The sequence below is a fragment of the Saccopteryx bilineata genome, chromosome 11 (genome assembly GCF_036850765.1).
Source record: "Saccopteryx bilineata isolate mSacBil1 chromosome 11, mSacBil1_pri_phased_curated, whole genome shotgun sequence".
Lineage (NCBI taxonomy): Eukaryota > Metazoa > Chordata > Mammalia > Chiroptera > Emballonuridae > Saccopteryx > Saccopteryx bilineata.
The window spans coordinates 80,513,852-80,652,744 of record NC_089500.1 but is presented as its reverse complement, the minus strand read 5'-3'; the positions used below and the strand labels follow the sequence as shown (position 1 = coordinate 80,652,744).

Genomic DNA, 138,893 nt, shown 5'->3' with positions numbered 1-138,893 from the left:
CCTCATACGTGACAAAGAATTTGCCAGGAAGATGAATAAGGAGGAGAAAGCAGCATGACAGTCTTTTGTGGCCGTTATAAAGAACTTCCTTGACAACAAAAAAGCAGAAAACTATGAACTTCTGGTTCAAAGGATGCTGTTGGCTTTCCGCAACACTGGATGTAACATGAGTGTTAAGATTCATTTCCATGACCTGTGGTGGCGCAGTGGATAAAGCGTCAACCTGGAAACGCTGAGGTTGCCGGTTCAAAACCCTGGGCTTGCCTGGTCAAGGCACATATGGGAGTTGATGCTTCCTGCTCCTCCCCCCTTCTCTCTCTCTCTCTCTCTCTCTCTCTCTCTCCCCTCTCTATAATAAATAAATAAAATCTTTAAAAAAAAAAAAAAAAAAAAAAAGATTCATTTCCTGAACAGTCACCTTGATCAGTGTTCTGAAAATCTTAAAGCTGTTAGTGATCAGCAGACTACTGCTGGAGCATCAAATGGGATTGTCCTCAACAAGTACACAAACGCAAGAGCTACAAACGCAAATTTTATGATTAGAATAAGTGTTTTATTATGTTCTATTTCAAAATTATAGACAAATTCTGATGCAATTATACCTTTTACTATATTAGTGTATTTACTGCATTATATAAATTATTATATTTTCATAAAGATGATGCCCTAGAAGACATGTTAAACTGTTGAAAATTTTACAAAAAGATGAAAATGTAAAATCTTAAATTGCAAAAAAACCCCACTGTAGCTTACAGAGCAAAACTAATGTCAGATTTGAGATCAGCACACTCGAATTAGGTAAGAACAAGTGGTTTTGTGGATGCAACAAAAATTTCATTCCCCAAATACATTATAATATATTATGGAATGGCACACCTGAAGCCTATGTAATGATATTAACCCAATGTCACCCTAATAAGGTCTTTAAAAAATATGTCCACAAGTATTTCACTATCCTTGCCTTGAAAAGTGGTGCCTAATTTCCATTCAAAATATATGACAGATTGTAGTGATTTGCTTCTAATGAATAGAAAGTGGCAGAAGTGACACTGTGTGCCATGATTATGAAGCTGGTCATTCGTAGCCTTTAATGTTGTATTAGTGATGATTGGTTAAGACCTGAAACGTAGCTTTGTCCTTCAGGGAGGACTTGTATTTGCTTTTACCAGGTGCTCAGGGGCACCAATTTGGGATATCCTTAAATTAGTATCCCAGCCTGGATGAATCTCTATTGTATCAAAGCCAGAAAGAAGTCAGCTGAGGTATAATCCAAACTCTCAGTGGCAAAACTACCCTGCTGAGTGTGGGTATGTACTGTCTGTGGAATGTATATATCTATATTTATGTCTATTTCTAATTCATCCTTTTTCTCTGAGGGTGTAGCTGTTGCTCTGGTGCCTCAGTTTCCCAAGAAAGATTTCTCACAAGCCTCCCCATTATGGACAAGCTTCACAAAACTCTTTAAAAACAAAGCTGAGATTTGAGTAACAGCTAGCTGTGCTTGCTTGGGGTTTCAGATAGGCCAAGCACCTTGGCCTGAGAGTTCCTTCCTTTCTTCGTATTCTCTTCATTGTTTTAGAAACAGGAAGAGACAGCAAAATAGAACTGTTCTTGTATGTGTCCTGACTAGGGATCAAACCCACAACCCTGTCCTTTCATAAAGATGCTCTAACCCAGTGGTCCCCAACCTTTTTTGGCCCACGGACCGGTTTAATGTCAGAAAATATTTTCACGGACTGGCCTTTAGGGTGGGACAGATAAATGTATCTGTCAAGAGTGAGTCTTAGACGGATGTAACAGAGGGAATCTGGTCATTTTTTAAAAAATAAAACATCATTCAGACTTAAATATAAATAAAATGGAAATAATGTAAATTATTTATTCTTTCTCTGCGGACCGGTACCAAATGGCCCACAGACCGGTACCAGTCTGCGGCCCTGGGGCTTGGGAACCACTGCTCTAACCGACTGAAATAACTGGCCAGGGCCTTTTTTTGTTGTTTTTTAAGAATATTAAAATATTATTCTGGGCCCTGGCCGGTTGGCTCAGTGGATATATGGATGTCCTGGGTTTGATCCTGGCCAGAGCACACAAGAGAAGCAATCATCTGCTTTTCTCCCCCTCCCTTCCCTTTTCCCCTCTTCTTTCTTTTCCTCCTGTAGCCAGTGGCTTGATTGTTTAAACACTGGCGGGGAACACTGAGGATGGCTCACTTGGTCTGAGAGCATCAGCCTCAGGCACTAAAAGTGGCTTAGTTGATTCCAGCATTGGCTGAGACAGGGTTTGCCCAGTGGATCCCGGTTGGAGCGCATATGGGAGTCTGTCTCACTATCTCCCCTGGATTTTAGTTGTGGAAAAAGGAAAAATTCTTTCCCTCCTCTGGTTCTTTTGGTGAGGCAAATAATCTAATCAACAGAAAATTGACTAACAAGAGAACTTTAAATTTAATGTTATGCACACAGGAATCCCACACATATAAGCACCAAATACCTTGCGTACAGGAGAGGTTCAGAGATAGAAAGGGAGACTGAGGAAATAAGACATTTTGAGCCAAGGATGAAGTGAGGCACATCAGGGATTCCAAGGGCTTGTTTATTGCAGAATAAGAGAAGCACAGTTTAGTTTATAGACATTTATCTTGTTTTATAGACAGATAAATAGGTTATCTTTGATAAACTCCTATAGGCAAGGCCCCAAATTCAAGTTTTAATTAAGGGAAGGGCAGACCTTTCTCTTGAGCCCATTATTCACAATCTGCCTACTATTAAGGCACATCGTGGGGTGGCTCATTATGAACCCCCACACTTTATGTAAAATATATGCCCATAATCCATAAATCTGTTCAGGAGATAGTGAGGACACTAGGATTTCTAAATTCATTCTTCCCAAGGGCAACAACAACCTCCACCTAAATTCTCCTTGTCAACTAGCACTTCACTACCAGACCTGCTTCATTTACCTTCCAATTTCTCTGTGAACTCGGCACCATTGATTAATTTCCTCTTGGCTACTCTCTCACAGTTCCCCTTGCCTCCTTTCAGAGCCTTCTTTTACCTCTAAAACCCTTTATTCAGTCCGACTTTGTGCAGCAGAAACCACATCTTGCCAAAATTCCCTTCCATCCTTGACACTCGGGGACATCCGGGAAGGGTAACGGCGACTGAGAAGGGGCCTCAGTCCTTAAGTCACGATCGTCACTAGTCAGGCACTTACAACACAGGCTTCTCCTCTCTCCCACATTCACTATTCAGAATCTCAATCAGAAATTGGAGCAACTGCAGAACAAGTACTCCAAAATAACCTTTGTATATTTCCGTGAAAACGCATATTGTTTTCAGCAATAGTTACCAATACAATTTAAAAAATATTAATAAAAGGAAAAAACTCTGAAGAGAACAAAGTTTTCTCGATATTGTTTGCTTGCAGTGAGCCGTCATCGCCAGTCCGGGACAATTTAACAGGATTAATTTGGACACTTGCACACGGAAAGTGCCGTACAATTAAAATAGCACTTCCAGATTAAATTAGATTATTTACTCACGTGATTCTAAATGATTAACAGTGCTATAATTTCTGGTAGCTATTGCTACTGCCAGGTACCTTGCAAATATTTCCTGTACCGGTCTTATAGGAAAATATAGTGCTGCATTTTATGATCAGTATGAAAAACAGAAAATGAACAAGTAAAAGGACCACAACTCATTTGTTGAAATAATGCGTGGCTCTGAAAAGAGCCTTTGGGGTTAGGAGACAAGACGCTTACTTTCGAGTCTATTTGGAGCTGGTGTACTTGGTGACGGCCTTGGTGCCCTCGGACACGGCGTGCTTGGCTAGCTCCCCGGGCAGCAGCAGGCGCACGGCCGTCTGGATCTCCCGAGACGTGATGGTCGAGCGCTTGTTGTAATGCGCCAGGCGCGACGCCTCGCCCGCGATGCGCTCGAAGATGTCGTTGACGAACGAGTTCATGATGCCCATAGCCTTGGACGAGATGCCGGTGTCGGGGTGCACCTGCTTCAGCACCTTGTACACGTACACCGCGTAGCTCTCCTTGCGGCTGCGCTTACGCTTCTTGCCGTCCTTCTTCTGCGCCTTAGTCACCGCCTTCTTGGAGCCCTTCTTCGGGGCGGGCGCGGATTTGGTGGGCTCAGGCATCGTAACGTTAGACTTAATACTACAACTAATACCTAGCAACAGTCACCCGAGCCAAATGGCACGATCATTTATAGATGTTGTATTCAAATGAGGCTACTAAAATTTAGTTCCTGATTGGATTAATGGCAGTGTGTCGTCACAAACAAGAATGTAAATAAACTTTTTATAATACTTTTTCATTGGCTATTTTATTACTTTGCTTGACCCAATCAAAAAAGGCCTGGACAATGATACATAGAGCTACAGAGGCCTCTCCGAGCCCTGTGCGCTCTTCAGCGAATACAAAATTCTGTCAGTTCATTAACTGTAGGATTGTGTGTGTAAGCAAACTCTGCGCACTAGGACATGTTCATGAATCGAGCCCGATAACCCTCACCAATGGACGCCTTAGTGTCCTGCTTTGGGTGCTTACCTAGTAAGACAATGAGAAGCGCATTATTACGCGCAAGCGGCACGTTAAATTACTGAAACCACCAGGACCTTAGCAACGTGATGTGCTTTTAAGTATCCTATTTCCTACTTCCTCAATGAAGTCCTAAAATAGGAGCTATTATGTGTATGTGCTAATTGATTAAAAAGCACGTCTCAACTTCTATAAATTTCAAGGGGAGGAAACAGTCCAATTATCACAGCAAACGGCAATAAGTGGCAAATTTATGACCAACTGAGGTTACCCTGCGTGAAGCTCCCTAAATTGTCTATTCTTTATCGGTAAGCCCGCCCCTTCCCGGGGAAACCTCCCTTTCCCCGAGTACCGCCCCACCCTGCTGCGTATGCTTTGCAGCCACGCCCCCCTTAGGAAGTGCAACAGCTTTTTCCCCGAGATCAGTGGGTGGCTCTGAAAAGAGCCTTTGGGTTGTGTTGAATTTCTAACAGTTGGCCAAAGGAACTTCTTACTTCTTCTTGGCCGCCTTCTTTGGCTTGGCTGCCTTAGGTTTGGCGGCCTTGGGTTTAGACGCCTTGGGCTTCACAGCCTTGGCCTTCGCGGGGCTTTTGGGCGCCTTCTTGGGCTTGGCTGCTTTCGCTTTTTTGGGGCTCTTTGCCTTTTTGGCTCCAGCAGCCGCAACCGGCTTCTTCGCCTTCTTCGGGGTCTTCTTGGCGCTCTTCTTCGGTGTGGCCGACCCCGCGGCTTTCTTGGGTTTCTTAGTCGCCCCAGCAGTCTTCTTGGGTTTGGCCGCGCCCGCCTTCTTGGCCTTGGGCTTAGCCTCCCCGGAGGCCGCCTTCTTGTTGAGCTTGAAAGAGCCCGAGGCGCCGGTGCCCTTGGTCTGCACCAGAGTGCCTTTGCTCACCAGGCTCTTCAGACCCAACTTGATGCGGCTGTTGTTCTTGTCCACATCGTAGCCCGCAGCTGCCAGCGCCTTCTTGAGCGCAGCCAGGGAGACGCCGCTGCGCTCCTTGGAAGCAGCTACGGCTTTGGTAATGAGCTCGGACACCGGCGGCCCGGAAGCTTTGCGCTTGGCGGCACCAGCGGACTTGCGTGCCTTCTTCTTCACGGGCGCCTTCTCGGCAGGTGCTGGGGCTGCGGGAGCGGCAGGCGCGGTCTCGGACATGCTGCAGACAGGCGTGGGGGACGAACTCGAGCCGGAAGCGAGACACTGGCCGGGACTCGGGCCGTGCCGCTGCGCCCGCGCGCTTATATAGGGCGGAGCTGCGCCGTGATTGGTGCGCTGTCCAGCCCGCCTCGCTGGCAGCCGCAGAGTGTCCTCTCGGATCTGGAGTTGTGTTTGTTACACCTCGAAAAATGCCAAAAATATCAAAAGTCCTTACAACGAATTGCCCCGTTTTTCTTAGAGAGTGATCCCCGAAGTCTCAGGCTTCACCCAAGTCTCAAATTAGGAGGAAAGTACAAAACTTTATGCCAAAAACTAGCAATATTTCCTGCCTTGCTTGTCAGATTTCATCTCTAAGAAACAAAACTTTCCATTTTCTTCGTAAATTATAAACTGATCTTTAGCTATGGAGTTTTCTGACCTCTCACATATGATTCTGCAAGTGGTTAGCTTCTTATATGTACAAAAAGCATACCGCTGGAATTAAGATTTTTATTATAAATCTGTGCTTAAGTGAGGGAAGTAACACAGGCTCCTTGGAGAGTCCTGCCTATTGAGCCGAGGGCATTTGAGTTCATCAAACTGGATTACTTTAATGCCAAACAAATTATTGCCCATTAAAGGGTAAATTTTGGAGCCCTGGGACATCAGTCTATGCAGACATGGCTTTATTTTTGTTTATGGCACCCGAGTTTTGAAACAATTCCTTAGAATAATTCTTTTCCTTTCTGCTCCCAAGGGCTGGGGGGCGGGGCTGTTGCTTTTCTTCCTCTGGACAACTGCTTCATGAGTTTAAATACCTTGAATTTAGGATATTGGGGAGAAAGGGCAGTCCAAAATATAGGGTTCACAGAAATGGAAAAGAAATAATGTTCAAGTAAGCCACCGATGATGCCTATAAAGTTACTGGAAGTGGAGATGCACTTTGAGGAATCTGGAGTCTTGCTGTGATTTTTTGGCCCATGCTTTAAGGTCAAATTGTAATATATTAGTTAGAATTGAAATTCAAAAGTTGGTCACAAGGGAAGATAGATGAAAAAATGTAGGTTATAAGACCTGTATTCCCTTTGTTATAGGAATCCAGGCCTGGTTATTACTGAATAGCTGATGAATGACTAGTCTGCAAACCAAATATGTTTAAGTCAGGAAGATCATGGCCATATGCTTTGTGGGGGGTCCACACCCCCACAAAGAAGGAAAGAAGTCACATGTAGAATTGAATGACAAATCCAAATTTCCATCTCAAAAGCAGAGCTTTGAGGAACTATGGTAGTAAAGCCATTGCCCTCTGAAGATGTTTTGTTGTTATTTTTTTTTTTTGCAAGGTCTCTGAAAGATTGGCCTTTTGTTTAGATAGTCGTCCAATCAACAGAGACTACAGCTGACAATGAACACTCAAAGGAATTATTCCAGCGAAATGACTGGATGGACTTGTCTCTAAAAACTTTAAGCCATGTACTTGAGAGACAAAATAAAATTTTAGCCAGTGCCAAAAGAGATATTATATTATTTTGTGGGTGTAGCTGATTGTAAGACAGTCTTGGACACCACATTAATTTTAATTTTTACTGTCCCATATTTTCAAACACAATAAACCCTACAGATGAGGTCTATAAAGTCACTGGAAATGAAGTTACTCTAAAGACACTGTCTGTAGTCTTGCTGATTTCTTTTGGCACATGCTTTAGGATCAAATTATGATATACTAGTTATAGTGAAAAAAAGAAAAAGAAAATACACATCTTTGATTTATAACATTAATGAGATGTTTCAAAAGAGTTTTATTTAAATTGATGCTCAATCTAGTATCAAAGTATTGTGAATTATTGTTTAAAGCCTTAATGTGTAAACATTTTCAATGTAATTATGTCATGGAAGTTAAAAGTAAATACAGTCATCCCTCACCATATGTGGCTCACTATTCCTTGTTTCACTGTATCGTGAATTATTAATTTGTATATATTTAATTTTGTATTGCAGATTTTTTGCTGTATTGTGGGACTTTGCAGTATATAGATATTTTTATATATTTATTATTTTAATTATTTTGGCAGTAAAATAAGCATTTTCTAGCCAAAAAATTGAAAACAATATAAAAAATAAAAAATATTATTTAAAACATATTAAAAGAATATTAAATCGAAATAAAATACAGAGTGTACAGCAGATGAGTAGATAAACACTTGCACATGTGAAAAACACAGCTACGGCCACTTCCACTTGAGCTAGTTTGTCCATGTGACTCCATCTCCTGAGTATAGCCTGCCTTCAACATCTCTCCTTGTCCATTTCACATCTACTCTGATAGCTGTGTGTAGTGTTACTCTCTGGTGTTGTGTTTTTGTAAAATTCTTGTAAGAAATTGTATTTATTTTGAGCCCTACAATGTCGCCCAAACGTTCTACGCCTTCTAAGTCTTCTGGCACTGAACCCAAGTGCCAGAGGAAGACGCTTACCATCACAGAAAAGATAGAACTCCTCAACATGCTAAAGGAAGGGAGAAGCTACGCGGCTGTAGACCGCCATTAGGGGATCAATGAATCTTTGATTTGCTACACAATGAATCTTTGATTTGCTACACAAAGAAGGACGAAAAGACTATAAGGACGACAGCAACAGTGTCTTTTAACAGGTCTGGGAAGAAGGTGGTAATTTCCCGCAATAAGGCCATTGTGAGGATTGAGTTTGCATTGGCCCTGTGGATCAGTGACTGCAGGAAGAAGAGTCTTTCGCTGGATACCAACACCCTCAGCACGAAGGCCAAGAAACTTTCGCTGAAAGTGGGCACATTCGCGACAGTGACTAGGATGAGGATGGTGATGCAGAAGCAGGACCATAGAGTGCTTCTCTTACCAGAACAACCCCACTGAATGCCAGCAAGGGCTGGTTTGACACGTTTCAGAAATGCTTTGGATTTAAGAGCGTTTCTCTGCGTGGAGAAGCTGCCTCTGCCGATAAAGCCGGAGCCGAGGAGTCCATGAACAACACATTCAAAACCATCATCGAGGAAGGGGGCTCTATGCCTGAAGAGGAAGAGGAACTAGAAGAAACTAGGGATTGAAGAAGAAGAGGAGGTTGGCCTAACACTCGATCGGCTCGCAACCATGGTCAGAAAGGCCCAAGAACTTCAGCGAGTGGCTCAAGAATGGGAGCCCCCGGATGCTTCATTTGTTGCAGTTCTTAAATGCAGTTGAGGGTGGCAGGTCGGTTTATAAAACACCTTCTCGCCCAGAAGAAAACGCAGCGTCAGCAACTCGCCATGACTATGTTCCTCACTGGGAAGGAGACACCAGTTACACCTATGCCTTCAGTGAAAACAGAAGTTGCGGAAGAGGATGAAGATGCGGCGTCTGAGGAAGTGGTGCCTTCGGAAGAGTGCAGTGCATTCATCTTGGCTGTGGAGTGCATTCATCTCATCGTCATCACCTTCATCGTCATCCGTACTGCTCAGCTAGTTCATCTTCATCTTCATCATTTAAGCTGTAGTATATTCACTGGCGAGCACCCACATAGAACTTTGTATGTTGTTAAAATTACATAGGTTTAAGAGTGTAGAAAGTGTTTAAGTGTTATATCTGGATGGCGAGGAAACAAACGTTTTGCCACGCAATTAAGTAGCCAAATAAGGAGTCTTTAATTTAATGCTGGTGACCACGAGTGGATGGATTCACATCTTAAAGAACTCGCGGCCTCAAACGAACTTAGGGATATGCTTTTACAGGCCTACAGAAGAGAAGGCAGGGGGTGTGCACCTAGCCAAAGCAGTTATACAGAAGCGAAACAGGTTTTCGGTTATCGCTGGAACAATCTAGGAAGAGAGTGCTCAGCAAAGCATTTTACAAAAAGCAAAAGAATGTGCTCAGTTATCTTGGCCTTTTATTGAGGTTCTTAAGGAAGTAGCATCCTGAGGGCTTTCCAGAATCTAGACATTAGTGAACATTTATGGCCTTTACAGAACTCCTTTCATTTACTCATCTGCAAATCTTGCAAAACTCGTTCTATGGTCAAGGATATGGTGTTTCTACATTTCATAAGAGCATAGGAAGTGTTTGTAAGGGTGTGGGAAAGGTTAATATAATAACAGTGTGGGAAAGTTGTATAAGAGTGTGGGGAGCACTTATAAAGCCTTAAAACATATATAAATCATAACATAAATATAAAGTCACTACTTCGCAGATTTTTGCCTATCACAGGGGCGTCTGGAACCTAACCCCCACAATAGACAAGGGACCACTGTACACCCTGTGATATATATTAAAATAAAAAGGTAGAGGATAAGGTTCCCAAGCAGACCAATTGGTAACTATCCAACTATGGAATCATCAAACCAACAAACCAGGGAAAGTGATTTATGAGCATTTGATCCAGAACAATGGATCAGTCACCTTCAATGACTAAACTCCTGTGAATGACTCAATTTGCATAACAAATGGCAGTTTTCTCTTAAATGCCTCATTTTTCTCAAGGTATTTCTTTTCTTTTCTTTTCCTTTTTTACAGAGAGAGGGATAGACAGGGACAGATGGAACAGAGAGATGAGAAGCATCAATCATTAGTTTTTCGTCGCGGGTTGCGACACCTTAGTTGTTCATTGATTACTTTCTCATATGTGCCTTGACCATGGGCCTTCAGCAGACTGAGTTACCCCTTGCTCGAGCCAGCAACCTTGGGCTCAAGCTGGTGAGCTTTTGTTCAAGCCAGATGAGCCTGTGCTCAAGCTGGCGACCTCGGGGTCTCGAACCTGGGTCTTATGCATCCCAGTCGGACGCTCTATCCACTGCGCCACCGCCTGGTCAGGCTCTTAGGGTATTTCTTACTACTTCTGACTTGGTGGGACTTAAACTCTCTGAATTATGGGATCTTTCAACTCTTTCATTATTCATCTCTTATGGTACAGGGTGTTTTGTTATAAATAAAATAATTTGAAAGACTTACGGAAGACATTGAGAATCTACCACTATAAATTTAAACATTTATTTGACACTCTTTTATGATGAAATATGAGTAACATCAGAAAACTCCACTTTCCTGTTGCTGACTATCTCAACACTATTTACTGCGTGTGAATGTGTAATGTGCTTGTGAGAGTGTGTGAGCATATGTGTTGTTAAAAAAACAAATATAACTGAGTAGTTTAGAAGATCTAATTGGCTTTATTATGTGATTCAAGAATTGGGCAACATCCCATCTGCCAACTAGAAGCACTCTCCAAAAAGTTGTGTAAAATGAGATTTTACAAAAAGAACGGTGGGGCAAGAGAGATATTAGTAAAAGAAAAGAAAGGATTATTCTTGGACCTGGAAATCTTTTGTGTGTTGGGGGGCGGGGTAGAGGAGAAAACTGGAGGATTTTTATCCTGTTGATTTTTTTGTTGTTGTTGTATTTTTCCGAAGTTAGAAGCTGGGAGGCAGAGAGACAGACTCCAGCATGCTCCCAAACCAGGATCCACTCAGCATGTCCACCAGGGGGTGATGCTCTGCTCATCTGGGCCCTTGCTCCTTTGTGGCCTTAGCCATTCTAGCACCTGAGGCGGAGGCCATGGAGTCATCCTCAGTGCCTGGGCCAACCTTGCTCCAATGGAGCCTTGGCTGCAGGAGGGGAAGAGAGAGACAGAGAGAGGAAGGAGAGGGAAAAGGGTGGAGAAGCAGATGGGCGCTTCTCCTGTGTGCCCTGGCCGGTAATCGAACCCAGGACTTACAAATGCTGGGCCGATGCTCTATCGCTGAGCCAACTGGCCAGAGCCTTATGTTGATTGTTTCTTTATGAGGAAGGGTGGGGGGAAATAAGATGGAGAGGACATATAATGACAGATTAATTTACTGCTGCTTCACCAGAAAATTCAATTTAATTTATGTTTCTGGAAGAAGTTAAAACTGGTTAGGTTAGGTATAACATCTGAGCATGCGCGACGCCATTTTGAGTCAGTGTTTTTTTTTCTTTAACAATTTTATATAGAGATTCCAAAGTGTTGTTCCAGATGGTTCTAAGCCAATAACCCCAGCTGGTCTCAGAATCTCAATATTTATCAAGTCTTTCAGGGTTCCTCTGGTGTTCACCCAATTCTGGAAACCACTGCCATTCTTACAGGAAGTGATGACAGGTCAAAAGTGCTTCATATCATGTGGATGATCTTGTAGATTTCTGGACTTGCCTGTGAGACCTGCCCAAAGAAGTTTACACGGGAAATGACTACACCTTGGGAGGATGGGGGCAGCGGCAATCCAATCCTGACATCCATGAATTCATACCTGACTGAGCACTAGTGTGGGCTCTGGAGCTCTGGAAAGAGAAAGGAGGGTAATGTCCATAGGTTGTGGGCTGGCCCTTGGGTGCCTGTGGACCAACAGAATTCCCTAGCATACCATCTCCACTTTTTTTTCTATTCTTAATAAACCTGGTCCTTTCACTTTTTGGCAATTCTGCTATGTGCTACCTGCATCCTTACTGAGTCAATGTGACAATCCACTGCTTTGGAATATCTCCCCACATTACTTAGGATAATATGGACTCACGTAAGTTAAAGAATGCCTCCAAGATTCCAGCTCGTTTCTGTCTGACCTCGATGTGTGTGCTCTAATAAACAGTGGTTTTCAGACTTCCAGTCTGAACCATCTTGAAAGGTTGTAATGTCAGATTAGGGGCACAAGGCCAGAATGTTCCTTTCTTTTTTTTTTTTTTTTTTTTTTTTTTTTTGGATTTTTCTGAAGCTGGAAACGGGGAGAGATAGACTCCCGCATGCGCCCGACTGGGATCCACCCGGCACGCCCACCAGGGGCGACGCTCTGCCCACCAGGGGGCGACGCTCTGCTCATCCCGGGCATCTCTCTGTTGCGACCAGAGCCACTCTAGCGCCTGAGGCAGAGGCCATAGAGCCATCCCCAGCGCCTGGGCCATCTTTGCTCCAATGGAGCCTCTGCTGCGGGAGGGGAAGTGAGAGACAGAGAGGAAGGAGAGGGGGAAGGGTGGAGAAGCAGATGGGCGCCTCTCCTGTGTGCCCTGGCTGGGAATCGAACCCGGGACTTCTGCATGCCAGGCCGACGCTCTACCACTGAGCCAACCGGCCAGGGCCAGAATGTTTCTTTTTTTAATGAGCTAGAGTTGAATATGAAATACAGAGCTTAAAAGTGCATGGAGTTTTATTTATCTGTAAGGCCAGGGTCCACTGCCATCATTGCGGACATGCACCAGCAGGCTCCCGTTAGATTTGGGCAGACGGTATAGAAACTGTGGAGCCAAAAACTGGTGGGTCATTCTTTTATTCTAGCCTCTCAACTGGCCGGCGAGTAAAAACACACAGGGCACCAAAATCCACTCACACATTCTCCAGTTCCACAATCAGGAGAGTCTTTTCCAGTTTTTTCTAGAATCAAAAGCCCCCACCAGTCTAAGTCACCTTTGGTTCTCCATCTGCCAACATAGCTTCTTACTCTACAAAACTGGCTTCTCTCTCCTACCCTTCCATCTTGGCTTCTTCTTCCCTTTCTTCTAAAAAAACTCCCTGGGCCCACAAAGACCCCTCCTGCAGCACACATTAACATAACAAAGACTCTTCCCAAACAGAAATGTAATTAGCAATTTCAGACCAGCGCCATTTTTAACAACAAAAGTGAGCAAACTCAGAAAACACAGATTTCACAAACTTATTTGCTCAACATTATCTGTAGAACTCAGCCCTGGCCGGTTGGCTCAGCGGTAGAGCGTTGGCCTGGCGTGCGGGGGACCCGGGTTCGATTCCCGGCCAGGGCACATAGGAGAAGCGCCCATTTGCTTCTCCACCACCCCCCCTTCCTCTCTGTCTCTCTCTTCCCCTCCCGCAGCCAAGGTTCCATTGGAGCAAAGATGGCCCGGGCGCTGGGGATGGCTCCTTGGCCTCTGCCCCAGGCGCTAGAGTGGCTCTGGTCGAGGCAGAGCGACCCCCCAGAGGGGCAGAGCATCGCCCCCTGGTGGGCAGAGCATTGCCCCTGGTGGGCGTGCCAGGTGGATCCTGGTCGGGCGCATGCGGGAGTCTGTCGTGCGGGCAGAGTGGTTTTGTAAAATGCAGTCTTCATTGTTCTGGCTCAATGGCCCAAGAGGGAGGCGTTGTGCTCATGTTATTGTTGTCAAGAAATAGTCTCATGTATTTCTCTCCTAAGAGCTAAGAAGGTACTATATATACTCTTACTGTTTTAAGAGTCTAAGGAACCCTGAGTAATGAAAACTGAGTAGCACATCATGAGCCTAATAACTGTGCTAAGAAAACCAATGTGATTTGTAGAAAAGTTGTAAGGAAAGGGAGCTTGGACTTGGTTGCATTTACTCAGCCATTCTGGGTGTTAAGCACTTAATTCTGAACTTTGATATTTTTGATTTGTTAGCATAACTGCTTTATTGAAGACAGAATTTGGGAAAGAGGGGATTTGGGCTGAACAAATGAGTCCTTCCCAGCTTTCTCCTAGAAGGTGTGTTACATAAGCACAGACATGGTGAAACTCTGAAGACCACCTGTAGAACTCTATCCGTTGGGACACATTTCTCCATTCTGGAATTTTAAAATTGGCATTTTAGGCCGTGGGTGGTTTGCTCAGTGGTAGAGCATCGGCCTGGCGTGTGTGTGGATGTCCCCGGTTCTATCCTGGGTCAGGGCACACAGGAGAAGCACTCATCTGCTTCTCCACCACTCCCCTCCCCACTACCCCTCTTCTCCTGCAGCCATGGCTCAATTGGAGTGAGTTTGCCCTGGGCTCTGAGAATGGTTCTATGGCCTTTGCCTCAGGAGCTAAAATAGTTCAGTTGCTAAGCAACAGAGCAACGCCCCAGATGGGAAGAGCATTGCCCCCTATTGGATTTGCATGGTAGATCTCGGTCAGGGTCCATGCGGGAGTCTGTCTCTGCCTTCCTACTTCTCAATGAATAATAAAAAAAAAAAAATGGCATTTTTATCTTGGCTTTCCGTGTAGAACATTTCTGGAAAACGTTCTTTAAAAAGGGAAAAAAATAAATATTGAAATTATTCTCCCTTTGAGTCAATTCAACAATCAAAACTGTGAGTTGCATAACCAAGATTATTCATGGCAGTAATGCCTGAAACAGTGAAGTGTAGGAAAGAGAGTTAATCACTACACATGAGAGAGTGGTTGAATAAACTAGGTTGCATCCGCACGGGGTTATGATGTGTGCTACAAAAATAAATAAGATTGATCTCTGTGAACTAAGCAGGAGCAAATTCCAGGACATTCGGTTGAGAGAAAAAACCAGGAGCAGCAGCATCCCTTGTGAGGAAAAAAGGAGGGTGTAAGAAAACACTATTTTTTTCTGCTTCCCCCCCCCCCCCCCCCGGAAAGGATAAACCAATACAACGAAAAGATCGGTTATCTGTCAGGGCTGGGTTAGAAAGGAGTAGGAAAGGTCAGGAACAGCAACAAAATAGTAGAACCGAGGAGCAAGGTACAGCTTTCTGAGTCTATCTTGCTGTGTAACTCTCACTCTTACAAGTACGGTAATGTTCCATGTACCAGGAAAATAAACTATTCACAGTCATACAGATGAAGGAATCCAAAATGGAATACAAGCATTAACAGATGAACCAAACTGTATATTAAATTAATAACGTATCATGGAAGGGGTCGAAGAAGATAAAAATTAACTCAAGTAACAGTGGAAAACAATATCGTGACTGCATGCTGCAGAGCGGAATGACAAAAGGAGCTATATCTAAAGGCTGTGATCTAATAAAAGTAATTCTCTCACGGGTATCGGCGAACAATTCTGAAACTACTTATGTGTCTACTAAAATCAAACAAAGGAAAAAAAAATGTGTTGTTAGAGATGAGACCCAGTGTTCTCCCTGGTGGATAAAAGAAAGATTTGGCTAAAAGGAATCTTGTGCTGTTGGATTGTAATCAGAACTATTCATAGAAACATATTTCAAAATATATATGTACAGTTACCCAGCTATGGAGATATAGATGTGGGTGTATGCGTGGGTTATTATGCACGTATATATCCTTGCTCGATCAGCTGAGATAACCTACCAGTAGTGGCACTCGAGAATCAAATATTGCCCGTAGCACACCAGGGCTCCTTGGAGAAGCGGCTGGTTCCAAGGCTAGAATGTTTCAGTAAGGGTCTGTATCTTGTAGAGTTAGAAAATGAGAAAATTTTAAAAATGTTGAGACTTATTGACAAAACGTGTGGACTGTGCCTGTCCTTCTGCTCTTAATCTGGACTTGCATCGAAATTATTATTTCCTGGGGTTTCTTAAAGACTAAAGCACCACAGAGAATAATATGAAATTGAAGTAACAAATAATAACCTCATCCAACCAAACAAAACCTCCAAAGAGGCACTTTTCAGCTGCTTGGACTCTTGGACTGCTGGTGTCACTGTGTAATAAAACAGTAACGTTATGATAGAAACAGCAGCAAGCAACAACAGCTAGCGTCCGTCGAGGGCTCCCTTTTGGTTCAGGTGATCTTCCGAGGTCTTTCTAATGACACTATAAACCGGTTTCCCTGTGTTTTAATCTTAGCTTCACACTCTCAGACCCATCCATTTTACTCGGTGTATTTCCTGGGCAAGTTACTAACAAGCTCTCGGTGCTTTGGTCTTATCATCTACTTCATACATTTCTTACGGAAATTTAAAAAAGAATAAGTTAGTTCCAGTCACGTAGTTAGCGTTATCATCTAAAGTAAAGAAATCAGGTAGGAACCACATTCCCCACATTCTAACTCTCGTTTGGATAGCATTTGGGCGAGAAGGAATGTTTGCCTGATTCTGAGCCACAGGTGAAATCGCAGTGGTGTGTGTGGTTCCTAGAGACCGAGCCTGGGCAGGACTCTGGTCAAGCAAGGTGATCGGACAGCAGCATCCACACAGCGCCACCGTGGCGGGGTCTCCACTTATTTCAACACTGACCACCTAAGTGTGAAAACAAGACAGGTACTCTTTTTAAGGGCACCTTAAAAATAGTTGGTGCTAAATGGAGAGGGAAAGAGAGGAAGTAGGATAGGAATGAACGATCATAGAGCAGGGGCATTTTAAGGGGAAAGACGGAAAATTACAGAAAAGGCTGTTGTGGTCGGCAGTTTTCCTTAGCATTGGAGAAGACAAGACAAGAAGGTGATCAAAATAACAATGAAAAAAATTCGACCTCAGGCCCCTTCCTGAAAGCTTATACCCTCTCCTTTCCTGGGCTACCGCCTCTGGAGGTCACTGAACAGGTGTTCCCGCTGTGGATTCTGTCTTGACAACGGGGGCACAGTGTCGCTTGTCGCTGCTGGAACTCGTGGGCCTCAGAGCCATGTGCGGAGGGAGGGGCAGTTCTCAACGAGTGGGCTGTGCTCCAGAGGGGGACCCGCTGCCTATGCTCTCCCCTTTCATAAGAAAGCAGGAGAGCAGACTTGAATAAGAAGCAGCATTTTCCGTGTGGGTGTCAGCTCGGAGCACTATCCTCCCCGCCCCTGGGAACACTCGCCGATCCTCCCACGGGGAGAGAGGCGGCATTGTTCCTGGTTCATTGCCAGGCAACCCAGAGCAAGTCCCTGGCATCATTGGCGACGCAGCCCAGCTGGCGTCCTCCCCGGGGCCTTTGCTCATATGGCATTTGTAGCCACGCTGTGCTGACAGTCCATACTGCCAGCATCGTCATTCACCAGCCAGATCACAGCCCCCTCCAGAAGGTCTCTCTCCCACCCTAGGAGTAGGAGCAGGGTCAGCGAGGGCTTGCAGAGTGGGACATTAGAGCAAAGGTGTGAAGCATGTGAACTGTGAGGCACGGGAGTATCTGCTTGAAGAGCGTTCTAGGTCTCCTCATAAAATTGGGAGAACAGATGTGAAGATGGAGCAGATGGCAATCACTACAGATATATAGGTAGGGGTGCCGAGGCGAGTATGGGATTTAAATCAGCCCAGAAGCATGAGGGTCACTGCAAGTTGAGAGAAGACCCTTCTAAGAAGAAAAAAGGCACAACAATGTGATCCAACATGTGTGTGCATGAGAGAAAGAGAGAGAGAGAGAGAGAGAGAGAGAGAGAGAGAAAGATACTGAGAGAGATACGCAGACAGGAAATCAGAGACTGAGGGAGACAGGGACACAGAGAAAGAGAGATGAGAGTCATCTTAATGGGCAGGAACAGAGGGTAGTGAGTTGTGTGCTGGTAAATGTATAAACAACCTGCTCTCTCCAGGAAAAACAAAAAGTTTTGCTGTGTAGCATTGACATTCCCATGCTGCAAATACTGCCACTCTAGCCCATTTCAAGCTCCCAGTGATACCATGAACACAGAGTAGAAGGTAAGGGGTGGAGGGCTCAACGTGAGGTGTAAATTTTCCACTGGAAGAGTGGGAGGACGGAGAGGAGGCCAAGGGCAGTGATAGAACACAGGGCGTGAACCCGCACAAGCCGGGGATTTGTTCTGCGACCATGCACAAAACCGATCGACTCAGAGCTCCAATTTCTTCGTCCGCCGCCTGAAAGGACTGAGGTAAAGGCAATAGAACCTTCCTTCCATGCTCCACCCTTCACTTACTCTTTCCTTCCCCAACACCCAATGTTCCTAGGGCCTTCCTCAGTCTTCTTGTCTCAGACAAGATTGCTCAGGTACCCAGCAGGAGAAATTCTCCATACCCAGAGAGTCACACTGGGCATAAATAAAACAGTGGGCAGAACGTGGAGCTCCCGGTTTGGGTGTCCCTGTTCTTGGAGAAGAGGTTCAGCTGAGTTTGAAAGCCATACCCACTCTCCGGGGCTGTTTCTTCTGCATCTGGAGACCTGGTGGGAGGTGAGTGCTGCTTCCACTGCCATTTCAGCACCGCGTCTGCCAGGTCCCCTGCTGCAGAAGCTTCCTCCTGCCACAGGGACTAGATGACCCAGAACACGGAGTGCTCAGGTTTAAGGGGACCCGCTACTTCAATCTCTGGGAGTGGCAGCCAGCAGATCCTTGAAATTCCACCCTTATCTCCTACTTTCACTTTTTCCACATTTGGAGCAAGATAAGTTGATAGACAGCAGACAATTGGATGGATGGATGGATGGATGGATGGATGGATGGATGGATGGATGGATGGAGTTCCAGATACATAGTCTTAATATATAATCTTGCCTGTGTTCATATTATTAGGTGTCTCAAGGAACAGAGTGCTTTCTCATGCGCCATCTCATTTGATCAGGTTTCAAAACTCGGGGAGGTGCTATTTCATTTTGCAGATGAAAAAAACCCTGATTTTCTGGAGTGACAGGAGACCCTCTCTCCCACTCCCAGACACTTGATAAATGGCAGACCTGCAACCCAAACCCAAGCAGTTTAACTTCAGATTCCATGTCGGTACAGAACGCCTGGCTGCACACTGCTACACGCACATACATGCCTGCACACAAACCGCTTCATGTAGGCTTATTGTACAGGTAGTTTAAGACTGCAGTGTGTGTCTCCTGCTTACAACCCAACCTTATGAACTCATCAGATATTTATCTTTTTTATTTTTTTAAGACTTTGTTCATTTTAGAGAGGAAAGAGAGAGAGAAGGAGGGAGGAGCAGGAAGCACCAACTCCCATATGTGACCGGGCAAGCCCAGGTTTTCAAACTGGCAACCTCCACGTTCCGGGTTGACGCTTTATCCACTGCGCCTCCACAGGTCAGGCATCATCAGGTATTCCTTGAGTTACTAATACATGCTTGTCGATGTTGGGCACCACGCTGACAGCTGATAATGATACAACGGTGGACCACACGGGCCCCCAGCCCCCATCACACAGACTTTATAGAGTAGAGGACATGCTTAAACCCCACTCTTGACCACAGGGGGAGAGCAGGAGGGGCAGGGGTAGATCGAAAGGGTGTGTTTTCCAAGTCCTGTGTGAGGAGGGTGGGAAATGGCCCATTAACCAGGTAGGAACCCTAAGCAGGTAATTTGTGAAACCGCCTTCCTCCACCTCTGCACCTTTCCTTTCCTCATGACAGGATAGTGTCGAAGCTCACCAGGGTCATTCGTGGTGTTCTTTAGAGCCTCAAACAATTCATACATGGGTCTTTTTTTCATTCCGTTAAGGTATGACCGGCATTTTACATAAGAAGAAAACAAGGTTCAAAATTACTAACTTGGCTAACAACATGTAGTTTTTAAGGGAAAGAAACTTGACTCCAACCCCCAAAGTGACTTGAGTTTCTGAGCATCCCAGCAGAATATAACAATTTTCAATTTATTGTAAATCAGGGGTTTATGCTTCCAGAACTGTCTCATGTGCCTTCCAACAGTGGACAGGTTACATACACTACAATGCGCCCATACAGTATAGCGCCATGCGATGGTGTGAAGGAAGTTCCCTGTATTCACATCTGCAAAATTCTCCATTATAGATACACTGTTATCGACAAGGGCAAATGCAGAACAGTGCATATAGGCTGCTATTTTTTAAGAATGAAGGGGAGGCCCTGGCTAGTTGGTTCAGTGGGTAAAGTGTTGGCCTGGCATGTGGATGCAGGGCCCACTTGGGAAGTGACTACCTGCTTCTCTTTTCCACTCTCTCCTCCTTCTCTTTCTCTCTCCCTCTCGCAGCCAGTGGCTGGACTGGTGCTGAGCTTAGCTGTATTGGTCCTGGTCCCAGCAGCAGCCTCAGGTGCTAAAAATAGCTCCCTTGGTTCAGCATGGCCTCAGTGGGTTTGGCAGGTGGATCCCAGGTAGGGCACATGTGGGTTTGTCCCTCTATCTCCCATTCCTTCTTTTTTTAATTTATTATTTTTTTATTTTTTGTATTTTTCCAAAGTTAGAAGTGGGGAGGGAGAGAGACAGACTTCTGCATGTACCCGACCAGGATCTACCTGGCATCCCCACCAGAAAGCAATGCTCTGCCCATCTGAGGCATTGTACCTTTGCTGTGGGAGCCATTCTAGCACCTGAAGCAGAGGCCATGAAGCCATCCTCAGTGCCTGGGCCAACTTTGCTCCAATGGAGCCTTGGCTGTGGGAGAGGAAGAGAGAGATAGAGAGAAAGGAGAGGGGGAAGGGTGGAGAAGCAGATGGGCACTTCTCCTGTGTGCCCTGACTGGGAATCGAACCTGGGACTACCACAAGCCAGGCCAATTTTCTAACACTGTCTCCCATTCCTTCTTGACTCACAACTGTAATTAACAAAGGGCAGATTCACAAAGGAAATAATGACCTAAGGAACAGTGGAATCGTCCAGCGGAAGTAGATTCTCAATATATACCTTGTTATTTTGATTTGCTTGAATCTACTCACTGTATAACTTATTCTAAAAATTAGAAACATTTTTGTACTAAGGAGAGCTCACCCTCAATGATATCCCCCCCCCTTTATTCTCCTTATCCCCAAGGCACACAAATACACACAAAGAAATGAACTCAGAGTAAGTGTTTAATGGGAAAATCTCTGCACGTGCAGCATCAGTCAGTGACCTCAGAGCACTGATGCCCTCCATCCATTCATTTCCGTGAACTGATGAGTTTGACAGGCGTCTCTGCAGTGAGCAGCTTTGGAAACCTAAGGGGAGAGATAAAACCAAAGTATATGTATTTGAGAACTTCTTTTTCAGCCTTCCTGAACACCAATAGGAATATGTACAGGCTCCTTTTCTTAATCCCTTACATAAACACTCCCCGTGGTGAGAGGATTCAGCCTCTTGGGAATATACTCGAGTTTGCTCTTCAGATAAGGGAGGGGTCCCCAAACTTTTTACACAGGGGGCCAGTTCACTGCCCCTCAGACTGTTGGAGGGCCGGATTATAAAAAAAACTATGAACAAATCCCTATGCATACTGCACATATCTTATTTTAAACTAAAAAAAAACCCCACAAAACGGTAACAAATACAATATTTAAAATAAAGAACAAGTAAATTTAAATCAACAAACTGACCAGTATTTCAATGGGAACTATGCTCCTCTCACTGACCACCAATGAAAGAGGTGCCCCTTCCGGAAGTGTGGCGGGGCCGGATAAATGGCCTCAGGGGGCCGCATGTGGCCCATGGGCCGTAGTTTGGGGACCCCTGAGATAAGGTGTCCAGGTTTGGCAAATGGAAAATACAAGATGCTCAATCACATCTAAATTTCACATGAGCAATTTTTGTTTTAGTAGAGTATGTCTCAGGCAATATTTCAGGGAAACTTATAATACCATTACTTGTTGCTTATTTAAATTTAACTGAGCATCCTATATTTTATCTGGAAACCGTGTCCTCAGATGCCACCTGGAAGAAGCTGGTTAAGTGCACTTGATTACATTGATCCACAGGGACAAGAAGGACCTAGCACTCTCAGTGCGACCAGCAGAGCTTCCTGCAACGACAGACATGTTCTATATCTTTGCTGTCCAATACCGCAGCCACCAGCAACGTGAAACGTGGTTAGGACGTCCGAGGACCCAGATTTTTAGTTATTTTATTTAGATTTAAAATGTCCCTCCTGGCAAGTGGCTACTGAACTGCACAGAGCTGCTTAGAACCAACCAGTTATGAACCCCTTCCAAATTTAGCAACTAGAATTTAAGATGGAGTGGTGACTAAAATGACACATACCCCAGGAAGAAACTCAGGAGTCCCTAGAGCTCACTGGTTATTCCATTTCTGTGCAGAAACAAACGTGGACAACAAGCTCCTTATGAGTATTTGTTCTCAGCACTGCTGAAGATCTATCTATTCTATGGGGAGGAGGTGAGTCGCCAGGGTAGAGAGGAGTCTGATCCAACTCACCCTGCAGATGAATGTTCCCTGGCCAACCCCAGCAATCAAATATAAAGCCAGTGAGGTGCCCTCTTGTGCACAGCAGACACTCTACGTGGATGGAAGAGCGTTGATTTGGTCACACACACCAGCCGTGTGACACTTTTTTGTTCCACGATTCGAAGCAAACATCTAGTTACCACAGACCACAGTACAATAGCATACTGAAGAAGATTCTTTTATCCATATCAGCTAGCAGGGCAGGCCCTTAGGAATTAAGGGCTTCCCGAGGGTGATCACATGGCATTGAGTGTGGAAAAGGAGAGTGGAATGCAGATGGGGTGTACTTCCAAATTCCACTGCATTCCTGTAGCTGGGGAGGGTGAGTAGGTGATGTATTAGTAGTGGTCACCTTTATACAGAAATTCAGATAACCACATGCTGGTGTCTGAGAGGGCCCAGAGAATTGACTGACAGGTCATCTGCTAGATGCTGGAATGTCACAGTGACTAGACAGACCAGGCCTCTACGTCATGGAATAAAGGGTATAATCAACAGAGCTAAACAACAAGAAACCCGGTAATAAGATCTCAGACTGCATTTTAAAGAAAGTAAACAGGATGATAGAAAGAGATGTGGTGAGAAGTGGGCAGAGGGGGGTTACTTTTTATTTTATATTTTATGCTTTAAGCCACAAACTTAATACATGCACATTTTAACACTTTACACACAGACCTTTATATCTATAAAAACTAACAATCTCCTTACCTAACCTGGCATAGTGGGGCTTTTATTTCTAGATGGTACACACCTTCTATTTCCAAATGTCTGGGTTGTTGTTTTTTTTCCTTTATTTATTTATTTATTTTTTAAAATCTAATATTACCTTGTTGGAAAAAGGCCATGCCTATTAATAAAATTTAATCAATATTACCAGAACAATTTCTCAAAAGTTTGTATGATGGTGGCAATTCTTCCTCATCCTCAGCAGTCCTGAGTATTATTGGTTTTAGTGATGAGGAATGTTATCCCTTATATGTATAACTTAACTACTAGGAAAGGTAGCATATTTCCCCTTTACCTGCCACTTTCTGTCTGGTGTCCCTCAGTGAGGAGCGCAGTAAAGGTGTAAGCTCTACTTTGCAGACAGACAACATATAACAGAGTCTGAAGCCTACTTAGCGTGTTTCAGAAACAGCCTCAACTGTAAGTAACATGCGTTTAAGTCCTCTGTCCTAAGAAATGTTGATTTTTTCCCTCTTCCCAAACTACAACTCAGACAACTGTAATGTAAAACATTCAGTGAAGTTCTGATATTTTTCCAATATGACGACATCAATCCCATGCCTGAGAATCACCTTATTTTGAAGTTGATGTGTCATATTCTAATTTCTCTTGAAGTTACAATGGTTAAGCTTAGTTTCATTACTATTATTATTATTATTATTTGTCTATTTTATTAGTAATACAACTTTCTAGGTGTAAGTACAGCTGATGGCTGTCTTTTAGTAGATCTGGTGATGCTAATATTTCTGGTACAATATTAAGGTATTGGATTAAAATGGAGACAAAAGAATTCTGGGACTACATATGAGCCCTTATTTTCAATTTCAATATGCATGAGAAATCTGTAATTAAATTCCTATTATCTTCTAATAATACACATGCACATGTTATACTTAACAGGAATATTCACAATTATAATTCTAAGTTAGGGTCAACATATGACAAATCTTTAGATGTTAACCTAATTCCAACATTAAAATATATGCTATTGTTTACAACTGATTAAAAAACCTGCCATGCTCATAAAAATATTCAAATGATACATAAAAAAAAAAATGGAAGTGAATGATGAAGTAAAGACTATTGCTGCACAGATCGTTTGCAAATTTAGAAAAGAGATTTAATAATTGGCAATACTATGTCAGTTGATTTGCTGTGTTTAGAATGTGCTACACAACCAAATAATGAATGATTCTGCCTTGGTCTGGCATCTCATTAAATCCCTGGGATCAACTTTTGTCCCTGGTGCCTGGGGGCCTTTGGGAATTGGAGAGCTGAAGTTTATCATTCTCATCAGCTTGCCCCTGGGTAAATGGGCCTCCCCAGACCCCTGAGGACATGGTAGAGATCTGCTCAAGGGCTGGAAACCAACTGAACCTACTGTTTACTGTCCACTAGAAAATTTCCTCAAGTGCCTATAATATGCCAGAGCCTATACGACTATCAACAAGTTAACAAGATGGGGTCCTTGACCTTAAGGTTTTGGTGAAGATGTAACAAATTTAATTGACATAGCATACCATTCCTTACAGAGTAAACAAATAGAAAGTTTTGTTACTGATGCTCTGTGGAGAATTCAAATTCAAGTCTTTTAACGCCTGTAGAGCCAGTATCTAAGGCCAGGGCAACCATCACTACAGCAGCCTGGCCCATGCAGGTTCGCATTGGATTCGGACAGTCGGTAAAGAAACAGCGGAGCCAAAAACTGATAGGCCATTTTCTTTAATTCTAGCTTGCACCCAGCGGGCAAGTAAAAACACACACTGGGCTCCAAAACCCACTCACATTCAGTGCTCACAAAGCCACTGACTTATCCGAGTTTCCTAGAATCAAAGGTTTCTAGCTCACCAGCCTTATTCTCCTCAGTTCCCCATCTCCTTCCTTATCCCAGATACAAACTCTGCACAAACTGACATCTCACTCAGCACTCCGCCATCTTGGCTGCTTCTCCTGGCCTCCTCCACGTGGCCTTTCTCTGCTCTCTTATGCTAATCATCCCAGGAACCAAGAGAGCAAACTCTCGTTCTGCCCCCATTTTATATTGTAGCTTCACAACCTCTAATCCAATATACAAAATAGGGATGTCTCTAATACAAAGTCACTTCTCTGAGGCATGATTGGATTGTACCACCCCACATCAAAAAGGGTGGGAAAGGCTTAATCCCAAAACCAAGCCCCAGGCTACAAGGATTCTCAACACACATTAATATCACCTGGGCAACGGCCTCCACGTGGGCAGCGCCACTTTAACAAAGTGAGCATAATACATATTTTATCTGTTTTATCTGCCCAACAACGCCTTTTCTTTATATTCAAGTCCTTTCCTATCTCCCCACTTGTTTCACTTGTCACACACTGAAGCAAAAGTGTTTTGGCTTTTTATGTACCTTTACAGCGTTGTAAGGCCAGGAGCCGCCATCGTGACCATTCACATGCAGGTTCCCATTGGATTCGGGCAGACGATAAAGAAATGGTGGAGTCAGAGGATGGGGGGCCATCCTATTTATTGGTGTCTCACCAAGACAGGCAAACCACAAAAGAAGACAAGGGAAAAGCAGAAAACCAGCTCTTCCCATGAAGGGCAAGGGATCAGGGGAGCCCCTGCAATTATGATAGCAGGAACTGTGTGTCTGAGCTCCTGGTCTGTCCCACTTTATAGTGTAGAAAACCAAAATCCCTTAATCCAATATACAAACAAGGAAGTCTCCAATACAAAGTCACTTATCCAAGGCATAATTGGATTCCTCATGAGAGTGCACCACCCAGATCATACAATCAGTCAAGGGTGTGGGGAAAAGCTTAGTCCCAAAACCAAACCTCAGGCTACAACAACCTGGCCTGCTTATAGCCTGTCCCCCACACCCAATATAAATCACAAGCGAGCAAACATATATATCATGTTTACAAACTTATTTGACCAATAAGCGTTAACACAGTGTCAAGATTTATCTCCTGCCATTTGTGTAGATTCTGGGAAGATCACACCTCCTTCCCTTAAATGATTCACTGAGTTTAGGATGCAACTATAATAGTAACATTCCAGTATGTGGACAAAGTTGACCCATTATGTGTAGTTTTTACTGGCTTCGTTGTTCTGGCAATAACCTAGGGACCAATAGTTACAGAAAAAGCAGTGGTTTGGTGGTTAGAAATACTGGCTTCTATGGCCATACCACCCTGAACGCGCGGGATCTCGTCTGATCTCGGAAGCTAAGCAGGGTCGGGGCTGGTTAGTACTTGGATGGGAGAAGTATGTACTGGCTTCCTGACCTTGGGGCTCAGTCCGGTTCATGCTCCGTTCAGTTTCCTCAGCTTTATAATCAGAATAAGAGAATATTTACCTCTAAGGGTGTTGAGTAAATGAATTTATATGTTGGAAGAAGGGGAAAATGTGTCTGACAAAGAGTGTCGTGTCAGCCATGATTCTTGAGCACCCTGTTCTAACTTCAGAACCCATACTGCTGAGCCCATTCTATCAGAAGGTGAGCAAAGGCACAGAAGACAGGAGGTGGGGAAGAGAGCTCGTGTTAGGGTCGGATTCAAAGAAAACTTGGCTAGTTAATGAAAAAGGGTCCTAAGGCTGATGTGAAGCAATTCTGATCTGAGAATCCAAGTTCTCCGACATACAAGAAATGGTGGATGAACAGAACCTGACCCTCGCAGTGGATCCCGGCCTCGACCACCAAAGCCAGACTTCCCAATCTCATGATTCTCAGCCCGGCTGCTCATTGGAATTGGCAAGAACCGTTCAGGAAATTCTAACGCCGAGCCATGAAGGCACTCGTTTGTTTTTTTTTTCTGCCAGTTTGCCTTCAGCAACACTCCAGCAAGCTGCTTTGGCTGCTGGTTGCTAGGTGAGAGGGTTTGGGGCATAGGGGGAGGGGTCAACCAGAAAAATCTTGGCGAGACTCAAAAATAGAATAGGATCCGGCCCTGGCCGGTTGGCTCAGCGGTAGAGCGTCGGCCTGGCGTGCGGGAGACCCGGGTTCGATTCCCGGCCAGGGCACATAGGAGAAGCGCCCATTTGCTTCTCCACCCCCCCCCCCACCCTCCTTCCTCTCTGTCTCTCTCTTCCCCTCCTGCAGCCAAGGCTCCATTGGAGCAAAGATGGCCCCGGTCCTGGGGATGGCTCCTTGGCCTCTGCCCCAGGCGCTAGAGTGGCTCTGGTCGCTGCAGAGCGACGCCCCGGAGGGGCAGAGCATCGCCCCCTGGTGGGCGTGCCGGGTGGATCCCAGTCGGGCGCATGCGGGAGTCTGTCTGACTGTCTCTCCCCGTTTCCAGCTTCGGAAAAATACGAAAAAAAAAAAGTTAAAAAAAAATAGAATAGGATCCTAAGGAGTTTTGCACAGTCCAGGTGACCCCTTCTGGAGACTGGTGCTGCAGTTACCAGCCCCCTGGAAACAAGCGTTATGGGAACATAGGCGTTACTTACAGAAAAACGATTTCTAGGGGAATTAAATGGAGCGTGGCACTGGGGTTTAGAGAAAACATCAACCTACCCCAATTAACAGATGACAAAACCAAGTACCAGGTTAGAAATCGGCCCCAATCTCACAATCAGTAGAGGAGCTGCAATTCGGATCTAGATGGAGGCTGTATTCTTCACTGGAAAGGAACCAATGTCTCAGAGGCAGCTTTCACTGCCCTGTTCAACTTTTCAGTGGTGCTCTGAACGCTTATGCGAGCCCAGAACCTAACGCCCCCAGGGGGTAGGGCGGCAAGATTAGAATCCGGTCTGGGAACTTTGCCTTCCAGGCCATTAATGCTTTACAAGGCGATGTGAAGTTTAGAGATCAGGCCAATTCTGCAGTTAACCCGTCCCTGACCGCAGCCAGGTCATGTGACTATGAAAGGCGTGCCGCTTCTACTTAGCCAGCATACCCACTTACTATTCTGTCTAGAGACAGCCCCGTTTGTCAACACCAGCTTTTCCTAAAGGTTCAAAAAATGCTTCTTGTTGTATTGCCCTGGTTTTGAGGACAACAGCTTACCTTTGTGTTTTCTCCCCTTTTGACAGTGATATTAGCTCTCCCTTTGAGATGGTGGGGGGCTCTGAAAAGAGCCTTTGGGTTTCAAAGCGTTTCTGGAAAACAGGTCTGTCAAATCACTTGCCCTTGGCCTTGTGGTGGCTCTCGGTCTTCTTGGGCAGCAGCACGGCCTGGATATTGGGCAGGACGCCGCCCTGCGCGATGGTCACTTTGCCCAACAGCTTGTTGAGCTCCTCGTCGTTGCGGATGGCCAACTGCAGGTGGCGCGGGATGATGCGCGTCTTCTTGTTGTCGCGGGCCGCGTTGCCCGCCAGCTCCAGGATCTCGGCCGTCAGGTACTCCAGCACCGCCGCCAGGTACACCGGCGCGCCGGCTCCGACCCGCTCCGCGTAGTTGCCTTTGCGGAGCAGGCGGTGCACGCGGCCCACGGGAAACTGCAGCCCAGCCCTAGAAGAACGAGACTTCGCCTTGGCTCGCGCCTTCCCACCCTGCTTTCCTCGCCCTGACATCGCAAAAGAAAAAAAAGATGTTGTGAATTAAACAGAAAAGACCCGCCGAAATTGACCAGTTATGGAAACGGGTAGAACATGGCTGCTTTTATAGGCAGTTCTTGAGGCTCAAGCCGGTGGTATGATTGGCTAGGCAAATATTTAGTCAAATAGCCAATAGGAAAGCTTAATTTTCATACCTAATTTACATAGCTCGGCCCAAGGATGACAGCCCTGTGGTTTGTCTTCCAATGAACTAAGAGTCTCTCTGCATTCCTCATTAGCATAAAGCCTCTATAAGTATCAGAGTTTCTGTCCCAGTTCCATCTTACTCTGGGTGATTTGACCTTTGAGAATGCCTGAGCCAGCGAAGTCAGCGCCCGCCCCAAAGAAGGGCTCCAAGAAGGCGGTGACCAAGGCGCAGAAAAAGGATGGCAAGAAACGCAAGCGCAGCCGCAAGGAGAGCTACTCCGTCTACGTGTACAAGGTGCTGAAGCAGGTCCACCCGGACACCGGCATCTCGTCCAAAGCCATGGGCATCATGAACTCCTTCGTCAATGACATCTTCGAGCGCATCGCGGGCGAGGCGTCACGCCTGGCGCATTACAACAAGCGCTCCACCATCACGTCCCGGGAGATCCAGACGGCCGTGCGCCTGCTGTTGCCCGGGGAGCTGGCCAAGCACGCCGTGTCCGAGGGCACCAAGGCCGTCACCAAGTACACCAGCTCCAAGTAGACTCGCAAGTAAGCGGCTTGTCTCCTAACCCAAAGGCTCTTTTCAGAGCCACCCAAATTGCCACAAAGAGCTGTAAACAGAAACTTATGTGGTGGTAAAATTGTAACAAAGCTATTACGTCCCGATTAGAAAAAGGAGCAGGAACAATTGATGCACGTTGTGGGCTGGGGAATTTTACTTTGCCTAAAGATCGTGTGGTCTTTGGCCAAGGCGCAGACTGTAAAGCGTTAAAAAACTACCGTTACTGTATTGAAATGGAGGATAATTGCAACGTCTTGTGAACTGTTTCTGTTAAAAATGGGGACAAACAGGAAGTTAGGTTTATATTTAACAAGAATAGACAGATCCTTAACAATCCCGTGTAAGTTCTTAAGTAATTTAGAAGGAATCTGGTTTTTAAATTTGCAGTTGTGACAGCCGGTAAGAGGACACAGGCCAAACAGACATTACACGGTTTTCCATTAGAACTCAGCTGGGCAAGGCTTTGGCTGCCTGGAAAATGGTGTAGTCTTGGCCTAATTAAGGGAAACACAGAAACAGGACTTTTGCAGATGCTTGCCACATAAATCCTCCCAACTGACTGCTTTAATACATTCATCAGTTGACACTTGTATGTGCCCTATCCTGCAATCAAACCCACAATCTTGGTGTATCAGGGCTATGCTCTCACCAACTGTACGCTACCTGGCTGGGGCTCCAGTTCATCTATACCACCTCTAAAGTTTGTAATTCAATAACTCCATATTTTATTCTTTCGTGTCTTTTAAGTAAGATTAGAGGAGAGAGAAGGAAAATGTCATTATAAATAAGACGTCAAAAAAGATAGGGCTTGCAAGCACTCCACAAAACATTTAATAATTTAAATCTTAACTGAGTATATTGTAAAGGATACGTCATTAGAAAGTAGAATTTTTTACCAATCTTAGAAAGGTATCAAAATTAGCTCATATTCTTATCAAGAGATCTCTGATTACATGTCTGTTTCTTTGACTAACGTGTGGCTTTTACCTACTTTAAATTTTGTTCCAAATTCACAATTAGCTCCTCTAACTTGCAAAATTGAAGATATTTTTGTTTCATGAATCATTTTTAGTGAAATGTTACTTCACTAGGAAATTAATTTCAATCTAAATTTAAATTTAAATTTGCTTGTGAAAAGACTAAAAACATTTTAAAAGACGAATTCAAATAAAAATCAGAATTCAGGAAAAAAGTTCAACTGTGAGTTTGATTAATGGCCTTAGTTAACAGGTAACAGATATCAAAAGGTAACAGGTTATTCATAAAAGTGCACTACTTTAATATATTAAAGAACTTTAAAATTTTTAATTTATCATATGTGATTTTCTAGGGGAAGTATCACATTTCTAGTCAAGATAATTTTTTGGACAAATTTACTGACTTAATTTTGCTTTAAAAGGTGGCTCTCTGTCTTTTCATATATTATTGCGATAATGGAAAATAATGTTAGCATGATATTCTAGTTTACGTCAAGTCTCAAATTCATTAAAAAAAATTTAATTTGAATTTACTAGATTTCTTTCACTAGGTTTACTGGTTAGATAACATCACTTTATCTAAAATTATACAATTGTAAATTAGCCATTGAACTAAATTAAATCATAATGTCATTTTAAAAGTGCATTGATTTTTATAATATTACAGTTCAAGATTCAATGTGTCAGCTCAAATACTGAATTCATAATCAATAGATAATTTTAAGAATTCAGATGAATATTAAATTGAGTAAATCCATGCCAAATCTTAGGTAACCTGAATAGTTTTCTACTTTGGAGGGCAGAAAATATGTATCACTATAACAATTTGATTTATTCAAGTCTCTTGTTTTTACACAGTTTAGAATGGCCATAATATTTAACAAGTTGAAGGACATACAGATGCATTATGGGAATGGAAATAGATATGTTTGTCTTTGCCACTTCCAATTTGTAAAAGGGATATGTTATGTGCACTTGTGGGCCCAGAGTACCAGACAGGCTATGGCACTACCTCCCAGTTCCTTATGCCTGGGAGCGAATACCACTATCTGTTTTTTTAAGAGCTATTTTTATCACACACTGGGTAGTCACTCTATCAAGCACTATAGCTACAGAGAAACAATATTCATACAAGATAATGGCTATATTAGATAGTTGTTACTGTTAATGTAGTGAATTCAAAGTAATATATATTATCTTATTGATGCCGATAAGGTAAATATACTTTATAATTGAAGTCATCATTATATTTATCTATGATATACTGGAATTGATTAAAAAGCAAGCACAAAATGCTACCAGGAAGAGTAAAATTTTCAGGACTCAAATCAAAGTTTCAACATATTGCTTTGGAGACGATACAGATTTCAAATATTTTTTTGTTGTGATTGCCTTCTTGACATTTTTTGTCCTCCTTCTCTGTACACAGATGACTAAATGTGACAAAGAACAGCCCTGGGTGGACAGCTCGGCTGCGTAGAGCATTGTCCAGAAGCTCAGAGGTTATCAGTTCATTTACTCTATCAGGGCAAATACAATTTCCTCTCTCTCTCTCTCCCTTCCTCTCTTGCTAAAATAAGTAAATTAAAAAACAAAACAAAAAAACAGGCCCTGACCAGTTAGCTCAGAGGTAGAGTTGGCCCAGCTTGTGGAAGTCAGGGGTTTGATTCCCAGTCAGGGCACACAAGAGAAGCGACCATCTGCTTCTCCATCCTTACCCCTTCCTGTTCTCACTCTCTTCTCCTCCCACAGCCAGGGCTCAAATGGTTCGAGCAAGTTGGCTTCAGGTGCTGAGGATGGCTCCATGGCCTCACCTCAGGAGCTGAAATAGCTTGATTGGAAAGCAATGGAGCAGAGGCCCCCAGATGGGCAGAGCAATGTCCTGTCTGAGGGCTTACTGGGTAGATCCAGTAGGGGCACATGCGGGAGTCTATCTCTCTGCCTCCCTGCTCCCTTCCTCCCTGCCTCTCAGTTAAAAAGAAAAAGAAAAGAGATTATCTCTCTCCCTTCCTCTCTCTCTCTCTCTAAAAAATAAATGTGACAAAGAAGGTACTAAAACCCAAATGGTTATGCCCTGTATGAGACCCTAGTAACTGAATGCGGTTGACCCAAGGTGATGGTGCCAATTGTGGGTCACCCAGAGGCAGCCTGTCACAAATGCTCTCTAGCCAATCTTGGAGTGTCCAGAGAAACACTAAACTCCTTTTTTTGAAACTTCTGGGGCTCTGCAAGTCCATATCAATCTCTTTTCTACTGAAAATAATGTACAGCCATGATACCCTGTTTCCAGAGAGTCTGCAGATCTGTTCTCCCCTCTTTCTAGTTACATAAATTACCGTTTTGATTTTTTTTTTTTTTTGGATGAAATCAATCTATTGCTTATGCACCTTGTTCACAGTACAGAATGTGCTAATGACCTGCTAAGTGTCTTTGAGTTATTTTAACAGCCCTACCACTCTGAGCTGGCGGGGTGGTAATCATGACCTACTCATGGAGATAGGGTGAGGATTAAATGAAATAGCAGATATGAAATACTTACCAGACATCGTATCATGCTAGCAAAATGGCTGCACAACACTGTTTCACGATGAGAAAAATGTAGCCTCTGGAATGAGCCCGAACAAGTTTATCTTGCCTTTAGGATTTTCCAAATACTTGACTCCTAGTGTGATGGGATCTTGCCCTGCCCACTGTTTGTGGCCTTCGTTCCTGTCTCCTGTTGTGCAGCCAGATTTGCCCACATCCTGCTTTTCCTGGATCCCCAATTCCCACACATGCTGGACTTCGGTCTCCAGTTTTTCGCCACCTCTTTCCTGCCTAGAAAACTCCTACTCATCTTGCAGGCATCTTCTTGGCCCTGGCATTTCCCAGCTGTTTTCCATGACCAGACACTCCCAATTGGCTCTGTGTAACTGTCACACTTGTTTGCACTGAATATCATTGCTTGTTTAGCTGTAAAACACAATAAACTTTGAGCTCTGATTTGGCCCCCATTGTATCCCTGGAGGCTATCACGAAGCCTGGCACATACTAAGTGCACAAAGATAACTGAATTGATTAACTCATTCAATATGTTTTTTTGAACGTCTAATGTGCACCAAGCACGTTTGCAAACATCACTGAACAAAATCACAAAATCTCTTCCCTGATAGCTAGGACTCCAGCAGACTACGATGTAAAAACTGGATAAGTAAGTAAAACGTCTGGTCTGTTAGAAGGTGAGTGCCATGGAGAAAAACAAAGCAAAACAAAACAGAGCAGGATGGGGGACCACAGTGAGAGAATTGCAACATTGAGCCAGCGAATGAAGTGCTGGCCCTCCAGGCGCTCAAAGGAACCAGCTTCTGCAATGAAAAGTTCAAGATGGTTATTTGTTCAAATACAATCAGGTTTGCCTTTGCTTGTCAGGAAGAAGAGAAAAAATACACTTTGTAACACCTTAAGAAATAGACTAAGCATTTATTTAGGTCGATTTCCATTTGACTTATTTTTTTAAAATGGGGGGGGGGAGGCTGGGAGGGGCGCTTTGACTTCATCTGCCAGCAACCCCGAGAGATGAGCACCTGAGGAAAGGGAGGATTTTGGAAACTGTTACAGCCATTCCACCTGGAAATAACCAGTTTGAACTTTTCAACTTGCACCTCCAAGCACTCCACCTAATTCCTATGTGTCCTTAGTGACAGTCCCTAACTCCTTTTCCACCTGACACATTCACACTTACCCTTCAAGATTTAACGCAAAAGTAAGTTACAGGACACTGACTATTGGTTCTTTATTGAAGAGCGTACAGAGACTCCAACGCTAGGTGGGTGGGTAACCAACCAGACAGTAGCTGTATCTCTTGGGAAACTCTTCCTCCCTTAGCTTTCGTTTCCAGACCTGTAAATCAGAGAGGACAAGGGTAGGCTGTTGCAGATTAAAGGCACTGGTGTGTACAAAGTGCTTAGAACAGTGCCTGGCACAAAACAAACTCTAGCGAACACTAGCCATCACCATTATTGCTGCTCTTCTCAAAGTTGAGTACAATATCAGGTATCTGATGAATTATAGAAGTGAATTAATCAACCTCTCTCTTTTTACAGGAAGAACAAATGGGGCTTATACATGTCTTTTCCCACCACTGGTCACTGCTGGACACTGGCATCTCACAACCCAATGACAATGAGAGATACTAGAAGATAAAGCCATATTTTTAACAATCGTGGAAAGGTCAATAAAAACCTGGCTAAAACATCCTTTTACTTTTTGTATAAAAAATATTAAATGACCAGCCCTGGCCAAGTAACTTTGTTGGTCAAAATATTGCCCTGAAATGCTGTTTGAAGGTCCAATCCCCAGTGAGGGCACATACGGAAATCAACCAATGATAGCGTAAATAAGTGGAACAACAAATCAATCTTTCTCTCAATCTCTCTGTCTCTGTCTCCCTTCCTTCCAATCTCACTAAGAATCAATAAATAAAATTTTTTTAATATATTAAATGTTCATTGTACAAATCTGTGTAAAGAGAAATATATAAAACAAATGTAGGTATCATGCTATATGTACATACACATACATTTCTAGGTAATGTGCTTAGAAACACAATTTTTATAGATGTATTACTACTTATATAATTAGCCCTCTGTTATTGGCTATTTATATTGAGTTTTATTTTTATGCATTAGAGATTATACAAATATTTAAATATTTATTTCCTTTAAATAGATTTCTAGATGTAGAAATACTAAATCACAGGGTAAAACCATTTTGAAGGCTCTTAATGCACACTGCCAAATTTTTATTCAGAAGGACTATGTCAACATAACAAAATTTTTCTGGTTTACAACACACTTTTTTTTTACACAAGACTATTTTTTAAGCAACTTTAACCTCATAGGGCAAAAAGCTTTTTTGAAGTTTTATTTATTTCATCATTACTGAGGTTAATCTCCCACCACATTTTTATTAGTCATGATCTCATAAAACCTGCTGAAAAACAATGGACATAATTGTAATCATTGCATGGGGAGGCATTTTACTAAAAAGAAGTAGGATCTTAGTTTAAGATTAAAAACCAAAACCTAATATATATCAGGTCCCTCCTCTGCCCAGGACTCTGTTAAAGTAATAAACTGTGTTCGGTCGTATTCAACTGAAACTACTTTTACCTACATTATTACCTCTTATAAGGCTCCTAAACTCCCCATGAGAGAGGTTTTCTTGATTATCACAAGAGAACTCCAACAATACACAAACCCTCTCCTTAAAAACCTACCATGTCTCCCCAGTTTGCAGAATAAATATCAAGTTTCTCAAGCAGGCCTTCAGGGATTTTCACAAGATGGTCTTTACAGGTTTCTCCTCTGCTGACTGACCCATGGGCTCTGACTCCACTGCACCGTTCCCTCAGCAGCCTCCTGACTCACATCCTGACCTCTCACTGAAGAGTTCTAAGACTATCTGAGAAACATCCTGGACATTGTTCCAATATCTCTTGTCCCACACCTCTGCAGACACACCTGCCAGTCCAGTCCGGGGTGTGTGATCTGGGTCTAGGGATCCCATTGAGCTCTTCAGGCCAAGGTTCCTGCTTCACGTTTTCAGTTAATTGAAGATAAGGACTGAATCTTTTTCTCTGTGTCTGCATTTGGGAATGGGGGATGTGGGTGTTTGAATAAATGAAACCAGAAGCAACACTCAGTTGAGGACACCAACCATGATGACAACCTGATTTGGACCAAGAAGATATCATGTGTGAGATCCATGATACTTACTCAATTCTTGACAATCTTCTATCTAGCTCCAGGAACTCCAATGGTGGTTTTAGTCACAAGCATCTTGTAGATTATGGCTTATTAGATTGTATTTGTCCAAATAAAGTCATATTCCACAGTTTGTAGATCATCCTATATGCATCTAATTCCACAGTGAGACATCTAGGAGATCTGTGTTACTTCCCTTGCACAGATGCACAATTGTTGATAAAAGTCAGGGCGTGACTGATTTGTTTTCTCCACCCATTGGAAGCAAACAATTTGGAAGACCACTGAAAAAAGATAAGATAAGTCGCCTGCTAAAAATCACTTTTAAATTTACAAGGAATAGTGGAAATGTTGTTCTTCTCCTTGAATTTTGCTGAAAATCGAAGGCTTTATTGGATGGTTCTGACAAGGTGGGTCATTTATCATTAAAAGGCAAGACTGCATGTGAAACCCGGGTTTCCACAGATCATCCAGCAATGGAATCTGGGCAATTCTGTGCAAACAATATTTGTGGATTTCAACTTTCAGGGGTAAAACAAACACAAATGCTCCTCCCCCTATGGGTCAGGGCGGTGCCTACGCGATGCACCAATCAGAGCACAGCTTGCCCTATATAAGGCAGCAGGATTGCCCGCCCACCCCTTGAAGGCGCTTGCGAGCTACCTGCTGTTTTGTTGGGCTCTGATGTCTGAAAAAGTTCCCGTGGACTCGGCTCAGAGTGGCCCGTCTATGGAGAAGCCTCTAATCAAGAAGCGAGGGAAGAAGATGGTGGCCGCGACGGGTATGAGTCACAAGACTTCAAGCCCTTCAGTGTCCAAGCTAATCACGGAGGCCCTGTCAGTCTCCCAGGAGCGAGGAGGCACGTCCTTGGTGGCGCTCAAGAAGACGCTGGCGGCCACGGGCTACGACGTGGACAAGAACAACAGCCGCATCAAGCTGGTGCTCAAGAGCCTGGTCAGCAAGGGCACCGTGGTGCAGACCACAGGCACAGGTGCTTCAGGCTCTTTCAAGCTCAGCAAGAAGGCCTCTCCTGAGCTCACCAAGGTCAAGAAGCCTGCTACCGCCAAGACCAAAAAGCTGGCCAAGACCAAAAAGCTGGTATTGTCCAAGGAGCCCAAGTCCCCGAAGAACACCAAGAATAACAAGAGAGGCCCGAAGCCTAAGGCAACAGTGACTCCAGAAGCTGCCCGAGGCAACAGGAAAGCTGCGGGAGCGAAGGGCAAGCCCCAGCGGAAGAGCCCAGCGAAGGCCAGGGCGGATAAACCTACAGGCAGGAGGACCAAGTTGACCCAGCAGAAGACCAACACCAGGAAGGCGGCACCGAAGAAGTAAAAAGGGCAGTCTTTAAAAAACAAAACCCAAAGGCTCTTTTAAGAGCCACTCAAGTAAATTAAAATGGCGTAACACTGGATGTTTTTGACACTACAGGTCAACCTCATTGATGGCTAACAAGCAAATTTGTGATGAGGTGAAATAAAGGGTTTTGTCACACGTGTACAACTGTACAGAGGTTCAAATACTCAAAAGTACTCTGGTATTGTCCAATACCAATATGTTAGGTTGTACACACTAGTTGGAATACAGGTATATGTGTATTCTGTAAACTTCCAAATACTTGACTAGAAATACCAGCATTGCCTGATTTGAGGCGGCGCTGTGGATAAAGCATCAACTTGGAACGCTGAGGTGACCAGTTCGAAACCCTGGACTTCCCTGGTCAAGCCACACATGGGAGTTAATACTTTCTGCTCCTTACTCCCACCCCCTTTCTCTTTTTTTTTTTCTCTCTCTCTCTCTAAAATGAATAAATTTAAAAAACAAACAAAAGAAATAGCATTATATAGTGCCCAAACGTGTCAGTTTTGTGGTTTTTAAACAAGTGCTACATTTATACTTTTATATAGTTTTATCCACATAGGTCATTTCTTATGTTGGGTGTCCTTGGACTATGTGAGGGACATAATAGAAATCAAGATGTCATAAGTTGGATTATAGGGAAATTTTTACCTCTTTATTATTTAACTTTTTTTATGCTATGAGTGACTAGCCAGTGAAACTCACAAATACAATTTATACAATCATCACATGAACAGTGAATGCTATTATCTTCATTTCCAAAGTATTATAGTTACTATTGGTATTTATGTTAGACTCATATATTGTCACATTTAAATTTTTGGTTTGATATTCTGATTGCTCTAATAAGATTGTAATTCTATGTGTTTTTATTTATGAGAGTTTATAGATGGTGCTCCACAGACAAAAAGATGCTAAACCTAAACTTTTATGGATATGTAGGCTGCACAATTGTTAGAATCTAAATAAAACATTTATAAAACAAAACTGTTTATATTAGAAAATACTTGGCCCTGGCCGGTTGGCTCAGTGGTAGAGCGTCGGTCTGGCATGCAGGAGTCCTGGTTTCGATTCCCGGCCAGGGCACATAGGAGAAGTGCCCATCTGCTTCTCCACCCCTCCCCCTCTCCTTCCTCTCTGTCTCTCTCTTCCCCTCCTGCAGCTGAGGCTCCATTGGAGCAAAAAATGGCCCGGGCGCTGGGGATGGCTCCTTGGCCTCTGCCCCAGGCGCTAGAGTGGCTCTGGCCACCACAGAGCGACGCCCCGGATGGGCAGAGCGTTGCACCCTGGTGGGCGTGCCGGGTTGATCCCGGTGGGGCGCATGCGGAAGTCTGTCTGCCTCCGTTTCCAGCTTCAGAAAAATACAAAAAAAATAAATAAAAAAAAATTAAAAAAAAGAAAGAAAATACTCAGGGCCTGAGTTAATGCCTATTTCTTGTTTTAAACAAAGTTTTGTTTTAAACAAAATTTAGTTTATTTCAATTTTCACTTATGCGATTTAGCATTCTTATCTAAGGATCATGGTAAAGATTAAAATTTATACTGTTTTTAATCTAATTTTTGGGCCTTGGTATTTAAGTACAAAATGATGCAGTTCTTTCTTTCAATTTGAGCATCTTCTTTAGATAACTCATTAGGACCTAGCCTTTCAGGGCTCATTTGTATCAGTGGGCCTCAGAGTAAAAAAATTAAATTGTATCTTATATGAAAATGACTGAGGATAGTGGATTCAATTTGTATAGAATCCTTCCCAGCCTGTGCCCTGCTTGGATATGGTATAGTTTCCCCTGAGGCTGCAGCTTTTCGGCACTAGAAATAGCCTTCACTTTCTTGACAGCAGTGGGTCACCTGGGACCCTCCTACCACAAAGGAAAAAGATGAACAACTGGACTCCTCCCACCCAGCAGCCTCCAGTCTCCCAGCATTACTCAAATCGTCTAGAACTGCCTCCACGACCCTACGTAAGCTCCTCCAGACTTTTAACACCTGGCACACATTAAGCTAAAAACAACCAAGTAAGGTTTTTCTCCTGTTCAGGGGACAGCCATTAACCCCTTTTTTTTAGCCATAAGAAAATTGGCCCTATACTAACACTCCACAATTTAACACGGTTTTCCGTTTGTCCCTAAGAGGCTTCATTTACATAGCTCTGTGTGTGTCAGGCCATAGCAATAGGCCTCTGTGTCAGCAAGGACGTCCAACATTCCGGTAAGTCCAAAGGACCTTATTCAGAATGCTTCCAAATGCACAAAATACATTTCTCTTACGGATCCAGTCGTTTTATTGGCATAGTTTGATCACGCTTGGTTTTACGTTCCTTCTAAAGGAGGCTCACTTCTTTTGCTTTGTAAAAATAAAAAAAAAATTAACATCTTAGTGTGGCAAGATGCCATGATTGTTATAGAACTGCACTGCAAAATAACAATGCTCCTACCTTCCAGCAACCTCATACAAACTGCCAGTCTGATTTTTATCTACTCAGTTAACATTTCTGCAACTCCTAACAATAGCCCATCATACTATTTTGTGGCCGGCCTTGAAAAGAACCTGTGAGAATTTATGGTTTTAATAGGAAGACATACTTCAAAAAACTTTTATAACTATATTGTACTGTTTGAATGGTCTATAACAGAAAACAAGAAAATTTTATAGTTTACATTAGGCCCAGTGAAAAAGAGGAAAATGAGCCGGGAGTCAAGGGCAGTCGAGGTGAGAGCCTTTACCGCAGGAGGGAGCTCCTCCCTTCGCAAAGGCAAAGCCAGGTCATCTGGACTGACAAAGTTAGAGACCCGGGTTATAACACTGACCCCCAGGCAATGGTAATTTACAAAGCGCTTGGCTTTGGGCTAGAGAGAGGCCCAGCCTGAGAATGGAAATTAACAAGCTCAAATTAATTATATTAAAACGCAAACCCACCGGGTGACGTCACTCAGCCCAAAGCCTAACAAGGGGGAGGCATGTGGAGTCAAGTATGCTCATTTTTCTGATGTCGCCCGGGAGAAATACATTGGAAATTAACACCCAGCCTTAATGGAAATGCTGTTTTTTTTAACCGATTTGGGTTCCTTTGGGCAGCTTATTACACCCTCGCAAACGAATCTTGTAGAAATGTTTATTGACTATTTCAGACTAAAAATTAGCTCGGTCGCGCTTGAAGAGTTCCGCGTCACTGTAAACTGCTCCTCGGCAACCACTGCCTGTGGTTGATACTTTTACAGGGGACAAAGGGCGGAGAAGGTCCCTGGCCGGGAGATGGTGGGGGTGGGGTGCCGAAAAGAAAACTCGAATTCCTGTGTATGCTGTGTATGTTCTCCAGTGAGTCCGGAACTAGTTAGGACCCCCTCCAGTTAACTTACTCCTAAAACCGTCACCTCAAAAACCCCCACTTTGCATGAAGAGGCCGAGGTCACACTTCCGCGGCCCAGCCTCTGCGCACCGACTGGCCTAAACCTGTCGGGGAGAAGGGATCGGTTTGTCTATTACTGCTGAAAAGCGAGAACAGTTATCAGCAAAACCTAAAACATATATCCGGCGGGAGAGGGTGGGTAACCACCAGGACACGTAAACCGCACACAGCTCTTTCCGAGGGAAGGTGGGCGGCCCTGAAAAGGGCCTTTGGTGGATACAAGATTAGGGCGGTAAGAACAGATAACTCAGCCGCCGAAGCCGTAGAGGGTACGGCCCTGGCGCTTGAGCGCGTAGACCACGTCCATGGCCGTGACCGTCTTGCGCTTGGCGTGCTCCGTGTAGGTGACGGCGTCCCGGATCACGTTCTCCAGGAACACTTTGAGCACCCCGCGGGTCTCTTCGTAGATGAGCCCGGAGATACGCTTAACGCCGCCGCGCCGGGCCAGACGCCGGATGGCAGGCTTGGTGATGCCCTGGATGTTGTCGCGCAGCACTTTGCGGTGGCGCTTAGCACCCCCTTTGCCGAGACCTTTCCCGCCTTTGCCGCGACCAGACATGGCTGCAGTCTTTCCGACCCCGGAGCTTTGCCGCAGTCGTTTAAATAGAACTCCTGCGGACCAGAATGAAAACAGTATGTATTCGTTGTTTACTAAATGAGGTCATCGTGGGGGTGGAGCCATGAAAAAATATTAACATTTCATCGTTTTGATTGGCTAGGGTACCTAGCTGAGGCAGAAACGGAAAGTGTCGATTTCTTTGCGTTGAAAAGATTTGCTTTCGCTTTTGTTTCACATAATTTATTTACGCGCTACTTTGTAATTTGGATATATTGTTATGCTCTAAGTCATGAAAAAGATGAACAGAGAAGTCCATTCATGTGTATTTATTCCCATTTAGAAAGTAATAAATTATGTAATGATTCCTTGGGGAACGTAGAAATGGCAAAGGAGGGCGGATTCTTAGGTGAAGGGACTTACCCTTTCAGTCCTTCCACTATCCCTGTTTAAATGGACGCCTTTTGACAGGCGAGTCTATGCCCCAGGAAGTATAAGGCTGGCCGTGAAGAAGCTCTGGCCCCTAAGGTCTTATGTTTGAAAAGAGGAAAAGGTCGACCAAGCGTTGCAAATTAAAACTGTTTCCTTTTCTTCTCTCTCTTTACACATTTATTAGCTGACTTCTTTTTAGGCAGAGTCTGTGAGTGAGGGAGCATAAAGCTAAGCGTGCACACACAGTTGCCCTGAGCCTCTCTGGCCTGCAGGGCAGGTCCCCTATCCTCCTTTATTAATCTAATGCCCTTCGACCTTCTCCTGTTTGAGAGGCAAGAACACACGTTTTGTCGAGTTGAGGATTAATTGTAGGGTAAGGCTAATACTTGATTAAGGTCATTACAAAGCCTTTTCAGGTTCTTTTCCTGAGAGGGCTTTGATGAAATTAATACTGTTTTAAACAAGGCTAAGCACAATAAAAAAAGAGAGAGAGCAGAATAGAGCAGAATGAGATCTGAATGTGGTTTGAAGCAAGAATTCTGAATTTTTTTACTTTAGCTTCCTGCCGCAATTTTTGAAAATTTCCACTGTAGGAATCACTCTAATTAAAAGGAAAAAAAGGAGGAAAAAAAAAACCTCTCCCGATGCTGGTTAATAAATAAATGCCTATTTTAGGGGAACTTAAAATGAGGCTGGCTTGAGAACGATCACAATTTATACCTCAGACTTAGGTAAAAAGAAAGAGAGAGAGAGAGAGAGAGAGGAGACCCAGGAAGGGACAGGAAGATCCAGAAGAGCACGAGAAAGTTCTGAATAGCACGTGATTTGTAGCACTTCTGAAATACTTCAGTGGTTACATTCTTCTATTCCAAATTGAGAGCTTTTGGGGCCTTCTCACTCTCTACCACCAGCACACAAGCTCAAAACAGTCCTGTCCTGTTTAAGGAAACAGTACTGAGTTACTTTGGAGAGACAACAGACCGGAATCACAAGTCGTGTTAGTGGGGCATGCGCAGAGGTGTGACCTTTGACCAGCTGCACCCGGAACGGACAGAAGCCAAGTACTCAAACACGGACCTCTTTCATAAGCCAAGGGTCCACTGTCCAGGACACTTACCATAAATGGTCAAATTCCAAGGTCCTGCAATTAGAATTTGCCGTCCAGGCTTTCGCATACTTCTTCCCCCCTAAACCCTTAAAACCGCTTAACCTAGTTCAGGAGCAAAAAACATTTGAAGCTCATTAGGTCTTTCAGCCTCTCAATTAAATGGATTTGAAGGCCATTAGAGCTCCCATCTTCTTGATTGGAGACTTCTCCATCAACAAACCTTTTCTTACTCTAGAGCCAGACCTTTTGAAGTTTGGCCTTTTGAAGCACTGGGCACATGGACTCAGTAACAATAAGAGACTTAGTGAGGAAGGGATGTTAAACATTACAGAGAAAAAGGGCAAGTTCATAGGTAAAACTGAAATCTCAAGGTGTTTTTTAATACATTAAAAAAAAAAACAATAAAAGTAGAATGTATACACTATGTTTCCTTCTTTTATATTTTCTTCTAATTCCCGGTTCAAAGTTTTTTTCCAATGACATTGACTCTAATCATGTATGCCACAAAGGAAATATTTTTTAAAAGTATGCACATTAGATTTATGTAAAAAATAGATCCTTCCACTGTGGACAGAGTACAGGTGTTGACTTGGTTGTGGGGCTTGGGAGAGGGTGACTTACTCCACAACTTGTGTGGCTTCTTGTTCTCCTTCATCCTTTGAACCTTCCTCTCCTTCTCAGAGTGAACCAGCTCCATAGCACCCCATTCATTCAGCGTGTGAGCTAAGCCCTTTCCAATAAAAACCCTGCAAACCAGTTGTGTCTAATTGGACACAAGAAACATTCAAACAGATAAAATTGATGATGTTAGCCAAATGTTTCGTAAAGATATGAAACATCCAGATCCATCCTGCGCAGAATAACTCAATCAGAATATCTTTTTTTTTTTTTAATTTTAGTCTTTATTAAAGTGTGGTTAGAAAAAGAAAAGCAAACAATGGTAGCTTATAAGAATCTTCCAGTATTTTAAAGAAAGTGTCCTATTTTAAAATGTGTGTGTGTTTACATATGTGTCCATGAAAAAGGCATCAAGCATACACAGTTATTAGATAACAAAATAAGAATTTTTACCTATAATTCCTAGCAGCCCTTAACCAACTGCTCAAAGATGACGAGTTCTGTTTTCCTTCTGTTCTGTGATTCCAGAAATTCACATAGCTGGTGAATAGGTTTTGGTTTTTTTTTTCTTATTTCCTCTCATTTTCAGGTGCTTTTCTCCACTAGTGATGACCTCCTTTCCCCCAAACCTAGCTCTCTACTACAAGGCCCTTGTGACGTGTTTGACTGTGGCCACCAGGTGGCACCCGTCTCCGCTCTACCACTCTGTAGGAGGTTTTGCCAGAGGGGAAATGAGTTACAGCATTTAAAATGCAGGGCTGCTTTGATTTTTCAAATGCAGTTGAGCTTAAGAACTGATGAAAGAGGCCAGGAAAATTAAGCTCTGAAATACTGAAAGACAATGGGGACTTAAGACTTCAGTTATAGCAAAGGAAATGAACAGGTCCCAGTTGAAGATGGTTTAAATGTGTTACTGTTGAAGGCCAGGGTGTCTCTTGAAAACTCAGCCTGTGTGAAATAAAAGCAATAGAAAACAAACCGCTGCCTACTTCATTGTAACATCTCCTTAAGTGGGGTTGAAGAACAAGAGACTCTTCCTGGTTGTCGGTTGTGAGGACAGGATGTTATATATGTAATGTGAAAAAAAAAAAAAAAGAAAATCTGTCATTGAGCTTCCAGCATGGAGGGGAAACGGTTACTGAACTCAAGGGCTTCACTGCTTGGGGTGTTCTATTCAAGAATGACACGGCTATCACAAGGTTGTTTTATTCTTTGCAGCAAGTAAGGGAGACAGGTTCACATCTGACACTCTTGTCTCCCTGAAGGAAGGCTTAGTCACATCTCATATACACCAGGACGGTGGTTAATTACATGTTGCTTTCTTTGCAGTTGGCTATACTTACCTGGTTGGGTTCTATCAAGATCATCCGGTTAGGGCTGTGTTTGCAAAATACTGTTGTACATTTTCACATGTAGCAAGAACAGAACAGTATTTAGTAAGAAATGACACCAGACCTTGGGACCCTTGTAACTAACAGAATGACCAATGTGTTACAGTTTAGATATTATCTCTAGAACAGAGAAAAACAGTGAATTCATATCATAGTTTCTTATTTTTTATTTTTATTTTGAGAGTATGTTCATTCAAGCTAGGAACAAAGAAGGGTTTAGGATAGCAGAAGTAACAGGAGAGAGCCTAGTCTGGCTGCTTTAACTCACTGAGAAATAAAAGTCACAGTGCCAGGCCTTGGCTGCTTGCTTCAGCAGTAGAGCATCGGCCTGGTGTGAGGTAGTCCCGGGTTCGATTCCCGGCCAGGGCACACAGGAGAAGCGCCCATCTGCTTCTCCACCCTTCCTCTCCTTTCTCTCTGTCTCTCTCTTCCCCTCCCACAACCAAAGCTCCATTGGAGCAAAGTTGGCCCGGGCACTGAGGACGGCTCCATGGCCTCCACCTCAGGTGCTAGAATGGCTCCGGTTGCTAAGGAGCAATGCCCCAGATGGGCAGAGCATCGCCCCTGGTGGGCATGCCGGGTGGATTCCCGTCGGGCACATGCGGGAGTCTGTCTCTCTGCTTCTCAGCTTCTCACATCAGAAAAATACCAAAAAATACCAAAAAAAGTCACAGTGACAGAAGTGAGCCAAGGGGCTGCTGTTGGCTCACTGAAGAGTCAGAGAAAAGGGAGGCTTGGAGACAGATTTTGGGGTGAGGCTGAGATAAACTGCCACTGTCCACTGCTCCCCTGGTTGCTGATCTCACACAAACCCTCAGTTTAGGAGATGCCCGCCTGAGAGAGAAGAAAGGTGTGGGCATCCTCCTGGGAGGGAGAGTGTGCCTCACTTATTATAGTTTCATAAAAATACTCCACAAAAAAAATGTAAGACATTTAGAAGCAGTATAAATGTCCCCAAAATGACATAATAAGTATAAACATAAGGTGGACAAATACATCCAGAAAAATCATGTGGCACACAGCGCAATTCATCATGCCCTTATTTAAATATATGTATTTGATGCTTTCATGCATTTTAATATAGCAATAACTGAGAGGAACACACATTATTGATAGAGTTTATCAATAATTAATGGGATGATAGTTTCAATTTCATTCCTTTTCAACTTTTCTACAGTAAGCTCATATTCCATATACTTTTATCTATCTAATTTTTGTAACCAGAAAAGAAAAAAAGAAAATTGTTAGAAAATAATTGAAATCTCCTTGCTTCAAATTCAGTACCTACCAGCAAACATTTGAACTATATTTGGTCCCTCGAGGCACTTGCCCTCTGAGACAAAAAAGCTTTGAACCACAGCTTTGCAGCCAAATGTGTGCAGAAGCATTAGGCCTGACCAGGCAGCAGCGCAGTAGATAGAGTATAGGACTGAGACACAGAAGACCCAGGTTCAAAACCCCGAGGTTGCCGACTTAAACACGGGGCCACTGGCTTCAGCATGGGATCATAGACATGACCACATGGTCGCTGGCTTGAGCCCAAGGTCACTGGCTTGAGCAAGGGGTCACTCACTCTGCTGTAGCCCCACCCACCCCCGCCCCAGTCAAGGCACATATGAGAAAGCAATCAATGAACAACTAAGGAGCCGCAAGGAAGAATTGATGTTTCTCATCTCTCTCCCTTCCTGTCTATCTGTCCTCTCTGTCTCTCTGTAAAAAAATAAAATAAAATAAAAAGCACATGCCTCCTGTCTGTATATGTTAGAACTATTTTGAACATGGAGAGCAGAATCACTGAATCAGTGTCTCCTTGCCCCTGAGGGGCCGCTTAGATAAAATTGTTTTGAATGTGCACAGCTGGGGATGGGAACCAGACTCCCAGGGGCCCCAGGAGCTCGCGGCCTAGCTTCCATTCTTCCATGATTAATACAGGAGGGCCCTGGCCGGTTGGCTCAGTGGTAGAGTAGAAGTCCAGGGTTCAATTCCCGGTCAGGGCACACAGGAGAAGCGCCCATCTGCTTCTCCACCCCTCCCCCTCTCCTTTCTCTCTCTCTCTCTCTTCCCCTCCCGCAGCCAAGGCTCCACTGGAGCAAAGTTAGCCCGGGCACTGAGGATGGCTCCATGGCCTCTGCCTCAGGCGCTAGAATGGCTCTGGTTGCAACAGAGTGACTCCCCAGATGGGCAGAGCATCGCCCCCTGGTGGGCATGCCGGGTAGATCCCGGTGGGGCGCATGCGGGAGTCTGTCTGACTGCCTCCCCGTTTCCAAATTCAGAAAAATACACACACAAAAAAAATACAGGAGACGTTGCTCCAGCTCTTGTAGGAAGATGCCACCAGGGTTCTGAGTCCAGAGGCACAGCCGTAGGGAGGACACTGTGAGGTCCAGCGCAGCCCGTAACTGACACCATCAATCACAGCGCTGGCCGGGGACCCAGACTGAGATGAACAGTGAGGCCTCAGCAGTAAGGGAGTTGGTTGCACGCTGGGGTCCTTCCCACAGACTCCGAAAGGAAGCATGGCTGAGACTATCTGCTGCTGTCTCCCCTGAATGTGGGTCCCGCTCACCAAGAACAAAGACGAGGAGACAAGAGAGGAGCATCTGGTAGCCACGGTTTTCCTTTACTGCTCATTCCGTGGGGCGGAGATGTTAATGCAGTGGGTGGGACGCATCAGAGTCAGAGTGACAGAGGCCGAGACCCGTCTTCATCCCTGGCAACGTGCTTCACTTTCTTCATTTAAAAAATGAGGATAAAAAAAAAAGAGGATAATAGCTCTCACAACAAAGAATCGCATGAAAAAAACAACAAAAATCCGCACGCTTGTAGGTGCTCACAACAAAATCTGTTTCCAGGTTAAGTGTTGTTTGGTGTCGGCCACATTATCGTCGTCATCATTTTCATGATCAGAACAAGGAAACGGGGTCAGCAGAGACCAAGCAGAACATGACGCGCCACTTCAGGTCTGGCCGACCAGAGAGGCTTGGTCCGTGCAAGGATCGTCGTTAGTCCCGGGGAAACCTGCGTGACTCCTTTGTGCACCTTGAGACAGAGGCGCCCCTCTTCAAGACACTTCCCACTCACTTTCTGGAACTGATAATAATACACACAGACAGCCACACGCTTCTGGAAAAGGGGCCTCTTCAGCATCCGCTGCGGTGCTGTGCACAGCCTTGACAGCTGTTCAATGACCCAGATCATTCTCCTATATATAGAAGACACCACGGGGTTCGGGGACAGGTCGATTATGAAATACAGAAACAGGGAGGTTTATTAAAAGGAAACTTGAATGGATCCAGGAAATGCCTGGATGTGTGTAAGGCAGTGTGCTATGAGAATGCATGTCCTGAGGACAGGCTCATAGCTTTTCTCACACCTTCTAAAGAATCCTGGTAGAAAAGAAAGAAAAGAGGGGAGGGGAGGGGAGGGGAGGGGAGGGGAGGGGAGGGGAGGGGAGGGGAGGGGACGGGAGGGGAGGGGACGGGAGGGGAGGGGACGGGAGGGGAGGGGAGGGAAAGGACCGTAAGCCCCCCCCCCCCAATACAAGGAGCCTCGCTGCAGAGGTAGGAGGAGAGAAAACACAGGTGTGTGGAGTTTGAGGCGCTGCAGGAAACCAAGGCAGGCCGTAGCTGTACACCAGGACTCCCGAGAGCAGGATTTGGGGAGAGGTCACGGTGGAGACTGTTGGCATGCAGAAACTCAGAAACCTAAATGCGGACGGTGAAGAGCAGGGAGTTCCTGGGCCAGCTTTTAGTTTGGGGGATCCAATTCTGTCCTCAAAGTGCGCCCTCTTTGAGCCTCCGACCCTTCCCGCCAGGGTCCGCCGGCTGCACTTCACTCACAGTCGGCCAGGACATAGTCCTCCGTGGCTCCTCCTGCAAAGACAAGGTGCATCGCAGGCTGGGCATCCTCTTGTCTGGACTCCCCCTTGTCCCTCCTCATCGCCCTCACCCACGCACTTCAACTCTGACCACTCCCTGCCTAAGTAAGGAACTAGATCCCCGGGATCAGTATCTGGGCTCTGAAGACACTCAGTCGCTTCCTGACCAGCCGCTTGGCCTCACGTCTCGCTTTCCAACAACTCACGTTCTGCAACTCGAAGACTGTGTCTCTCCCGGCTTCTCTCCCTTCAGTGACTTAACCGGGGCTCATGATGCAGCGTCCCAAAGGGACAGGGCTCTCAGTGAGTGGGCCTGTCTGCCCCCCTTTTCCTGGCACCGCAAAGGTCCAGGGAGTAGACATGCAGATACGGTGATAAGACCGAGCAGCCATAATGATTTATCACCTCCCACTGTGCTGCATACTGTCCCCATGTATGGCTGCTCCATCTGGGCCATCTCCCCCCATCCTCATCTCTCCTACGGGAACCCTGCTGCTTCCAGACCAGAAGCTCTTCTTGACACCCGGCAGAACAAGGTCATTCCTTCTTTGAACATCCCAAACATCAGCCTCACATCTGCCTTATTAGGACCAGAGGGGCCCTTTCTCCATACTGACCATGTCATGGATGTCATGCCCTGTTGTTGACTGCAAGTGACAAAAAGCCTTTGTAGACTCCAGGCTTAGCAAAAGGCTAAGTTCTCCCCCACTCCACCTCCATATTGGTTGTGATGCTGAGTATTTGTACCCACTTCACTGGCTTGCTTAAGTTGCTGGAAGCAATTTACATGCCCTTCCTCTCACTCTTTGTTTCTTCAGAAGTTGGTTGATTTCGCTTATGCATGGTGGGGGGATTCCTGTTCATGCTTAAGAGAGTTCCTGTTTTTGCCTCAGATGTGTGACTTTGTATCAAAGACTTATTTGCATATGGCTATATAATAAAGCAAACTGGGGCTATGGGGCACTGGGATATTGCCATCAGCATTGAAGAGGCCTCCCGGTCCCATCCCTTTTTCTTAATGAGTCTGTTTTCTTAATTCCGCACTGTTCTCACTCAAGACCTAGAACCAGCCGCGCTGGTCCGCAGCAATGCCCCAGTAAACACAGCCTCTGAGTTCTGCACCAGCTAACCTCCACGCCCCCTCTCTGCCTCAGACAGCACCTTGCAAAGCAGTTGGTGCTCAAGAGACGTCTGTTGAATCAGGAGCTATCATTCTGAAGAACGCAATCATTCCTGCTCTCACGAAGGGGCCAGGTGCTTCCAAAGACAAGAGACAGAGAAACACACACACACACACACACACACACACACAGAGAGAGAGAGAGAGAGAGAGAGAGAGAGAGAGAGTGTTTCTCAGGGATGCCAGCCCCCTCAGCCTTCCCTCTGTCCACTTCCTGCAGGAGCCTGACTATGTCCTGGGGCAGAGGTACTGAAACTTCCACATCTTCCTACTCACGGGAAGCCTGCCTTTTCCGTAGGATGCTGAACATAATTCCAGCGAAGATGATGACGCAGATAGTGATCCCACTGATGACCGCGGTGACCAGGGTGCCAGACACGGAGGGCTCTGCAACAGCACAAGCAAGGAAATGCCCATGAGTGCCAGCCGGCCCCGGGGCAGACCCTCCCCATCACGTTGACCAATGCCAGCCGGCCCCGGGCAGACCCTCCCCGTCACATTGACCAATGCCAGCGGCCCCGGGCAAACCCTCCCCGTCACGTTGACCACCACTCCATTCCACCCACAATAGGTCTTCTCAGCCCCGGGCTCGCCCGTATGTACCCCAGGTGGCCGTGAGGGGCTGCTCCAGGCCCGGGTGCTCCACCTGGCAGGAGTGTCTGTGCTCTTCTCCTGAGGGCACGGACAAAGCCACCCAGGTCTGGTAGGTCCCATCCCCATTGGGCAGCACGTCCCCAGGCTCCGCGTCTTTGGCGTCCAGCGGCTGCCTGTCCTTCAGCCACCTCATGGTGATGTTTGGGGGGCAGAAGTTCAGAGCCTGACACCGAAGAGTGGTCATGGCCGAGGCCACGTGATGAGTCACCCTCACCGAAGGAGGCACTGGACAGGAAGCAGGAAGCATCTGGTGAGGGGATCCGTCCACCCTGCCCAGGAAGACCAGGGTTTTCACTTCCCTCCTCTATGGGTGGGAAGAAGGAGACACCCTGCTGTGAGGCCACACAAGCTACAGGGACACCCAGATGGTGTCCTAAGAATGTGCCAAGATTCTGCTCTGAGGTGGCATCATGTGGAGAGGAGTCACAGCCATCTCAGCATCTTGCACTGTCCCCTGTGTCCTACCCATCCCTGCTGGCCGTCCCTTCTGTTCTCTCTTAATGCGTTACATTGAATCAGATAAAACTGCCTTTCACAGGCTTCAGAATGATCGAACACTACCACCTCCTCCGGTTCAACCCAGTAAGAATTGTAAGGAGGGGCCTCATGAGATGGCCGGCCTGCAGGGACCGTGGCCATGTTCTGTGAGCCACCCTTTAACCTACAAGGCTTCTGCTTCTCTGATGGTTGCCTCGCTGGGTGACTTCTTGCCTTGGTATTCATGTGATAACTGATACCTTTTTCCCCAAGCATAAGACGCACCTTAATTTGGGGGCTCAGAATTCGAAGGAAAAAAAAAGGTATTACGTAAAGTGATCGAACTCGAGTTTTATTCATCATAAAATTCGTACAACTCCTCATCCCTGTCAAAACTCCCTTCCATGAACTTGTCCTCATCCTTGTCGGATGATGAATCACTGTCTTCATCTACTGCCTCGTCCTCCGTTCCATCGATGGCATTTGAAATGCCACAACCACTGTATAAAACGCACCCAGTTTTTAGACCAAAGATGTATCGAAAAAGGGTGCGTCTTATACATGGGAAATACGGTATACCTGATTCCTAATAGGCATAAATGCACACAGGGAGGGTCCTTGAAGAAATCAAGAGACCAGATCCATCATTGCTCGTTGGCCGCACCCAACAAGACAATTAAAGCCAGGGGTCCCCAAACTTTTTACTCAGGGGGCCAGTTCACTGTCCCTCAGACTGTTGGAGGGCCAGACTATAAAAAAAACTATGAACAAATCCCTATGCACACTGCACATATCCTATTTTAAAGTAAAAAAACAAAACAGGAACAAATACAATATTTAAAAATAAAGAACAAGTAAATTTAAATCAACAAACTGACCAATATTTCAATGGGAACTATGGGCCTGCTTTTGGCTAATGAGATGGTCAATGTGCTCCTCTCACTGACCACCAATGAAAGAGGTGCCCCCTCCGGAGGTGTGGCGGGGGCCGGATAAATGGCCTCAGGGGGCTGCATGCGGCCCACGGCCGTAGTTTGGGGACCCCTGATTAAAGCCATAGTTCCTGGCCAGGTCACATGTCTCACTTGGAAGCTGGAGCCCTTGGAGCAGACACACGGCCCCCAGCGCCTGCCCAGACCCACACAACCGGGCCCACAGGGCAACTCCAGCACGGCAGCTGTGCCCAGCTCGCCCTCCATGTCCTCCTCCCTGGGGGATGGAGACAGAAGGGGCCCCGGCCCTACCTGGGCGGCCCAGGACCCCGGTCCCCAGCTCCAGCAGCTGCCGCAGCTGCTCGGGGCAGTCCCGTTCCAGGTAGGCCTTGTTCTGCCTGGCACGGATCTTGGTCACTTCCCACTCCAGCTTGGTGGCCCAGGCCGCAGGCTCAGCAGCTGTCCAGTTCAACGTCTTGGGGCAGAAGTCCAGGTGGTCCTCCCCGTCGTAGCCGTATTTCCAGGTGCCCCTCGTGCTGCTGTCCTCGGCCACCTCGCAGCCGAGGATCACCTGCAGGGTGTGGGACGCTGGCGACACCCCCGGCTGCTTCACTGGAACCAAAGGAGCACAGGTGCCTGTCTCCGCCACCTCTGGAGACCAAGTGACCTCGGGAAGCAAACTCCTTCCCTCCTCCCTGCCCCCGGGACCTCCAATGCCCAGCCTTGCCCCCTCCCCCCTCACAGCCCCCTACCGTGGCTCTGGTTGTGGTTGTCAATAATGGTCCAGAAGTCGACCGTGAACATGTAGTTCCACCCTTTCAGGCTCTGACTCAGCTGCAGCCACAGCGGGCTGGAGGTCCCACCCCAGGCCCACGGGGCACGGGGTTCTGCACGGCGACTCTCGTGATTGTAGAACACAAACAGCTGGTCATCCACATAGCCCAAGGCCTCAAACAGGGGCAGCCCAAGGTCTGGCTCTGTGGCGCCCATGAAGAGATAGCGCAGAGAGTGTGACCCTGGGGAGGGCAACAGGTGTCTGTGGGTGCAACAGAACTGGGAGGCGGGGGTCCCACGGCTCCTGAATCAACTCCAGACCCCCAGGCTCCTCTGGGCCTGGAAGAGTGAAAAGTGATGGAACAGGACTGTCTTCCCATCCATGGGCCCTCGCTCTGCCAAGTGTGGATGCCACCCCAGCCTGCCCAGCACTTGCCCCATTAGGACAGACTCCCCTGGAACCAACAGACTCTAGAAATCACCAAGGTGTCTCCGGCTGGGGCACTGAGCTCAGCATTGAGGACAGGAGTTGGTGCCCAGAGCTAATTAGATCTAAGTCCGGGGGAATCTGCTGTTGGGTCTTCATTGCTTCCTTCTCTGAACCCTTTCTTAAGTCCTCGTCGGCTGTTAAAGGTCGGGACAGGCGCCGACAAACAGCCCGGGGCCCACACTGTCTGTCAGTGACAGTGGAAGGCCGTCCAGCGGTGGATCCCAGTGTCTGGAACACGGCCTGGCACGGAGCCCATGCTCACTGCAGATTGACGGGTTAATAAGCAACCCCTAGATGCCCACCTCTGGCCCTGAACTCTCAACTCTTCCACCCAGCTGCCTACATGACACAACCAGTTGGGTGGCTGATGAGAATCTCAAACTTAAGTCCAAAACGGCTCCAATTTCCCCCAAACAGCCCTTTTGACTTGCCTGTACCATCTCAGAAATATCATCTGCTATCACCCTGCTGCCCAGGCTAATAGAATAAAAATAAAAGTAATTAAGCAACCGAGTCACCTTCTCTTTACGTCACACAACACGCAGAAACTTGAGGCAGGTCCTTCAACACATATCTGATAGACTACAGGCAGTTAGATAGGCAGGCCCTTCAACATATATCTGATAGACTACAGGCAGTTAGATAGGCAGGCCCTTCAACATATATCTGATAGACTACAGGCAGTTAGACAGGCAGGTCCTTCAACATATATCTGATGGACTATAGGCAGTCAGACAGGCAGGCCCTTCAACATATATCTGATGGACTACAGGCAGTTAGACAGGCAGGCCCTTCAACACATATCTGATGGACTACAGGCAGTTAGACAGGCTTAAGCACGGCCAGAACCCCAGGCCAGCTGTGGAATGTCGCCAGGGCGGAAAACCTAGGTGCCTAGCAACGGGCAGAACTAGAGAAAACAATCTTGATGGGCTAGGACCTCACCCCTACAGTGACCCCTAGCATGTCCTTTGTTCCTCCGTTTAGACTCCCTTAGAGGAGGAATAAAAGGGCTGGCTCTGCTGTGCTCTCATACAAGCCCTTGCATACTCATTCCCTTAAGCATTAAGCCTTGAAGACAAAGAGGTTCTGATCAGGACCAGACAATCTTAGGAACCAAGCCTCAGGTCTGCTGACCACAGAGACAGTGTTGGTCACCCTAGAGATAATATCCAGGCCTCAGTGGTGTGTCAGCTGTGTCAGCGCCAGGCCCGGAGAAGCAGCAAAACCAGGTGAAGTGCCCTGGCCGACCTCAGGACCCGATGCAATGACTAATGAGTCCCAGCACGGACCAGGACCAGTCAGTGGAGACCATGCCCCTGAAAGGACACACACACACACACACACACACACACATAAAGCTGATGAATATTCTAAGATCCTTCCCTGAGACCAGCCCCCAAATCCCCACCTGTAGAAAACAGGTAAGAACCTTTAAGATGAAGACCCCAGTTCTCTCTCTCTCTCTCTCTCTCTACCAATTTCCTCCCTCTTTCTTCCCTCAGGCGAGTACCTTTGCCTTCTTTCTCCTAAGCTCCAAGGGCTGTTTTTTTTTTTTTGCATCTGTAACTTGTTTTCTGGTGAGCCCACACAGCCCAGCTGGCTCACTACTTCTACCTCTGTGACTTTCTAAGTAAACTTCTTGCACCAGATTCTTGGCTCTGAATTCTTTCTCAGCCAAACTTAAGAACCAAGATCTAGCACTCACTGCCAACATATCCATAAAAGAACCCCTGCCCACACTGGCCCAGCCCACCACTTCTCCCCGGGCCTAATGCACAGCTTCCTGGCTTTCATTGTTTCTCTTCTGGGCCTGCTTTTCCCAGGACAATCTAGTTCAAAGCTGTGACAGATCATGCCATTCCTCGGCTGGAAGCCACAGGGCAGCCTGCGAGGCCCTGGGGGACTTGCCTGTCGCCCCTGTGCTGAGCCTGTCACCATTCCTGGCCTCACCCTGCACTCCTGTTGCAAAGGTCCTCGCTTTCTCCAACCCCGGATCCTTAACCAGGTGTGTGTGTGGGGGGGAGGGAGTGCATTTGGCAATGTCTGGAGACATTTTCAGTTGTCACACCTAGTGAGTAAAGGACAGGGATGCTCCTAACATCCTAAAATACACAGGGCCGTCCCCACAACCACGGCAAAATGTCAGCAGTGCTAAGGTTGTGAGCCTTGCTTCAACCCGCCTTGCTGGGTCCACTCAGCTTGCCTGGGAAGGGCTGATCCCAGTCCGTGTCACCATTCTGACCTCTGTTCAAAGTCCAGCCTGAGAGAAGAGCCTGTCCTGACCCCTGTGATGCATGTGTGTTCATGGCTCCCACTATTATCTGAGGTTCTATATTCTTTTGTTGGTTTGCTTATTGTCATCCCCTCACCCCATCCCCCCCCACACACACTGGAATGCATAATATCAGAGAGCAAAGACTAGGTTCCTCACTGTCCCCCTGGGTCCAGGAAAGCCACACGGCTGGTTGTCCTAGACTGTGAGCAATAAATTCTTCGTTCAACATCACATTCCATGGTTAAACCTCTAATGCGGCGTGGTGGTTAACACTAGCAGCTATAAAGTGGGGACATGGCCTCCGCCTCAGAAACCCAGGGTAACAGTGATCAAAATCACCAGCAAGCAAGCCATGGCTCATTCTTGTTATTTATTTTATTTTTAAATGACTTTATTTATTCCTTTTTTTTTTTTTTTTTTTTTTTAAAGAGAACCAGAGAGAGACAAAGAGAGAAGGAAGAGGAGCAGGAAGCATCAACTCCCATATGTGCCTTGACCAGGCAAGCCAGGGTTTCAAACTGGCGACCTCAGCGTTCCAGGTTGAGGCTTTTCCCACTGCGCCACCACAGGTCAGGCCCCCTGCCTCATTCTTGTCGTCTGTAAGAGTGGACACATTTTCTACCTGTCCTCCAAGTGTTACCCCGAGCCTGTGCCAAAGGGCAGACTCCCTGTTAGAAGATCGGAAACAAGGGGTAGGACTTCACTTAACATCAGAAAAGCAGATTTCTTAAATTCTCAGTAACCTGAAACCCAGTAGAATCCACATATGAACAGCTCCTAACCTCCCCAGGGCAAAGTGGCGTCATTAAGATCACAGATAAGGAGGTGATTAAACACTGAGGTCGTTACTTATGCCAGTGTTTTCCAACTGCCAGTCCGCGGACCGCCTATGCGACAGAAATTTCGTGCCTGTCCGGGAACGTTAAGCACCCTGATGTCGGTACGAAGATTATAGAGCACCGGGCCCCAAGCGTGGAAAGGCTGAAAACCACTGAGTGAAGCGCTAACCCTCATTCCTTTGGCGTCCTTTAGTTAGGCAGCACTGTTAACATTGCAACGCAACAACCCGCCTGAAAACCAGAACTTGACTTTTAGTTTCGACATAACAGGGTAATTGTATTTCCAGGCAGAGTAGCAGTCCGCAAGAATCACCAAAGTCCTAGGCAGATCCCTTTTGGGGAGCCCCCACCCCAGCTGCGCCCTGGGGTGGGACTCAGACCTCAGCGGTGGGAATGCGCAAGGCACCCCAGCTCTCCTTCACCGCGCGGCCCTCCACCCTGACCGCGCCGGGTGACCCTCGGTGAGGACTGCAGGGAATGGGGGCGGGGTGACGGCGACACGAAGCCCGGGACCCAAGTCCAAGGACCCGCAAGCCAAGCTCGGCTTCCAGGAGGAAGGAAAAGCCTGGCCCTTAGAAGCATCAGGTCAGGAAGAGAGAGATGGCTCTGAGCGCCGCTCCGCAGAGCGGGGACAGCGGGATGGGGGACAGCCCCGCGCGGAAGGCCGCGTAACACCGCCTGCGCCCCACAGCGGGGCCCTCGGGCAAGGCTGGGGAACGGGCTGCGCAGGGGCCGGCGCGCCCTGGTCCCCCCGCGTCCCCGCCCGCACTCACGCGCTTGGCCCTGCGCGGCCGCGGTCCGCACCCCAATGCCCCAGAGCGCCCCGAGCAGTAGGAACAGCGCGCGCCCGGCTCGCGGGCCCATCCCCGGCGGCAAGCCAGGACACGGGGTGGCCCGAGAGGTCACTCTGCAGCCATCGCCCAGTGACACTTCCTGGCCTCTGCGATCCTTTTCCGGCCACGGGTGGAAAGAAGTTGGTCTCCTCCTGCACTTGCGCTCGTGCTCGTGCCCGTGTCGAGGGGCACGACGTGCCAAACACCCAGGGACTCGGCTCTGTGACAGGTTTCAAACCCTGAGGGGATTGTTTCTGACCCGGGAATGGACGTTTAACGGCTTTCTGATGTAACTATTTAAATGCTGAATAATTTTAAATTTTAGTTATCCATTGTCAAAACTTTTGAGATGAGAGAGAAAGAGGAAGAGAGAGAGCTGAGAAGCATCAACTCGTGGTTGCATCACTTTAGTGGTTCACTGATTGCTTTCTCACACGTGCCTTGATCGGGGGAAGTCCAGCTGAGCCCATGACCCCCTTGCTCAAGCCCGCAACATGGGGGAGGGGGGCCCACACCACCATTGGTCAGGTTGTATTGTTAAAACTTTTAAGTTCAGTTTACTTATCTTGTTATATGAGTTAGAATAATTCAATGTGCTTATTTGGTTTGAATGAATTGAATCATAATGTCGCACTCAAGGGGTTCACAACTTGGGGTGCTCTATTCAAGAACGAGTCGTAGCTGTCACAAGGTCGTTTTATTAAGTAAGGGAGACAGGGCTTCACATTCAAAGCTCTGTCTTCTTTCAGAAGGAAGGCTTAGCCACGGTTTATGTACACTATTTGGTCAATTACAGGTTGACTTCTCTGCAGTTTCCTAAACTTACCAGGTTGAGTGCAAATCAAACTCATCAAGTTAGAGCTGTGTCTGCAAAATACAGTGTTACATTGTAATGTGTAGGAAGCCTACCATTTAGAAAGTACCACCCAACCCCTGAGACTCTTGTTTTATCTTACAGTAATATTAACAGATTAGACCCTACAGAAATATCTTTCACAATTCACATAATTTGGTTAAATTCCACAGACTTTAAAGCCCATGAAAATCACCTGAAGAAACATTAAACTTCCTGATGCCCTGCTCTTGCCTTCAGAAACTCGGGTTTAATTGGTGTGGGGGCCAAAATCATCAGGATTTTGAAAGCCCCCTTAACACACACAGCTAAACTTGAGAACTACTGCCTCAGACCTTTCAAACCCTAGTAACAAACTTAACACCTCTGACTTTCCTATAACCTTTACATGCCTAATAAATCCAATAAGGAATACCTTTTGTACATGTGCAAATTTTGACCAAGAAAATAAAAAATCAAACGTGGAAATCAGGGCCTCCGCTATAGGGGATGTGCACAGGTTTGGGCCGATGTGGAATGTTAGTGATGAGTACATTGGGGTGGATTGCAAATTACATTTTTTTTTGTTATTCCTGTATTATTATGTATTCATTATTGTATTATTTTCTATAGAAACAACTGTAAACTTACTCTTGACCCCACCCTGTATATGTGTACATTCGAGGCACATGAATTACAGTCGATCTGCAAGGCAAAGTTATACTGGAAAGACACAACAAACTCTCTAAGTCTCGATTTTTAAATCTGTAATGAGGTGATAATAACAGCTATTTTATAAAATGACATTTAGAATTAAATTTAAAAATAAAAAATGTATATACAAAACCCTCAGTTCCATGTCTGGCATATAATCAAGGCTTACCTATGTTTATTATCACACATCCTAATATAATAAGGATAATTTTCTTTTCTTTTTTTTTTACAGAGACAGAGAGAGAGTCAGAGAGAGGGATAGATAGGGACAGACAGACAGGAAGGGAGAGAGATGAGAAGCATCAATCATCAGTTTTTCCTTGCGACACCTTAGTTGTTCATTGATTGCTTTCTCATATGTGCCTTGACCGTGGGCCTTCAGCAGACCGAGTAACCCCTTGCTCGAGCCAGCGACCTTGGGTCCAGCTGGTGAGCTTTTTGCTCAAGCCAGATGAGCCTGCGCTCAAGCTGGCGACCTTGGGGTCTCGAACCTGGGTCCTTCCTCATCCCAGTCCGACGCTCTATCCACTGCACCACCGCCTGGTCAGGCAATATAATGATAATTTTCAAACAACAAGTGTTGGTGAGGATGTGGGGAAAAGGGAACCCTCGTGCACTGTTGGTGGGAATGCAGATTGGTGCAGTATGGCATTACCTCAAAAAAATAAAAAATGGAACTGCCTTTATTACACAGCAATTACACTTCTGGGAACATAGCTGAAGAAAACTGAAACTCTGATTCGAAAGAATATACGCACCCTTATCTTCACTGCAACATGACTTACAATAGCTAAGCTATTGGAAGCAGCCCAAGCACCTATCAGTAGAGGAGTGGATAAAAACACAGTGTTAGGTCCATGCCATGGAATAGTCTTCGGCCATCAAAAAGAAGGAAATCTTACCTTTTGTAATAGCATGGATGGACCAGAAGATTATTATGCTAAGTGAAGTAAGCAAGTCAGAGAAAGAGAAGTACCATAGGATGTCACTTAGATGTGGAATCTAGTGGAAAAAATAACGAGATAGAAATAGACTCATAGATGCAAAGAACACAATGACAGCTGTCAGAAGATAAGAACTTTGGGGAACTGGATAAAAAAAAGTTGAAGGGATTAAGCAAAGAAAAATAACCCATAGACACGGACAACAGTATGGTGATGACCAGAGGGAAGAGGGGGGGCAGTGAAGGGAGGTAGAGAGGGTAAAGGGGAATAAATTCTGACGGAAGAAGACTTTAATTGGGGTGGTGAAAACACAACACAATATACAGATTAGGTATTTTAGAATTGAACACTTGAAACAGATCATTTTATTAACCAATATCACCCCAATAAATTCAATACAACTTTTAAGACATAAAAATCACACATGCTTATGGACAAGAAAAAAGCAATAATAATATTATCAGTGGCATTGTTAATGTGAAGATGTTGCTCTCTACTGGGTAACAGGTCAGTCAGTATCTTCTTACAGACTGCCTATGTTGTGGTTATCTCATTTTTAAAGTAATAATATTGTAGTAAGAAACATAAAACATATGCAAGTCTCTCTCCATCTCTGGGGTCCTAATGCCTAATTTGCGAGTCATTTTTAAGACACACCGAAATGACTTCTTTATTAGAGAGTTTGTTTTTCTGTGTCTGGTCTTGTCTCTTCTCAATACTGACAGACGTGGACCGTTTCCGCCCATTCTCCTCCCATGATTTTCCCCTTTATTGTAAAAGGTAGGCACCACGAGGGCAGTTATCTGTATTTCTCCTGTTTAATAATTGTTTTAAGGAGTCCATGAACCCACCAATGCCAGCTTCTCGTCCATCTACACAATTTATTTGTCTTTTTTTTTTTTCTGAAGCTGGAAACGGGGAGAGACAGTCAGACAGACTCCCGCATGTGCCCGACCGGGATCCACCAGGCACGCCCACCAGGGGCGACGCTCTGCCCACCAGGGGGCGATGCTCTGCGCCTCCGGGCATCGCTCTGCCAAGATGAAGCCACTAGCGCCTGCGGCAGAGGCCAAGGAGCCATCCCCAGCGCCCGGGCCATCTTTGCTCCAATGGAGCCTTGGCTGCGGGAGGGGAAGAGAGAGACAGAGAGGAAGGAGGGGGTGGGGGTGGAGAAGCAAATGGGCGCTTCTCCTATGTGCTCTGGCCGGGAATCGAACCCGGGTCCCCCGCACGCCAGGCCAACGCTCTACCGCTGAACCCCGCTGAACCAACCGGCCAGGGCCCAATTTATTTGTCTTTATGAAGAGTATTTTTTCCAAAGGTCCTGGAAGCCAGCTTCCGTCTAAATTCTCTGGGCCCTCACTCCAGTATTGCAGCTTCTCAATAAAGTCTTCATCAGTTGTGCGTAATAATCATTACTTTCCTTCAAAACACTGCATATGAACAAGGTTTGCCATCTTCTGAGTCAACCCAACATTATATAATTAAGGACAGCCAGGCAAGGACAGTTTTAATTTGCAGCGCCATCTAGTGCCTATTGGAGCAAACAGCATCCTCCGGAGTCCGGGTGGGGTGGAGGGGGAGGGCGTAGAGAATCATCTTTCATCAACTCAACTAGCCTTGGAATTGGTTATATTATGATTATTTTGAGGGTATGTTTATTCAAGCTGGGGACACTGAATCAAGGATAGAAGAAAACAGGAGAACCTAGGCGGAGCTGCTTCTGCTCACGGAGAAATAAAAATCAGAAGTGAGCCAAGGCGAGGCTGTTACTGATTCACTGCAAAGTCAGAGAAAAGGGTTCCTTGGAGCCAGTTCAGGGTTAACCCGGGACGAGCTGCTGCTGTACGCTGCTCCCCAGGGTGGGAGCCTGGTTGGGACCTACAGCGTTTAGGAGATGTGCCCCTGAGAGGGAGGAAAGAGGTGCTCCCTGGAGGAAGAGCACCTAGTCTTGGAAACGTTGAAAGTAAAAAAAACAACACAAAACATTTTTAACTCTTTACCTAAAACTATTTAGAATGACTAGTTAGCAACTGGGCGGTTTTAACTTAGTCAGTTTTTGTTTTGCACTTGATGAAAACAACGGCGAGGGCCTCTTCTGTTGGACTTCTTTACAACCTACACTGAAGTGCGGTCACGTGTGGGGATGTTGTGTGTTTGTTGCCATGAGTGTGCTGGGCTGATCTTAGGCACAGTGCAAAGTCACAAACCACTGAAAATATATATTTTACGGTTATTTATCCGTAGTGTTTAACAGAGTTATTATTACTATCATTAGCGTCACAATTGATATAGCTTAACTAGGAATCTCACAATGTTATTCCCTGCTAGGCAACTGCTAGTTCCAGTGTTACTATTAGTTTTTGTGTGTGTGTGTGTGTGTCATCTTCTTTCTCACCTGTTGTCACTTTACTTTAAAAATGAAAAGAAGTAATTTAGTATTTGAAAATTTCTTCTGTAAGACGCTGCCTCTACGCCCGGGCCTTATGTCTGTTACTTCCTGTTCACGTCTGCTCTGACCTTATTCACAGCTGCTGTTACTTTCTTCTACGCCTCCATCTTACAAACCCTCAGCGTACAGGTAGAGCTTGTCCTATTCTCTCTTATTTCTTGAGCCCAGAACCATGCTGGTTAATTCATTGTGGAATGAGTGGATGAATCATCCTCGTGATTTTTCTAGATCACTTAAACCAAAAGAACTCCCACGTTCTTAATAAACTTATGAATTTACTGCAGTCTCGGGGATTCCAGTGGGCTTAGAATGATCATTTGTGAAGTGGGGGATAATAACTTTTGGTTCTCCGAAAACTATAAAAAGCTGTGATGTGTATAGCTAGAGTTGAATAATTAATTACACGAAGGCTAAGAAATTTTGAACACGGCCTTCAAAATAAGTGTCAGTTGGTTTTGGGGCGCCATCTAGCGTCCAGCAGGACAAACAGCGCGATGCATTGTAAACACCTTTGATTCTTTGGGAAAGGTGTGGGGTCCATCCAGGAGGTATTCGCAGGGGTGGAAAAGCGTTCTAAAACTTAGCATACACACAACAAGTACTTAAGAGTTGGGGTGTATTTTAATTTTATGCATTTTATAGACAAAAGTCCTATATTTTAAAATTCTAGTTCATATTTTAGTGTGTGTTTAGAGTACATGAATTGTAACTAGTCCTCAGGGCTATCTGATAAATCTGAGTTCTCAGTCTCCATTTCCTTACTGGAAAAGTGGTAAGGATTGTAACGGTAGTTATAGGATAGTGGTAAAGAAGGAATGAAAATAGTGCCTGTAATGTCTGGTACATAGGAAGTGTTCAGTTAACTGCTATCTTTGTTGGTATTATTTACACTCTTAAACCAAAAGTTTTAGAATTGTGCCATATTGTGGTTCCAAGAATCTATATACAATTTTTAAAAACAATTCTAGCATATATATAATACATATATATCTAATTTTGTACTTACATTATGTCTGTTATAAGACGTATATAAATACTAACTCATTAATCCTCTTCAAAGCTTATGAAACAGGTACTATTGTTGACACGTTATAGATGAGAAAACTGAGACATTGAGTAGTTAGTTAACCTGTCCAAGGTTACATAGCTGCTATAGGACAGTGGAATTTGAAGCCAGGTGTTCCAGTTTCTGAGCCAGTCTTTGATGAATATTCTATGCTGCCTTTGTATTTTTCTTGGATTATCTTCCAAAATAAAGAGGTAGCTATAAGTACGAACACCACGAACCATGAAAAGTGTAACAAATCTATGTGTCAATTGAAGCATAACTACAAATCCTTGGGTAAACAAGCCCAAGGAGAAGTTCTGTTGAAGTTAAGCAGGGTTCGGTGAGTTCAGTAGTAAAAAGCGCAGGAGATTGGAGTATCTTGGTTCCTCTTACGTGCTGGCAACACACAGTTCCTTCCTCTTGATGGCCTCACTTGCCAGACATTGAAAGTCGGCACGCAGCTGGGATGCAGGAGGCAGGGACTAGATGACTACGTGAGGGTCACCGTAATCTTTCCCACTGACTGCTGGGCAAGGAGTAAGCTCTGAAGACGTTCAGACGTGAGGGTTCCGAGTGAGAGTAATGGTCCTGGGTTCCGACTGACCTACCACACCCTCTCCCTCCACCTTCCCGATGGTCTGGCTTCATCATCTCTTCTTGCTGAGTTTCCTTAGGATATGCCCTAGGGACCTAGGCCCCGGTTGGCAAACCCCGGCTCGCAAGCCACAGGCGGCTCTTTGGCCCCTTGAGTGTGGCTCTTCCACAAAATACCACGTGCAGGCGCTACCTCTATAAGGAATGTACCTACCTATATAGTTCAAGTTTAAAAAATTTGGCTCTCAAATTCCAATCGTTGTACGGTTGATATTTGGTTCTGTTTGACTAATGAGTTTGCCGACCACTCGTCTAGGGGCTCTTTCAGAGATGGCTAGGGGAAGTGCACATAATGGGAAAACTGAAGCAACTTGTTGGACTTGCTCTACTCTCACCCAGCCTTCCAAATTCAGGAGATGACCAGCTGTCTCAGGGTCACCTCCAAACAGGAGGGACCCATCATGCAGGGATCTAACGGGAGTAAATCTCAACCAAGAGGCTACAGTGAGTCAGCTCATTCCCAGGAACTATCTGCACGTGACCTAATTTAAACCACACTAGATTCCAGAAGGGGGGGGGGGAAGCGGGGAGGGGGGGGCGACAGTTGGTTATTCTCATCCACGGAAGAGGGAATGGAGAGGGGAAGGCTGAGGACTTGGCAGGGTGACCAGCTCGTTGCGAGTGGAGGAAATGGTATTGAGAACAAGCGTACTCACTCCTAAACTGCTGTGTTTTCTCTTTTCTGCACGATCAACTCAGCCGTGTTCTCACCTGTTGGCACGCCCGTGCAGTGGCTGCTGTTATGTGCTGTTATGTGACTGGGGGGGGGTTAATTACTCCCCGTTAGGGTCTGTAATAAGGTTTATTAATATCAGGTTAGCTACCTGCAAAAGCAGACATGGTAGAAGAAAGAAGGAAGGAAAGGAAAAAACAACCGTCGGCCCCTGATCCGTTACTCCGGGTACCTGTCAATTCTCTCGCCCTCGTCTGGTCCTGTCTGCTGCTTGAGCCTCCCGTTTAATCCAGCTCCGTCACAGCCTTTTGGAATTAACATTCTTCTGCCCTGCATGTTTCAACTTTGTTCACTGGCTTTCCAGACCCGAAGAAAAAAGAAATGAAATTAGTCAATCCATAGCATTCAGGATGTGTCTGCATGAGAGAATACACAATTTATTGCATTGCAATATGTAACTGTGTCCTCCTTGAGGCGATCAACTTTGGATGGAAAGATCATGCCCTTAATCTGAAATTTCCTTTGGAGCTAATTGGAATGATTTTTTTGTTGTTCACAGGCTTGTTAATTAAACCTCTTTCCTTTTCTTTTTTTCTTTTTTTCCATTTTATTTCAAAGCCTGAGACCCGATGGGACATCCCTCAGTTCTCGGGTTGTTTTCCGGTTGATGGTGAAAAAGTTTTCTGTCTTCCAATATTTAGAGCAGTTTCCATAGATTCTGACTGTGGAGCGAGAAGGACAAACCAAGTGTCAAAGTGCCGTTCTCAAAACGTTCAAACATGAGTTTTGTTCAAGCACGCCATGTAGCGAGCTCACCTGTGCGTGGGTCATGGAATTGTTTACATCATTCGTGAAAGGGTGAACAGGAAGACAAAGTTAGCTCCAAGCAGGACGCAGGAGAATGAAATATGTATTTAGTCAGGGAAAAGAAAAAAAAAAAAAAGCAAGAAGCGGCCTTGGCAGGTTGGCCCAGTGGTAGAGTGTCAGCCTGGCGTGCAGGAGTCCCAGGTTCAATTTCCGGCCAGGGCACATAGGAGAAGCGCCCATCTGCTTCTCCACCCCTCCCCCTCTCCTTCCTCTCTGTCTCTCTCTTCCCCTCCCGCAGCCGAGGCTCCATTGGAGCAAAGTTGGCCCGGGCACTGAGGATGGCTCTGCGGCCTCTGCCTCAGGCGCTAGAATGGCTCTGGATGCAACAGAGCAACTCCCCAGATGGGCAGAGCATCACCCCCTGGTGGGCATGCCGGGTGGATCCTGGTCGGGCGCATGCAGGAGTCTGTCTTCTGCCTCCCCATTTCTGGCTTCGGAAAAATACAACAACAACAAAAAAAGCGAGAAGCCTGAAAAATCAGATGTCAAATTTATTCTCATTCTATTAGGCCATAGGATGATAACTTGCAGGGTTATCTTACCTACCAGAAAAAATTCATTTACCTCTTTACTGGACAAAACCCTTTTTAATGTAGCAATCTTCTACAAGTGAAAGTCTAATTTTTACATACTCTGAGCCTAATAAAAAGTAAATATAAACTTTTACCTTGGGTAAAGAAGTTCTGTCCAGTATGATACCTTTTAGCTACATTTGGCCATGGAGCACTTGTAATGTGGCTAGTCTGAATTGAAATGTCCTATGACTGTAAAATTCACACAGAACTTTGAAGACTTACCATTTGAAAAAGGGAATATAGATTATCTTATGTTTTAAGATATTTGTTACATGTTAAACTGATAGTAGTTTGGATATATATTAAGTTGAATAAAATATAATATTGAAATTAATTTCACCTATTTCTCTTTACTTTTTTTAATGTGATTCTAGAAAAGTTAAAATTACATATGTGACTCACATTTTTTTTTTTTTTTTTTTTGTATAGGGTGGCCTTAGACCAGGGATCCCCAAACTGCGGCCCACAGGCCGCATGCGGCCCCCTGAGGCCATTTATCCGGCCCCTGCTGCTCTTCCGGAAGGCACACCTCTTTCATTGGTGGTCAGTGATGCATCTTGTGCTCCTGGAGTACTGTATGCAGCGGCACCACAAAGCACGGCATCGCTCTCGTACAGTACTACTTCCGGTGACGTGGGATGCACGCGTCATGGCTCCGGAAGCATGTCATATCACTTGTTACGGCTAGCAGTGACAAATATGGAACCAGACATTGACCATCTCATTAGCCAAAAGCAGGTCCATAGTTCTCATTGAAATACTGGTCAGTTTGTTGCTTTAAATTTACTTGTTCTTTATTTTAAATATTGTATTTGTTCCCGTTTTATTTTTTTACTTTCAAATAAGATATGTGCAGTGTGCATAGGGATTTGTTCATAGTTTTTTTTATAATCCGGCCCGCCAACGGTCTGAGGGACAGTGAACTGGCCTCCTGTGTAAAAAGTTTGGGGACCCCTACCTTAGACCGTCAGGTGACCGAAAAGTACACTTAGACAATTTTCTTACACAGCTTGAAAGGGCATGAAGAAATACTTTTACCTTGTTATTAAATTTTGGATAACTTTTCCCACACAAGTTACAGGGATCTGGTAAAGGGTTAGTTGTTTCTCTGCTTTGTGGCCTTCACTATGTGGCCAGAAGATTGGGAGCGAGAGTCAGGGGGCTGATCTCCTGTGATCTGGACTGCAGATTTACATGCACACAGGGGCTTCAAGCGGAGTGATCACGTTAGAGAACAGAATCACAGAAATTATATACATTTACATGCTGCTGATTTACAAATCAGGACACCAATCTATAATGAAGGGAGTTCCAGTGACCAGGCAATCAAGACTCCACTGCTCTTTTCTGGGTGGTTTCACACACTTAGATGAGTTTCAGATGGAAAGAGGCTCATTGCACATATAGTCAGAGCAGAGTGACATATTCTTATTTGTATCTTTTTACCAAACTATATTAAAATGCTGAAGGTGCTTTAGGTATTTGTGCAGTTTCAATAATTTGTTGCAATTCTTAGACCCAAAGTCACACTGAGGGATGGCAGATCTAAAGTTTTTTTTTATGCTTGCTAATTCATCCATTACTAATCTTATTAAGTTGTTAATTCCCAGAGGACATGATCAGTAGTAAACATGGTTTTCAAATGTTGAACAAATGTTATTCAATGAAACCACGGGGTAATCCTTACTCCAAAAGAAGATGCCTCCTTTCTCATTCATCACTGAATTTACCAGTATAACCTCTTTTGTAACCTAACACAATGGGTTCACTATTTGGAGTGTCTGAGCCAAAGGCACATTAGTCTTGTTGGAAGAAAAAGTTGTTTTATTTTTAATTGTGAATAGTAAAAGGAAGCAGGGGGATAATTTTCAAAGCACTGTCTCCCGGAAGAAAGGCTTAGTCTTGGCTTATATAAACTATTTGGTTAATTATATATTGATTTCTTCTTTGCAGTTGGCTAAACTTATCCGGATTTAGTTAATTAAACTTGTTTTCTTCTTTGCAGTGAACTAAACTTGGTCAAGTTCATCAAGATGGAGCTGGCTCTACAAAATACTGTGCTACATTTTAACATTTAAAAAGAATAGCATTTAATAAGAACCACTAAGACCTTGAGACCCTTGTCCTATTTCACAATTTCCACTTCCAGAATCTAAATCTGACATCTTTTTTTTGTGTGTGTGACATAGAGAGAGACAGAGAAAGGGACAGATTGGGACAGACAGGAAGGGAGAGAGATGATCAATTCTTCAAGTATCAATTGATCAAGTATCAATTCTTCCTTGTGGCTCCCTAATTATTCATTGACTGCTTTCTCACATGTGCCCTAATGGGGAGAGGGGTGTGTCAGCAGAGCAAGTGACCCCTTGCTCAAGCTAGCGACCTTGGGCTTCAAGCCAGGGACCATGGGGTCATGTCCATAATCCCATGCTCAAACCAGCGACCCCACCCTCAAGCTGGTGATCCCTCGCTCACGCCAGCACCTGGACAGGCTATTATCTCACATCTTTAATACATATTTTCATGTAGACATATGCTGGAACAGGAATTTCTGGTGATTTGTAATATTTACCGGGACTTAGTCCCTACATATAAAATATTATATTAAATTTTGTTAAATATTACATTAAAGGTGGTTACTCAACCTTTCCTTTCAAGAATAAATTGCAGTTGCTTTGAACCAAAGGACACAATATGAAGTAACAAAACAAGGTGGTAAAACAGGTTTTACAATGGAATATGTAAGTCCAGGTTTAGGAGCGATGGAAAGAAATGAACTCACCAATACAAAAAAAAATGGTATAATAATTTATATGTTTAGTACTTTCCCAGCATTTTAAAAATTTTGTCATCCCATTTTTTTTTGTTTCAAATCTATAGTTCATCTTTTAAGTCAAAGTGTCTCTTATTAAAGACAGTAGCTTTATTTCTGTCTATATCTTTCAGTTACCACTTAGAGGGTGTCGTTCTATATCATGCCATGTGTTAGATGTTGTTACTGGAAGAAACCTAGAATTTTCGTGTGCTGGAATTTACCTCTTTATTGTGGCATACAAAAATAAATAAATAAATGCTAGCTTTCTTTGAAAACAAAACGTCTCAATGTCCCTCGCTACCAAGTCTATTGGGGCACTTCTTAGACATAGTGGGTCTTCCTTCTTCCTTTATTATTCCTATTCTGGAGGGTCATACCCCCTGTCTTGCAGAACACAGAGGGGAACCTGAGAGCTTTTTAAAACCAGCCTAAATTTTTGCCTTAGGAAAGTGAAAAGTGTGCCCCGCCCCTGTCTATGAAAACAGGGATTTGATGAAGAGTTTCAATTTGTTCAAATCAAAGATTTAATTCTCTAACCCGCTACCACCCAGGACCCCTACGGAACTTCTAAGCCCCCTCCCATATCTCCCTGACTGCTTTGGGTTGGCCCAGAACCCGGTCCCAGTCCCCAGTTCCTATGGGTCTGTACACAGAATTCACAGAGGACCTGTGTTACTTCCCTTGCGAAGAAACAGAATTATAGTAAATATTTAAGTGGAAACCACTTTCTTTTTGTCCCCCAACGAAGGTAAACATGTACCCAACAAACCCTGGGAACAAGAACTTTCTAGGGCAAAGGAGAGAACAAGTAATTTAGAAGAAAAACAGAAAGTGGTCTCTGACTGCCTTGGACTTCCCTCGGAGTTGGGGGAGTTGGGGACTCCTGGACGTGGTGTCTTTGCATTTACGGGGAAAATAAATGCAGAGCACGAAGCCTGAGGCTTCTCGGATTCTTTCCCGACAAAATCCGGGCGGATTGGTGCGGGGCATTTTGATATTTTGCCCCTTTTGTGAACTGGAACAAACACAACTTGGGCACAAGCGGCGGCTCAGAGACTGCCAGCCAGGAGGGCGGCGGGAGCACCAATCAGCGCACGGCTGCGCTCTATATATACGGCAGCCGCCAGCACAGCTCCATCGGCGGTTCGCCACTTGTTTCCAAGTTCCAGATCGCCAATATGTCGGAGACCGCTCCTGCTGCGCCCGCTGCCGCGCCCCCTGCGGAGAAGACCCCAGTCAAGAAGAAGACCGCCAAGAAGTCTGCTGGGGTTCGCCGCAAGGCTTCCGGGCCGCCTGTATCTGAGCTCATTACCAAAGCCGTGGGCGCCTCCAAAGAGCGCAGCGGTGTCTCGCTTGCTGCGCTCAAGAAGGCGCTGGCGGCCGCGGGCTACGACGTGGACAAGAACAACAGTCGCATCAAGCTGGGCCTCAAGAGCCTCGTGAGCAAGGGCACCCTGGTGCAGACCAAGGGCACCGGCGCCTCGGGCTCCTTCAAGCTGAACAAGAAGGCGGCTTCCGGGGAGGCCAAGCCCAAGGCCAAGAAGGTGGGCGCGGCCAAACCCAAGAAGGCTGCTGGGGCGACTAAGAAAGCCAAGAAGCCTGCAGGGTCGGCTACCCCCAAAAAGAGCGCCAAGAAGACCCCAAAGAAAGCGAAGAAGCCGGCTGCTGCTGTGACCAAAAAGGTGGCTAAGAGTCCAAAAAGAGCTAAGGCCGCCAAGCCCAAGAAGGTCGCCAAGAGCGCAGCGAAGGCTGTGAAGCCTAAGGCCGCCAAACCCAAGGTTGCCAAGCCTAAAAAGGCTGCACCCAAAAAGAAGTAGGTTGCCGATTGTCTGCTTCTAAAAACCCAAAACGGCTCTTTTCAGAGCCACCATTTATCTCTAAGAAAGAGCTGTGCACTGCTCCCCGACTTGTCCTGTTTCTTAGGTAGCCTACAGAGCTGGCCTCTTGGAAAAGGGATTCAGTGGGAGCTGCTGTGAGGTGAATGCTCTCTAGAGACCATTCCCCTGGAAAGAGGGCTTGCAGCGAGAACACAACCCGTGCCCCATCTACGGTTTGTCCCGCGGGGCTTGTGTTCAGCTGCGAGGAAGTGCCTTCCGCAGCCCCACCCCTAAATACCATCCACTTCCTCGTCTCCAGAATAGGCTTAGGAAGTCATTCGAACGTCCCGCCTGCTCGCGGGTTGGCGCACTCCTCCAACCCTTGATTTTCATCGTGGATTTATTGGACAGTGGCCCGTCCTATCTCATTTGTGTTGTGTCGAGTTGAATTTGCTCTTTTCGCTAAGCGTAGGAATGTATTGGCTTTCGAACCCTTATCGTGTTTACAGAAGTCAGGCTGCTGTACTCTGAGGGCGTTTGTTGGCATCCGCCCTGGGAGGATGGGGCGCGGTTCCTTTTTAGCTCGTTCTTTTCATTCCCATTTTGGCGACAAAAGGCGCTTGAGGCAGGGCTGCCACCCCAGACTCAGCTCCACCGGGGTCTTTCTGTTCCTCACACCGTTAACTTCGAACATAGATATGACGGGTATGAGCGCATCAAAAACAACTTTTTGCCTCCATTTTATCCTGGCAGGCTGTTTTTATCCTTTTAGACATCTAAAAACTGAAGATGCTTTAAAAGGACGACCCCCTCCCCCCGGTCTTTATTGTGTGCAATCCAAATGTCGGGGTTTTTTGCATACAGAAGGAAAACATCTTTAAAATTCTGGGTATGTGTCAGTGTCTGAGTGAAGGTGATGTCAACAGGGCTTTAGTTTTCATTGACAATGCCACCTGGGCCCTGGCCGGTTGGTTCAGTGGTAGAGCGTCGGCCTAGCGTGCAGAAGTCCCGGGTTCAATTCCTAGCCAGGGCACACAGGAGAAGCGCCCATCTGCTTCTCCACCCCTCCCCCTCTCCTTCCTCTCTGTCTCTCTTCCCCTCCCGCAGCCAAGGCTCCATTGGAGCAAGGATGGTCCGGGCGCTGGGGATGGCTCCTTGGCCTCTGCCCCAGGCGCTAGAGTGGCTCTGGATGCAACAGAGCGACGCCCCGGAGGGGCAGAGCATCGCCCCCTGGTGGGCGTGCCGGGTGGATCCCGGTCGGGCGCATGCGGGAGTCTGTCTGACTGTCTCTCCCCGTTTCCAGCTTCAGAAAAATACAAAAAAAAAAAGACAATGCCATCTGGATTCTTTTATATTCACAGCTTTTCGCCAGAATAAAGTCCAGCGGCCTGTTTTCATTCTGGTGAACACAGGTCTTTTCTGGAGACGAGTTCCAAAGACAGGGTTTGCAGCAGTAGGTTTGCAGCTCAGTTCTTCCCCTATTGCGCTGAAGACGGGGCTGGTGTGGAGTTAATTCTCGCATTAGAGGCGGTGACCAGAGTTGATCCTCCCTGCACCACCCTACTGGACTGATAGAGGTTAATCTTCATTTTCTTTGTAATCAGGAATGGAAAGACTCCTTTTTTTGAGAACAGAACACACAAGAAGAAAGAGTTGTCCCATGGTTTCTTCAATTATTTTGTTTTGCTAATTGTATATTTAAAATAATTGAGCCCTCTATATTTTAGTGTAAAGTTGTGGATATGAGTATATGGATAATTTTTAATGTATGAATGTATAGATATTTTTATATAATTCATATGGATATATACAGGTAGTTTTTTCCCCAAGACCATATACTAACTCATTTCTGGTTCTTATTTCTTCCCTACTCCACCCCCACTTGAGATGCTGCCTTTATCATAGTCTAAATTCCATAGATAGGTGGATCGATTTTTGGTTTACTAAGCTGTTCGTTTGATCTTTCAGGCCATTTGTAAGGTGAGATCACACTGTTTAAAGTACTGTTCACAATGTCTTCAATGCTGAGAATATAGGGCCCACAGTCGATATGCAAATAATTGAATGTTAAATAAACATGTTATGACTAATAGCTGTGTTGGGCAGATAAAATGTATTATGCTCACTTTGTTAAAGATGGTGCTGCCCACCAGGAGGCCGTCGCCCAGGTGATATTAATGTGTGTTGGGATGGGCTAAAGGCAGGTAGAATCCTTGTAGCCTGGGGCTCGGTTTTGGGATTAAGCCTTTTCTACCCTTTTTGATGTAGGGCGGTACAATCCAATCATGCCTCAGAAGTGACTTTGTATTAGAGACTTCCCTGTTTTGTATATCGGATTGAAGGTTTGGATTTCTACACTATAAAATGGGGGCAGAACGAGAGCTTGCTCTCTTGGTTCCTGAGATTATCATTAGAGGAGAGAGCAGAGCAGAGAGCAGAAGGAGGCCACGTGGAGTAGGCCAGGAGAAGCAGCCAAGATGGCGGAGTGCTGAGTGAGAAGAGAGTTGGTGCAGAGTTTGTACAGGGAGAAGGAAGGAGATGGGGAACTGAGGAGAATAAGGCTGGTGAGCTAGAAACCTTTGATTCTAGGAAACTCAGATAAGTCAGTGGCTTTGTGAGCACTGAATGTGAGTGGGTTTTGGAGCCCAGTGTGTGTTTTTACTTGCCCGCCGGGTGCATGCTAGAATGAAAGAAAATGGCCTATCAGGTTTTGGCTCCGTTGTTTCTTTACCGACTGTCCGAATCCAGTGCGAACCTGTATGGGCCAGGCGGCTGCTGTTGTGGTGGCCTCGGCCCTGGCTTCTGGCTTTACAAGCTGATAGAGTTAATTTCCTCTCATTACACTTTTCCAGAATTCTTTGATTATTCTATATTTTGTTTGATTGTTTACTTTGCTTTTCTATATGTACTTTGAGATGTTCCCCCTCCCACCTACTCAGAAAACCTCAACATCCTATTGGTAGTTTTACTGGGATTGTTATTTTTATACATTAAACTGAGGAGATGAGTTTTTGTATTCAAGAACATTTCATGTTTTCCCATTTGTTCAAATATTTTGTACTTCCCTCCAAAGGATCTTCCCATTTCTTATAACTTTTATCTCCAGTTATTTTATCTTCTTTGTTGCTGTTGGAATGGCAACCTGACATTGTAGATTTTTTTTAGGATCAGTAGTCCGTAAAGTACACATAGAAGATACCCAGTTACTGAAGGAATCTGGGCACGAGTGAATTAATCTCTAATGAGTACTGTTAATATCCATATAAATAAGGAGCAAAGAAACAAGTGAAATTTTAAAATGTAATTACGTTAAGTTAACACAATATATCGAAAATATTATCATTAGATCATACTGTGAGGTTACTTTTCATAGGACCCCTTTTTACCCACAGTTGACTTATTTTCCCATTATAAATTAATATTTACTATCTAGTTTTATATTTGTAATTTAGTGTCATAGTTTTTAAAGAGTCACCAAGTTGCATAAGCTTTAAGCCTCAGATAATCTTGATTTGCTCCATATTTTTTATATTTAAAAAAGTTAAAAAGAAATTAACACTCAAATAAATGTTTTTGTACTGATAAATGGGGACATAGGTAAAAGAGAGAGAAGCTCTACAGTTGCTACACTTTGCTGTAAATCACAAATTCCTAACTGAGCAGGTCATAGTGGGTAGTCACACCCCAGGCATGTGACATTTTAGTAAAATGTTTATCTTAGTCTTTGTAACCCAGCATAGTTCGCCCACCTGATGCTACAGATAGGCAGCTACACAGACAACAGTGGTGCAGAGAAAGAACAAGGCACTATATTGGAGAACTGGCAGATTACACTGGAGAAACCCCAGCTTCCCAACATGTCGGGAGCCGATCAACAACTGCTGGCTGACAAGGTCACAGCAGGAGAAGACCCACAACTACTGGCTGACAAGGTCACAGCAGAAGAAGACCACAACTGCTGGCTGACAAGGTCACAGCAGAAGAAGACCCACAAGTGCTGGCTGACAAGGTCACAGCAGAAGAAGATCAAAAACTGCTGATTGACAAAGTCACAGCAGAGAAGACCAATGGCTGTGGGTTGACAAAGTCACCGCAAAGGAAAGGCACAACGATACTTCCCCCTTTGACTTTTTGAATTAATCTGGCTTTATATCCCCCCTTTTCTGGGTGTGTGCTATTAATTATGGCACAGGAATAATAGTACCATGCTTTCCCTGTAGATTCGTAGTGATTTCTTTGGAAATGAGACAGAGGGTGTGAGTTCCACAGAAAAGCCTGTAAGCCCCTTGAACTGGGCTTATAGACATAAGAGGCTGGCTATGATATCCCTCGTAAAGGGTTAAGTCTGTAGGAGAATTCCTTCTTAATCATGTTAGAAAGAATAGATTATGACTTGTGAATGGGTAGGAGGCAGTGGCTGTGCACAGAGCACCCCTAGACCTTCACTTAATTCAACATTTTCCTCCCTAGCCTTTTCATGTGATAAGTAGAGAAACATTCCTTTCTTCTTGCTTATTTAATCTGCAAATAGTGGTATATTCTGAGAAGAATAGAGTCAGAACTTAACTAGTGTTTAAATACAATAAATAAGTAATATTTGACTAGACAATAGTATCTTAGGTAAGGTATAGTAGGATGGCCCATTGTGTGGCCTAGGATGAGAGCGTAGTCAGCAAGAAAAGAATGTTTTACTAAGAGAATTGTCTTTTGACTAAAGGCAATTGCTAGGCTTTCTCAATGAGATGTTCTCATGAGATTTAAAAATGTAGGGAAATCCATGGAATGTCTTGTGTTGCTGCTGGGCTATCTTGCAAGTGCACTCTGCATATCTTTGGATGAAAGCTATTCTTGATGTTATGTTAATTTCTTTAGAGGCAAGCCTTTTAGAATCTTGTGAGAAAAAGTAGGACACTGCATAAACCCAAGGCGATTTACCTGAGCAAGCGGTGGTCCATTGTTAGTCGTCTGCTAAATCTCTCTCTGCCCCTTAACTCACAACAGCAGTAAAGTTAGTTAACTTTTAGAACTAATACTCTAAAAGCTTTTACTGATGTTGTTATCGCTATTCAAGTTATTTTGTATTTTGAATGATTTGCTACCTGATTTGTGACTCATAGATGTAAATTAACTGTTATCCGGAAACATGAAAACATAGTGAAACAAAAATAATAATTAACACCATGTGATTGTAACTCGGTGTGTAGCATTTGGTAGAGATGCCTGGCAGTAAAATGCTAACCAGAGAGTAAAGAGAAAGAAAAGAATTCGGCTCTCTCACTCCATTTTCGCCGACGCCGTCTCCTCCTGTGGGACCCCTGGATCCCCCCCGGGGCTGGACCCCGGCACCAACAGTTACAGACAAGGCTTTTACAGAACAAAAATCCTGAGTCATCATGAGTAAGGGGTTTGGATTGTGGATCTTGCTGACTGGTCACAAGTGTTCATGGTCAGTAAATCATTTTGTCCTGAGGTCAGCTTCAGGGCCCTTCATTCTGGTTTCATGAAGATGTGGCCAGGGAGGATCATTCAGCTGTAGGGCTCAAGAAATGAAACAATTTATTCCATGGTGTTACCTTCGGTTTAACAGAAACCCACACATTGTCTTCCTTATCCAGGGCCTGGCTATTGTTTCTGGCTGCCTCAAAGGATTAATGACTAGCCTGGGGAAGGAAGAATGCTTAGGAGGCATGCCAGGATGAAAATGAATAGAGGGCTGGAGCCACACAGAAAATCAAAATCACATTAAATCAGGACTGTCAGTTTCAGTTAGTCTGGTCACCGTAGCTGAAAAACATCTGAACAGTGCATGTTACTAGGATATCTTGATGTTTAGGGTGGAAGCTATACTTGTGGCTCTCACTCATTGTAAGTTATTACTATTTCTCCTGTCTTGTTAATTATTTTTCCCAAAGTCTTACAGAGCTTAGGCTAAACAATTTCTATAATGGTTAACCAGGTGTTTCATGACTTTCTTCTTGTAGCTGTTAGTGCAACCATAGAAACATTATACATATTAAAATTAAAGATATTTCCTGAAGGGTCTTGATTCCTGGGCTTCTTCACTTTAGGCAAGTGCTGTCCATTTTCCTTGTGCATCTAGGTTAACACGCCTTGGAAATTCCCGCTATCAGACCTCTCCTTCCAAAGTGTAACCATCTCCTTGTAATGTTCCTTAATTTCAAATGCATAAAAGAAATGGTAAGAAAGACTGTCATTTTCCAGATCATTTGAGACCTTGCTGTCTGGCATATGTTGTCAGTTTGGGCTTAACCTCATAAAACTTCCCCAGAGTTTGGACATTTATGTTGACACCTTCAGCATCTTAAATCCTATCGAACTTTAGTGATAGGCAATGTTATCTTCCCTGCTACATAAATTTATATAGTGGACCTCTGATGTTTAGTTTCTATTGCCAGAGGGGCTACAATCCTATAACGTAAACTAGTACTAAGTTCTGGAGTCAGAAGTGAATGTTTTTTGAACTACTGGGGATTTTGTGCATACTACACTAATGTTAGAAAGATTTACTTGTAGTTTATTGGGTAGATTAAAAGCAAGTATAACTGTGTGGTCAAGAGCCTCGATACAAATATGTACACTCATAAACGCTGCAATCTAAATTCAATTGAACAGGAAAAAATGAGGTAGTCCATACAAATGTTTCTGATCACTAAAAAAAAAGATAATTTGGAGAAAATTTATTGAATAACACCTCACTTCAGCCTCTTTCCTATGCATAGCAAAACTGCATTGTACGTCATTAGGGAAGACATGTGGCTATTGTGTACCTGTAACATTGATAGGTCTATTGCAACTTAAAGCAATTTTACTTAAATTTAGAGAAGGGTTATCACTCAAACACATTATTAAAAATATTTAAATCTTTTAAAAAGTGGAACTGCCCTACGACCTAGCAATTCTACTTCTGGGAATATGTCCAGGAAGGCCTGAACACTAATTTGGGGGAGTGTGTGCACCCCTAGTTCATTGCAGTGTGCTTTGCAGTAGCAAGGATTTGAAAGCAGCCCAACTGACTCACTGGTGAATCAGTAGATAAAAAAGCTGTGGCACATTTACACAATAGAATATTACTGTGCTGCAGGAACATTTAATTTGTGACAGAATAGATGGAACTGGAGATTTTTGTAAGAGAAATAAATTAGAGGAAGACAAGTACCAATGGTTTGTTTCATTTACACCTAGAATGAACAAAAGACAGTTTACAGATATGAAAGCTGTCAGCAGGATGGGGGTTTAACGGCCATAAAAAAAGGTAATGAAGAAAAACGTAGTAAACACTGGGAATTCAAAAGACAGATGGGGGTGGGAGCTAAAGAGGGAAAACTCTAGGGACATGAATTGAGGTTAATGCAGTAAATTTGCTTTATTATGGGTGTGGAACCTGCACATTAATCAATGTCAAAATTTAATGGTAAACCGAAAAAAATCTTGAAGTTAGGTATCTAATAAATCCTTGTTAAGTGTTGCATTCACCGGGTAAATGAACAAATATCAGACTTTTGGGGTTTCAAAGATCTTCCTTTATTGGCCAAAATAGTTTTACCCGCGCAGGGGCGGACTCCGGGAACACACTGCTCCGAAGAGCTGCAGATGAGAGAACCGCGCCGGCGCTTACAGCCTTCCTCTTATATAGAGCCCAGCAAGCAAGCAGTATACAGCAGACATGGCGGTTAGCTATTGGCTAATTCATACTTGTGCAGCATAACAGCCCAAATATGGGATGGAAAAATGTACTTTTGAGTACAAGGCGGGAAGTTAACAATCTAGGTGGGGCAGGATACAACGGTTAGGGGCAAGGTGTTTATTCAACCTATGTAGTTCCTCATTCTAACTGTGACTTAGGCCTAACATCCTGTTATTCAGACCATTTTAACAGTTTCTGATATCCTGATCATAACGTCAAGTAGTGTGGATAGTGAAATTACAGCTTTTCGAACTGAAATTTTGGGTGGCTCTGAAAAGAGCCTTTGGGTTTAAGGTTCAAGCTCACATAAAGGAGATTTACGCCCTCTCCCCGCGGATGCGGCGCGCGAGCTGGATGTCCTTGGGCATGATGGTCACGCGCTTAGCGTGGATGGCGCACAGGTTGGTGTCCTCGAACAGCCCCACCAGGTACGCCTCGCACGCCTCCTGCAGCGCCATCACGGCCGAGCTCTGGAAGCGCAAGTCGGTCTTGAAGTCCTGCGCGATCTCGCGCACCAGGCGCTGGAAAGGCAGCTTGCGAATCAGCAGCTCGGTAGACTTCTGGTAGCGGCGGATCTCCCGCAGAGCCACGGTGCCGGGTCTGTAGCGGTGCGGCTTCTTGACGCCGCCGGTAGCGGGGGCGCTCTTGCGGGCCGCCTTAGTGGCCAGCTGCTTGCGCGGGGCCTTCCCACCGGTGGACTTGCGTGCGGTCTGCTTGGTACGAGCCATCCCAAACTCTCCAAAAAATCGAACTGGAGAAGAAGCGACTTACGGCCCTTTCGATCACCGTATATATAGAGCCAGTCCCGCTCTGATTGGGCCAAAGCCAGTCTCGCTCTGATTGGACCAAGCAGCTGCCCATCAAGGCTCACAGTGAAGGTATTGGAAGCAGCCTTCATCCTGACCGCAGGAGCCTCCGGAGAGTTGAGACCAGAATTTAACTCTCCCTCCACCCACCCTTTCAAAAGCCGCTTTTTATTTTTTCTCGCCTCTATCGCCTTTTCTTTACAATGTTTTTTGGCTTTTCTCCGCAGAGCTTAATGTACACATTACAATGGCATATCTTGTTTGCTGGATAAAAAATTTGAATTTTGGCACCTAAAATGGTTTCCTTTGATCTTTTTGAAAAGGCGCGCGCTGGCTGGGATTGGCCAGGTGATTTCTTAGCCTCATTCAAATTTAGGTCGATCGATTTCACGTCAATTTCACTTCCCTATTTAAACTGCGAGATTTAAGTGTTCTTATAGGCTTTTCGTAAATATTTAACCCACATTCATATTTGCTATTAAAGCTACATTAACGTTTACTTTTCACCACCTAGCATGCTAGTAAATTCCACATTTTACAACGTTAACGGAGACGTGTGTAAAATGAGGTTTAAAAAAGACCCTCAAACGTGTAAATGGTACGAAGATTACTGTGTGCCTTTTAAAAACCACTCTGGATCCTGTGTTATTAAGCTCTTGCTTAAGGACCTGACCCCGGGGAATGCTTTGCTTTCCTATTTACAATAGACTACGGCCGAACAGACCGGGCAAAGGACGATTTGCACGTGATGTGTCTGTTAAGATGCAAAACAATTCTTAACAAGAGACTAAAAGGAGGTTTTATTGCAGAGTTCACTAATTTGCACTTCAATATTTACCTTTGACAAACCCTTGATCTTTTAGTTTTTCTCATAGTTTAACCAACTGCCCACAGCGTTGATGACCTTAATGGAAAGACTGAACCGGCTCTTGGATGATGCTCGTTTTCCTTGGGAGTTTTCTCGTTTTCAAAAGTGTTCGCACACTGACATCTACTGACAGGTTGAGGAAAGTGAATATCATTTTCCCGTAGAGGATACAAAATGGAAAAGGCAAGCCCTTTTAGTGCAAAGGTGGGTGGCTCTGAAAAGAGCCTTTGGTTTAAGACTAAGGAAGATTCTGAGACCCCTTCATTTCCCCTTGGCTTTGTGGTGGCTCTCGGTCTTCTTGGGCAGCAGCACGGCCTGGATGTTGGGCAGGACGCCGCCCTGCGCGATGGTCACTTTGCCCAGCAGCTTGTTGAGCTCCTCGTCGTTGCGGATGGCCAGCTGCAGGTGGCGCGGGATGATGCGCGTCTTCTTGTTGTCGCGGGCCGCGTTGCCCGCCAGCTCCAGGATCTCGGCCGTCAGGTACTCCAGCACCGCCGCCAGATACACGGGCGCGCCAGCCCCGACCCGCTCGGCGTAGTTGCCCTTGCGGAGCAGGCGGTGCACGCGGCCCACGGGGAACTGCAGCCCGGCCCGCGAGGACCGCGTTTTGGCCTTAGCGCGCGCCTTACCGCCCTGCTTTCCACGCCCAGACATATTAGTCTTAGTCTATACAACTAAAAAAGTACAGAAAAAGTTTCCCTGCTTCTCTGGTAAGAAACATTTTTATAGATACTGTAAGGATAATGTGACTAAAGCACCGGATTGGGTAAACTACTCCTTATTTGCATAGGAACCTCCCTTTAGGCGGGAACCGGGAATCACCCAATCAAAAAGAGAAATTTTTTACTCCTCATTTACATACTTGTAAATATATATAACTGAGCGGGTCCTGCGCTCCCCAACATAAAACTGATTTCCAGTTTTACATATCTGAGGAGAAACCATGCCTGAACCCTCTAAATCTGCTCCAGCCCCGAAGAAGGGTTCCAAGAAGGCCATCACTAAAGCTCAGAAGAAAGATGGCAAGAAGCGCAAGCGCAGCCGCAAAGAGAGCTATTCCATCTACGTGTACAAGGTGCTGAAGCAGGTGCACCCCGACACCGGCATCTCATCCAAGGCCATGGGCATCATGAACTCGTTTGTCAACGACATCTTCGAGCGCATCGCGGGGGAGGCGTCGCGTCTGGCGCATTACAACAAGCGCTCGACCATCACGTCCCGGGAGATCCAGACGGCCGTGCGCCTGCTGCTGCCCGGGGAGCTAGCCAAGCACGCCGTGTCCGAGGGCACCAAGGCCGTCACCAAGTACACCAGCGCCAAGTAATGTGCTTCAAATTCTGTCAAACCCAAAGGCTCTTTTCAGAGCCACTCACTTTGTTTGGAGAAAGCTGTAAACTACTATTTTTGAGTCGTAAAAAAATACATGTCTGCTGTTGACTTAAGTGCTAAGAAATCTACTAAAAGGCACTGCAGTGCTGTGTACCCAGGAGTTGGTAATTTTATATTTTATCCTTTTACGCAAGTTCCGTGACCGCCTAAACATGTTATGCATTAAAGTTTACTTGCAAACTATATGGGGTATGCCTCCAGTTCTTTGCATATAGGTAAATTGAAGATTGCCTTAATTTCTCTTTCCGTTTGTTCACTGATGACAATAGCCAGTATAAAGCCCGTTTGAAGTTTTATCACATCTCAGAAAGCCGTGTGCATTCCTTGGGCCTTTGATAGTTCTGGGATTTTCCCAGAAAGGTAGGATGGCCTCCAGCTCTAGGAGAGACAAAGGATTTCAAATTCCCGCCTTTGCCCATCGGGTGCCTCCTTGGTGGCTGACCTAGCTGGGGTGGGGGAGGGGATGATGGATATGATGTGGTCAGTTTTGTTTGTAACCTTTTTCTAAGAATCTGATAGTCCAAAATATTCCAAACAGACAGGAAGAGCCCGTTGTTGAAACAGGAATCAGAGTGTTGGGATCCCACCACTATGAGAGAAATTCATTATATGCTAAATATGAAAATACTTGCCTCAAAAATCAATTTCTGTTTTTTAGATTGTAAAAAGACATTCCTGCAAAACCTCCTCCCCCCCAGAAAAAAAGAAAAAAAACTACGTTTGTTAGTGAATTAAGGCTACAGTTTAAGTATCATTAACTCTTGTGTTCTTTTCCTGAACAGGGAAGATCTAGGTAGTAATATTACAGTGTTTCTTTTATTATGAAAATGATACTCAAGGGGATTCTTTTCACCCCATCTTGTCCTTTATAACTGTCTGCCTCTTCTCGCTTTCACTCTTTCTCTCATTTCTTTCTAACATTTGATATTTCACCTAAAACTATACTCTTCATTGACAAACTCAAACACCAGTGCTCCTGAACTCAAAGCTAGACATTTTTGTAACCTGGTTGATATTTCACAAGTGAATGGGAAATTCAGAAGAAAAAAAAAATAGACGCGTAGACTGGATCTACAGTGGGTAGTAGGGACAAAGCAGAAAATAAACAAGCCTGTAAATCTCCCCAGTTGATTGTGAGCAAGGCATCAACTTTGAACACAAGGCCAGTGGTCCAGTCCATCATTATGAGAGAAAAACCAGAGCGTTAGCAAATGCAAGGAAGGGTTTCACCATTAGCAGTGTTTTATTAAAAAATGAGACATGGTTGTCATTAGCTAGTTTTGTTTACTTTCAGCAAATAAAGGACAGGAGATTCACATCCAAACCTCTGTCTCTCAAAAGGCAGGTGTACTCATCACTTTTATTTGGTCAATTACATATTGATTTCTTCTTTGCAGTTGGCTAAACTGAACTGGTTGGGATTGGGTCAAGCTCATTCCGTTTAGGGTACATCTACAAAATACTATTGTACATTTTGACATTTAGCAAGAATACCATTTAGTAAAAGCTAACCAAACCTTGAGAATCTTGTTCTTACAGAAGGATTTATATACCTCTTTTCCCCAATAAACACCCACAGTTTCTTTAGAGCTAGACTACATTCCCAGCTCTCCTTTCGGTCACTGAAAGTTTTGCCTTCTTCCTTATCTAACAAATATAACCTGAAGACAGGTAGACCGTCTGCCGTGGGCTGAGTTCTGGGTGCCTGGAATCCGGTAAGGAGGAACGGGAAAATTTTAATTTGGAGAGAGGTTGGCTGGAATTCTGAAAACAGAACAAAGATCCACTAAAGAACAGGTAACAAGAGGTCCAGAAACTGTACATGATTATAGATGAGAAGGCACAGGATTTAGGAAATGCTTTGACTCCTATTTCTTGGCAGGTGAAAAGACCTAGACTTCTCAATTCTGTCTTCAATGTCTTTCAGGAACATGTGTATTTCTTGTCTTTTCATCCCCACTAAGTAATATATACACTTAAATGTATACATACATTTAACATCCTTGAAAAATAAAACCTGCCAATTACTTTAAAATAGTAACCACTTCAAACAATTTTAATAAATAGTAATCAATTATAATTCCATCATCCAGGACATTTTGGCCACCAATTTTCCAAAAATGTACTTTCTGTAAATCTATACATACAAACGTATGGATATTGCTTAAGTGAGGTTATGTTTTTTGTTTTTATTTATGATTAATAAAGAGAGTTCCTAATAATCATTTTCATGACTGTATTTCATTGTAGGAAAGTAAGTGCCCTTTATTACTTGACCTTCATTTTTTAAATATAAAAAACTGTTTCTTAGTCCATTTAGGCTACTATAACCAAAAAACAATAGACTGTGTGTGTAAAGCCAGTAGCCGCGGCCAACATCACAGCCGCCTGGCCCGTGCAGGTTCGCATTAGATCTGGACAGTCGGTAAAGAAACAACAGAGCCAAGAACTGGTGGGCCATCATCTTTAATTCTTGCTTGCACCCGGCGGGCAAGTAAAAACACACACTGGGCTCCAAAACCCACTCATTCAGTGCTCACAAAGCTACTGACTTATCTGAGTTTCCTAGAATCAAAGGTTTCTAGCTCACCAGCCTTATTTACCTCTGTTCCCCATCTCCTTCTCTCTGCACAAACTGCACAAACTGGCTTCTCCTTCAGCATTCTGCCATCTTCGCTGCCTCTCCTGGCCTCCTCCACGTGGCGTTTCACTGCTCTACTCTCTGCTCTCCTCTCTAATGCTAATCTCAGGAACCGAGAGAGCAAGCTCCTGGTCTGCTTCACTTTATAGTGTAGAAATCAAAACCTTTAATCCAATATACAAACAATTAAGTCTCTGATACAAAGTCACTTATCTGAGGCATAATGGGATTCCTCATGAGAGTGCACCACCCTGCATCATGCAATCAGTTAAGGGTGTGGGGAAAAGCTTAGTCTTAAAACTAAGCCTTAGGCTATATCGACCCTGCCTGCTTACACACTGTTGGGCAGATAAAATATATTATGCTCACTTTGTTAAAGATGGTGCTGCCCACGTGAGGCCGTCGACCAGGTGATATTAATATGTGTTGAGAATCCTTGTAGCCTGGGGCTTGGTTTTGGGATTAAACCTTTCCCACCCTTTTTGATGTGGGGTGGTGCAATCAAATCATGCCTCAGAGAAGTGACTTTGTATTAGAGACTTCCCTATTTTGTATATTGGATTAAAGGTTTGGATTTCTACACTATAAAATGGGGGCAGAATAGGAGCTTGCTCTCTTGGTTCCTCGGATGATTAGCATGAGAGAGCAGAGGGAGCAGAGCAGCCAGCAGGAAGAGGCCATGTGGCCAGGAGAAGCAACCAAGATGGCGGAATGCTGAGTGAGATGCCAGTTTGTGCAGTTTGTATCTGGGATAAGGAAGGAGATGGGGAACTGAGGAGAACAAGGCTGGTGACCTAGAAACCTTTGATTCTAGGAAACTCGGATAAATCAGTGGCTTTGTGAGCACTGAATGTGAGTGGGTTTTGGAGCCCAGTGTGTGTTTTTACTTGCCCGACGGGTACAAGCTAGAATTAAAGAAAATGGCCTATCAGTTTTTGGCTCCATTGTTTCTTTACCGACTGTCCGAATCCAATGCGAACCTGCATGAGCCAGGCTGTTGTGATAGTGGTCCTGACCGTGGCTTCTGGCTTTACACACACCCAATGCAAACTAAGCGAGCAAACATATATCATATTTATTTCAGTGTTTCAAGCCCTCTAACCTCAGGGGTGCAATAGAATATGGAGTATGAAGAAATTTTCTGAATTAACCAACATCTTATGTGCTGTACCCAAGTGGGAAAAGGAGGGTAGGAGGGCAGGGAATGACATTGAAAAATAATTGGCAAAGCCTTTTCCAGCCAGGAATTCAGAGTCCCTGGTGTCTTTAACTCAGTTATTGTTGGCAGAGTAAATAACCAATCTGGGTCACTCGGTTTTCCAGTCTCTAAAATAAGCAGAGTACTCAGGCAACATACCTTCAAGGCGATCCCTGAGGCCTCCTACTACTCAAGATATGAATGAAATGGAAACATGCTTGGTGTTTTAGGTCAGGGGCTGAATCACCCCATTACTCCTTTCACTTTTCATTCAGATACTGTACTTTAAAGAGACGTGGGCGACCGGGAGGATTATATTTTCTTCCTTTTTATTTTCCGAGCTCTAAAATAGTTAAATCAATGCCTCACATAGAAGTACCTCTTCAATGCTACCAATTTAAAAATTTGCCCTGCCTATATTCTTTCTAAAATCTTAAGTCACAATCCCAGAAAAGGATCAATAACCAAATACCAGGACAATAAGAAGAATCATTCGTGCTTCTGGTTGCTTTGAAGGAAAGTATTTAGTGAAAAAAAATAATTCAATTATTAGTATAAAAGTAAAGGTTATTTATCTCTGATTACATTAAAGCAAACAAAAATACTTCCCCGTGTATGCAAATGAAGGAGGCAGACTCGAAGTTCCCATTGGTTCATGGAGTATTGCCTACAGCTTACCTCCGTTTTGTATAAATATGACTGTAGCTCTCAGTTTAGTTCCATTCCACTTACATTTTCTGAAGGAAGTGTTTTGCTTTATTTCAAGAAGTCATGTCTGGACGCGGAAAGCAGGGCGGGAAGGCGCGAGCCAAGGCAAAGACACGGTCCTCTCGGGCCGGGTTGCAGTTCCCCGTGGGCCGCGTGCACCGCCTGCTCCGCAAGGGCAACTACGCCGAGCGGGTCGGGGCCGGCGCGCCCGTGTACCTGGCGGCGGTGCTGGAGTACCTGACGGCCGAGATCCTGGAGCTGGCGGGCAACGCAGCCCGCGACAACAAGAAGACGCGCATCATCCCGCGCCACCTGCAGCTGGCCATCCGCAACGACGAGGAGCTCAACAAGCTGCTGGGCAAAGTGACCATCGCTCAGGGCGGCGTCCTGCCCAACATCCAGGCCGTGCTGCTGCCCAAGAAGACCGAGAGCCACCACAAGGCCAAGGGCAAGTGAGGTGGGACCTCGGTATCTTCCCCAGTCTTAAACCAAAGGCTCTTTTCAGAGCCACCCACCTTTGCACTAAAAGGGCTTGCCTTTTCCATTTTGTAGTAATGAGAAAATGAACTTCACTTCCCTCAACCTGCCAGTAGATGTCAGTGTGCGAACACTCCTAGAAAACCAAATAACGAAAACAAGTACTAGCCTAAAACGGTTCGAGATTCCTTTCATCAGAGGTAATAAAGCCAACAACGAGAATTAAACCACGAGAAAACGAACAATTCTCGGGACACATCAGCTGCAACTCCCATTCTCTGGGCCCTAGTCGATTGTAAACGGAAAAACTATTCCCACAGTCCTGTTCTTACACAATTTAACAGGTTGTAACGTGACTTTAAAAAGGCGCAGTTACCTTTGTGCCATTGACACGTTTTAGGTTTTTTCCTTAATCCAATTTTACACGAATCTCAGTTGAAATTGTAAAACGTAGTCAAGTGAAAAATATAAATTGGCTATAATACCACATGTTAAATCCGGTTAAATACACATTTAGAAAAAGTCTGTAAGACTTTTTAAATATAGAAGTTTAAATAGAGAAAAAGCTGAGGTGAAATTGGCCTTTCTAAACTTGAATGAAGCTAGAAAACTACTTGGCCAATCCCATCCAGCGCGCGCTTTTTCAAAAAGATGAAAGCAAGCCAGTTTCCGGTGCCAAATTTAATTTAAAATTTTAATTTAGAAAACAAGATATATCATTATAATATTTACATTATATTCGAAGAGAAGCCAGAGAACATTGTACAGAAACACCATAAAGACAAGCAGACGTGAGAAAGAAGCAATTAACCGCTGTTGAAAAGCTGTGAGTAGAAGTTAATTTCTAGTGTAAACTCCAGGAAGACTCCAGCGATAATGAATTAGACGCCGCTTCCAATAGCTTCATTGCGAAACTTGATCGCCAAATATATGGGCCAATCAGAGCGGGACTGGCCTTATATATACCGGTCAAGAGCGCCCTCCTTCATTGTTCTACTGACTCTCTGCTTCGAGGTTTTCGGAATGGCTCGTACCAAGCAGACTGCGCGCAAGTCAACGGGCGGGAAGGCTCCGCGCAAGCAGCTGGCCACCAAGGCGGCCCGCAAGAGCGCCCCCGCCACCGGCGGCGTCAAGAAACCGCACCGCTACCGCCCCGGCACGGTGGCCCTGCGCGAGATACGCCGCTACCAGAAGTCCACCGAGCTGCTGATCCGCAAGCTGCCCTTCCAGCGCTTAGTGCGCGAGATCGCGCAAGACTTCAAGACCGACTTGCGCTTCCAGAGCTCGGCCGTGATGGCACTGCAGGAGGCGTGCGAGGCGTACCTGGTGGGGCTGTTCGAGGACACCAACCTGTGTGCCATCCACGCCAAGCGCGTGACCATTATGCCCAAGGACATCCAGCTTGCGCGCCGCATCCGCGGAGAGAGGGCGTAAGTTTCGCTTACGTGACTCGATTTAGTCTAAAACCCAAAGGCTCTTTTAAGAGCCACCCAAGATTTCAGATAGAAGAGCTGCATGCAAAGTGGGACTTATTTCCTTAGAGAAATTCGGGACTTGTGACAATCTTAAACTACGGCGTATCTCACTGTTAAGGCAGTATTTTAAGAAAGAACCGGTAGCTAACAACTCGAGCTGTATTGTCCCCTGATTTCTAAAAACTACCAGTAAAAAATACTTTGGGGGATAGGTTGTGGGTCCTCAGTTTTCCACACAAGATTTTGAATAGGGTCGATTAGTATATATGAAGCTCTTTGATAAGTAACTACAGGTCTAGGCTTTCTAAAACTTTTTTCAAAATTGTACGTTTTAGCTGGTATAAATCCTTAGGTATTAAACCCAGAATTTCAAAAATACCTGGTACATTTCAGCAATATCGTTGAATCTTGAAGCAAACCTACAGGTGACTTACGTGACTGAAAAGGGTATTAGGTTCCTGGTCTTAGCTGCAGTTCTGTAACTTCAAAATAAAAAAGGTAAGTTGAAGAAAATAAAAATAAATCAACTCTCAACTTGGAGTGTGGTTGGGTGCAGGAAGAAACAAACCCTGTACTTGATGGGCCTTTACAGGTTTATTTTTAATATTGCTAAAGTAAGAATAATTTAATATCTTTAAACTGCTGTTTATTACACAAATTTTCGCCCATCTCTGTACAAGGGAATCCTGGTGTAACTGCACTGAATCTTCAGGACATAATGCTTAGTGGGAAAAAAAAACAAAAACAAAAAACACCTTCAAATGTTAAGAGTCCATTTTTTTGTGGCTATTCTCAAAATGACAAAACTAGAGATGGATACCATTCCCTAGGACAGGGAATAGGTGGGTGAATTGATTATAAAGGTGTAACAGAATTCCTTTGTGATGGTTGAAGTTTTACATATGCATTGTGGTGGTGGTTACATGACTATATGTCAAGTAAAATTGCACAGGGCCATCCACATACGTTCCCAAATGAGAGCATGTAAAAACTGGTGAGGACTGAATAAGGCCTGTAGTGTAGTTCAGATTATTTTGCCAATCTCAGCCACTTGTTTTGGATATTATAATTATATAGGATGTCCCCATTAAGACTAGGTTCAAGAAACTATAAAAATAAGGAGTTTGATCTGTGGTGAGGCAATGGATAGAGTGTTGGTCTCTTAGTCCTGGTCAAGGCACAGACGAATACTTCTCCCTCTCTGTGTCCTCCAGACCCCACCCCCACAACTCCCAAACCAATAAATCTAATTTAAAAGGAAAAATAAAATAAGAAGAAAAAAAAAATGCTTTAACAATTCCTTAGCATTTGCTACTTTTTATTGATTAGGGTTCTGTGCCTTCATTAACAAATCAATGCAATTTTTTTTACATAAACAGGTGTGGGGTTTTTTGTTTGTTTTCTGGTTGTTCTAATGGTGACATGTCCATTTGGTTGAATTTCCAAATTTTATATTTATAATCTCAAATTTTCTGGTTGGGTATTTGGCTGAGTTGATCAATGGTGTTTAGGACAGTGTGCTTGATATGTCATAAGTGTACATACAATGTTAAAGGACTGAAACCACAGGCCCAAATCGACATTACCAGTGATATAAACCCAAGATACCAAACCTAGATTTCAAGTCTGATCTAATTGCAGTTTACACCTCTCACGGAAATATAATTTTAACACACTAGTTTGGAATTTTCTGGTCAAGCACCAGTAAGGTAATCAGTCACATGAGCCTTTTCCATCCCCTTAGAAAAAAGAGGTGACCAGCTTAATCAAAATCCTCCTATTCTCTTCCCTCAAAAAAATATGTCTGGGCTCAAGTCTTTTTTTTTCTTTTTCTTTTCCTATTTATTTATTTATTTATTTATTTTGTTAATAGTTCTGTTACTCCGTCCTTGTCCCAACAAAAACTTTCCATTTTGTACAGCCTCTTGGAGCACCCTTCTAATTGCAAATGGGATGCTACCTTAATAAGGCCATTAGATCTTCAAATTTAGTCGAATTTTGTGATTTTAACAATAAAAACCATCTTTTATTTTGAACACTGTACTGTTTTCTTAGGACAATATGTATATCTTAATGCTCTCATGTATTACCTCAGCATTTTTTTTACAAAAATAGTGCAAACGTGTAGGATTTACTACATTTTTATGACTCATTTGCATAAAATTTCTTTTCCTTGTTTCAGAGTTTATAATAGCTTTACTTGAATTTCATGCGCCAATCCCAGGAAAATTACAAGGATCCCTCCAACACTGGAGAACAGGCATTAGCCCCTGGCGATTACATTCTTTTGCTCAGCAATCCTTTATTACTGAAATGTGCGCAATTTGTTTAAATTAAAGCATACTGTACTTGCTGATGTTATGTTGGAAATGGTTTGAAATCCTTGTGTGATTTAGTCCTGCCTGTATCATAAATATTTTGTTTTTAAAAACAGTAGATGGGGCGATAGGAATTTACTGTCAAGAAAGTATAAGCCAGTCATTTTGCTTACAATAACTCAATTATTACCAAGAATTTATCCTTTTTATGGATAAAGCCATCAAAACTCAGTTTAACAAAGTGACCCTATAACACAGCTTGAGAGCAACAGCTCACAGATTTCCAACGCAGAGGTGCCAGGCATTACATTTACCAATTCCTTTGTTTCCTGGGGTTTGGATTTGTTTCAGTTCCAGTGCAGAGGTGATCCAAGAATATCCATGGGACGGATAACTCTTTAAACGTTAAAAGATAAACGAAGTAATTCAATTTCTGTGTACACGCCCAGCTTAGAATTTGTCTTTTAGAAGCAGCAGGGGCGGGGTCTCAGGACAGTTTCCCGCCTTTTCCGGTCTTTCGGTTTCAAACAGGTCCGCCTAGTTGCTATTTAAGAGGCTGCAGCAGTCAGTACCAGCACAGTCGTTTCAGAAAGCAGCTGTTCATTATGTCTGGCCGTGGTAAAGGAGGCAAGGGTCTTGGCAAAGGGGGCGCTAAGCGCCACCGTAAGGTGCTGCGCGACAACATCCAGGGCATCACCAAGCCCGCCATCCGGCGCCTGGCGCGGCGCGGCGGCGTCAAGCGCATTTCCGGGCTCATCTACGAGGAGACCCGCGGGGTGCTCAAGGTGTTCCTGGAGAACGTGATCCGGGACGCCGTCACCTACACGGAGCACGCCAAGCGCAAGACGGTCACGGCCATGGACGTGGTCTACGCGCTCAAGCGCCAGGGCCGCACCCTTTACGGCTTCGGCGGCTGAGTCATCCGTTTCTACCGTCTTAGTCGTTCTTATCAAAGGCCCTTTTAAGGGCCGCCCAACTACTCGGGAAGAGCTGTTGAAACTACATGACCAGAATTTTATGAATAGGTCAATAGTGTAATGGAAGGTAAAATTAAGTGCTTTATCTGTGTAGCCACGTAAAACTCGAGTCAAACTTGCACTTAGAATGGCAAATAAGTAAAAACTGCAGACTGGAATTACAATCTGAAGACGTCCACATTGTGTGTAAACGATCAATGGTTTTAAAAGGCACACAACTTGATTCAGAGCAGGTAGCAGAGTTGAGATATTGCGACCGCATGAGGGCGCTCCTCCACGGATACAGTGTGGCTGTCGGGTCTCAAAATTGGGGGCTGCAAACTGGCAACTTAGACCAGCGTCGAACCCGTGTCTTGTCCAAAGGCAAATTACTCTAGGAAATCCATAACGTTTTGCTAGAAATACCCGAATTTTAATCGATCTTGGCTGTACCCCCGCATACTCGTAACAAAAAATATTAAAAACCCCGTCTAAACTAGCGTGGCGGTGCTTCAAGAGCACCGCGTCACTCAAGATTGCTCGTCATAACCAACCCCTGGATGGTGCCATTGCAGGGAGGAACAAAGGACAGGTGAACTCCCCGCCAGAGATCTGGGGACTCGTTTTTTCTTCCATTAAGGGTTTGGGGCTTGCAGAGAACACCCATCCCGCAAGTTTGCTCTTACTTCTATCTGTAACCCCACTCCCCGCCTAAGTCTCAATACCTCACAGAATGGGGTCGCGGTCGTCCCTGGACCCGTGGGTGACTGGCTGATACCTGTCGTTAAAAAACAATCATCACGGCTAGCTTATGCTTAAGTTTAAGGACGCACTGACATTAAAGCTAAAGAAAAATATGGCCATGGCAGAACCATGAGTACAAAGCCGCGCAGAGCTCTTTCCGAGGGAAAGTGGGCGGCCCTGAAAAGGGCCTTTGGTGAAACTGAATGATTAGGGCGGTAGGAACAGATGACTTAGCCGCCGAAGCCGTAGAGGGTGCGGCCCTGACGCTTGAGTGCGTAGACCACGTCCATGGCCGTGACCGTCTTGCGCTTGGCGTGCTCCGTGTAGGTGACGGCGTCCCGGATCACGTTTTCCAGGAACACCTTGAGCACCCCGCGAGTCTCCTCGTAGATGAGCCCGGAGATGCGCTTGACGCCGCCGCGCCGGGCCAGGCGCCGGATGGCGGGCTTGGTGATGCCCTGGATGTTGTCGCGCAGCACCTTACGGTGGCGCTTAGCGCCCCCTTTGCCGAGACCTTTCCCGCCTTTGCCGCGACCAGACATTGCCTCGCTAGTTGAGAACCAAGGACAAGTGGCAAGAAGGGGAGAGCTGATTTTTATATACTATCTACCTCCCTCCCCCCCCCCCCCCCCCCGCTCCTTGGCGGGAAATTTGACGTAAGCAATCCCCCTCCCTTCTTCCCTCTCTGAGCCCGGAACTCGCCGAGGGGTGTGGTTAAGTCCCAGTCTGAAGGAGCATTGGCCTTACCTATGCTTTATTGTTACTTGAAGGAATTAGACTAAGTAAACTTGCTCCAAAAAATATTCTAAGCAGGAGAAATACATAGGACGAAAGTGTCATACTACATTTTGGTAATCGTAAAAATACCAGGATCAAAGGGAGAAATGAAAGTTTTACAGTTCTCAGTAAATGACAAATCTGGTTCTTAGTTGTTTTATTCAGGATGCTGCATTAACTTTTGGAATGCCAGTTCTTTCATGCCCCTCAAACATTCACTGAGGCTTCGTACTGTGTTTAGAACTGAACAGCAGTTGAAGCTTTGTATTGAATAAAAAGAAAAAAAACCAGTTGTTGCATTAAAGCAGGTGTGTGGTATTTGTACAGTGTAACTTGGCAAAGTTTGTCTATCCACATGCTTTAACTCTTAAACACATGACTAGTATGTTAAACCACTGGTTTAGTTAGCTTCTTGACGCCGCCCGCGGCGGGCGTACTCTTGCGGGCCGCCTTGGTGGCCAGCTGCTTGCGCGGGGCCTTCCTGCCCGTGGACTTGCGCGCCGTCTGCTTGGTTCGAGCTATAGTAATTAAAGCCTACAAACACTCAATAGTTAGCGTAGCAAATATGTCACCCGTCTGCGTTACTAGAATTTATAGAACGTATGGAGTACTGATTGGATAAGAAAAACGTTCCGGGAGCCGATTGCTTTCCAAGAACAGTGCAGTTTCATTGACTGCTGCCTTCTTTCTAGGCTCTTCAAATTTACTTTCGTTCTCTTCTCCCCATCCGATTTTCATAATCTGATCATAATACTTTGAGCATTTTATTTTCATAAGAGTAAAGGCATTGGTTTCAACAGTACCACTGCTTTTCAATCCTGTATATTTCTTTAGTTCTTGGTGGGGAAATAAAGGGAATATTACCCCCTGCCTCCGCTTCCGGAGTGTACATACTTTTCACACTGCCTGCTACATAATGCGAGATCGTGATGTTTCTGTAACCTTTTTACAAAGAGGTCCCTTTGTATTGCTTAAATCGACTGAAGGGCTTCTTTGAAACCTACAATACACACTATCAAGCAGAGTAAATCACAGCAGCTTTCAAAGAAATAGTCCCTGTAATCAGGCACTTTCTCGTTGAGCGTTTATGCTCTGAGCTTTACACTTTTAAGTTTTCTGAAACTCACGTTTCCTTAAGCCTAGGGTACATTATTCCAGGTGCAAAAAGGCTGTGAAGGTGAGGTGAGCCAGCACCAAGACCAGGTACCCTGCTTGCTGGCCCAGTAAATTGGATTCTGGACCCTAAAGAGAGCTACTTATCAAGACCTCATTTTGTCATTAAAAAATTTTTATTTTAAGCTTGAAGCAAGCTAATGCTGCTCTTTTATACTAGGATGAGGTAGATCTGTTTCCAATTTTGATTGGTTTAGTCCAGGGGTCCCCAAACTACGGCCCACGGGCCACATGCGGCCCCCTGAGGCCATTTATCCAGCCCCTGCCGCATTTCCAGAAGGGGCACCTCTTTCATTGATGGTCAGTGAGAGGAGCATAGGATGCATCACAAAGCAAGGCATTGCTCACGTACAGTACTACTTCCAGTGCTGCGGAATGTACGTGTCACCACTCCAGAAGTGCGTCATATCATTTGTTACGGCTAGCAGTGACAAATATGGAACTGGATATTGACCATCTCATTAGCCAAAAGCAGGCCCATAGTTCCCATTGAAATACTGGTCAGTTTCTTGATTTAAATTTACTTGTTTTTTATTTTAAATATTGTATTTGTTCCCATTTTGTTTTTTTACTTTAAAATAAGATATGTGCAGTGTGCATAGGAACTTGTTCATAGTTTTTTTTATAGTCTGGCCCTCCAACAGTCTGAGGGACAGTGAACTGGCCCCCTGTGTAAAAAGTTTGGGGACCCCTGGTTTAGTCCATTCAGGCCAGCATTCCTTTTTTGCATATTCAGGCTCGTTAACCCAAAGAAATCACAAGAGGTAGAAACCATTAGTACTACAAGAAACTTCTAAACCCAGTATTTCAGATTTAAAAGTTGCATTTGATTAGATACCTTGTTTATCCCCCCCCCATAAAAAGATGTCTATTTTTCGAAAAGGTATCACGTAGGAAAACAGTCGAGATTTATACCTGTGTCATTATACTTGACTATCTTTTATGCTAAGACACATAGCCCTAATTATCCTCTTCCAAATTCTTTTTTTTATTATTATTTATTCATTTTAGAGACGTGGGGGAGAGAGAGAGAGAGAGAGAGAGAGAGAGAGAGAGAGAGAGAGAGAGAGAAGGGCAGGGGAGTAGCAGGAAGCATCAACTCCCATTTGTGCCTTGACCAGGCAAGCCCAGGGTTTTGAACCAGCAACCTCAGCATTCCAGATCGACACTTTATCCACTGCATCACCACAGGTCAGGCCTCTTCCAAATTCTTAGAAGTTATGTGGTACCTTTTAAAAACATAGATTCTCCGGAAAATGGTAGGTAGGAAAGAGTAGTGAGAAAGACGGAGGAAATGTCTTTGGGATCGTGACATTAGTGGCCGCCACCTGGAAACAGGCTCTTGCATTGCTAGGGAAACCAGAGAAGCCCAACCTACCAGGCCTGGCGGACTTGTTTGAGAACTGAGGGCGCGCGCGGGAAAAAGACGTCACTGTCCTGGTTTCCCGCCGCCGGGGGGCAGTTGACCTGTTAGTGTTAGTCTTTAAATGCTTTTACAGCTGCAAAGAAAGAAAACTGTCCCCTAAGTGTCACCCCAGGGGGTTCCCTTTCACTTTCAAATTTAAGACAACTGCATTTCCGCCCAGTGCTCGTTGGGAAACCGTGGTCACCGGGGTCCCCGTTAACGCCTCGGATGCTTGGTCGAGTTTTGTACACCTTATCGACGTCGAACCCGGGTCGTTAACGTCAGTGTCTATTGTCGGGTTGACACCTGACATCACGGAGGGCATTGAGCTACAGACATCAGTCGGAATTCATGAAATTGTTTGCCTACTAAGTTTTTTTCCCAGGAACCCCTTTTGACTGTTTTCGGTGTCGGCGAGGTCTGGTGCTGTGAACGGTGCCTCTGACCAGCACACACCGGTTCTGTCGCTCTCCGGCGTTGCCGGGAAAGGCAATGGCAGGAGAACTGGTCCCTAAACCCGCAGACCCGGCCTTCGCTCCGCGCTTTCTTTTTTCTCGCCCCGGCCGTTCTCGACAGCCCCCTCCCACCCATACACTGCTGACAAGAGAGGCGTGTCGCTAACAACGCTGCTTTAGGGTAAGTCTCAGGTGAAATTCCTTGTATTCTGCACTGACTGCTTCATTGACGAACGGACCCTCCCACCTCCCCCCCTCACCCCCCCGGAGAAGGAGCATCTTCCGGAACTGATGGGCGATAGAGTCAGGCTTTTCCTCGTCTTGTGTTTCTGTCCCGGAGCCTGGACCCGCGGCAGGGTCAGGGAAGGCCATCCAGGCCGGAGGGTGGAGGGGGTCCTTTCGGAACCGCTGAGGAACCAGGCGCGCCCGGGGACTACAGGGGGCGACATGCGCACCAATCACAGCGCGGCCCCGGCCTTATAAATACGCGGCGGCGCGGCCCGCGGCGTGTTCCTCCTGCCTGTCTGTTCCTATCGCTTCTCTGGTTTTTTCTCCATCTCGCCATGTCTGAGACCGTGCCACCGGCTCCCGCTGCCTCCACGGATCTCGAGAAGCCGTCAGCCAACAAGAAAGCAGCGAAAAAACCCGCTAAGGCGGCGACCGCAACCGCCAGGAAGAAGCCTGCGGGCCCTCCCGTGTCCGAGCTCATCACCAAAGCCGTGGGCGCCTCCAAGGAGCGCAGCGGCGTCTCGCTGGCAGCGCTCAAGAAGGCGTTGGCGGCCGCGGGCTACGACGTGGACAAGAACAACAGCCGCATCAAGCTGGGCCTCAAGAGCCTGGTGAGCAAGGGCACCCTGGTGCAGACCAAGGGCACCGGCGCCTCGGGCTCCTTCAAGCTCAACAAGAAGGCTTCCTCCTCCGGGGAGCCCACCAAGCCTAGCACCACGAAGGTGGTGGCCAAACCCAAGGCGACGGGCGCTTCTAAGAAATCCAAGAAGGTTACTGGCGCTGCTGCGAAGAAAGCTGTCAAGACTCCAAAGAAGGTCAAGAAGCCTGCGGTGACCAAGAAGCCCTCCAAGAGCCCCAAGAAGCCTAAGGCTGTGAAGCCCAAAAAAGTAGTCAAGAGCCCGGCCAAAGCGGTGAAACCCAAAGCCGCTAAGGGGAAGGTGACCAAGCCCAAGACGGCTGCCAAGCCCAAGAAAGCAGCCCCCAAGAAGAAGTAGAAGACTCCGTTTGGAACTTGGCTCCAATAACCCAACGGCTCTTTTAAGAGCCACCAACGTGTTTTTCCAAAAGAGCTTCTGAGTACTCAGGCCTCTGGCTCATTGTAAATTTTCAGCTCCCTCATATACACAGAGTATTTCTAAGGTGATCTTCTCAGCCCCAGAATCCCAGATAAAAAGTAAAATTATCACTGAGCATCAGTCCCAAATTAATAGAGGTGTTTTTGGTCTCCTGGGTGATTTAAAGGGCAGCCAGGTTTGGGGGACACCACGTCCTGTTTGTTTGCCTTGAGGTTTTTATAGATCTATGTATCCTGGAAGTCCCACACCCCAAACCACTTAGGGGCAATCGAACCCCTGGTCCAGGTTGGAAGGGTTCCCTTGTCTATGCAGGACTTCCCTGGTGGTCTCTGAGATAAAATCCGGGACACTGTTGTTGAAGCCCTCTTTCCCGAAATTGGGAAATACCTTGAGGGTGGTCAGTGAAATCCATGGCTCAACATTGACTTCTGCAGATGGAACGGAAGAGCTGTCCCCTCAGAGTGGCGGTGCGTCACTAGTGTGGACAGTTTCTGTCCAGCAGGTGGGCCTCCTGCAGTGGCCCCCATGCCCACCTCTGACTGCAGGGCGCTCCTGGCTTGCTCGGCGCCTGACGGGACTTGCTGGCTGTCCCCTAGTTGCCAGCCGTGGTCGGGACAAAGAAGCTGGGCTGCAATGGAGCTTTTAGAACCAAAGCCCAAAAGCCCTTACCCGGTTTTTCTGTTTCTAGAAACAACTGCCCTGATTGGATAATATTTGAAATTCCCACTCTCTGCCTCGCTAGATCGTATTTCACCGAATTCGGCGTTTTTTATCCTGCTGGCCCACACTGCATCACATTAGTTTGGGGACACGTGCGGAATTGTACCTTCAAGTTTTAGAAAGTTTAATTCTAGGATTCACGAGGTAATAGTGTCTTTTTTCACATCCAAGAAAAAGCAGTACATGATGAGCCAGGTTTTACTCACAATGCAGCTCAGTTAGTTGTAAGACTTTTTATATAGCACATACAAATTGTTTAATAAGTCAATTGCTCTATTTTTTTCTTTTTTTCCATTGTTTTCCACAGCTCCCTCCCTCTATTCTCTAAGAGCTGGCATACAGACATTTCACAACCCAACTCCCCTTTCCCCACACTGTATGTTCACGCTCTGCTCTGAATGTGCCCTTGAACATAGACCTACCTGCACACGTGCACGATAGTTTTGTTTTGTGTTTTCAGTTACAAAATGGTGATATTACATGCACTTTTCTGGATGTTGCTTTCTCTTTTCACAAAACCTTGAGAAAATCCTTTCAAGTTAAATCGCCTTTTAAAACGTGTCCTGCAACCAGAGGAGCATAATGTTTTCATCCCTTGATAAGTAGTGACACTTCCGTTGACCACTGCTGACCATGGTCCAATAGACCATGGTTCCAGCGCTGAAATTGCTAGATTAGAGTACACGTTAAATTTCAGTTAGTTGGTGCTGACATATCCTGAAAATAGCTGTCTCCTCTCCCTCCAGCCTTCAAGGTGTGGTCTCATTAATTTCTGCCAGTCCATGGAGTATAAAATCATTTCACATTGTCCCTTCCTTTCGTTAGGTTTATCGGCCACTCGAATATGCACTTCTGAGAATTCCCACTAACACCTATGTTCACTGACTCGTTGGGCAGTCTGTCTTTCTCACTCATCCCATTGTGTTTCTTATACAGAGAAAAATTAACCTTATATTTATCACCTGTTTTGCAGATAATTTTTTTCATTTTGGCAATTTCTTTCTGTATTTTCTTTGTCTATGAGGTATTATTTTCCATTGATCTGTATTGCATATTATTTATTATATAATATTAAAAGCATTAAATATTTTAATTACAAACAATAATAATGGTAATTTTCTCTGTCTTTTGCTTTAAAGATCATGTCACTGACATACAATCGTGAGGTGTTTTGTGGAATCTTGGTTCCTCCACCTGGTTAGAACACCCAACCACAGTGAGAACAAGATGAGGTCAGGAACTGAACTAACCAGACAAGGTAACCCCCCTGAGGTTCGCACAAGAACTAACCACTCCGCTTCACCTCTGACCCCTAACCCCTGATCCTCAGTCATTGCCTTTAAAAACCCGCCGTGGAGCTCGGGTTTAAAGCCCAACTTCCTTATTTGAGAAGTCACCCAGACACACGCAATGTGACTCTCTGATGGATGACAGTACCTTTGTGTATGTGTGATTCCAATCAGGGCCTTGGGAACCTCACAAGATAACAGTCTTGAATTTTCAGACTGAAGGAAGAAATTGAGGGGTCAACAGTCTTGAAGTTTGGCACCCCAGAGCCCCCCTTACAGAGACGACCACCTGCTTTGGAGCGAGACAAGAAGAATGTTGGTTTCGGGAGCGTCTCAAGGCTTTTTCCCCACCTCCCGACAGTCTGAGAACCAAGGAAGCCTCAAGGAGGCTTATCCGTTCCTCAGAGAGCCATCTCTATGTTCCTTCCAAAAGTGTATATACTATTTTTAAAATTATTGCTTATCAGTAATTGACCTTGTTATGGGATTACCTTGTGGTCGACACCCTGAGCACAGAGCTTGCCCAGAAGTGTGAGGGCGGATCCTTCCTCCTGGGTGACACTACAGTGACAGGGTGCAGGGCTTTTCAACAGGGACACAGACGGAACCACAGAAAAGGGAAGCACCTCATACAAGGAGAGAAGGAATGACGGAATGAGGATTTTCCCATGTGTTCCCAGATTTGCCCAGCAGAGGGAGGTCTCTGGCTAACGGCCGGTAGAGCACTTAATTAGAGAAGGCGAGAGCTGCAGGCTCCTAAGAACCATGATGTCCACTTCTTTACCAATCAACGGAGACAGTATTCCCTGATTTACCTGATGTTCTGATGCCAATCTTTTGCGGCCGTGGCAGGTGGAACTTTTTATCAGTTTCTCTGAATAGTTCTGCAGGTCTCTGGTGGATTCTGGATGCCCTGAGGACCCGCCCTGATGTCACTTGTCCACTTCGCTGCTTCCTTGGGGCCGTTCTTACCCCACAGAAGGAGCCAGCTGGTTCTCACTGCCCTCAGCACGCACTGCTCGTCCTGCTGGGCTTTGCCTCACGCATTTTCCCTATTACCCATCACCCAAATTTTATGAGAATAATCTAGAATTTCTCCTAAACCACACTGAGAGTTGGGAGAATTAATCCAGCGAGCAACAACTAGGACTTTAAAGTGGACATGAGAGAAGATCCCTCTCCAGATCCGTGGGGGCGATTGCTCTCAGGAGTGGCTAGAGAGGCCGCTGGTTCATCCTGGAGCTTGTCCATCTTCAGGTCACGGCTGCCCAGGCATGGATGGAGCATTGTGAGCGGTAGGTGGCTATGGGCCAAGTCTGGAAGGGCACAGAGCCCCTCGCCCATCTTCTACAAACCAGATCTCAGTCATTTGGCCATACACGCTGACATGTAGGGGCTCAGCAGAAACCTAACTTCAAGTCCAGGAGGAAGAGGAAAGGGATTTTATGAACAGTCTCTGACACAGGTGTTTTGCTGGTGACCCCTCTGCCTGGTCCTGGCCTGTATCCCCTTCCTAGCACGTCATAGTGGCCACCACTAACCCCTGGATTGGGTTGGTATTGAGAGATTAAGAAAATAATGAAGCAATACAACACCTTGATTATGGAACTGATGGATAAGATGATGCACACATCAGTTCTTTCAAAAAAGGTCCTGCAATCAAGGTTTTCAAATGTATTTGTACATAGTTCTTCACATGACTCTCAAAATTCTTATTTTCAGTATATGTTCCTTCATGTCTTCATGGTTTTTTTTGGTATTCCCTTATTTTTATTAGGATAGCCAATGGGCCTGGCCAGGCGGTGGCGCAGTGGGTAGAGCATCAGACTGGGACACAGAGGACCCAGGTTCGAGACCCCGAGGTCGCCAGCTTGAGCACAGGTTTATCTGGTTTGAACAAGGCTCACCAGCTTGAGCCCAAAGTCGCTGGCTTGAGCAAGGGGTCACTTGGTCTGCTGTAGCCCCCGGCACATATGACAAAGCAATCAATGAACAACTAAAGTGCCGCAGTGAAGAATTGATGCTTCTTGTCTCTCTCCCTTCCTGTCTGTCCCAATCTGTCCCTCTCTCTGTCTCTGTCACACACACACACACACACACACACAAAATGATAACAATACTAGCCAATGGTTTATCTAATAGCATCTTCCCCCCTAAGATCCAGCAGGATCTATTTTCCTTTCTATAACTTGCCTGGACCCCAGCCAAATTCTAATTTTATCTTTATTACATTTCTCCATATAAATGTTAAATGTCTGGTTGGTTAATTAAACTTCCTTTTTCCCTTAATGGAAGGTTTATTTTGTCGTCACCCTGTCTTGTTCGGCATTCTCAGTGTGTAAAGGTACAGAACTCCCTCAGAGCAGAGCACATCGGCAGAGTGCCGTCGATGCAGGGAAGCCTGGCAGCACTGGGCAGGACCCCACTTCGCAGGACACGCCTGGGAGAGCCCCCGAGGCAGAGATGGGCTCAGCATCGTCCCCACTGTGCCTTCACTTCTCCTGCATGGAGGTGGGGGGCGGGGGGGGGGCTCTCAGTCAGCCCGCAGTCGTGAGGCTCCAGCAGCGGGTCAGTGTTTGAATTATGAGGACGGGGAACGAATAACACTGGGGCTCCTGGTGTGGGGGAGGGGAAGGTGTTTCTCTTCTTCCCCTATCTCAGGTTCTCCAACTCGGGCCCTGTCCGTTAGATTCACAAAAGATAGAGTCATAAGAGAAAAACAGAAGTTTAGTACCCGGTATGAAATAATACAAAATGTATACAGTGGCCTCTGCCTCCAGTTCCTAGCAGAGAGCGCCTGAGACCCTTTGCTAATCTTTTAAGTGATAAAAGGCCGGAGAGTATTGTTTGTTCTGATATTTGGTCTTTGACCGAAGTTTCCCCCAACCCAGAGCTTCTCCATCCCTTTCTGTTTCCTCAGTGAGAGGAGCGTCTTTTTGTTCTAATGAGGTCACTCTGTGTGGGCTCCCGGAGAGGGGCTGGCTACCAGAAAGACTAACATTGATGAGAAGCTGGCACCCCATTCTCCATCCTCTGGAGAGGAAGGAGGAACTGGAGATTAAGTTATTGATTGATTATGCCTACATGATTAAATCTCCATAAAAGTCCCCAAAGTACAAGACTTAGAGAGCTTCTCGGCTGGTGAACACATCCACCTGCCCGGAGGCTGGTAGTTTCTAAATCCACGTGGACAGAAGCTCCTTGCTAAGGACACTTTTGGATCTTGTCCTATATGCACTTTGTATCCGGTTGCTCATCTGTATCCTTTATGAGATCTTTGACTGTATAGCAAACTGGTAAACAAAGCATTTCCCTGAGATTGTGAGCTGTTCTAGCAAATGACGGAGCCCGACGAGGGGGTCATAGGAACCCCTGATTTGTAGCTGGTCAGTCAGAATGATGGGGGGGACAACCTGGACTTGTGACTAGTTTCTGTGCTGGGGGTGGGGGGGGGGTGGGTAGGAACAGTCGTGTGGGACTGAGTCCTCAGCTCTGAGATCTGTTTTAACTCCAGTTAGTGTCAGAATTGAGTTGAACTGTATGACACGCAGCTCGGTGTGGGGAAACAAGACCTCCACTGGCGGCGACAGAAGGGGAGTGTTTGGCTTGACCTGTGGTGGCGCAGTGAATAAAACATCGACCTGGAACGCTGAGGTCGCCAGTTCAATACCCTGAGCTTGCCCGGTCAAGGCACATATGGGAGTTGATGCTTCCTGCTCCTCCCTCCTTCTCTTTCTTTCTCTCTCTCTCTCTCTCTCTTTAAAAGTGAATAATAAAAAAAAAAGTGGAGCGTTTTGAGCATGGTCATGATGGGAAAATAAAGGAGAAACGGAGATTTTCCTAGACACGTGTGCACCCTGTGTACACGTGGAAATAGAGAAGAGTAGCTCAACCTGGTGGTGAGCACTTGGGTTTCCACAGCATCTTAGCAAAAGAACAGAGAGCTGACAGGGCAGAGGAAACTTACTTCCTAGGCAGCAAATGGTGGGAAGACAAGTCTATGGAGAAAGGAATGGTAAATAAGGGGGCTCCTTTCAGCAGTTTGTTATTCCTCTGGTGATGTCTCCGAGCGGAAAATGGTCTAGACCAGTGGTCGGCAAACTGTGGCTTGCGAGCCACAGGCGGCTCTTTGGCCCCTTGAGTGTGGCTCTTCCACAAAATACCACGTGCGGGCGCTACCTCGATAAGGAATGTACCTATCTATATAGTTTAAGTTTAAAAAAATTTGGCTCTCAAAAGGAATTTCAATCGTTGTACTGTAGATATTTGGCTCTGCTGACTAATGAGTTTGCTGACCACGGGTCTCGAGTAATGAACTTCTGTCCTTCCTGGCACAGAGCAGAGGTGGGAGGGGGTCACCTCTGCATATTGGTTTCCTGTTTTTAGGCAAATGGAGGGAGGGCAGAGAGGTTCTACTGCTGTACCGTTTTTTTCTCATTGCCTTCCGCTCAAGATAATTCATGTGCCTGAAATTGCCCAAACCCTTCACTTTTGAGTTACTCCCAGCCTCTATCAGCATGACTGGTAGAATTTACAAGTTGGGGAGAGTGAGAGATGGTCTGACCTCCTCCAGGTCTTCCTCCGGATGGAGGCAGAGGCCAACCAGGCCGCTGACACCCAAAACACAACACATTTGCTTCACCTCTCCTATTCCTAGAGAGAGGATTCAGAGGACAAGATCGACAAGCATTTCTGTGTAATATCAGTCATAAATTACCATAACATCTAGCAATCTTTTGACATGTTGTTGTCATCCGCAGTGGTGTGTGTGGTTTTGCCGACTTCACCGTGGACGTGTCGTTAGCCAACTCAGGTGTGATCATTTACGTTTGTCGTGGAACACGCTTTTTAAAATAAGCCTGTGTATATATAGTCAAGGCCTATTTGTCCATCTCTGGATCACAATAAAGACTGACAGTCGGCCCTGGCTGGTGGGCTCAGCGCTAGAGTTGGACCTGCGTGTGGATGTTCTGGGTTCGAGTCCCAGTCAGGGCACACAGTAGAAGCAACCATCTGCTTTTCAACCTTCCCCCTTCCTCCTTCTCTCTTTCTCTTCTCTCCTGCAGCCATGGCTCCAATGGTTCAAGCAAGTTGGCTCCAGGCACTGAGGATGGCTCCATGGCCTCACCTCAGGTTCTGAGAAGTCTCAATTGCTGAGCGACAGAGCAACAGCCCCAGATGGGCAGAACTGCCCGGTATGGGGCTTATCGGGTGGATCCCAGTTGGGGTGCATACGGGAGTCTGTCTCTCTGACTCCCTGCTTCTCACGTCACTAAAGAAATAAAGATAAGCCTGACCAGGCAGTGGCACAGTGCATAGAGCATCAGACTGGGACACAGGGGACCCAGGTTTGAAACTCCGAGGTTGCCGGCTTGAGTGCAGGCTCATCTGGTTTGAGCAAAGCTCACCAGCTTGAGCCCAAGGTTGCTGGCTTGAGCAAGGGGTCACTCACTCTGCTGTAGCCCCCCAGTCAAGGCACATATGAGAAAGCAATCAATGAACTAAAGTGTCGCAACGAAGAATTGATGCTTCTCATCTCTCTCCCTTCCTGTCTGTCTGTCCCTGTCTGTCCCTCTCTCTCTCTCTCTCTGTCACAAAAAACAAAAACAAAAACAAAAGGACTGACAGCCATCATGCCAGCAATAACTATTTACTGAGATTTTACAATATTTCAGGATAGCTGGTGCTATAACAATCTGAAAAAAAAATGTCAACTTCTTTTCCAGGCCTGAGTCCCCATCAAAATTCACCTCGCTCCATCTCCTCCCCCATCTGCAGTTTCTCACCGAGGGCCAGTTCCCCGTCTTCTCTCACAGTTGGCCTGGTTACCGTCTGGGCCGAGCCCTCTAGGCCGATGGCCCAGCACGTACCATGTCCCCCAGGACCGTGGCTCTGGTTACTCAACAAGTGTCAGTGGCCAGGATGTTCCCCGCTGTTCTGGTTTGCCTGCTGCTCTGGGCAGTCAGTGGGCAGAAACACCTGCAACTTTCCCTCATCCCCCCCACCCGAGTTCCAGTGTGTCAAACACACTAGGAGGACTCAGACCTCCTGACCTCTGGGACACCCTTCTGGTCACTCACAGACTCCTGGAAACCAAAGCTCTGACTCCACTAAAGAGGGAATGGAGACATCAAAGCTCAGACTGGCCTTGGCCGGTTGGCTCAGTGGTGGAGCGTCGGCCTGGCGTGCAAGGGGTCCCGGGTTCGATTCCCGGCCAGGGCACACAGGAGAAGTGCCCATCTGCTTCTCCACCCCTCCCCCTCTCCTTCCTCTCTGTCTCTCTCTTCCCCTCCTGCAGCCAAGGCTCCATTGGAGCAAAGATGGCCCGGGCGCTGGGGATGGCTCCTTGGCCTCTGCCCCAGGCGCTAGAGTGGCTCTGGTCTCGGCAGAGCGACGCCCCGGAGGGGCAGAGCATCGCCCCCTGGTGGTCATGCCAGGTGGATCCCAGTCGGGCGCATGCGGGAGTCTGTCTGACTGTCTCTCCCCGTTTCCAGCTTCGGAAAAATACAAAAAAAAAGCTCATACTGACCGTCAGTGCGATTGTTAGTCTTGACATTCTTTTTTTTTTTTTCTAGTGCAGATTTATTAAGAAACCACTCACAGCCCAGCATTGCTCTGGGTAGAGGGAAACAGCAGGGAAGACAGCAGACCAGCATTCTGCCCTCGGGGTTTCCTACGTCCATCTCTGTGCCGGTGAGGCCAAGGAAGGAGGCCGCCGCTCCCCTCACTCATCGGGGGTCGGCAGGAACAAGGGGGAGTACGGGTACACCTGCAGATAGGGCCGCAGCACCTCCGAGAAGGAGGCCTTGGGGAAGGTGAAGATGTGGGAGCCTGCGGTCATGTTGTAGAAGGAAACCAGCCCCGCCTCGCAATCCAGGAAGACTCCCACCACCAGGGGCTGTTCTCTCAGGGCCAGCAGCGTCAGGGGCCCGGTCAGCGCCATGTAGCCGTCCTTCCTGCACAGCCGGAGGGCCCAGACGCCAGCCTGGGGCGTCGGCAGGACGCGGGCGTCTCTCTGCACGCTCTCCACGCAGACTCCGACGTCCCACCCGGTCCCTTCTCCCACATCCACCTCGAAGTAGCGTCGCCCCGAGGTGAAGCCCTCGTGGCCCAGGACGCAGGGCGAGGCGGAGAATCTCCTGGGAGAGGCGGCCAGGTTGTCCTGGGGGCACCCCCTCGTCACCTGTCTCTTGTCCTCAGACAGAATCAGTTCACGGTGAGCTGTGTCTGGATCCAGGGTCACGGGAACTGAGAGGAAAGCGAAACAAAACAAAACAAAGATATGTTATCCTGTTGCCAAGTGAGAAAGAAGGGGCAGGCCCCCTCTTCCCTGAGGAGGAAGACACGAGAAGAACAGGAGGGAAAGGAGCCAGCAGGGGTAACCGAGTCAGCCAGGAATAAATGAACTCTATCCCACAGGCACAGTACAAAGCAAGAACAACAGAGTCTGTATGTGACTATGGCCAGTGATCTGACCCCATTGAAACTTTCCCTCCTCCCCTCTCCTTGAGTCCTGGGACACCTTAATCAAAGAAATCCCATGCCCACTGCTCAGACACTGTAAAGGTATATAACTTGTGAGAAAGTCAACTTCGGGGAGCCCGTGTTTTGGAGCTACAAATCCCACGTGCTCCGCCGGCTTTAATCTATCCTACTTCCTTCATCAAGTTTTCTGGGCGTTCTTGTCCTCCTTTGATTCCTGCCACACATGGAGCATTGGCCGGGAACCAAGGAGGAAAGACGCCCGCAGTGGGTGGACCTCAGGCACCCCGCTGGGGAGCCCCCGAGCCACCCTGCAGACGCACCTGCTGAGCGTACTCCGGCGATTTTCCCGTGTGGACGCCTCTGCAGGACAGAGGGGAGACCCCAGTCGCCAGTCCCCGCAAGGACCAGACAACAAAGGAACGAGGAAAAAGGACGCGTCAGAGCCACGGTCAGGAAAACCGGGCAAGGGAAGCTCGCTAGGGTCCTGCCCCGCTGGGCAGAAGGGAGGCCTGGTCACCCTCTGGAGAGTCACTAGTTGACCTCCATAGGTTAGGAGCAGTGACTGCACTGTCCACAGGGGTGGGGAGTGGTCCCCACAGGAGTGGTGACTTGTCACCTTCCACAGGTTGTGGGGAATGGGTCCCACGGGGTTAGGAGTGGTGACTCATCGCCCTCTACTGGTGTGTGGGAGGTTGTGTGAAAGAGAGTGAGGAGTGAACGAGACGGACACCGGGAGAGGGTCCCGACTCCCCCCACAGGGCCGGGTCGGACACCAGGAGGAGGTCCCGACCCCCCCCCACAGGGCCGAGACGGACACCAGGAGGGGGTCCCGACCCCCCCACACGGGGCCGAGACAGACACCAGGAGGAGGTCCCGACCCCCCCCCCACGGGGCCGAGACGGACACCAGGAGGAGGTCCCGACCACCCCCCCAACGGGGCCGAGACGGACACCAGGAGGGGGTCCCGAATCCCCCCCACGGGGCTGAGACGGACACCAGGAGGGGGTCCCGACCCCCCCCACACGGGGCCGAGACGGACACCAGGAGGAGGTCCCGAATCCCCCCCACGGGGCCAAGACGGACACCAGGAGGAGGTCCCGAATCCCCCCTACGGGGCCGAGACAGACACCAGGAGGGGGTCTCGAATCCCCCCCACGGGGCCGAGACGGACACCAGGAGAGGGTCCAAACTCCCCCCCACGGGGCCGAGACGGACACCAGGAGGAGGTCCCGAATCCCCCCCACGGGGCCGAGACGGACACCAGGAGAGGGTCCCGACCCCCCCCCCCCCACGGGGCCGGGTCGGACACCAGGAGGAGGTCCCAACCCCCCCCATGGGGCCGAGATGGACACCAGGAGGGGGTCCCGACCCCCCCCCACGGGGCCAAGACGGATACCAGGAGAGGGTCCCGACTCCCCCCCAGGGCGGAAGCAAGTGTTGGGTCTGAACCACCGTTGGGCAGGGCGCCTCATGCGGCTCAGAGGCAGCATTGCGTGCTGACCGTTCACATCAGCCTGTCATAAGCCGAGGGCCCGCCGTTCCCGCGAGGGGAGTGGCCGGTGATGGAAGGAAGTGAGTGGTGTCCCCTCCAAGTTTCCCCTTCCGTCCCCCATTCCTGCTTGTGGCGTGACTGCTGTCTGTCGTGGGGGTGTGGGAGGTTCCCAGGGGAAACCCACTCCTTTAGGCAGGATGGTCAAGAATTGTAAGAAAGGGTTCTCAGGGGATTAGGTGTTACTATGTCCCCAGGGAAAGTAAGGACCTTGTGTAAATTAGGATGGCCCACTTCTGGGGTCGGGGGCCGTCAGAAGGAAGCTTAGATAAGTCCGTTGTACAGAAAGTGTAGCAGGTAGTCACCAGAGATCCAGGCCACCCCGACCATTTCCCTACATAAACACTTAGCTTAGAGGCCAGACTTCTACAGTGTTGGTAGCTAAGGCAGGGAAGCATTCCACCAGACCCAGCAAGCCCTGCAGCAGCCAGAGCCAGAAATTTTAACCCCGAGTGAACCAGCAGAAGCAGAAACTCTGGCTCCTCCACCTTATGTGCTGGCGAGGCTGTACCCGTCCACACCTGACTCTCTGTCCACCCCAGACCGGCGAGGCTGTACCCGTCCACACCTGACTCTCTGTCCACCCCAGACCGGCGAGGCTGTGCCCGTCCACACCTGACTCTCTGTCCACCCCAGACCGGCGAGGCTGTGCCCGTCCACACCTGACTCTCTGTCCACCCCAGACCGGCGAGGCTGTGCCCGTCCACACCTGACTCTCTGTCCACCCCAGACCGGCGAGGCTGTGCCCGTCCACACCTGACTCTCTGTCCACCCCAGACCGGCGAGGCTGTGCCCGTCCACACCTGACTCTCTGTCCACCCCAGACCGGTGAGGCTGTGCCCGTCCACACCTGACTCTCTGTCCACCCGAGACTGCACTGACTCAGGCTCATCATCGCCAGATTTATGAGGTCCCAGCGTAAGCTCGCCCGGGCCTGAGCCCACGGTGACTCCCACTGCATCACCAGAATCCGGCCCAGGCTCCACTAGCTGGGAGGTTACAACAGGTGCCTAAGCCCAGGCTTGTTCTAACTCAAACCGTCCCCAAGAGAAGAGGAGCAGAGGATTTTTGCTGCCGCATCTGGGAAGCCTCCAAGCCAAAAACTAATTCAAAAATACCCTGGAGTGGCCCTGGCCGGTTGGTTCAGTGGTGGAGCGTCGGCCTGGCGTGCAGAGGTCTCGGGTTCAATTCCCGGCCAGGGCACATAGGAGAAGCGCCCATCTGCTTCTCTACCCCTCCCCCTCTTCTTCCTCTCTGTCTCTCTCTTCCCTTCCCGCAGGGAGGCTCCACTGGAGCAAGGATGGCCCGGGTGCTGGGGATGCCTCCTTGGCCTCTGCCCCAGGCGCTAGAATGGCTCTGGTCGTGACAGAGCAACGCCCCAGAGGGGCAGAGAGTCGCCCCCTGGTGGGCGTGCCAGGTGGATCCCGGTTGGGCGCATGCGGGAGTCTGTCTGACTGTCTATCCCCGTTTCCAGCTTCGGAATAGTACAAGGAAAAAAAAAATACCCTGGAGTCTGGGCTGAAGAAACCCCCTCCCCCAGGCTGGCAATAAATCAAGTGCCAGTGCAGATAAGAGTTAAAACCTGTCGGGCAGAAACAATACCCGATTCCCAGGGAGGCCCGGGAAGGAAGCCGGGTGCATCTACAAAGGCTCGAGGAGCCGTGCCAGTCACCCCAGAATAGTCCTTTGCCCTCGGTCAGAAAACCAGGGACCAATGATTCTTGGCCAGTACAGGATTTGAAGGTCGTAAGTAAGGCAGCAGTGACCCTGCAGCAGACAGTACCAAATCCTCATGCACTCCTAAGCCTCCTCCCTGCTCAAGTCTCACGGTTCACTCGCTTGGACTTGAAAGACGCCTTCTTTAGTGTAAGACGGGCTCCTGAAAGCCGGAAGTTGTTTGCCTTCCAACGGGAGGTCCCGGCTAAGGGGCAAAGGCACAGCACACCTGGACTAGGCTCCTGCAAGGGTTCAAGAACTCCCCCACCATCTTTGGGGAGGCCCTCACTCCGGACCTCCAGATGTTTCCTGCACAGGACATAGGATGTGTCCTCCTTCAGTACGTGGATGACCTGTCGCTAGGTCACGAGACTCTCCAAGGATGGGCTCAAGGAATGGACAAGTGTCTACGTCACCTAGAGAAGAAGAAGGCCCAGATCTGCCAAAGGCAAGTAAGATACTTGGGATTCATTCTCCAGCAGGGGGAGAGGAGGCCAGGGGTAGAACGGAAACAGGTTATTAGAACATCCCAGCCCCCACCACGAGGAGACAAGTTAGAGTTCCTGGATACAGTAGTGTCGGTCAAGTAAGTGTGTAAATATGATATGTTTGCTCCCTTATTGTTTACATTGGGTGTGGGGGACAGGCTGTAAGCCAGCAAAGTCATTACAGCCTAAGGCTTAGTTTTAAGACTAAGCCTTTCCCACCCTTTTAATACTAAGATCTTTTCAACACTAAGCTTTTCCCCACACCCTTGACTGTTGCATGAAGGGGGGTGGTGCATTCTTATGAGGAATCCCATTTATGCCTCAGATAAGTGGCTTTGTATCAGAGACTTTCTTATTTGTATGTTGGCTTAAAGGTTTTGATTTATATACTATAGAATGGGGCAGACCAGGGGCTTGCTCTCTCTGGGTTCCTGAAATTAGCATTGCAGAGGAGAAGCAGCCAAGATGGCGGAGTGCTGAAGGAGAAGCCAGTTTGTGCAGAGTTTGTGCAGAGAGAAGGAGATGGGGAACAAAGGTGAATAAGGCTGGTGAGCTAGATACCTTTGATTCTAGGAAACTCGGATAAGTCAGTGGCTTTGGGAGCCCTGAATGGAAAGGGAAGTGTTTTCCCACTGTGTGTATTTCTTGCCCGCTGGGTGCAAGCTAGGATTAAAGCTAATGGCCCACCAGTTATTGGCTCCGTTGTTTCATTACTGTCTGTCCGAATCAAATGCATACCCGCATGGGCCAGGCGGCTGTGATGGGGGCCGTGGCCATTGGCTTTACAAGTAGGATTCTGCTGTTTTGTGGCTCCCCAACTTTGCAGTACTGGCCAAACCCCTCTATGAAGTCACAAAGGGGGAGGGAGAAAAAGAGTCCATGGACTGGGGGCCAGAACAGGACTATGCCTTTCAGACCCTTAAAAAGGAATTACAAGCTGCCCCAGTGCTAGATCTTTCTAACCTTTGTGCTGTATGTCTCAGAGTGGAGCACAAAGACAGCAGTGGGTGCATTAACCCAGGATTTCGGGTCATGGCCGAGACCGGCAGCCTACCTCTCCAAGCAACTGGACGGGGTTGCAAAGGGCTGGCCTCCATGCTTGAGAGCCCTAGCAGCCGCTGCCATGCTGGCACAGGAGGCAGACAGACTAACTTTAGGACAAGACCTGAAGGTGCGGGTACCACATGCAGTAGTGACTCTGATGAATGTCACAGGACATCACTGGCTCGCTAATGCCCGCCTCACCAAGTACCAGAGCTTACTATGTGAAAACCCAAGACTAGTAATAGAGGCGTGTACCCCTCTAAATCCAGCGACGCTGCTCCCAGTGAATGTGGGAAAGCCACAACACAGTTGCTTAGAAGTGCTTGAGGCGGTATACTCCAGCCTGTGGGAATCAACCCCTAAGAGACCCAGCCTGGGAGCTGTGTCCAGATAAAAGCAGCTCGGTCAACTCACCAGGGGAAAGGCAAGCAGGGTGTGTACCGATTTCTGCTTTGCCTGTCTTACTCTGCAAGTCCATAGAGCCAGAAAGAGGGCTCTTGACAGCTCGGGCAAGGACCTCAAACATCCAGGAGAAATTCTCCAGCAGCTGGAAGCAGTCTAGAAGCCAGAACAGATAGCAGTAATCCACCGCCAAGGACACCAGAAGGCAGGAGATGCCGCGGCCTGCGCGACGAGTCTATTCCAGGGTCTCGAGCGGGAAGTGGTATGAAATTGAATGTAAGATAGACAGAGACTTAAAGATATATACAGGATGGGTTCAGGAGGAAACCGCAGCTCCTTGTCTACAGTCACTACTGTTCAAGCCACAAAAAAAACATGGCCGCCCCTAGAAAGACATCCGTCTTTATTTACTGGACAACGTGGGCCATTAGCAAATCAATCACGTTTCCAAGGCAACACAAGAAAACCACCAGGTGCAGAAAAACCCCTACCATCTTAACTTTAAACAAAGAAGTTCTGGGGAACAGGAGCGGGCAGAATGAGCAGAGAAGCACAGCCCTCTGTTAACTTAATCAGGCAGGTGAGGTGGGGGGTTGGGCCCAACACCTCTGTCCCCAACTGCAAAATATCCTGTTGGCTTATTTGGTCCCCAACAAGGATAGGTAGAAGCCTATCCCATCCAGACTGGAAAGGCCAGAGAAGTAACAAGGGCATTGCTCAGAAAGGTAGTTCCAAGGTGTAGCCTGACACTTCAGAGAGGCTCTGACAATGGCCCGGACTTTGTGGCTTAGGTAATACAAGGAACAGCTCAAGCGTTAGATATCACCTGGAAGCTTCACGCGGCATGTAGGCTCAGAGCTCGGGGAAGGTGGAACGCATGAACAGGACTCTGAAGTTAGGATTTAGCAAATTATGTCAGGAAACAGGTCTTAAATAGGTGCAAGCTTTGCCTCTAATATTGTTTAAGGTTCAGTGCAACCCCTCCAAGAACACTGGGTATTCACCTTATAAGGTATTATACAATAGGCCTCCCCCAATATTATGACACAGCTTGCCAGGGACTCCCCAAGAATTAGGAGAAACAACAACCACATAGGCAATTAAAAGCTTCAGGCAAGGTGGCCGGTACCACATCCAAGTGGGCCCTCGACGGGGCTCTGATCAGTTTGTTTGCCCATGTCCATTCTTTTTCCCCAGGGAAATCAGGTGTGAGTTGAGGATTAGAATCCAGTTCCTCTCTGACCCATGTGGAAGGGACCCTACACTGTGATTCTGACCACTCCCACTGCTGCCAAGGTAGAAGGTATATCTGCCTAGATTTACCACAGCCGGCTGAAGCCTGCGGCCCCAGCGAAGACACCTTCGTGGACAGCAAAGACGAACCCTGCCAACCCTTGTAAGTTGACCCTGAGGACAACGTGCTTCTCCAGCCACAAACCGGGAGCTGGCTGGTCCACACACAACCGAAGCCTGAGGCATCTCGCCGTGGGGCTCCTTATAATTAAGACTCCGGGGAGGGACAGGGAACTAGAACAGAGGACTGTGAACTGTGTATCCATGTCACTAAGGAAGGTCTCCACCACCTGCTTTTCTAGAGCTTCTGTGAGTGTGAGGGAACTCAGAAAGGAAACCCCAGCAGCCTTTTTAGGGGATAGTTCTCAGCCTTTAGTAGGTTTAAAACCCTAACAGGAGCAGTCTTACTACTCCCAGGAATTTGCTTAATAGGTCCGTGTTTGTTGCCATTATTAACAAACAACATAAAGAACACGATAAGGACCACAGTACAGCAACGAACAACGGCCCGTGTATACTTTACCCACCACTAGCAGGCCTCCCCTTGGGATCAGATAAAGAATGAGAGACTCCAATATAAAAGAAATTCTGAACTCTGAAAGGGGGGAGTGTAGAAGTTAGGGGCAAGCCCCCTCTTCCTTGAGGATGAAGAAATGAAAAGAATACAAGAGAGCCTGACCAGGTGGTGGCGCAGTAGATAGAGCGTCGGACTGGGACGCAGAGGACCCAGGTTTGAGACCCTGAGGTCACCGGCTTGAGCGCAGGCTCATCTGGTTTGAACAAAGCTCACCAGCTTGGACCCAAGGTCGCCGGCTCAAGCAAGGGGTTACTTGGTCTGCTGAAGACCCACGTTCAAGGCACATATGAGAAAGCAATCAATGAGCAACTGAGGTGTCACAACGAAGAATTGATGTTTCTCATCTCTCTCCCTTCTTATCTGTCTGTCCCTATCTGTCCCTCTCTCTGACTCTGTCTCTGTCACACACACACACAAAAAAAGAATACAAGGGAAAGGAACCAGCTGGGGTAACCGAATCAGCCAGTGATAAATTATCTATATCCCATAGTTACAATACAAAGCAAGAACAGCAAGATCTGTATGTAACTATGGCCAGTGATCTGGAAACCCCTCCCCCGTTGCTGACCCCATCAAAACTCCTCTATCCCCTCTCCTTGAGTCCTGGGACACCTTAAACAAGGAAATCCCATGCCCACTGCTCAATACTGTAAAGGTACATAACCTGTGAGAAAGTCAACTTCGGGAAGCCCGTGTTTTGGAGCTACAAACCCCACGTGCTCCATCAGCTTTAATCAATCCTACTTCCTTCATCCAGTTGTCTGGGTGTTTTTGTGCTCCTGTGATTCCTGCAATACAAGAACACAGCCCGGGCCCGAGTCGGAGCCCTGCTTTGGACCAGGTGTGCGAGCAGAGGCAGGTCACTCTGCGAACCTCGGTTGTGTGAAACAGGGAGCAGAAATATCACGTGGCCCAGAGATCAGAGAGAGGACTGAGCTGATGAAGTGCGTCCCTGTGTGCTTGGTCAGTGCCCGAACGTAGAAGAAAAGCAATCTAATGGAGGATAGACACTTGGACAAGTGTGTAAGAGGAAAAAGAGAATTTGTTTAAAAAGCCAGCAGAGCACGTGGGGCTATAGCTCCACAGACACATGCTCCCCGAAATTAAATTTCTGACATCTTATATACCCTTTACAGAACACAAGTTCATATACATAGATCTTGTGATTTCTTTGTCTAGAGGTATATCCGTCAATCACACGATACCAGGATGGGAGGGGGTTAGATGATGTCAGAGGATAAGCGTTTGTAAACCAACCATTAAGGAGAAAGAAAGGGGAGAGGAAAGAGCTACTCAAATCTCCCTTCCCCCTTCTGCATTCCTGGCTGTTTACCTTCTTCCTCCCAGGTGTGGGGAAGGGAGGGGGTTTGAGTCTCCTTCCTCCTTCCTCTCAGAACCTTCTAGTAGGAAAACCTCCCCATTTACAGTATAATCGTCCTTTCTGAGCTGGAATGCGATCCGTCGTCTTGAGCCGGTGTCAATCACACACAAGTATAAAAACCATATTTACAAAATCACTCTCAACACTTGGTCTAAATCATAAAATGCCTTTTAAGCCTCTTAGTAAAATGGGGGGGGGGAGGGTATCTTATCTCACGCACATACCTTGGTAACCCTTCAACAGCTTCTTCACGTCGAAGTAAAGCTTGGGAACATTGCACACGGTGTGGACCTCCAAAGAGAGGGCCTCCGGCGTGTTCAGGTGCACAGCCTGACTCCTGGGGTGAGCAGAGGCAGGGACTTCTTAGCAGTGAACCCCATCAGCTCGGTGCCCCTCCTCCCTCCCGTCTGCAGCAGTGAACCCCATCAGCTCGGTGCCCCTCCTCCCTCCCGTCTGCAGCAGTGAACCCCATCAGCTCGGTGCCCCCTCCTCCCTCCCGTCCGCATGCCTTCGGCACTCACCTGCTCAAAGCGGCCTTCACGTCCTAGAGAAACAATGACAAGGGTGAGTGTGGGGACGTCAGTCTTCATGGGTGGCTCTCTGAACAGCGCTCCCTCCCAGAAAGCACAGAGAGTGACCCCAGCCTTAGATATTGGTATGGACACCCAGTGGGTGGATTCCCACGCTGACCCACGGGGCGGTCAGCAAGGCAGGGTGTTTCCCAACCTCTGCGTCTGTCACCTTCCTTGCTGAGGGCTGTGGGGAGCCTGTCAGTGGCTTGGGGGGAAGGCCGGGCACTGCCCCCCTACCCGCCCTCCTGTGAGGGAGACTGGCCTTCATTGACCTAACTTCCCTAAGAATGAACCCTGTGAGAAAACACCTGTCACAGAAGCTCTTAGCGGGGGATGTGTGCATAGTCCCGGAGACTGGGCACAGAGGCGGTGGCTGCTGGTGTCACACGGAAGTGGAGCAGCCATGTGACAGCATCAGTCCAACAGTGGGACCCCCAGTTCTTCCAGTGGGAACTGGGATGAGCAGCTGCAACCGCAGGAAGGCTGTGCTCCAGCTCTGGACCAATCAGACACAGCGCGTCACTCACGTTGGAGGCCCTGCCTGGTCACTTGCCAGTGACCTAGACGAGCTTTCCGAGGGGACTGTCTGGCAGTTAGGGTTCTAGGCACACAGGACAGAGGCAAATGGTAGCAGAAGACATCCCATGAGTCTGTTCAGCCCAAGAACCCACCACGTCTACCCAGCACGGCGATATTTTTCGGATGCCCATGAAGGTGCCCTGCAGACCAGTGGAGGCCACCTTGCAGAGATCCATCTGTATCTAAAAGATCTAAAAGCAATGTGACTTTAAACTCCCCACACTGGCCCTGGCTGGTTGGCTCAGTGGTAGAGCATCCAACCAGCATGTGGATGTCCTGGGTTCAATACCAGGTCAGGGCACATAGGAGAAGTGACCATCTGCTTTCCCCTCTCCCCTTCCCCCATCTCTCTCTCTCTCTCTCTCTCTTTCTCTCTTCCCTTCCCGCAGCCATGGCTCAATTGGTTTGAGCATATTGGTCCCGGGGGGCTGAGGACGGCTCCAGGGAGCCTCTACCTCAGGTGCTAAAAATAGCTCAGTTGCGAGCACGGCCCCAGATGGGCAGAGCATTGGCCCCAGATGGAGGTTGCTGGGTGGATCCCGGTCAGGGCACATGGGGGAGTCTGTCTCTCTCCCCTATTCTCACTTGGAAAAGAGTTTTTTAATAAAAAGCCCCACACTAATGTGCCACCCTGAGCGAGGCAGGCGGTCCTCACCTGTTCCCCTGCTGCCGCAGCCCCGCAGCTCAGGGACACGGCGCCTTCCCGCCTTCCGCGCACACAGCCTCACCTGCAGCAGCTTCTGGGCAGAGCCCCGACACCTCTCCTCCAGCTCCCGGATGTGGCTCTCCAGCTCTTGGCTCTTCTGCCCCAGTCTGGCCTCGTTGTCCCTCAGTCTCCTCAGGGTCTGCTCCCTTTCGTCCTCCAGTCTCCACAGGTAAGACTTCTCTTCCTCCTGCAGGAAGTTCTGCAGATTCTTGAAGTCCGACCGGATTTTCTGCTTCTTAATCTTGATCTTTTCCTAGAGTCAAGAAAAGATGCTCAAGGACTGGAAATAACCCAACAGCCCATCCACGGCTGAATCGAGGAACAAAAATGTGGTTTAGAGACACAGTGGAATATACTGTGTCTATTATGCAGCCTCAAAGAGGAATGAAATCCTGACACAGGCTACAGCATGGAGAAACCATGAAGACATGATATGAAGCTAAACGAGACAGTTACAGAAGGACAAATATAGGACTCCACTTATAGCAGGGACCTAGAGCAGTCAAATTCATAGACTCAGAAAGCAGGGCAGTGCTCACCGAGGCTAAAGGAAGGGGCAATGGGAGCTAGTGCTGGGTGAGTCCTGAATTTCACTTTTGCACGCTGGTAAGTTCTTGAGGTGGGCAGCGGTGATGGTTGTACCACAATACAAAAGTACCCAATGCCACTGAACTGCATATTTAAAAATGGTAAAGTTTACGTCATTCATACTTTGAATGCCCAGGCGCACGCTCAAGAAAGTTTGCTCAACTGCATGGCGTTATTTGCCCATGAGCCATGGAGCTGGAGGGATGTCTCCAGCTCTCTGCTGCAGAATCTTGCCTGGGAGGCCCTGTCACAGAGCGTCTGTCACCTGACTGATGATATTCCTTATTCTTCAGCCAAGACGCAGGATGGGAGTGCTAGATAATTTAATCACAGGGTGAGGGCCAAGGTCCAACAGTCTCAGTGACAACAGCGATTTTCAACTCTTTTTCATCTCATGACACACATGAACTAATCACTAAAACATAGCACACGTTTTGCCAATCTGACGAAAATAAATAGGTGTAATTTTGATTGATTTACCAAAAAAAAAAAATATATATATATATATTAATTAACCCCTGAGAAAGGCAAAAGGGCTCAGGCCCTACAGGGTTTCACGACAAGCTGGTGCCTGATGTAAACGTGACCGTAAAGGCCACGACGGCTGGGCAGCCACGGAAGCCGTCAGAGACCCATGGTCTGCAGTCGCAAAGGTACAGGCTCCTGTGGCAGAAACGGTCCTCTGTGCTAAGCAGACAGGTTTCCCTGATCAGACTCCTGAGTTTGAGTAACAGGAATTTCAGCTGGGAGGGATTCTGTCTTCTGAAAGCTGTACCCTGCGCTGTGGGAAACCTGTCAAGGTAATGAGGCCTCCTCCAGACCCGGAAGGTACTTGGAGGCATTGAAAAGTCTGACACCCAGTAAAGGATGGCTCTTGGCCAACAGGCACAGGGATCGTGTTCTCCTGACGGGCGTCGGAATCCTGGCAGATGACTCCTGAAAGGCTGACGAGACAGGAGATGAGTTCTCTTGGATGTAGATGATGACAAAGAGCATGAAAACAAAGAACGGCTTCTTCTTGAGGCTGCACCTCTTTGGTCCCGCTTAGTGAGACCACCGCCGTGCTGTGCCCGATCGTCCCCTATGCCTAAGTTCTAGGGCAGAGAACAGCTGGAGATCAATGAACCCACGTTCTTACGTTCCACTCGGCTATCTGGTTCGCCGTGAACGCTCTCTGGTTCAGGCATTCCTCTTCCAGTTGCCTCAGTTTTGTCACAGCTTCCTGGAGCTTTTCCTGGAGGAAAAATAGGGTGAATCAAGTCAATTCGATTCAGCAGCTCTTCATTGGGCCCCTGGGGTTGGGAAGACACCCCCCTGGCCCCTAAGACTATGAGAATGAAAGGGAGTGTGAATCGAGTCCTTAGTCTGCCGAGAAGCACGCATGCTGAGGGCTGTCTGCACAATAACACATTTGATCCCCTTGACAACCCCGAGCAGGTGGTGGGGTTTTTAACATCATTTCTGTGCTGTAGAAACGTCCTTCTGCTCGTGGTCATCAAGCTATATGAGCCCAACCTCCCCTGCTGACCCAGAGCTGCTCTGTCCTCAGCTCTGTCCACCACGAGTCTTCCCAGGGGAGCACAGCCCATGAAGATAACAATCATGGAAAAGAAGGTGCTATGAAATAAGGTGCTGGGTCAGGAAGGAAAGCCCAGGATCTCTCTGGAAGTCCCTGGAAACAGCTGACAGAAAAGGGGACACTGTCATCTTCTGAGGAATGGTACCGTGACGCCGGTTTTAAACAATTTAGTATCACATCAAGCCCTTAGGTTATTTTCCAAAATAGTTTCTCACCTCTTCATAAGACAGCCATTTTAAGCTAGCCGTGGTCAGCACGAGAGTCAGCCCTGTGATCAGTGAAACCAACTCTCGGTCAAGGGCTCTGTGACCCTTGTTAGCCAAGGTCTGGGACACCTTTGCTATGTGCTGAGAGCAGAGCTTTACATATAGTCATGTCCTTAAAGCTTGTCACAGCTCCTGGGCATGGGTGTTGGGGAGAGAGGGGGCTGCTATTCACCCCAGTTACAGATGGGGAGACCAAGGCATGAGATATTAAGTCACTTGCTCAGTTACCCATCTGAGAAGTGGCAGAACCATGCAGTACGACTCCTGAATCTCATGACCATTACCCTGTGCGGCCCTCATTCCTGCGACTTGGTGGGAAAAGTAATTCTAGGGGGGGGACATCCCTGTTACAGTCATTTCCTGCCCTACGGGGGCTTCGGGAAGAACTGCTGAGAGCTGAGGGGAGTTCGTGTGGACACATCCCGATGGAGGACCCAGAGCTTTCCTGATACAAGACCACCTTCCGCCTTGTGTGGGAAGGAACACGGGACCCGTGTGGGGACACTGTCCTCGGACCCCGGGTAGGCAGAGGAGGAGTCAAGCACACAGCAGGACCACGCCTCAGCCTCAGCCTCAGCCTCAGCCTCCGGCAAAGTCAGCATCCTGGACGGGCTCTTTAGGCTAGGAACTTCAGAGCCGTGAGAACCTGTCCATCCGCCTCCTCCTTCCCAACCAACCACTTCCAAATCCTTCAACTGCCCCACAGCAACAGCGAGAGTGGAATGAGAGCCGGACCATCCCGCTGAGGGTCAGGATGGACGGTCAGGACTTCGATTTGGGGAGGACCCACCCTCAGCCGCTTTTCAGAAGCACAGCGTGAGGGGGGCTCTGTTTCAGGTTCACAGCCGTGCCCGGACGATCGGGGAGGCCTCGGGGAGCTCCTGGCCGTGGGCACTCACCTTATAGCCCTGGCGCACCTCGTCCAAGAGCGCGGTGACGTGCCCCTTGTGCCGCGGCGTCCGCTCACAGCGCCAGCAGATGAGCTGGCCCTCCTCTTCGCAGAACAGGTGCAGCTGCTCTCCGTGTTCCTCGCAGGACATTTCATGGTCCATCTCCCTGATGGCTTCGATGAGGCCACCCAGCTGCTTGTTGGGCCGGAGGCTGGCCCTCTGGAACGGAGCCCGGCACTGGGGACAGTAGAACTCCCGCAGGGGCACGATGCCTAGCAGGTTGTCAAGAAAACTCAGTATGCACGCCTGGCAGTAGCTGTGCCCACAGCTGATACTCATGGGCTCAGTCATCAGGTTCAGGCAGATGGAGCAGGTGGCCTCCTCCCTCATCTTCTTGCTGGTTGTGGCCGAGGCCATGGCTTTTCCTGAAAAGCTCCCGCACGGGATCTAGAGGCAGAACTTTCCCACCGCGATGGAAAGACAGCTCACCTGAGCTGCTGTGTGGTCTTCTCTCTAGAGGGAAGAAATAGATCGGAATGTCGATGATGCAAAATATATATATATATATTATATATATCCGCGCAGTGGAATGTGTCAGTGGCCATCACGTGTGGCCACTTAACTGTTAAAATAAAATAAGAACTTAAAATTCCGTGTCTCCCTGCCGCTGGTCACGATCTCAATTGCTGAACATCCCACAGGTGGCTGGGAGGCAGCCCCGACCTAGGACAGCCCATCCCTACGACGGTCATGGGACGAAGCGCTGAGAGAGCCAGAGAGCAAGGCAGGGCTCCCCGCACGAACGCCGCTGCAGGAGAGGAACCCGGCAGCGAGGGTGTTCGAAACTCCTTCCTACTCCAAGGAGCACAAGGAGCTACTTTTCATGCAGAAGTGTTTCTTTGCCACTCTTAGGTAACTGGGTGGTTTGTGAAGGACTCCATGAAGAGACACAGTCGACTGGACGGGAACCAGCCCACCCCCACGCACCACCCTTACCCCCCACCACACACACACACACACACACACCACACACCCATCTCTCCACTCCACTCCCACCCCAGAGAACAGAAGCACCAGGTGAATGGTCTCAGTGCAGACCCAACCAGGGTGCTGTGCGAGTAAGCAAGTTCACCAGGAACACGGGTCTTTCCTCCTGAGGTCCTCCCTGACCCAAGAGGAAGGACAGACAGAAAAAGAGGTCTGGGCAGAGAAGGGGTTGGTCCTGCAGGACAAGGCAGTGACCTCTCTTCTCCAGCCCAGGACTGTGGCCCAGGAGAAGTTCAAGTTGATGGGAACCGGGAGGGGAGGGGAGGGGAGGGGAGGGGAAGGGAGGGGAGGGGAGGGGAGGGGAGGGGAGGGGAGGGGAGGGGAGGGGAGGGGAGGGGAGGGGAGGGGAGGATGGGGGAGGCAAGACCACCTAATGTTAAGGTGACTAGACCAATCATTGTCCTTTAGGGAGCACAGCCCTTCTTTTGTAGGTTCCGTCCTCCCTCAAAAAGTGCCCTCCTACATGTCCTCCTTTTTGATATTGGAAGACTCCTCTGTCAATGTCCGTCTTTGATCGATGCAGAGTCGATCCATTGCATGGGATGTGACGTATTTGTATCTAAATGAGTACTTTGTTCTGACCATGATTATTAAAAATTAATAGGCATGTAAGCATAATGACAATACAAAATACTACACTTCTCGGCCCTGGCTGGTTGGCTCAGCGGTAGAGTGTCGGCCTGGCGTGTGGGGGACCCGGGTTCGATTCCCGGCCAGGGCACATAGGGGAAGCGCCCATTTGCTTCTCCACCCCCACCCTCCTTTCTCTCTGTCTCTCTCTTCCCCTCCCGCAGCCAAGGCTCCATTGGAGCAAAGATGGCCTGGGCGCTGGGGATGGCTCCTTGGCCTCTGCCCCAGGCACTAGAATGGCTCTGGTCATGGCAGAGCATTGCCCCCTGGTGGGCAGAGCGTTGCCCAGGGGCGTCCCGGGTGGATCCCAATCGGGCGCATGCGGGAGTCTGTCTGACTGTCTCTCCCCGTTTCCAGCTTCAGAAAAATACAAAAAAAAAAGAAAATACTACACTTCTCTTTATTATGCACTGATCATATTCTACTGTATTATTGTTGCCATGAATAAAATGTTTTTTTTATTGATATTACTTCCTTCCATTTATTTTTGTCCTCCTTTTCATGGTAAGAAAGTTGGTCACCTTCCTAATGTCCACCCGTGAGGGCCCAACAACTGGACCGAGAAGGAGGGGGACTTTGGGCCACAGCTGCAGCTGCTCAGAGACAGGAAGCTGTTTACAGAGCAACCTTCCTTTGAACTAACTAACCAGGCTTTAAGTAAAAGCAGGAATTCGCTGGAGTGGCCCGTAGGCTACCGTATTTTCCCATGTACAAGACCCTCCACGTTTGTTTGTTTTCGAAAAATGTGGGGTCTAAAAAACTGGTTGCGTCTTACACAGTGACAGTAGATTTTTTTAAACTTGCCTTTCCCGCTTGCTGTCTTTTTTTTTTTTTTTTTTTTCCAAAGGTCGGGCCCCAACACGGTGGCGCCGTCTTTTCATGGGGGAATATGGTACTTCCAGCCCTTGGGAGTCCCCGAGAGAACTTTTTTCGGAAGCATTTCCTTCCTGGGCAGGAGATACTTTTCCCCCCACGCCACCCCAGCGACGCCAGGCTGGCTCCCCAGTGGCTGGGGCTCCGTGCGCCCCCAACCCCTCCACCACCCCCACCACCAAACGACCTGTCCTTTCGGAAGTCCCGGGGGGCGGGGGGCTGTCCCCCGGGACTTGGGAGGCTGCTGGAGCCCAGAGTTTGGAGAAAGTGAAAGCGGCCGGGGGAACGGCTGCAGGCCCCAAGTTTCCCCGGCGCCCCGTTATCAGAAGCATGAACCTCCCCCTCCCTGACACCCAAGCGTCGCGTCCCCCCGCCCCCCAAGGGGAGACTCGGGCCTGGACCCCCGCCCGCCCCCCCCCCCACCTGGACCACTGCAGACGGGGGTTCCTTCCGCGGCCGGGCCGGTCGGAGCGGTCCGGTTCGGAGGCCGGGGAGGAGCTCGCGCTGAAAGGAAACCGCGCGGCGGGGCGGGGCGGGGCGGGGCGTCTGCAGGGAAAGGGCCCTTGTCCCCCCCACACACACATACCCCCACCTCCAGCCCGGCCGGTCCGGAAGGGGAGGGGAGCCCCGGGAAGGACGTCCTTCCTTACAGCCAGGAAAACAAGGGGGGCGGGGGGCAGAGGAACAGCCCGGGAATAAACTAGGCTGTGGCCCCGGCACAGAGCGTCTGAAGTCCGGGAACGGCCCAGCTTCCCGGGGCCCTAGACTTGAGATCTCTCTGCTTTTCCACCAACCAACCCCCCTTGGGATCATGCGCCAGCCTTCTGGGCAGATGTTGTTGTTACTATTATTATTATTATTATCTGTTGTTGTTGCTCTGGTGAGGTTGCTTGTTTCCTAACCGTTCTGCAGGGGGTTAGCTGGGTCTCCTTTTCCTCCTCGGTGTCCCCTCTGCACGATTCACAGACTTAGCAGTCGAGTCAACAATTGTCAGGAGAACCAACGGGGCCTCTTCTGACCCAGCTGGGAGCCAGGAGCCATGTGAGACCCCAGGGCCTGGGACCCATGGAAAATACACTTGCGGGGTCGGTCCACACTGACACCCGGCTCCAGCCTGCCCTAATTTAAAATAAGAGCAAAACTTCCGCCCAATCTAGATTTATTACTTAACGAAGAAACAAAACAAAAAAAACAGAACAGATTGCCACCTCAGAATAAGACTTTGCCACAAATGTAGGGGCAGATACACTAACCAGCGGCAGGTGCTCAGGAAAGCGTTTGCTTAGGAACACACACAGGCAGGGGTTCAAGGTGCAGAGGTCTGGGCAAGAGTCAGACCTGGACTCTGGGTTATCAAGGCCTGATTGGCTTTATAAGAAGTTTATTTCTGCATCTGAGACTCTAGTGGCATCAGCGGAGAGCTGCAGGAAGGGGGTGTCTGATGTTGGGGTTACTGCAGGCATCTGCTGGCAGAGGGGTTGCCTGCACCTGGTCATGCCCAGATTAGCATAGCCTGGTTTGTGGCCTTGGTCACAGACTGTCTCCCTTTCCCAAACCTCAGGCCCCTCCCCAAGGCCGCCCTTGCCCCAAGAACACTTCCCAGAACCTTCCCAGGGTGGAGGGAGTTGCTTAAGGGGAGAGAGTGGTCAGATAAAGGAGAAGTTTAATGAAGAAGCTGCCCCAGTTGGAGGTCCGATGAGGGAAGTTTAAGTTTAAACGGATCTCGAATTTTAAATACATTTTTTTTTATTTATTCATTTTTAGAGAGGAGAGAGAGACAGAGAGAGAGAAGGGGGAGGAGCTGGAAGCATCAACTCCCATATGTGCCTTGACCAGGCAAGCCCAGGGTTTCGAACCGGCGACCTCAGCTTTTCCAGGTCGACGCTTTATCCACTGCGCCACCACAGGTCAGACCGGATCTCGAATTTTAAATGAGCCTTGGACCTAAACCTATCATTTCAGCCTCTTGTTGTTTACGGAAAGGAGCAAGTCTCTTCTTCCGTAGCTGCTTCTTGCGGGTGAGGGTCTGAGGGTCCAGATGTGGGTCTGAGGGTCCCCCTGTGAAGTGTTTAGGCCCGGGGAAGGGTTGAATGGGAGTCCGCTGGTCTGAGGTTCGGGCTAGGTGGTAGGTAGTGGTAGTTGGAAGTAACTGTCATCTCTCCGATGGACTGCTTTGTAAATATCCTAAAGCGTTTCCTGGAGAACAGAAGTAAGGAGGCCTAACAAGACATGGCAGGAAAATTAAAGCAAGTATGAAAAGGGTTCTAAGACCTACGAGAGGGAGTAGCACGTGCATATATACCAACTGCTCTGGTTGAACCAAGCATCCCAGGTGTTGGACTGACATTCTCTCCTCTTAGCTGCCCCTACTGAACTTTCAGTTAGTTTGAGTTGCATCCCTGAGGCTGATGGATTGACATATAAGCAGCACTTCTCTTCTAGAAAAAGGTAAAGTCCCCGCCCCCCCTTTTTTTTTTTTGGCTGTGAAGAGACCTAATCCTTGCCTATCTTGTAAGGTAAGGATGGTGAGGGAGTCGTTGGTTTTGTAAACTGATTGAGCTTTTTGTGATAATATCTCGGCTCTCTTGCCGATCCTCTGACAGGGTTTTGAAGTGTTGTAGAGCTGTTTGTTGGTCCTCCTATGCCTGTCCCGGCCCCCAAAGTTATGCTGAGAGTCACTAAGAGAGGGATGACCCGCACTGCCCTCCCGTGCGTGCGTGCGGTGCCGGAGTCTCTGGGTCACTGGAAGTTAGGCAGGGGCTGGTTGTGGAGGGCTCTATCAACATTGAGAGAGGTCTGTCAGAGTACAGGTTTCTGTCCAGTTCGTAGGAAACCAGAGGGAGGCATCCTCGCTACAGAGGAAGAACACACCTTGGTGTGTTAGGCAGGGAGAGAGAGAAATTGAAAAGGGGATTGAAAGAGGATAAGGAGGCGTGCTCCTTTCTTGGAGTTCTGCTGTCCAGGCTGATAACGTCGATGCCATCTCAGCCCCAATAAGGGGAGAGAGAGGAGGAGTTCGCCTTGAGTGAAGTGAAAATGAGAAGGAACAGCAGGGTGGGAGGTGATCCAAGGGAAAAGGCAGAGAGAGGGAGGGATGAGAGCAGTGGTCATCAACCTGATCCCTCCCACCCACTAGTGCTGGTCAACCTGGTCCCTACTGCCCACTAGTGGTGGTCAACCTGGTCCCTACTGCTCCCTAGTGGTGGTCAACCTGGTCCCTACTGCCCACTAGGGGGTGCTCCAGCTTTCATGGTGGGCGGTAGCAGAGCAACCAAAGTATAAATAAAAAGATAGGTTTAACTATATAGCAAGTTGTTTTGTAAAGATTGATTCTGCCAAACTTAGCGAAAATCCGACATAAAGTACTTGGTAAGTAATTATCATTATATGCTTTCACTTGCTGTAACTCTGCTTTATAAATTTTATAAAATTACTTCCCTACTTTATAAATCATCATGATTGTGGAACCGGTGGGCGGTTAGAAAATGTTACTGCTAACAGAGATACAAAAGTGGGCGGTAGGTATAAAAAGGTTGACGGCCCCTGGATAAGAGCAGTGGAAAGAAGAGGCTTGTCATGTGGGAAAGGAGCAGAACCGGGCTGGGTTGGAGAAAACAGCCGTTTGTCTCCGGAGGGACCTACCTGGTCGTCTATTCATTGGGACCAATGTGTGGTTGGGAACTGCAGAGTGACAGTGACGTTGCAGTTGGCAGGGGGCCACCTGAAAAGTGATTTCCAATGTTCTGGTGAAGCCTAAGGGGGCTTGAGTTAGTAAGGGAGTGTGTAGAGCAGTGAAGCTTTGTACTGGGGGTGGGGAGTGAGGAGTGAACGTTTTTAAACTGTCATGTGAGTGTAGGCTGTGAAAGGTGTATTTGGAGTCGGCGTGTATGTTCATTTCACTTTCCCTGGGCTGGGCTGAGGGTCCGGTGAGAGCTACTCCTTCAGCTTCTTGGGACGTGGTTTCGAGGGTCAGGGATTTGACCTTGATGGTTTGGTGGAGAGAGAGGCTTGAATTCCGGAGGGAAGAAGAGTGTGTGTAGCGTTGGGAGAGAGTGGGTCAGAAAAATTGTGGGAGGAAAGAACTGTTGTTGGTTGGCTAAAAGTGATGTTTTGTTATTTTGGCTCTCTCATCTTGTCCTAGGACGGGGGTTGGTCAGCTGAAAATAATGAGGAAGGGGTGGGTAAAGGGGTGATTTTTGTACGCTCAATACTTTTGTTGTGTAGCCGGGTCGTTAGAATACTAAATAGCTCATGAGATCAAAAGTATCGATATTTTTACCTTAGCAAACTCTCAGCCTCGTTAGATCCCAGCTCTACAGGTCCCCACCAGGCTTCTGTGGGGTCAGTTCAGATTTGTCTCGCCTGTGTGCTAGCCGGCGGCCAGTCAGGGTCCCTGGTGCTGATGTGTCCACCGTTCATTTCCCAGTTCCATGGGTCTGAAGGTCAGATACACGCAGCGGCGCTCGGGGCTGAGCTGGGAGTCCACCAACAACCTCGCGGGGCTGTTTCTTCCAGCTCCTTCCTCCACAGGTCTCCCCGGGCACTTTCCACGACTCAGGGACCCTTTGTGAGAAACCCCTTGGCCGGAAAGCTGGGACTTCATTTATGCCATTGCGTTCTTCCTGTGACTACAGAGAGAAAAAGAAACGGCATGAGCCACACCGTTGGAGGCCACAGTTCCCCCAAGCTGAGAGGAAGGCTCGCCTCACTCACCTACAGGGGTGCTTGAAGACTGGGGTAGGAGAGAATGCAGACAAGAAAAAAATACTTGGGTTGAGCCCCCACCCCCACTCTCGCTGAGTGTTAGAAGGCCCCTTCCCCAGGCGTGGAGCCAAGGCTAGAGGCGTCTTCTGGATCTGTCCTGGTGAGCCTGTGTCCATTGTGGGTGGTAGGCTGCCTGAAGTCCAGGTCAGAATACTGAAACAATAGGCCCTGGCCAGTTGGCTCAGTGGTAGAGCATCCACCTGGCTCTGCCAGGTGGATGAGATGAGCAGGTATGCTCACGCTGCGCTCCACTGACCGCAGCTGTAAAAGACGGAAATAAAGCAGGGGGCCGCTACGAAATACAAACAGCAGCAGGCAGACAGGGGAAGAAGGAGAGGATCTGAAGTGCTGCTGAGCTGAGAGTGGGTGGCCATTTGTCTGGCGTGTAGATGTCCTGGGCAGAGGTGGATTTAACGGCGGGCACACTGTGCATGCGCCCTGGGCCCCGACTTCTGAAGGGCCCCACAAGACCCCAACTTGACACTTTTTTCTAATGACACCAAGTTTGGTTTCATATGTGCAATTTTAACATTAATAGTACCAAACATTTTTTATTCATTTAAAAATATGGTTAACATGTATTTTTATTTTCCCTGTCTCTCTCTCTCTCTCTCTCTCTCTCTCTCTCTCTCTTTTAAGGGGCCCAATATTTTCTCCTGTGCCTGGGGCCTCAACTGACCTTAACCCATCTCTGGGTCCTGAGTTTGATTCCCAGTCAGGGCGCATAGGAGAAGTGACCATCTGTTTCTCCACCCCCTCTCCCTTCTTTCCCTCTTCCCCTCCTGCAGCCATGACTCTATTGGTTTGAGCACATTGGCCCTGGGCACTGAGGATGGCTCTGTGGAACCTCCGCCTCAGGCACTAAAAATAGCTCAGTTGCGTGCATAGCTCCAGATGGAGGCTGCCGGGTAGATCCTGGTCGAGGCACATGCAGGCGTCTGGCTCTCTGTCTCCTTCCTGAAAGAAAGAAAGAAAGAAAGAAAGAAAGAAAGAAAGAAGGAAGGAAGGAAGGAAGGAAGGAAGGGAAAAGAAGAAGAAGGAAGGAAGGAAGGAAGGAAGGAAGGAAGGAAGGAAGGAAGGGAAAAGAAGAAGAAGGAAGGAAGGAAGGAAGGAAGGAAGGAAGGAAGGAAGGAAGGAAGGAAGGAAGGAAGGAAGGAGAGAAGGAGAGAAGGAGAGAAAGAGAGAAAGAGAGAAAGAAAGAAAGAAAGAAAGAAAGAAAGAAAGAAAGAAAGAAAGAAAAAGAAAAAAAGAAAAGAGAAAAGGAAGGGAGAGAAAGAGAGAGAAAGAAAGAGGGAGGGAGGGAAGGGAAGGGAAGGGAGGGGAAGGACAAACGACCACCCACTCTCAGCTCAGCAGCACTTCAGATCCTCTCCTTCTTCCCCTGTCTGCCTGCTGCTGTTTGTATTTCGGGGTTCTCCGTAGCGGCCCCCTGCTTTACTTCCGTCTTTTACAGCTGCGGTCAGTGGAGCGCAGCGTGAGCATACCTGCTCATCTCACCCAGAACTGAAACTCCCAGGGTAGTTTCAAGGCAGAAGTTAATAAATAAGGAACAATTACTTTTACAAATACACACAAAAAAAGTCACCATCCACTTATTTCCTTCTTTATTTAAAAGTCTTTGGCCGAGATGAATCTAAAACTCCTTCTTTTCTGCTTCAAACATAAAGGTACCGTAAGTAAAATATAGCCCTGGCTGGATAGCTCTGTTGGTTAGGGCGTTGCCCGGAAGCACAGACTTTGCTAACCGGTTTGATCCCGGGTCAGGGCACAGACAGGAACAGATCAATGTTCCTGTCTCTCTCTCTCTCTCTCTCTCTCTCTCTCTTCCTTCCTCTCTCACTAAACTCAATAAATAAATTTTTTTAAAAAATAAAAATAGGTAAAATATTAATAGAGGTGAGAAATAGCAAAACTTGAAAACAATATCAACATCTCTATAAACTAGAAAGAAAGGAAGGAGGAACACAGAGCTGGGCCCAGAGCTGGGGCCACGGCCGTCTGGGCCCCAGGACAGGGTCTGGGGTGGTGTCTGGGAATTCAGCACCCGCAGGGCAGGGCCGAGAGGACAGAGACCAGGGCGCCCTTTGTGAGGACATGGCTCACGGTCTGAAGTCTGTGGCTGATCTAGGGTCCACTGCTCCTGCGCGTCGCTCCTCTGTTGGTGAAGAAGGGATTACTGGCAACGGAGTGGTTTGAAACGAGGAGTGTTTGCTCTCGCCCGGGGTGTCGGTAGGTCAGACGTTTAGGCGTGGTCTCCCGGGGTCTCCGCCTCAGGATCTCAGCCAGCTGCAACCCGGGTGTCGGATAAGCCTCGGGTCTCCTCAGGGATGTCCACTGAGGAAGTAGCTCCTTCCCAGCTCCTTCTGGTTGTGGGCAAAATCCAGTCCATTGCAGCCACAGAACTGAAGGTCTAAGCTTCTCAGGGGAGGCTGCTTCAGCTCCTAAAGACTGCTAGTTTCTTTCTTTCTTTTTTTTAATTTTTTATTTTCTTTATGTCTTTTTTGGTTTTGTTTTTGACCTTTTTTTAATTTAATTAATTGTGTTTACATAGATTCTAGGGTCATCCCGAATGCCTCCCCCCTCCCCCCTATTCCCCTCAACATCCCCCTTGCCCCCCTCCCTACAGTGCCCTCCCCCCTTCCCTTCAGGTTTATCCATCCTCTCATCCCCTTTCCCTCTGTCCTCTTTTCCTCTGGTCCCTGTGATCCCTCCTCTGTCTCAATTTCGTTCCTCAGTTCTTATTATTCCTTGGATTCCTCAAATGAGTGAGGTCATATGATATTTTTCTTTCTCTGCCTGGCTTATTTCACTCAACATAATAGTTTCCAGGTCCCTCCATATTGCTGCAAAAGGTAATATTTCCTTCTTTTTCATAGCCCCATAGTATTCCATTGTATATATGTACCACAGCTTTTTAAATAGTATGGAGATTCCTCAAAAAATTAAAAATGGAACTGCCCTTTGACCCAGTCGTCGCACTTATGGGAATATATCCCAAGGACACCATATCTCCGACTGAAAAAAAGAAATGCACCCCCATGTTTATGGCAGCATTGTACACAATAGCGAAGATCTGGAAACAGCCCAAGGCTGCCCAGTTTCTCCGTATGCAGCCGTTCCTGCTGTGGACACTGGCTTTCTCAGAGTCAGCACAGGGGTGACAGAGAGAGCAAAGCCGTCAGCAAGATGGAGGGGGCTAGGATAGGACAGGAAAGGATAGGCTCAGGGGGATGACATTCATTCTGTCACCGCTGTCATAGTCTATTGGTTAGAAGCAAATCTCAGGTCACATCCACACCCAAGGGCGTGGACACAGGCCTGAACGTGAGGAGACAGGGTCGGGGGCCACCTCAGAGTCTGTCTACCACATCATCCAAGAGGCTGCTGATGAATTCGTGCCCGATAACGTCCAGGGAGGGACCCGGGTCTCTGCAAGATGTAGTCCCAAGGAGGTCGAGAGGCGGACGCAGTCTCGGGCTGGCGCCTCAGGCAAGCGGCCTAAAGGGTCAGAGGCTGGACTTGCGATGGTTGGGATGTCACAACCAGGCAGGAGGCTTGGACACTAGGGCCTGACTTGGCCTGGTTCTGGAAGGTGAATCTCTAAAGGTGAGTGAAAGCCACACAGAAACATCCTCCATACAACCCCGGCAGAGGGAGAGGGAAGAGAGGAGACAGTGAGCCTAGCATCTAAGGTTATTCATTTTGGGGGAGAGGGGTTTTCGATGAATGTGACTTCCTTCCTTAGGTTTTTCTATATCGCTTCTTGTTTTATACAAAAGAGCGTTTACTTATTATGGAGTCCGAAAAAGGAGAAACACACTTTGATTTGAGGAAAACCCCTGTAGAAAAACCCAGATAAAAGCTTCCCAGTCACGGAACCGGGAAATCTGGGTGAGGAGTCGGCCAGACCAGGTCACACACGCCACTTATGTAACATCCAGGAACATGACCTTTATCTGTGGTTCCTGAGATTCCTCAACACACACACACGTAGACACACAAACAGTGTGCCGAGGCCACGGGAAAACACAGAACATTTTTTCCCGAAGGGCCAGTTTTACGCCACAATTTGGGGAACAGGTTTTTATGTGTTCTAAGCAAATCCAGTCATATGCACAATTTTGCATGAATTTTTAAAAGGGGAAAAAAAATAGAAATTTGAGAACAAATCTATGTACATGCCAGGCTGTCTTGTGTTGGACCCCCAGAAACACTCTGTATCTAAAGATAATCTAGTGGGGGAGAGGGGACCAAAATGACCGGGAATCGTTAACACGTTTCAAGCAGAAATTGAGTATGATCAGACTGGACGTTTTCAGAAAGTTTTTAGTCTGGTGCTCGCGTCCGATGAATGAAAGGGAGGACGTCCCCAATTCAAGTGCTACTGAGTCAGCAACTCAATGTGGGAATAATAGAATGAAACCAGATTTCTGTTTCCAAGCCAGAGGCAGATGTGGATCAGCAGCGGTGGCTCCGAGGCCGGGCTGGACCCACCGACGTGTCCCGCCAGAGGTCATCTCCTCTCGTGTGGGACCGTCCTAGAGACGATTGAAAACCTGGCCGCAACGTGACGCTGAAGCAGGAAGAAGCTGCTACGCAGAGATGGCTTCCGATCGAGATGGATCGCCAGGTCCTCAAGCCGTGGCCAACAGCTGCCTCAAGTTGGCCGAAGAAGACATTCATTCCAAGGGCGTTCATTCTTCAGGTAAGTAAACACGGATTCTTTCTGTCATGTTTGGGGCTCAGGACCTTCGGGGGTGGGGAGAGGGCTCTACCTCTAGCACGCTGTGCACCACCTGGAAGGGGCCATGACTGACTCTATCTAGGTGTCTCAGGCGAAAGGAGGCTAACGGACCTCTTGCTTCCATTTTCCCGAGACTTGTGTTTTCATCGCAGCCCTCAGGACCTCAGGCCCTAGTTGGCGAGAAGAGGCAACGAAGGACCGACCCAAGGTCAGGCACAGCTTCTGCTAGAATTTTAAGATAGACACTCTTCTTCAAAGCTACCATGGTAAGGTAACCTACCATCTAACGAAGGAATAACTTTTCGTCCAAACAGAGGTGGGACCACGGAGGAGCCCACCAACAAGAATCAGCAGAGTCAGAAACCAGCTGTGTCTGCCGCGCTCAGGACGCGTGGGCACGTAGGGTCTGGGAAACCCGTGTCTTTGTTGGATTCCAGAAAATTCAGTCGTTCTCTCTGTAAACATTTCTACCCTCCCGGCTCTTTGGGATTCACCTATTAGAGATACACAGAATTGGCCCTGGCCGGTTGGCTCAGTGGTGGAGCGTCGGCCTGGCGTGCGGAAGTCCCGGGTTCGATTCCCCGCCAGGGCACACAGGAGAAGCGCCCATCTGCTTCTCTACCCCTCCCCCTCTCCTTCCTCTCTGTCTCTCTCTTCCCCTCCTGCAGCCAAGGCTCCATTGGAGCAAAAGATGGCCCGGGCGCTGGGGATGGCTCCTTGGCCTCTGCCCCAGGCACTGGAGTGGCTCTGGTCGCGACAGACTGATGCCCCAATGGGCAGAGCATCGCCCCCTGGTGGGCATGCCGGGTGGATCCCGGTCGGGCACATGCAGGGGTCTGTCTGACTGCCTCCCCGTTTCCAGCTTCAGAGGAATCCAAAAAAAAAAAGAAAAAAAGAGATACACAGAATCCTTTGTCTACAATCTCTGGCTCTTAACCCCATCTTCATAGATATGTTTTCCTTTGTCTTTCTCTTCTGCATTCTGAGAAAATTCTTCAAACTTTTCTTCCACGGCCTTAAGACAATATTTCTTATATTTATCATGCATCTGAAGTACAGTGCTGAATATCTCAGTGGGCCCAAGGGTTCACAGTTTTCTGTGTGTGTGTATCTGTGTGTACCTACATATATACATATATACACACACACATATACACGTCTACACATGTCCACATAAAAGTGTACATATGCCTATTCACACATACGTACATAATTCTACATGCATAAGTGATATGTGTTGGGTTTTTGCAGTCATCTTTCTGTTTAGTGTCAAAGCTTTATTTATTTATTTATTTATTTATTACCAACAATTGCTAGAGAACAATAAAAACTTCTATTTCCATTCCTGACTAATCACTTGTACTATTGGGAAAACCAATTGATTTTTTCTCTTAATGGTTATCAGGTTTCTAGTCAGTTCCCCAAATTCCCTTCATGACTTTGTACTTTAATCCCCACTTGTGTTGAACAATCCGGATTTCCCACGCACAGCGTTGCTCTTTCTGGAAGGTCTGTTTCCATGTGAGTGACTCATTCCTGACACCCGTGGAGATGGAGCACAGCCCCTCCTCCTACGGGAAGTCCTCCGACACCCCCGCCGGGGCCGGGTCCTTCGTCTGAACTGTTTGTTTTCATTACTTCCCAGCCTGGTTGTCTGTCTCTGTGTATAGAGTCTCACTCAGCGGACTCTGAACTCTGTGGATTCCGGGGTCAGCTCTTAAACAAATTGCTATTCTTAGAAGCTAGCACGTATCTGGAATATAACATATTCTCAAAAAAATAAAAAATAAATAAAAATAAATAAATAAAAAGGTGTGTGGAACTGAACTGCTCAGATTGGAAACAGCTGTTAATACCATAATACCGGGCAAGAGACCTAATTTTTTTAAACACTCTCCGCGATCTTTCCTATTCTGTTAACTCTTGAGATTCATGTTGCAGACCCATGTTCTTTAAGCGCATAGCTCGCTGAGTTCCTTTCACACTACCTGGCTCTGTAAAAATCACAGTGGAGCGGGGAGGAGCTCAGACCAGGTACAGAAATGTTGATTCTTTTTTTTTTTTTTTTTTTTTGTATTTTTCTGAAGCTAGAAACGGGGAGAGACAGTCAGACAGACTCCCCAATGCGCCCGACCAGGATCCACCCGGCACGCCCACCAGGGGGCGATGCTCTGCCCCTCCGGGGCGTCGCTCTGCCACTACCAGGGCCACTTTAGCGCCTGGGGCAGAGGCCAAGGAGCCATCCCCAGCACCCAGGCCATCTTTGCTCCAATGGAGCCTCGGCTGCGGGAGGGGAAGAGAGAAACAGAGAGGAAGGAGGAGGGGGTGGAGAAGCAAATGGGCGCTTCTCCTGTGTGCCCTGACCGGGAATCGAACCCAGGACTTCTGCACGCCAGGCCGACGCTCTACCACTGAGCCAGCCGGCCAGGGCCAGAAATGTTGATTCTTAATGGCACGTGTGACTCTAGAATCCATGCATCTACTCAGTAAACTAATGTTTACTGCACATTAGCTGTGGATATAGACTGTGTGTGTGTGTGTGTGTGTGTGTGTGTGTGAGACAGATAGAGTCAGAGAGAGGGACAGACAGACAGGAAGGGAGAGAGATGAGAAGCATCAATTCTTTCTTGCGGCTCCTTATTTGTTCATTGATTGCTTTCTCATATGTGCTTTAACTTGGGGGCTACAGCAGAACGAGTGACCCCTTGCTCGAACCAGCAACCTTGGGCTCAAGCTGGTGAGCCTTGCTCAAACCAGATGAGCCCGCGCTCAAGCCAGTGACCTCAGGTTTCGAACCTGGGTCTTCCGCGTCCCAGTCTGATGCTCTACGCAATGCACCACCTGGCCAGGCGATCTAGAGATTTTTCAAACTACAGAAGATCCCTTCAGGAAACTTGCAAAATCCAATTATAAAATTACACTATTTAAACAGAATGTGCATCCTGAAGAATATCGTCTGAATCTTGCTTGTGGCTCTGGACACTGTGGACCACCCCTTCCTTATCATACGTCGTCCTATTTGGGGATCTGTTCTTGGCCACTTTGCCTCCCTGGTCTGCCACCCGGTCATGCTGTGACTTCATACAGATTAGGAAGTGTCCCATTTTCTGGGCAGACTAGGCAAAGAATGTTTCCAGTTATCCTTTATCTAACTGTTGCTATTGGTTGATCGGGTACATGGTGACTTTACAATAAGTCAATAACCAGAGTTTTTAGGTGGAGGAAGCAAGGAAGGATGTAGTTTCAGTTTTCCCTGCTACTCACCCGCTCCTCAAAAGTAGACGGTGGCCTGACCAGGCAGTGGTGCAGTGGATAAAGTGTCAGACTGGGACGCGGAGGACCCAGGTTCGAGACCTCAAGGTCACCGGCTTGAGCACGGGCTCTTCTGGTTTGAGCAAGGCTCGCCAGCTTGAGCCCAAGGTCGCTGGTTCGAGCAAGGGGTCACTCACTCTGCTGTAGCCCCCCGGTCATGGCACATATGAGAAAACAATCAATGAACAACTAAGGTGCCGCAACAAAGAATTGATGCTTCTCATCTCTCTCCCTTCCTGACTGTCTGTCCCTATCTGTCCCTCTCTCTCTGTCTCTGTCACATACACACACAAAAAAGTGGACAGTATTGGGCTCAACAGTGCTGCCCACAATGTCCACATCTTGACCCTTAGAGCCTCATACAAAGGGACTTGACGTACAGGATTATGTTAAGGATTTTGAGATGGGAAGACTGTTCTGGATTTCCCAGGTGAGCCCAATAGAATTAAAATGTCCCCAATAAGAGGGCTCCCATGAGAGGGGAATATTTGAAGATGAAAGAAGGGGCCCCGAGCCAAAGGATACAGGTGCCTCTAGCAGCCGGGAAAGGTCAGGATTCTGCACTCGCACCTCCAGAGAGAGTGTGACCCTGCCGGCACCTTGTTTTTTTGGCCACTGAAGCTCATTTTGGATGGCTGACCCCCAGAACTATAAAGATAAATGTGATAAGCCACTACGTGCACGTTAATTCATCACAGAAGCACTAGAGAGGAATGCAGAGGAACCAAAAAGCTAAACAGACGCCCTGGCTCCAACAGGCTTTTGGGGTGGGGGTTAGGGTGAGACTAACCAGGACCAGGGAAACTCAACTACTACAGTTTGAAGCTAATAATGCCAGAAGGGGCAACCGCAACCCCCCACTGCAGTTTATGAAGGATCGTAAGTCTAAATGGGAAGGCCCAGTAGCAACCACAGTCCAAAATTTAAGAGTCACACATAGGACACAAGTTCAAGAACCAGGAGTCGAGCAGAGATGGGGTTAGGGAGGACAGGGCAGATTCATGGAAAGATATCCCAGCAGCGAAAGTGCACGTTTCCTAGGCTGTGGGCACCAATGCTTCAGAAAACTCGCCCTGACTTAACAGAGCCCCCTGACGGGAACGTCTCCAGCTGACACCTGTATCTCGCTGGAGTTGCCCAATGACCCCGCGAGCTGAGCACTGTGACCCTCTTAGCTGATGTAGAAACCGGCCCAAAGACGGTCAGTGACTTGTCCCAGGCCGCAGAAAACACGACGAACTGAAGATGCCTTTGACTTCAAGGCTCAAATCCCCAGGCGGTCTTCCTTTGGGGGTGGGAGTGGGGGTGGGGGTGGGGGTGGGGGTGAGGGTGAGGGTGGGGTGTCGTCGATTTTTTTTTTTTCGGCTGCTGCACAGTTCAAAGCAGAAAAGTGTGGCGTCATCTTCTGAGATGCACATCCTATCAGTGAGAACTTGAAAGTCAAGTTAAAAATTAAGCGCCGGAGCCAGACTTGGGCTCTGGAGCCTGCCTGCTCCCTGCCTGCCTGCCACGTGGCTCTTGTTCACCCTCTGTGAGTCTGTGGCTGTGTCTGAGATGGGAGGAAGGATGGAAACGGCTTCCGGGTAGCTTTACAGTGAAGCTTAACCGTCTGGTTTGATGGTGAAGGTAAGTGCCTCTCTCTTTTCGGGTCGGACGATGGTTACCAATACCTCAGTGCTCTGCTAGAGGGAGGACACAGATTGAGGGAAAGTCAGACAACAAACATGGACACCAGCCCAAGGACCTCCATCTGGGAATGGTTTCTGGCTCCAAAGTGAAGAGATTTTCTAAAAAAAAAAATAAAATAAAAAGGTAATTGATTCAACCAAGACCCTAGAGCAGGGATAAAGGGGTCTCCAAGTACCAGTGGACGCTCTGAACGATGGTGGCTTCTCCAAGGATTCCCTGAGCTTTAACTATGACAAGCGTGGTGCATTGGACGGGCTTTTGCTGGGGAGGAAAATACAGGATCAGGATTCACAGGGTTTGGGTTTGGGGACCGGGAGGAATGAGCCCTCAGGTTTCTCTGTATATTTGAAAGACCGGAGGCAAGAGAACTTGCTTGCTTGTGGAGAGCACCTGGGTGGTGAGCTGGGCGGAGGTGTCCGGAGAGACCCTGGCTGGAGCTCTGATATGAGAAAAGCCCAGGGGGGTGGAGGGAGGACTCAGGAGGGTCCCCAGAGGACAGCACAGCAGGGCTCACGCTGGCCTGGAGGACAGAGCCCAAGGCTGTCCGTGGAGGAGAAGCAGATGGACACTCCTGCGCACTTCCCGAGCTGTGGGTCCCCCAGGGGCAGTGTCCAGCTGCCCCTTCCTTTGGGCATAACCTTATCTTCTAGGGTTTCCCACTTTTACTGCTCAGGACACTTTGTTTGGGGTTTTTTTGTTTGTTTGTTTGTCTTTTTGGTTTTCTTTTCATGATTAAATTCAGAAATGAATTGAGCGCAGTCTAAATAATCAACTGGAGTAGCCAACTGTATTCCAGAACCAGCGGCCTTCTGAAGGGTGGGCAGGTGACAACGGGGCCTCGGTTTCCCTAAAACCGAGTGACATCCTCCCGTGTTCTCTGATGTGTCCGTCAAGCTCACCCTCCCTCGCCCAGCAGGTGGATTCTAGTTCTCAAGAACCCACTTTTTAAAGGAGAAATTTAAAAAACCAATCTAGCAACCCAGAGCGTGTTTGTGGCAATACGTTGCGTGGGCTGCGAGTCTCCACTGCGTCACCTGAGAGAGTTCAAGCGCCAGTCCTGGGGCCGCCTGTGGTTATTGCCGCTGGGAAGGTCAGTCCCGGTTCACAACGTGTCGTGTTTGGCGGCGAGGCAGCAGCGTGTGCCTGGGACCTCGGTTTTCACTACTCACAACGGCCCCGTGAAGGACCGTCAGCCGTGTCTTCCCTGCAAAACAAGGGCGGCTCTGAGCACCTCCGGAGCGTGCTCTGGTTCTCTCAGCTCTCGTCCCCAGCACGGCAGAGACTTAGAGCCCCGGGTGCCCTTTGAACCGCAGGTCCGTGCTCTTTCAACCCCGTTAACATTTACTCTGAGTAAATGAGGAGACCCGGCTAACAGAGGTGATGCAAGACGGGCTGGATATTAGGGGAGACCGAGGGACAATGGCCAGACCGTTCGAGAAGAATAGTGAGTTCGAGACTCAGCAGAATAGGGGGGGAGGAACTACTCTTTGGTTTACACACCAACCGTATTCTCTAGGGTTATTTGTTTCATATCCATATCTCCAACTCCATATTGCAGCAGAATTATTTTTTAAAACGTGGGATTTCTCTTTAACTTCGCTTCCATTTTCCTATGTCT

At 47.1% G+C, this 138,893-nt stretch overlaps 18 protein-coding genes across 18 annotated transcripts in view; 9 read left to right on the top strand and 9 right to left on the bottom strand.

Moving 5' to 3' along the window:
• The window catches only part of LOC136315334 (histone H2B type 1-M), a 6,984-nt gene extending 2,824 nt beyond the window's left edge, over positions 1-4,160 (bottom strand). Inside the window, exon 1 of the mRNA XM_066246852.1 lies at positions 3,764-4,160. Within this exon, the coding sequence (XP_066102949.1) occupies positions 3,772-4,152 (381 nt within the window). The 5' untranslated portion in view covers positions 4,153-4,160 and the 3' untranslated portion in view covers positions 3,764-3,771. The remainder of the gene's footprint in view (positions 1-3,763) is intronic.
• An 885-nt stretch (positions 4,161-5,045) lies between these two features.
• On the bottom strand, positions 5,046-5,748 carry H1-4 (H1.4 linker histone, cluster member). The gene has a single exon (XM_066246850.1). It carries the CDS (start codon positions 5,700-5,702, stop codon positions 5,046-5,048), a length of 657 nt encoding a protein of 218 aa, XP_066102947.1. The 5' UTR covers positions 5,703-5,748.
• Positions 5,749-21,037: 15,289 nt separating this feature from the next.
• On the bottom strand, positions 21,038-28,694 carry LOC136315189 (histone H2A type 1). Its single transcript, XM_066246532.1, has 2 exons — positions 28,139-28,694; positions 21,038-21,181 (listed from the first exon to the last, which is right to left on the bottom strand). The coding sequence occupies exon 1, from the start codon at positions 28,642-28,644 to the stop codon at positions 28,252-28,254; it is 393 nt and encodes a 130-aa protein (XP_066102629.1). The 5' UTR covers positions 28,645-28,694; the 3' UTR covers positions 21,038-21,181; positions 28,139-28,251.
• A 254-nt stretch (positions 28,695-28,948) lies between these two features.
• On the top strand, positions 28,949-34,838 carry LOC136315574 (histone H2B type 1-C/E/F/G/I). The gene is made up of 2 exons (XM_066247282.1): positions 28,949-29,367; positions 34,440-34,838. Exon 1 carries the CDS (start codon positions 28,979-28,981, stop codon positions 29,357-29,359), a length of 381 nt encoding a protein of 126 aa, XP_066103379.1. The 5' UTR covers positions 28,949-28,978; the 3' UTR covers positions 29,360-29,367; positions 34,440-34,838.
• A 1,553-nt stretch (positions 34,839-36,391) lies between these two features.
• Positions 36,392-37,580, top strand: H1-6 (H1.6 linker histone, cluster member). The gene has a single exon (XM_066247028.1). The coding sequence runs from the start codon at positions 36,786-36,788 to the stop codon at positions 37,431-37,433; it is 648 nt and encodes a 215-aa protein (XP_066103125.1). The 5' UTR covers positions 36,392-36,785; the 3' UTR covers positions 37,434-37,580.
• Positions 37,581-41,096: 3,516 nt separating this feature from the next.
• On the bottom strand, positions 41,097-41,424 carry LOC136315373 (histone H4). The gene has a single exon (XM_066246917.1). It carries the CDS (start codon positions 41,420-41,422, stop codon positions 41,111-41,113), a length of 312 nt encoding a protein of 103 aa, XP_066103014.1. The 5' UTR covers positions 41,423-41,424; the 3' UTR covers positions 41,097-41,110.
• A 7,029-nt stretch (positions 41,425-48,453) lies between these two features.
• Positions 48,454-58,933, bottom strand: HFE (homeostatic iron regulator). The gene is made up of 6 exons (XM_066247171.1): positions 57,243-58,933; positions 52,841-53,104; positions 52,401-52,700; positions 50,629-50,904; positions 50,302-50,412; positions 48,454-48,840 (listed from the first exon to the last, which is right to left on the bottom strand). Exons 1-6 carry the CDS (start codon positions 57,331-57,333, stop codon positions 48,800-48,802), a joined length of 1,083 nt encoding a protein of 360 aa, XP_066103268.1. The 5' UTR covers positions 57,334-58,933; the 3' UTR covers positions 48,454-48,799.
• Positions 58,934-70,028: 11,095 nt separating this feature from the next.
• Positions 70,029-72,785, top strand: LOC136315338 (histone H1.2). Its single transcript, XM_066246855.1, has one exon. The coding sequence runs from the start codon at positions 70,055-70,057 to the stop codon at positions 70,691-70,693; it is 639 nt and encodes a 212-aa protein (XP_066102952.1). The 5' UTR covers positions 70,029-70,054; the 3' UTR covers positions 70,694-72,785.
• Positions 72,786-78,221: 5,436 nt separating this feature from the next.
• Positions 78,222-79,176, bottom strand: LOC136315238 (histone H3.1). The gene has a single exon (XM_066246676.1). It carries the CDS (start codon positions 79,124-79,126, stop codon positions 78,716-78,718), a length of 411 nt encoding a protein of 136 aa, XP_066102773.1. The 5' UTR covers positions 79,127-79,176; the 3' UTR covers positions 78,222-78,715.
• Positions 79,177-80,333: 1,157 nt separating this feature from the next.
• On the bottom strand, positions 80,334-80,726 carry LOC136315154 (histone H2A type 1). Its single transcript, XM_066246476.1, has one exon. It carries the CDS (start codon positions 80,724-80,726, stop codon positions 80,334-80,336), a length of 393 nt encoding a protein of 130 aa, XP_066102573.1.
• A 271-nt stretch (positions 80,727-80,997) lies between these two features.
• LOC136315272 (histone H2B type 1-B) lies at positions 80,998-81,600 on the top strand. Its single transcript, XM_066246741.1, has one exon. It carries the CDS (start codon positions 81,016-81,018, stop codon positions 81,394-81,396), a length of 381 nt encoding a protein of 126 aa, XP_066102838.1. The 5' UTR covers positions 80,998-81,015; the 3' UTR covers positions 81,397-81,600.
• Positions 81,601-86,071: 4,471 nt separating this feature from the next.
• LOC136315155 (histone H2A type 1) lies at positions 86,072-86,479 on the top strand. The gene has a single exon (XM_066246477.1). It carries the CDS (start codon positions 86,072-86,074, stop codon positions 86,462-86,464), a length of 393 nt encoding a protein of 130 aa, XP_066102574.1. The 3' UTR covers positions 86,465-86,479.
• A 1,029-nt stretch (positions 86,480-87,508) lies between these two features.
• Positions 87,509-90,280, top strand: LOC136315274 (histone H3.1-like). The gene is made up of 2 exons (XM_066246742.1): positions 87,509-87,915; positions 90,143-90,280. Exons 1-2 carry the CDS (start codon positions 87,509-87,511, stop codon positions 90,162-90,164), a joined length of 429 nt encoding a protein of 142 aa, XP_066102839.1. The 3' UTR covers positions 90,165-90,280.
• A 596-nt stretch (positions 90,281-90,876) lies between these two features.
• On the top strand, positions 90,877-91,195 carry LOC136315436 (histone H4). Its single transcript, XM_066247046.1, has one exon. The coding sequence runs from the start codon at positions 90,884-90,886 to the stop codon at positions 91,193-91,195; it is 312 nt and encodes a 103-aa protein (XP_066103143.1). The 5' UTR covers positions 90,877-90,883.
• A 986-nt stretch (positions 91,196-92,181) lies between these two features.
• On the bottom strand, positions 92,182-92,520 carry H4C1 (H4 clustered histone 1). Its single transcript, XM_066247026.1, has one exon. The coding sequence runs from the start codon at positions 92,518-92,520 to the stop codon at positions 92,209-92,211; it is 312 nt and encodes a 103-aa protein (XP_066103123.1). The 3' UTR covers positions 92,182-92,208.
• A 3,831-nt stretch (positions 92,521-96,351) lies between these two features.
• H1-1 (H1.1 linker histone, cluster member) lies at positions 96,352-97,011 on the top strand. The gene has a single exon (XM_066246765.1). The coding sequence runs from the start codon at positions 96,352-96,354 to the stop codon at positions 97,009-97,011; it is 660 nt and encodes a 219-aa protein (XP_066102862.1).
• Positions 97,012-105,656: 8,645 nt separating this feature from the next.
• On the bottom strand, positions 105,657-123,308 carry TRIM38 (tripartite motif containing 38). The gene is made up of 7 exons (XM_066247143.1): positions 123,190-123,308; positions 120,226-120,729; positions 118,620-118,715; positions 116,916-117,146; positions 115,558-115,580; positions 115,261-115,373; positions 105,657-106,349 (listed from the first exon to the last, which is right to left on the bottom strand). The coding sequence occupies exons 2-7, from the start codon at positions 120,631-120,633 to the stop codon at positions 105,826-105,828; spliced, it is 1,395 nt and encodes a 464-aa protein (XP_066103240.1). The 5' UTR covers positions 120,634-120,729; positions 123,190-123,308; the 3' UTR covers positions 105,657-105,825.
• Positions 123,309-137,068: 13,760 nt separating this feature from the next.
• Positions 137,069-138,893, top strand: part of LOC136315524 (sodium-dependent phosphate transport protein 3) — an 18,862-nt gene continuing 17,037 nt past the window's right edge. Inside the window, exon 1 of the mRNA XM_066247202.1 lies at positions 137,069-137,212. The gene's annotated coding sequence lies outside the window, so the exon portion shown is untranslated. The remainder of the gene's footprint in view (positions 137,213-138,893) is intronic.

Coding starts and splice junctions, on each gene's coding strand:
- H1-4 (XM_066246850.1), bottom strand. CDS start 5,702: ATGTCCGAGACCGCGCCTGCCGCTCCCGCAGCCCCAGCACCTGCCGAG.
- LOC136315189 (XM_066246532.1), bottom strand. CDS start 28,644: ATGTCAGGGCGAGGAAAGCAGGGTGGGAAGGCGCGAGCCAAGGCGAAG.
- LOC136315574 (XM_066247282.1), top strand. CDS start 28,979: ATGCCTGAGCCAGCGAAGTCAGCGCCCGCCCCAAAGAAGGGCTCCAAG.
- H1-6 (XM_066247028.1), top strand. CDS start 36,786: ATGTCTGAAAAAGTTCCCGTGGACTCGGCTCAGAGTGGCCCGTCTATG.
- LOC136315373 (XM_066246917.1), bottom strand. CDS start 41,422: ATGTCTGGTCGCGGCAAAGGCGGGAAAGGTCTCGGCAAAGGGGGTGCT.
- HFE (XM_066247171.1), bottom strand. CDS start 57,333: ATGGGCCCGCGAGCCGGGCGCGCGCTGTTCCTACTGCTCGGGGCGCTC. Junction 53,105..57,242: donor GGCCGCGCAGGGCCAAGCGC/GTGAGTGCGGGC, acceptor TGCCCTCCCCAG/GGTCACACTCTCTGCGCTAT. Junction 50,413..50,628: donor GCCCCTCACGGCCACCTGGG/GTACATACGGGC, acceptor GTGCTGTTGCAG/AGCCCTCCGTGTCTGGCACC.
- LOC136315338 (XM_066246855.1), top strand. CDS start 70,055: ATGTCGGAGACCGCTCCTGCTGCGCCCGCTGCCGCGCCCCCTGCGGAG.
- LOC136315238 (XM_066246676.1), bottom strand. CDS start 79,126: ATGGCTCGTACCAAGCAGACCGCACGCAAGTCCACCGGTGGGAAGGCC.
- LOC136315154 (XM_066246476.1), bottom strand. CDS start 80,726: ATGTCTGGGCGTGGAAAGCAGGGCGGTAAGGCGCGCGCTAAGGCCAAA.
- LOC136315272 (XM_066246741.1), top strand. CDS start 81,016: ATGCCTGAACCCTCTAAATCTGCTCCAGCCCCGAAGAAGGGTTCCAAG.
- LOC136315155 (XM_066246477.1), top strand. CDS start 86,072: ATGTCTGGACGCGGAAAGCAGGGCGGGAAGGCGCGAGCCAAGGCAAAG.
- LOC136315274 (XM_066246742.1), top strand. CDS start 87,509: ATGGCTCGTACCAAGCAGACTGCGCGCAAGTCAACGGGCGGGAAGGCT. Junction 87,916..90,142: donor CGCATCCGCGGAGAGAGGGC/GTAAGTTTCGCT, acceptor TCCTTGTTTCAG/AGTTTATAATAGCTTTACTT.
- LOC136315436 (XM_066247046.1), top strand. CDS start 90,884: ATGTCTGGCCGTGGTAAAGGAGGCAAGGGTCTTGGCAAAGGGGGCGCT.
- H4C1 (XM_066247026.1), bottom strand. CDS start 92,520: ATGTCTGGTCGCGGCAAAGGCGGGAAAGGTCTCGGCAAAGGGGGCGCT.
- H1-1 (XM_066246765.1), top strand. CDS start 96,352: ATGTCTGAGACCGTGCCACCGGCTCCCGCTGCCTCCACGGATCTCGAG.
- TRIM38 (XM_066247143.1), bottom strand. CDS start 120,633: ATGGCCTCGGCCACAACCAGCAAGAAGATGAGGGAGGAGGCCACCTGC. Junction 118,716..120,225: donor AGGTGCGCCAGGGCTATAAG/GTGAGTGCCCAC, acceptor TTTTTCCTCCAG/GAAAAGCTCCAGGAAGCTGT. Junction 115,581..116,915: donor CTGCCCAGAAGCTGCTGCAG/GTGAGGCTGTGT, acceptor TTGTTTCTCTAG/GACGTGAAGGCCGCTTTGAG.